The following is a 121,896-nucleotide window of genomic DNA, read 5'->3' as shown; positions in this document are numbered from 1 at the left end:
GAGCTCAATAGGGGAAAAGCTTCATAGTATTGTTAAGGTCAGATAGAGATGACAGAAAATGTATCAGACCTGTCCTTCATTTTAATACATCAACACATTGGTAGTAAACATGCAGGCTGTGAATACAGGAGAGGCTGACAATAAAACGGTGTATTGTCTAATTTATGGAAGACAACACTATGCAGAGCAGCAAGGAGATTTTTTTGCCCTTGAGTTTCGAGCTTCCTTAATATTACATTTTACATTCTGTTATAGCGCTATAGTCATTGCCTGGCGACTCAAACGGAATTCTTCCACTGCTCTATCGTTCACTACATACTTCAGTCTGAAACTGCCTTCATTGAAGTCGTTTGTGGTGACGTCATAATGAGGGGTGTTGTACAAAGCAAAGTCATCGGCGATTGGATGATCTCTAACCAATCAGAGTATCAAAGCCAATGCCCCCAAAAGATGTAAAGCCGCTTTACCCACCACGTGTGTCCTGGCTCTGGCCCAACCCATCTGTCTCTGGGGCCAATCAGAACAGTTAGAATGTGTTTGAGTTCTAGAAATTGTCAGGGAGGCACTCAGATTCAGACTCATTGTGGTTACCTATCGCAGCGGGCGTAAAATAACCTCCTGAAACTAGATCCCCTACATACTGGTCTTCACGAGAATACATATTTTTTCAGGGGGAGGTTCTAATCTGCACTGTTCAACCAATCCAGTAAATGTGGAGGAGGAGTTAAAAATAATGACTTCTGCTTAACTCCATTTCCCCTGAAAACTGGAACATCCGGTAGTTGGGGACTCGGCAGAGGCTACATTGCGGAGAAGAAATCTAATGTACGTGGGAGTGGCGTAGCATTTGGCCGGACCAAGTTTGGGTAGCCAGGCAACTACAGACACAGACCTCCCTGCCTGAGTCTCTCCACATTTTAGGATCAGTGCAAGGAGCAAGGATTTCTCACTTTCTAAAAGATGTTAAAGTAGTAGAAGAGTGTCCCTGTGTGATCTCAATTCATGAGCAGGGATATCAAGTGGATGGCTGAGAGTCTACGATTGGATTAGAAACCCTTGTCCTCAGTGCTCACTTTTCACCTCCCATGTTGGCAAAGCCAAAGACGTATATTGCACTGCAGCCAACTTCCTCATTAACTTGCATTAGTCTCAACCCACATAATACCCTGGGCTTCAGGGCTCAGAACACCGGAGGGATGCCATGAGCAGCAGGGAAGGGGTCAAAAAGCACCTTTACTGCTCACAATCCAATAGCAATGCATGTAAACAAATAAACAAGTCAATTGAGAAGGATAAGTAGGTAAGTTGGATCAAAACAAGTGATGAAGCAAGTAAATAAGTACTGTATGTCATCATTGTTATTACAGTTTGACGAGCCAAAGAAAGCACTCGATCAGAGAGATACACCTCTCCGGAATGAGTTTTATAGATGATACATCGGAGGCAATCAGTAAAATGTCTAAACCTTGCAGTAATTTCACCATGACAAACTATGCTTTTCTCAGTCCATTCTACAGATCATAAACTGTCATTTGGCTTAATTCACAATTCTGAAAGGTTTGATTTAGTCCGAGATCACAGCTGCTCAGGCTTGGTGTTCCACTCCTTTAATGTAGGGCCATTAATCATGTTGTGTTTTTGTGGAGAATTGAGAGCTCCACCACCACACTGCTGGCTACTGTTACTGCTGCCACCATGCCCTGTTCTGCTCAGCCAATGTGAAAGCCAGGAGACAGGGAGGGCTTGGTGTAGAGGGGGCAGCGACATGGGATCGATTGAGTTCAATGTTCCAGGAAAACATAAAGCTCAAGATCAAGCGTTAGTGTCCTTCAAATGAGCTTGTAACCTGGACCACATCAAAACTGTCCTATCCCCCAAGGTACCCATCCGGCCTTCACATCCACCCCCCCACGGTTGAAAAAACACCCCCAACGGAGCTCACTTCCAAGTGTGAAGGAAGAGACCCTGAAAGCCGATTGCGTTTTAATAAAGTTTATTATCGGGTGGAAGCTAATCCTCACGGTAATCTCCTACAGTCCAAAGGAAAGCTGGATTACTCACTTGCTATAATCCCAATGAAATTGTTAGGATTTAGCTAGAGCAACAGACCAGATGGCAACAGGCTTTTTCCTCTAACCTACAGCCACCCCCACAACCATCACTTCTTACCCTGCCACCTTACGAAAAACAAAACATCTGAATGTTATTCATCCGAACTGATGCAAAACATCAAGTGGTAAAATGTAGAGGGACAGAGAAAGCATAATCTGACATCTCAGGTACTTTGGATATTGATGATAAATGTACATGTGGTTTCCATTCATCTATATAACAGCAGTTAGAATATACACTGTAACAGTGTCCCTTGCCCCAAAGAGAACTATCAAAGTCAACAAGTGACCAATCGTGACAACAATGCACAATTTGAGCAAAAATAATTTTATTGATTGAGATAAGCAAAGCAAAACACAGTATCTCAAGTTGATTGAGACCAGTAAGTTTTATGTAATGGGCACCAGCCAAAACCCCAATCCTCCTTATTTTGTATCCTGTTAACTAGTGCGGCTCCAAAACATTTCATTAATGTCTAAACTCTATTGTGGAAAGGTAATTGGGACATGTAATATGTCCTAGCCAATCAGACAGTCAACATAGACCACTGTGGAACGGAATGTGTGTGAACCATAGAATTAGAGCTAATTCTATAGTGTGAACACTGAGCACTACAATTCTGACCACAGACTATCTGTTATCATATGGCATCTTTGTTTACTTGGAAACATTCATTTGCTTAATGCTAAAATTAATATGGATAATCATCTTTCAGGCACTGTTAATCCAAAATGTCATTCGAGGCACATTTCTCATTGTAAAAATCACATTTTTGAATAGAAGATTGATTTCATTCTAAGAATATAAAATGGTTCTCTACAGTTGTTAGAGTACTCAGCTTATTGAACTCTTTGGAAGAGCTGGAAGTAACAGTAAGAGAAAGAGCTTTGTCTTTTATATTGAATTACTATCCATAAAACTATATAGTGATTCATTTTCACGTGAATTAATTTATAATATGGCTTTAAACATAGCCTAAAAATTACAATAAATATCAACAACAACCATTTTGTTGTATTCACAAAAAAATCACCACAATCATATTAATTTCCTCGAGTTTTAATTAATCATTCACAAGTGGTCAAAAAAGGCGCAAATAAAATGCATAAATTATTATCCCGGAAGCATGCACCACAAAGCCATCCATTAATGCGGAACATTACGGATCCTTCACTTGGATGGTTTAAGAACTGACCACAGCTTCACTGTCACATGTATGGGTAAATATACAGTAGCACAGCAAGGCAGAGTTGACTCAGGGCAGAGCCACCTTGGCCCGGCGCAGCCGCAGGCGGTTCTTGAAGAAGAGGTACATGGCCAGCAGACACATGGAGGACAGGAAGTAGAGGAGCACACACAGGCTGATGTCCAGTCTGGAGAAGCCCACGCTCAGGAAGGACATCCAGCGCCTCTTGTTAGGGTGGGGGTACATCTCCAGAGCCCCTTCCTCCTCTGACCCAGTGTACTGGCCCGTCAGGATCCTTTTCTGCAGAGTGTTGCGCTGCCCCAACAAGTCCTCCGGCTCCACGGGCTGCACCCCCAGCCCCAGCCCTGGCCCCTTTTCCAGACCGGCTCCAGGCTGCGGCTCCTCCTGCCTCTGCAGGGTCCTGCGTTTGACGCGGGAGAACCCTGCGGCTACAGCGCGGAGGGCCTTGGCTTTGTAGTGCTGGTTGACGAAGGAGTCCAGGTCCACAATCTCCTCCTGGGGTGGCCTGAGCTTCAGCCCCACAATGCTGGGCCTGCGCTGGGACTGCCGGGACAAGTCTGCCTCGGGCTTTACCCAGGTGGGGGGTTCAGAGGTCTTACCCCCCTGCTGCTCTCCTCTTGCCCTCTGATCAACTTCCTCTTCTGCTGCTGGCTCTTCTTGAGCCTCTTCCTCATCTTCCTCCTCCTCTTCCTGGCCTGGAGGTGGTTCGGCCAAGGCAGCCCTGGCCCTCCTCTCTGCTCCTCTCTTGGTCTCCTGCTCCTTCTCCTGCTGCCTGGCGACCAGGCTCTCCTTCTGCCTGCTGAGGAGCTGGGCCTCCTTCTCCAGGTAGTCAGAGAGGAGGTGTTCAGAGGAGAAGTGGGATCGGAGAAAGGTGAGCAGCTCTTCCTGGTTCCAGGTGTGTTCTCCACTCTTCTTAACCCCATGGCAGCTGGGACACAGCTCTGGGGATGGCCACTGGATCTTAGGGAAGTGGGGATCCTCACTCAGAGCACCTGGTCAGAAGGAATATGACAGTTAAGATGGGTGTGTGTGATTACTCATCTGAGATAATATTACAGATAACCCAGTCATGTTGAGAGGGCAAACTGTTTCGGTGAAAATTTAAATGTATTAGGTAAAACAGATTGGTTCCATATAAGGACATAATGATGACATACTGGATCACCCACAATAAAACCAAACTTATACCAATACATATTTTTGTATGTAGAATCTATGTTGCTGCTTGAATACATTAGATCCATTTTACCCGCATGGCTCATAATAAGCAGTAAGTGCAGTGTGTGTGTGTGTGTGATGTCTAGGTGTGTGAGTATGTGACAGTGTGACAGGGTCTAACAATGATCAATGGGCTTCTGGGATGTCCCAGAGGCCAGATAATAGATGTGGTCCATGCGGACAGCTCCCCCTCCACCCAAACCTCTCCCAGAACCCCAATCCCTTACCTCCACACCCCTTTGAAGATGGCCCAATCGCTAAATTGAATATGAAAGCTGGCACCTCCAGAGGGGATCTCTCCTTTTAACGAATTACAATTGTTTTGCTTTACATGTTTTCTTTAGCCCCCCAAATGGAGGCATCTGCTAATAAATTGCTTGGCGACGCCCATGCGGGAGGAAAGTCAAAGCTGCAGCAGCTCTGTCAATTTACATCTACCGTCTCTCCCCCAGATTCATCTCAGTCATATGCATGTAATCTGCATACACCACTTTACATAAAAGATACATAAATTTTACCATGTCCTGCTGGGATTGGGCCCTTTTGTATACATTCTACCAGCGTGACAGCTTTCATATCCCGCCCCTTGTGATGACATGCCTCTGATGTGTCTACTCATCACCTTGCCTTTCATTTTCAGAGGTGACTTTAGCAATAGTACCGATACTGATACTGTAACAAAGGCTTGTCAGGAAATGTCACTCATAGCGCTGCATAAATACTCAGAGTATAAATAAATACTGTTTAAACTAGCTTCTTCGCCACTAATTGTGAATGTGGAGATCTACACTACAGGACATGAAGGAGCAGTGGCAGTGTATATGGACTGGTAGATCAGCATAGTGATGCTCTGAAGCACACAGTACATTTCAAGCATTCAGCACATGCTCTTATCCAGAGTAACTAAGAGGACTTTGATTTTTACCTAGTCAGCTGCGGGATTCGAACCAGCAATCTTTTGGTTAGCGGCCAAACGTTCTTAACCGCTAGGCTACCTGCGGCCCTATTGTACAGTATGAGCTGCTCCAGTCTCGAGCAGCACTACTGTGAGATCCTCCATACAGCATCAATGAGCCCTGGCAGGCCCGTGGCTCTGCCATCTTTAGACATGAGTCTCTATCTCACCCTGTTGACAACAGGACAGGTCTGCTGTTGCGCCGGGCTTGGCTTGGGGACCTTTTGAGCCAGCTAAATTAATTGTGTTGCTGCTTTACAAATTGGGCCTACTTCATGCATGGCTGCCTCTGAAAGGACGATGGGGGGAGCTGCTAAAGAGCCCCACTTTAGGGAGGAGGAGGAGAGGATGTTCCCCCCTGGGGAAGACTGGGATGCGAAGCAGAGGCGTGAGGGGTCAGTGAGGGGGGTGGGCCGACAGAAGTACTGCTACGCATTGCTACCAACACTCCTGCCTTCCCCCCCCCCCCCCCCACAGCTCAGCCCACCCCACCCCCTGAGGTACTTGCCCCCAAAATCCCACAACTTGAACAACCCTGGTGAGGGATTACAAAACAGAGGGAGGCGTGATGCCGGTGACATGGCGTGTGCCACCAGCTGTCACAAGCATCTTGGGAATTGAGGCGGGGCCTCTGGGCTGGTGGTCCCCGTTCTGGGAGATTGTTGCCATATCAGTTGTCAAGCGGAGGATATGACTCTCTGGGGAGGGACAGACAGTCAGTCCTAATAGGGAGGAGTGTCTGGGGACCAGGGACAGGCCCAGAAGGGGACGCACCCTGTTATTCAGGACACGGGCTGTCCAGGAGATTGAGGATGGGGGAGCCACCCCCACCACCATAGAGAAAAGACAACAAAGTGACTAAACAAAGTGAGGTGGTAATGACAGGCTTGTGCCTAATAAAATCAAATGATGGCTCTAACAGAGGGAGGCCAACGCAGCAGCCATATAGCCCTAATTAAAATTACACAGACGTCAAAACGTTAAGTACCACAGATGGGCTTGACCATCTTCACAAAATATGAATGGATAAAACATTTGACATTAAAACATTGCCAAAGGATAGAAACAAATAATTGCCAAAATTGAATAAACAAGACTGTAGTCTTTGCCGTTTTGTAGTCTTTAGCACTACTGTTAAGCGCACAGATTGAGTATTTACTGCTGACCTGTAATGAGCTGTAGACAGGCTGGGGCAGGGAATCTCAGTCTCCTGGAAGATGGGCTAATTTCAGTGGAGGAAGAGACAGGGGAGAGAAGCGAGGGGGGACAGCTGGTGTCTGCCCAGAGGATCTCCGAGTGTATTAGAGGGATTTAGGGGTGAGGAACAGGGTCGGGACACTTGGGGCAGGAATCCACCAAAAAAGTAAGGTGTGGTTCTTATGAGACCTGTGTAAAGGAGTGAGAGGCTGAAAGAGATCCTCTAGGGGGGAAAGTGGGAGAGGGAGAAGTAGTGGCCTGTGAGGGCCACATTTATCTCCTGTATGGACAATGGTGACCACTAAGGGAGACATTTCTATTTTTCTTCTAGATATTTCATATTTTAATATGATATTATATGCATATTCTATACTGATATAATTAGCATATTATGAAGTATGTGTTGGAGGTTCAGTCTTATAGACAGCTGATCAATCATCCTCTATGGAAGTAACAGTAACATTTGTCATGTGTCCTTACCTGCCAGTCTGTTGTTGACGTGATTATGGCGGGACCAGAGCCACAGCATGGCGGTGGACAGCGTCCCCACATGGGACATGCTATCCTTGGCCATGTTCTCAAAGTGGGTGGCACATGCCCGACAGCCAAAAAAACTGTGGACGTAGGACCTCATTGCCTGTAGCACCTCCTGGGGGTCTGGGGGGAAGAACGCACAAGAGGATGAAATCATCAACAAGATGAACCATACATGTTATGCACTTCAGCGTGATGTGTACTATTGAAAAGTAGTCTAATATTGTACATTATAAAATCGCAGCAAACATATATATATATGAACATATATATATATGAACATATATATATATAAACATATATATACTATATATATATATATATAGTATATATTGTTTTTTTAATCTACATTTAGTATGGGCTATGGTGCAACGGTCCCTTACATTTGTTGCCCGTTGTTATTAAAGGTGTAGGCTTAAAGGTAAAACAAATTTTTACAATGGAGTGAGAGCTTTTCCAGTATTAAACCATGGGTGGTTAATAACAGGGAAATACGGCCATACAAACAGTTTCCTTTTCATTCTTACGGTGCTGTGATGTGTACGTACCATGAATAACAGTATTTAGTCAACAAGCTGTGAGAACAACCAAGTCTGCAGATGTCACTGTCAGTAACAGCACCGTACCAGTGCAGATATTGTTGATGCAGGTTATGTTGTGTTTCATGCCCTGCTAAAGTAAAATCTTATTTTGCTCAAAGATGAGCCGTGGTGGAGGGGTGGCGCTCTAATCCAGAGGTCCATCCGCGGGGGGCCAGATGGACACCCCTGGTCCCCTGGTGGCCCATCTGCAGGTTATGTGAACCCTCCTCCCCAACCCATAAGCCCTGGGATTAACCCCTCCAGGAGAGGAGTGCTGGTCAGCTGCCTCTTTTTCTAACCACTAATCTAAAGAAATCCCTTTTTACCCATCCACAATTAGGGACTGTTTCAGCTGGTGGTGTGTCAAGAAAACAAAACGAATAACAAAACCAAAAAAAGAACAGTGCTTTGTATAGGCTACTAATGGAATTTAACACGGAACGTACTTGTGTGAGTCTAAATGTTGTGCTTGTGCAAGTGTGTGCAGGTGAATGCAAAACATTCCATTAAACATTCCAGGCAAATTTGTTTACAAAGCACTTGTCCCCAGTTGCCCCCCCTGCTGCCATCCCCTAGCTGCACCATATCCCTGCATTGAAAGCAGCAGCCCCTGTGTTAATGCTGCACACGCTTCTGACTGGCTCAATGCACTACGAGGATTTGTCCCCAGAGAGCCATAGGAGTTCTAACAGACTGGAAACACTTGTGTCATGGTTCATCGCCTGGGCACACTCACTCCTCCAAGACTGGATGGCTGCTGACTTCTGGCCAATTTCCTACCAGACGATGGGCTCTACAGGCCACAGCAACGGGCTAACAAGGCAGGAGGGTTTGTTTTAGAATCTAGCAACACTGTCTCACTTATTACCATTGTCCCAGGAACATTCATACTGAATTAACAGTTTAGTGATAGTGTTATGATAAAGACATAAACAGTCGTTGCTTAGTGATTAAAAAAAAAACCTTTGCCAGCAGCTTCGTCGGCCTGTACAGTGAGGACATGGAAAAGGGTCCACATGCCACAGGGATACCTTCTGAAGTGGGGCATGGAGCCCTGGCAGCCCACCCACCTCACCCCCTCAGGCAGAGCAGCATCGGGGACCTGATCAAACACATACATGTATTGACACTTAAACACAGCTCAAGATATGGCCACATTGATCACTCTTCTCACAGAGCAGGTTACATGGAAAACAGATTTATCTGAGGATTCTTAGAGGTTGGTTACATTCATGTAAACAACAAGATAAGCATGTACATGGAGGAGAATTCATCTGCAATCTACTTTACTGCAACATTTCATGTTAAGTGGTAGAGCATTCTGTGCCATACTATTCCCATTCCATATCATGTCAATTCCAGGTAATGGATCGCCTCAATGGAGAGACTATTCAGGTCAGAAGGAGGAAACACTGGTTAAACGTGGTTTGATCCAACAGCATATTTCTCCTGACATATAGTCGTTCCCTCCCTGCCACTGGCCAGGATTGCTGAGTCTATGATTGACAGAATTACTCTGAAGTCAATAGTAAAGATTCCGTGTGTATATACTGTTAGACATCAGTCCATTTCCTTAGAGGAGCTGGTTCATACCTCCTCATTGATTCATTGATTTGGCTGCTAAGAGCTAATGATGCCACTAAGTGACTGGTCCAATTTGTGAACCTATAGGCATGCAAGCTTTCATCCAAAGACAACTTCACATACATTTTCCAGTTATACACATGCCTGCACAAGACTGTGAGCAAAGATTCATATCGAGACATATCTGAATATACAGCATTACATAAACCTACTTCCCTGTGTGCAGTATGCCTGTAATATTTCAGTCATTATTATAAAAACTCTGGCTCATCGACAATATGGTGGGTGGTTCTGCCTCAGGCTTGTCTGATTGGCTGGTGGCTTTGGGTTGACCCCTCACCTCTGCTATGTTGTCCAGGGCATCCCTCAGAGAGCTGTAAGAGAGCTCTGTGTCATTCTGACCCTTCAGCCACGTGTCCACTGACTTCAGCAGGTTCCTCACCACAGGTCGACCAGGGAAGTACTGCCCAAGACAACATTACAGTTAAATATCATCATTAACTCTCCTCACATTTAATACAATATACTCTTCAACAGCATATTGACCGTGTGGTAATAGGTTATAATCACTAGGAGTTCCAAATCCATCTGTTATGCCATCTGTCGGAGGGTCGAAGTTTACCCTAAAACTGCTTTTGCAGTTCTTAACGTGTAATAAAGTCACTGTTGGATTTTTCAGGATTGTCTCTCGTACTGTTTGTTTCCATTCTCTAACCTCTGTAGTTGTCAAGACAACATGGCGTGTGTAGAAATGACACTGCAACCAACAGTGGGCCACTATGGAAGGCAGGGAGGAAATCCCAGTGGCTTGTGTTTCAGATGGTGGTGACAGAAGAGTGTCAGCTGAATGGAGGTGTAAAGTCACTTCCTATCCTTAAAGAACTCCTAAAAACGGCCACCCTGGAGGACACACTGTTATACTATGAAGACTAGATCCTACAGGTCGGCCTGGATTTCACCCTAACGGCTGAGAGACGACCAAATAAACAGCAGGTGGTCATGGCAACCTCATCCCATTCAAAACAGAGGTAAGATGTCTCAATCACGAAGGACCATTAGCATTTTCTGGCATTGAGTCATGAAAAAGTGACTACTTATGAGGAGACAGTATATAACAATGAAATCGCATGCACACACACGCCCACAGTCGCATAAAGCACACGAGGAAAGAAACAGTCAGTGTAGTAACATCTAGCAGTGTGAATATGGTGGACCTGAAAGTGGGCCAGTGCTGACCTTTTGCTTCCTTGGGCGGCACAGGGGCACAAACCCATCAGTGAGACACAGAGGCAGGGGCACGGCTCAGCCCGGCCGGGGCGCCAGCTTCCCAGAAGTGCACCTTTTTTGATTTGTGCTGCAGAGTCTTTTCAATTTGCCCTGGCCATCTGTTCAGCAGCGTTTGGGTGCCTGGCGCAGGATTCTATTCATCACTCTAACTGGATCTCCATTACACCAGGCCCACTTAAAAAGGCTCCTGGAGATGTACTTAACCCCTGCGCCCCACACAGGCTTTGATTTGCTCCCCTTAATCTTAGACATTCAGCCAAAAATATGGTGTTTGGGTATTCACAGACACAGATACCCAATCACGTACTACAGGTGGGGTTTTAACAAGATTCAAAAGGAGGTCCCCCGGCTGCTGCTGCTACTGAGGAGGAGGACAATTGGTTTAGCGACCATCCGGCCCAGACGCCCAGGTCTGGGCTACTGGGCATTAACTAGGGTGAAAAGCTCATTAACACACATTTGAATCTAAGAGGGAGGAAATTGGGGATGGAGATACTAATGTGCTTTGCTCACCAGAGCCAAACGTTTAGCATGTTTTGCTTTCCACCTGTGTGTCTATTTTCACAATCATAAGCAAAGGCCAACATATTTGGCTTGGAAATCAGTAGTACATTGTCTGAAGTATTGGCAGAGGTCACTGATGGCCAGACGTTTCATGAACATATCAAGTGAGATGAACCAATGCTACAGTATACAGTATCACCATTATGAAGGATCTCTCTAAGTGACCCCTTCTCTGGTAGTGTACCTCCAACCACTATCAGAGCCCCCACCTTACACACCCCCTCCCCCGTCTCTCGGAGGACCATGACAATTCACTTCACCACGGCAATATGTCATCTTAAATCCGATTAGTATCAGCACTTGAGAAACCGCAGTCTCCTCTGAGAGACGTTTAAAAGAGAATGCATCTGTCGGCCTGGCCCGGGGAAGCCCTTTTAATCCTGCCCCATTCGACCTCTGGGACCAATATACATGCCACTGAGTAAAATCTGCCTAACTGCTCCCACTGTGGCATCAGCCGAGTGGACCTATCTGTCATACCCACAGCCCAGCCAAAGCCTGACAAACAAAGACCTTTGTTCTACTGTGGAGTTGGTGGGCTACCTATACAGTATCACTGATGTCAAGCAGCTGCCACAGCCACATTCCACCACCATGCACCTCTGCTAACCTTAGCATGGGCACACTGAGGCACGCGCCACGGGAGAGCGATGGAGGACAGCTGGATTTGGGATGGAGGACAGCAAGATTTGGGCTCAAGTTCCCCTAATTCCCTGGCCCTCCCTCCATCGCTGCTGGAGGCTTCTTTCAAGAAAGGATAGAAACGGTAATCCTAGAACCTCTTTGTAATGCTCTCATGCGTCCCAGATCCGCTTTTTTTAATCCTCATATACATATAAGGATTCATAAATCCGGATTCTGGTTGATAAGACAGTAAATCTAGTAATATTATGACGCAGGAAAATATAACTTGTTTACATCCTGTCTGGGACGGAGATGCACTGTGATGTGGGTGCAGCACTGCACAGCACACCACAGATTCTATTGACAACGGAGTGTGTCAAGGTGTGTCATCGGTGTGACACCAGCTGTAGGTTCTGTACACCGTAACTCATTCTCAGGATGATCCAATTACAGTCACTCTGGAAGTTAAGGATCTTAGTTTGTTGTGACATACCATCATCCTGGGCAAAAGGATCCCTGGCACACTTCTGGGTAGGCTAAGTGCTGGGAAGGGAGGAGAGGAGAAGAGGGGACCCAGTCCAAAGAAATCCTAATCATGGTATGTCTGCGTACAAAAAAATCAGTAGGGGGTATTGGCACGCTCTATTCACCAGGGAAGCAAATTAAGTACTTAAATTATACCCAAGACAGCCTTTTGTGTCCTGTCAAGTCAATGGCCTCCAATTTTGGGATTGACATTGAGGGTGTCATTCCTACTGTGATACTGTGCAAAAAAATAATTGTGAATGTCCTCTTCTGTAATAAATATGTAACATTGTAGTTATTACATAGTTGTACCATTATGAATATTGTATACATCTAAGTACTAAGAGAGCAATTGTTAATTATTATGATGCATTATAGGGACCATCTTTTCAGCTATATTTTTCAAAGCGAAGTTACATTTTAGAACAAACTGTACAGCTAATTCATGCAGAAATGTGCGTTTCCCAACTGATATCCGACAACTCCAAAGCACTGTCTCACTCTCCCTCTAGTGGCGTGTCACCCTCACTACAAAGCCCTTTCCTCAGGGTGTTCGATATGAACAGAAGATGAATGTATGTGAGGTTAGTGTTCAGTATGGGTAGGGTTTGTCTCAGGGGGTGAGTAGACCTGCCCAATCACCTTGGCCAGTACTGAGATGTAACGCTGTAGAGCGCTCAGAGCCTCTCCTTTGATGACAGGGTGAGCTGCCAGCTCCAAGCGCAGAGAGTAATGCAGAGTAGACTCCAGGTCTGCCATATACACACGAGACCTGACACACAGAATTTAACATTGTTGTCATGGAATCACTGGGGTTACATTGGTAAGGCTTATACCCCCCCCCCCCCCAAATAGTAACTTTTTTACTGCTTTGTCGAGTTAAAGTGGTTTACCTGTTGAATGGTCTCCATTGGTCCTCTGTTGTGTTTTTGAAGAGGTCAGAGGTCACTGGTGGTGAATTTCCGGCCCGCAGTACCCCAGGAAGCCTCTGCAGGGCGTAGGTGTAGAAGGTCCGGGCCTCATTTTGTCTGGAAGACAGCCAAGCAGACAGTTTCACAGGTAGGACTGATGCATTTCCATTGAACTGGCATCCAGCAACAGGATGATTTTAACCATGGAAACAGGTGAAAAATCCTTCCCACTAGAACACAAACCTCACAGTATATTCTAGTGGAAGAAAAAGCTTTTTTAGCTTCTCTGTCTAGGAATAGGATACAAGTGGTTGCCTCTGCCAGGGCCTGCCCTCATCAGACCACAGTAGAGTGTGGAACTGGAGCCACAGGTGGGCCCCTGGTCCCCTCACTAAGCCCTTATGGCCTCCTCTCTCCTCTGCTGAACAGATGGTGCTGAGATACCATAGCTGATTATTTCCCTCTCCACTAACCCTGGCAATAGAACAAAAACTCTGCTACCCCTCCCACTGTCCCCATCAGCCAGCCAGCCAGCCAACCCACCCCCCCCCCCGAGCACATGAGAGCAGGAGGAGGATGCTGCTCCAGGCCTGAGCTCGTCCAGCCCACCCCAGAGCACAGAGTGGGTTCCCCAGAGCACAGAGGCACGCATTGAAGAGAGGAGGGGCTGCGTTCACCTGGGAGAGGCACACTCATGACGGATGTGCAACTGCATTTCCCCACCCCTCCTGGATCAATCGCGCATTCAGCTGTGATGGGCGACCATCTGTCGCAGCGCGAGGCGAGGCTGGGGTGGCTTGGTAGGTGAACCGCAGGAAAGGAGCGCCATTGTTTTCATGCAAGAAATTAAAAACCCCTCTGTATGCTCGGGAAGAGGAGGGGGGAATAAATAAATTAGCAATAAATAATTTCCTTTTTGCATTTGTCAACTAAAAAGACTCCTCTTGCGTGCCAAGTTATTGAAATAAGCAAAACAAAGCGAAAGAAAACGCAGATTAATTCACGGGGTGAGCAATCATCATACAAAGTACTATGATATTGAATAATGACTTATTTTAATTTCATGATGCCATTAAGAGGCCAGATGTTAAAAGGCATCCTATCATCGCTGTGGATAACAACTGAGATAAAGCCTTTCAAAACAAGATTGTTGCGTATTGAACCGTGAAAACTGAAGAAGAAGAAAAACACTTGACGACTTGGTACATTAGGACCCAGACTGAAGATGGCTAAAGTGATCAGCAGTTGTGTCATATATTGTGATGGTATTCAAACAGCCACTCACACATGGAGCCTGGTGAAGTTCCCACTAGGATAGTACAGGTAACAGGATGGGAAGTCAGTCACACCCAGTTTAGCCACCAGGGCTTCCTCAGTCCTCAGGACCCTCCGCACGGCTATGTTCTCATACTGCAGTAGGTCCAGAGTCACCTGTTGAGGAAGAACAAACCAACACAGTAATGATCCACTGTCTGTATGTTGTTTTCAACTGGTTGTACTAAACATGCAAGTACACTGTTGACATAGTGACACACTCTTGTTGATACAGTCCCACAGTCAACATATTGTCTGCATGGTACTATAGAGCCCCACAGTATGAGTCATAACACACATAAAACCTAGCGGTCAAACAGGCAAATGGTTCCAATTGTTTTTCCACTATTCATTTATCCCATTGGGGATTTTAGAAGCACTTAAAATAAGGGATGTGCTTCGTGTATGCTTACCATGGAGTGACGTTTTGATAACCATGTAAATCTCTCTAGGACAAGGTGACTTTTATCAATATATTTGCCTGTATTTACCCCACAAAAGTGAAATGCTAATTAGCTGCTAATGTGGCTATTATAAGGAACAAGAAATGCCATGATGATGGACGGGACTGCCGAATCGAGGCAAAGGTAAAAATCTCTGGATTAACTATTTCATGTTACAATGATAACATGGTCAATAAAAAAAGAATATAACAAACATACTGTTGACACGCATGCTATGGTGTAATGAAATGTTTTGCCTTGTGTAGTAGGTTTTGTGGGATTTGACCATTACGTAGGTGTCATAACCAACCATAAAATAAGGTAACATATGTCACAACAGGTCTAAATATATGTCATGACAGTGTTATGATCATATTATAACAAGTTATGTCAGCTGTTATGACATTATGACATGATTATGACCATGACACTGGCTGTCAAGTAAAGTGTTACCAAACACAACCCTTATTTTAAGTGTTTCTAAAATCCCCAATGGGAAAAATGAATGGTGGAAAAATGATTGAACCATTTCCCTGTTTGACCGCTAGGCTTTATGGGTATTATGACTCCTCCACTGTGTAGCTTTATACATAGTAAACATGTCCATTAAAAACACTTTCTATTTGATCACGCCCAGGATTTTTTCTCCTCCATTTCCCTCTGAGGAGCTAGTAGCTTGACTGATGATAATAAATTCTTACCTCTCTGCCCACATATGAGTTAGAGGTCTCAAAGATCAAGGCCAGGTGTTCCACACCGTTAGTCTCAAAGAAGTTGTCAATCTCTGCTTTGCTGTGGAGAGAAGAGAATAATACATTCTACAGAGTGACTACATTTCCATAAAAGCTGACGTTTGAAACATCAAGTACATTTCTATTAAGACTATAAAGTGAAGAGCAGCACAATCTGGGCATTGACACAACACAAATGACAGATGGGATAGGGCCTTAAAGGGATAGTTCTCCCAAATTACAAAATAACATGTTGGTTTCCTTACCCTGTAAGCAGTCTATGGACAAGGTATCTATGCTTTGGTTTTGTTTACCTGGCCATTGTTTCAAACGCTAACCTTTTAGGATTTATGGCACAGATCTGCTCCAAACCATTACTTGAACTCACATAAGTACTTGACTTGGGCAGGAGCTCCTGGGAGCAGAGTACCAGCACCTCAAATGTTCTACTGCTGGAGCTCCTGTTCCTCTTATAGAATATTAGCTAAGAAGTATTGTGGAGCTCCAGCACCTGAATATAAACAGTACCGGCACCCAAAATGAGTACCGGCACCCTATTTCAATCGGCACCTAAGTCAAGCAATGACTACTGGCTACACACAAAGTGATAGACAAACGCCCACACCATACAGCACAAAGGGGGCAATATTGCTGGAAATGCATTGGCAGTTATTGTGTTAGATTTGGCTTTTCAAGCCAATAGTGTCTAACCAGGGGTATCATATAATGCCAATGTTGCGTGGATTAAGTAGTAGCTGGGAGTTTACTGTGTCTGATACTTGTGAGATATATTTATCACAGCGTGCAGTGGAACATGTGCATCTACTTTTAGAATTGTTTGGCGAGCTACTCATAGGTGGTCTGCTAGCTACTTGGATCTCGCGATTGAGCTGCTGGAGACCAGTACTGTCTGTATGTGTGAGCTCCGGGGTGTTTGACATGATCAGAAGAGGCTGCCTCACCTAGCGGTCTCCAGAGGGGGGCAGGCAGGGGGCCAAGGCTCCTCATGGGTCTCCATCTTCTCGATGATCTTATGGCGTAAGCCCCTCACATCACGAGGACCCTCTGGGAGGATTCAGGTACACAGGATTAATAAGAGGATATGGATCACATGCTGTTTGTTTTAACTTCTCATACTAACCATTCATATCATCACCATCTACCCTAGGAATTATCAGACCATTTGCATTACCTCTGAAACCTTGTCCCTTGGAGTCAGGTTTGGAGTAAGCATGGAAGAACTGTCAGAGGGAGAGAAAGAGAGGATCAGATGACAGGTGGCCGCATGTTGACCACTGGGAGGAACTGGGGACACCCCTTCCCCCACAACCCCTTCATACTTTAAATCAACTGCAGATGTTCCAGCTCTCTCATTCATTCAGACAAATGATCTCTTTCATTTGACTTCCACCGGATGACAGAAAGGGAGAAAAATAACAGATTTATTACTGACTAATCTAAAGTGTGTGCATTGCTGACTGAAATGTAACACGACTGAAATGTAACACTGTTAGAGGTTACGAGTTTATATATGGAAAAGTTACAGAGTAAAAATAGCTGATAATGACTCACGATCATTGTGAGATACGGGTCATTTTTAAACATTGGATACATGTTCCGGTGAGGTAAGACTGAAAATCCACAAGGCTTGTGGAATATTACAGTTGAAGTACCTTCAGTGTTGGGTACCCCTTGACACCAAAACGGGAACAAATCGGCCCATTATCTTCATTAGCACAGTCTATGGCAGCTAAATCCACAGCAGGTTTCCACTCTGGGGAGAGAGATAATTAGTGTCAAAGTCAATGCACCAAAAGTGCATTACTCTACACAGTAAGGGTTATATGCAGGAATTCAGAAGTCAAAACAGCTTTTGATCTTTGTAGCAAATATTCCTCTTATTATTACCGCTCCTAAGCATTTACAAGTATTCTGTATGGTCAGCTTGAAAGCAGGCCAGAGGCTGGTGGGTCATGCTCTCTCTAGATCTGAGGCCTTAAAACCTTTCTGTGTTCGGGCCTGTTGCCAATAGGAAACTATGTCAATTTCAAACTAATTGTATGGAATTCTTTTCCTGTTATAGTTAACTGGATCCTGCTTATAGACTGAGGCCTGAATTGTCAGATAGTATTCTCATTTGAGATTGCAAAGGATGGTGTTTGAACAAGAGTAGCAATGAGACATGGACAGAATGTGAACTCCTAAATCACATCATATGCTCCAATAATCACATGTAGAGGTTGCTTTCTGGAAGGGGGAAGGGGGGGCTGAGAAACTGTCTGTCCTGTACTGTGGGAAACAACAAGGGGTGTTCTCAATTCACCAGTCAGAATCACACAGCTTATTTACATGTTCAAGTAGAATACAAGAATAAATTAAAACAATTCATTATTTTATTTTAAAAGTCTTAAATTAATTTTAAGTCTACATAATCAATTATTAGATTTTTGAACTGGTTACTACACACTGCCTTAATTTGCACTGAAGTTCGATGGGCATACAAGAAAACATGCATAGGCCTACTCTGCAAAATGAAGACAAAATTAGGGATCCACATGTCAAGAACATATGTATTGTTCTAACCCATGCACTTATTCATACTACGACCAGTCAATTATGATTTGTTTACTAACAACCCGTTCAATTTACATTGAAAATGTTTATTACGTTAAAATGCATACCAACCTTTAATATCTCTTGCGAGACGTTTCCATTCGGGAGAAAATGCAATACAATGCCCGCACCAAGAGGCGTAAAACTCAACCACCAGTGCGGCGGTGGAATTGACCAAAACGCTGTCAACATTATCCGGGGTTAAGATTACTATCTGATCAGAAGCGGTGTACAAGCCAGCTTCGGTGGTAAAAGGAAAAGTTAAACACACAAATATGACAATCTTAGATATGAATGACTCTCTGAAATGTGTATATATTTCCTCTGTAAACCGAGACGTGGCACGGCAGCAGCGCCGCGCCATCTTCGAGTGTTTTCTTTCTGACAGCCAGCAACTCAGAAAGGCAACCACTGTATAAGAAAGTGATAAACTTTTTCACTTTTGTCACTCGTCCAACTCCCTCCCCCAACCTATCGCCGCCAGCCGAAGCAGGGCTAAATCATAGTAATTTGGCTAAATTCATAAAGTAAGACAGAGTAATTCCATTGACTATAGTTGTACTTGAACCTCGATTATGGAACGCAATTTAGTTTAATCAGCATCCTGATTTTGGAGGATGCAAACAAGCAACTTTTGCCAACAGACAGTAGATATACATTGTAACGTCCCCAACTATCCATTGGCCTATATTTGATACAATGTATTCATTTGTAACCTCCCACATCGTGTTCAGATAGCTGATACAGCCTGACTTGCTAGTTCTGTTTTCTATCAAGAATCACCCTCTTGTTAAATATTTACTTTGTGGCTATTCCATACTGTCTGGCCAATCAACCATTACCAGCTGCATCTGTCTTTATCGCTTGACTTGACATATCAGGCAGTGTTTTTTCCAATCCAGGATTTGAACATCCAATTTGTAACCCCAGATCACAGAAATGTTCCATTCGCACACAAAGCTTATTTCTCTCAAATGTTGTGCACAAATTTGTTTACATCCCTGTTAGTGAGCATTTCTCCTTTGCCGATATCCACCGGACAGGTTTGGCATATCAAGAAGCTGATTAAACGGTATGATCATTACACAGGTGCACCTTGTGCTGGGGACAATAAAAGGCCACTTAAATTTGCCGTTTTGTCACAACACAATGCCACAGATGTCTCAAGTTTTGAGGGAGCGCGCAATTGGCATGCTGACTGCAGGAATGTCCACCATAGCAGTTGCCAGAGAATGTAATGTTCATTTCTCTACCATAAGCCACCTCCAACGGCATTTTAGATAATTTTGTAGTACGTCCAACCGGCCGAACAACGGCAGACCACGTGTAACCACACCAGCCCAGGACTCCCACATCCGGCTTCTTCGCCTGCGGGATCGTCTGGGGGGACGGGGTGCTGGAGAGTATTTCTGTCCGTAACAAAGCCCATTTGTGGGTAAAAAGTCATTCTAATTGGCTGGGCCTGGCTCTCCCGTGGGTGGGTCGAAGCCCTCCCAGGCCCACACCCTGCCCAAGCTTGTTAAATCTATAGATTAGATTTAACATGAATTTATTTCAATTGACTGATCTCCTTATATACACTGTTTATAAAAGTAAATTGTATGGGTTACATTTTCAATGTATGAGCTTTACTGTATTTTAATGCTTGTCATATTCTACTTCCACAAGCTAATGACAATCAAAGGCTGAGGTGATGAGTATAACTCAGGGTGTAACAGGACACAGTGAGGATGTCCTGCAGCTTTGTTTATAATAATACACTTATTGGGAAAAATAATAAGGCAAAAAAAAAGAAAAGGAAAACCACATTTGGCCAAACATACTTAAGGCACTGTGCTAGGCATGCCTTTTGCAGGTTATAGCACACATTTAATATTTGGAAATAAAGTTTTATTTACAATTTCAAAGTTCAATTTAGTTAAAATATATGTATACTATATACATGTGAACAATGTTTATTTTACAAAATCTTCCAGGTTCAATAGTGAGTCAGATCCAATAGGGAACTTTTCTAGTATATTTACACCCCATAAAACAATTTACAAGTCTAGTGTACCTGCGTCTCTGACAGTAGTACATTCTAAATATTCATACACTTTAAAAGATGCAAAAAGATCTTCATTATCAAACCATTTTTGCCTCAAATACATTTTTGCTTTGGAGTTAAAATTTTCATCTTCACAGCAAGGGCCAACACAAACCTACTACAGACAGCGGTTTGAAAACTGTTTGGAGGCGTATTGGTTACATTGCAATTCAATGTTTTTCCACAAGACTACAAAGCTGGCTTGTATGATCCAAACATAAGACAATGTACCCAACCAACAAATACTGCATAGTTATAAATGGGACATTACATCCACCAGCTACAATCAATTCATATTTCTCCACAGCTACAATCAATTCAGATTTTTCTCACCATTCTACGGTGAGGTGTTGCAATACAGTCTTGTGGAAATTAATTTACTAGGTATTAAATCACATCACTATTTTCTCATTCCACACAAAATGAGGCATATCATGGAGAAATGGGTATCAAAGGGAAATGTACAGTCCAACGTCTCACAATAGACAGTTAACAGTATCTACTCCTTCTGGTAAAATAACAGCGGTGGTAAAATGCAAATTCACAACTGACAGTTAACAGTTTATCCACTCCTTCTGGTAAAACAACAGTGGTTGTAAAATGCAAATTGGCATGTAAACTACTTTCATTCCCACCATTAAGGTCACTTGTCTAACCAAAATTACAATTGACAAGCATCACTGTGCATGGTAAATTAATTTGTACACCACAGTATTCTTGGACTAAAGTATCTACTGATGAGAGGACAGAATAAGCCCTTGAACATTGTTGTTGAATGCTAGGACCCACACAAATTAATCAATGACTCACACTTGCTACCATGCTGCTAAAGCCATTGTGTACGTGACGAATGGAGAGAACACTAGGTTCCATTGCAGTAAATCAAGAGTGCATCATCAGTGACACCCAAAGGCATAATATATTTACCTACCATAAATGGCATTTGAGTCATGCTACCTTAGAACCATTAGAAATGCAATACTGACAGTCTGTAAGCAAAAGGCAAATGGGGGATTTCAAAAGGTGTTCTCTGGTTAGAACTATACCTAGGTAGACACTGAACAAGGCAGAGACTGAAGTTTAACCCAGTTGGAAAAATACTTTTACTTTAGGTATTTATGAAAAGGTATGTACTGTATATTTAAATATCATTCAAAGAAAGGAGGTACATAAGAGTAGAGACGTCAACTAAGGCCTGTAAATTGTGTTGTTGCTTTTGAGTGCGGCAATTCATAATCATACAGAACAAAAAAAAAGAGGCACTAACTGAATCAGGTAAAAGGCTAATTTTAAGGCTTGAATCCAGCGTGACAGGCTGGTTTCCAATCTAACCAGGTAGAACCTCTAGGCATCTGTTTTCATTGCCAATACACTAGTTACTAGGCAAAAACATGGAAGAAAAAGGACAGTGTTTAAACCCATCAATTACTAATATTTGGATTCTTAAATATTAAATACAAAAAGGTAGATTTTAATTTATTTTTCACTCACTTCCTATACAATGTATTGCCATTTCTACATTCACATTTCTTTTTGTGCTTTGTTATTTCACCATTCTTTTACAAAATGCTAAAATAATCTTTGTTTCGAAACCTGTTAACAGCAAGTTTGTTTCAACAACAAAACCATAATCAAATAATTTCCATACAATAAATAGCACAATACAAAAGGCAAAATATTTCATTTTCATACAATCTGATAACCCCAATGACTTCCACACTTGATATATAATCTTCTCATCACCTGTTGTTAGATGACCCAGACTGCTCCTCAATACTGTCTTGCGTTCATGAGCCACGGAACAGTCAATTTAGCAGCATTGATGAATTTAATGGGAAACAAGATCCACTCCATCTTTGACTGGACATGAACAGGGGAGCCAACATGGGAGGCTTTACATGTTGGTTGAAGGCTGGATCAAAGATGTTTGGCGTAAGACATGTGGTAGATCCACAATTAGCTAGTCCAAAGCTATGTTGCAGAGGGGAACCAGTTTGACTGAACTGAAGGCATCTGGAGATCATTGGCACGTTGGCTGTGGGAGGGACTGTCTGGTGGAAGATGGGTTTACAATGGAGGCTTAAAAGCTCAGGAAAGGGCTCTTTTCGATCTCTTCTCCTGAATTTGTGTGAGAACTTCTGCTGTGTCTTTAATCAACGCATCAAAGATACCGTCAGCCAACTGCATCTTGACATAGAGCTCATCCTCATCATAGTTCACCCACTGAGACTCTTCCTCATGAAGCTCCTGGACCTGAAAATGCACACAAGACATCTCACTACCAGAAAATACACTTTATATTAGTTGGGTAATTGATAAAATAAAGGACTTCTTGAATTCAGAACGAGTCACTCCTAAAGCTTCACTGTTTAATGCTCTTACCAGAATATGATCTACTCGATCCCGTTTTTTCCTTCCGAATTTCAGCATCTTCTGCCAATCTGTTTTCTGGTTGAGGTCTTTCTTCAGGCTATACAGTTTCAACACCTCTGTGGTGATGAACGCCTGGAAGACGAGATTTTACTTTAGATGGCACCATAAGCATGGAATATGTAACAAGAGTTAAGAATGTGGCGTAAGCTCAAATGTTGCCAATGGAACCATCGATATAGAGTTTTTTCTATAGCTCAATTGCTTGGTACGGTGTCAAGGAGGGCGGTCACGTGTGTTTGCGAGCAGAACCCCACTAGTTTGAGCCTGGTATGGAACAGGGACAGTGGAGGAAGCTATACTGTTAGCAGCACACTGACGTCGGTTTCACATACACACCTGAACTCTGGTGATGTCGCCAGGGCTCTTTACTCTATGGAAGTAGGAGGAGTTCATGTGTCGAGGCTTGACCCACTGAGGCTGATGGGCGTTAGGATCCTCTGCAAAGATCTCCTGGATGATCTCCCATGTTAAGTCATATACAGCCTGCAGATAGTAAGCAAATGTCAGTGGATACATTTCAATACATGACATGGATCATCTCTTTTCAATGTGTCCTTACCTGTCTGTAGCTGCGAACACATTTACTTTCTTGATCCTTGCCATCGCATCCCAGGAACTCCTCTGAAGGCTTAGGGACTGGGAGCCCAGTGAGAGTCTGTGTGCCCTGGCCCAGTTTACATTGGTTCCAGATCTCCTGGGTGGCAGCGTCAACCAGCTTCTCCACCTTCGGGGCGGAGTGGGGCACCACCATGGCAGGCTGCTCAGGGAGCTTGGGCTGCCGGGGCAGCTCTGGTCTGGGTGGGGTCTTCACCTGGTCAACCAGGCTTACTGACAGCCCCTCCTCCTCCTGCTGTTGTTTCCATTTTTGCTGCTCTCTATGGGAGCTGAGGCCATAATCCTCATCGAACCAGTCCTGCTCGTCCCCCAGTTCATCCAGCAGCTCCCGGTTCAACTCCAGCTCTGCCAGACGCTTGGTCAACTCTTCCTGACCACTAGCCCCCAACACTGGACTCTCCTATGGATAAAGAGTAAGGACAAGAGTCACTAAGTGAACACCCTAAGAAAATCTAAGAACGTTTTTATTTCTACTGACATAAATATTTACATTACAAAAGAAAACAGAGCACCAAATTCAATTGGATATACACAGTGTACAAAACATTAAGAACACCTTCCTAATATTGAGTTGCACAACCTTTTGCTATCAGAACAGCCTCAATTCGTCAGGGCATGGACTCTACAATGTGTTGAAAGCATTCTACAGGGATGCTGGCCCATGTTGACTCCAATGCGTCCCACAGTTGTGTCAAGTTGGCTGGATGTCCTTTGGTGGACCATTCTTGATACACACAGGAAACTGTTGAGCGCGGAAAACCCGTTGCAGTTCCCGTTGCGTTGCAGTTCTTGATACAAACCAGTGCGCATGGCACCTACTACCATACCCCCTTCAAAAGGCACTTAAATATTTTGTCTTGCCCATACACCCTGTGAATGGCACACATACACAATCCATGTCTCAATTGTCTAAAGGCTTAAAAATACTTATTTAACCCATATCCTCCCCTTCATCTACATTTAACTAGTGACATCAATAAGGGATTATAGCCTTCACCGGGATTCACCTGGTCAGTCTGTCATGGAAAGTGCAGGTTTTCATAATGTTTTATATACTCAGCGTAGATAAGCATGTTGGTCAAAGCTGTTGTTTGAGCTTTGGACTCAAACAAATCCACAAAGAGGTCAAATCAACTCTGGATGGTTATCAACAGTGCTGCTAAGCTCAATTATTGCTCCATTCCCCTACAGCAATGTCATCAGTTCTGTTTAATCATTTACTAAGACAAATCAGCTCTTTGAAGTACTTTAGCTGAAAATATCATAATTTATAAATTAAATGCATTACACATGATGTGATTGCAGGTTATCACATTATCTGAAATAAATATTGTACGTTTTAACACTTCGAACATTTACTCTATAACAGTCTTAAAATGGGATCAAAACTCACCGGCCGGTTACAGAGTTCTGGAGACGACACTTGCTCCTCTTGGTCTCCATCTAGGAAGAAGGGCAGACCATCTCTCTGTGCCACAACGTGAGCTTGGGAGACCGTTTCCCTACCCTCTTTATTAAAAAGGTCATCTTTCATTTGATTAACAGCTGATATCTTCTCTTCTTTGGCCTTTCTGATCTGTGCGAATTGCTTCACAGCGTCTTTCATGAAGTTGTTGAGGAGCTTATCTGCAAAAGCACTGAGGGTGTCTTTCCCCACAGTCTGCTCTGGAGTAGATTTCTGATGGGCATCTAGGCCATTCCTCTCAATGATGGTAGAGGTCTCATCAAGAGTTATCTTACGGTCTATGTCAGTGATGAAGAGACTGGTAGGTACATCTTCAAGGTCCAGAATGATGGTCTTGGTTCTTTCATTGGACATTGAATATTCTCCCTCTCTGAACTCATGTAAGTTGATCAAGTTTTTCTGGTGTTCAGCTGAATCATCATTCACATCAGTAGGTCCGTTGTCTCCAGAACGATTACTCTGAGATACACCCCCTCTTTTATTTTGCAGATTGCTTTCATGCATTTTCTCCTCAAAGTTGCATTTCTTTGGCTCGTTTTCAGATTGGTCGTCAAGGAACGAGTCCTCGTCCTCTGTGGTGTCCACGTAGATCTCAAACTTCTCTGGCATACGGAAGATCTTGTCCGGAGGAGCGAAGATGCCATGGTCCTCTTCACACTCAAAGTACACCACCCCATCATAGGTGCCATTATTGCTTCCTTCAGACTTGTCCAGCTCCACTCCAGCCCAGAAGCCGTTGGCAAAGCTGGTGTGGCCCTTGAATCTAAGCGTACCAGGCTGAACGTTGCTCACTAAAACCCTGTCTCCAATGGTGAAGTTAGGCATTTCATCCAGTGCTGGTGAAGGTGGGGTCTGGGAAGGGGAGATAGTTGGGGAGCGGTTTGAACTAATGACCTGGGAATCCTTGGTTTGGCTCTGCAGGTCAAGAAGTCTTTCAGAGCGAGGACTGCCACCAGGAGCTCTAGATCTTCCACTTGGCTCCTCACCGATCTCCTCCTCACTACTGTAGAAGGGTGACCTGCTGTGGGAAGCCTCTCTGGTCTCTTGGCGGGATGGTGAGGTAGGTTTGGAGCCTTGGTTTTCCTCCCTGAGTGACAAATGCACTGAGAATTCAAAGTCTTCATGACAACCATCAGCTGAAGGAGGAGAGGCATCCTTACCCTTTGATGACAAGACATCAGACTCAGGGGTGTAGGATCGCTCTTTGATGGGGGATGGTGACTTAGCAGATATCTCATCAACATCAAGACTGCTTATCAGGGAAATCCCTTGTTCTCCTTTCTCTGAGGAAACATGTTCTGACAGAGAATGGTGATGCTGGGAACTTGGGCTGTGCTCTAGGTCAAGTTTGAGTAGATGGTCAAAGTGACAGTCTTCAGAGCGTGACTGAGTGTGCTTAGATCCTTCAGACTTCACAGAGTCCAGCTCCTCCATGACCTCTAACCGGTGGCTAGAGACGACACGCTCATCCCCAGAGTCGGTGGCCTGTGGCCTGGCTGGCTCCCTCAGGGGGAGTGCCCCCTCAGAGGGCTGCCTGGGGAGAGGCTCTGGGGGAGGCACGCCCCTCAGACAGTTGGTGTGCTCTGGACTCCCATACACTGGAGTTGGGGTGACAGTAGGGGGGACCTCGTCTGAGGACTCCTCATGCCATGCTGAATACTTACTGAGCCCAGATTTTGTGAGGTCATCTGACAAACAAAACATGGAACAACTTGTGTTATCATCACAGTATGGGCACAAATGTCAACGTGCAGAAATATACACTTCTTGACAATGTACAACCCACCTTGTTCAACTGGAGCATGTGGAAGTGTCTTCTCAGCTTTCTCTGAGTCAGAGACAGCCTTACAGTTTTTGCCAGTTTCAGGTCTGGAGAGGAAAAAAACATTTAGATGAAGATGGACCAATTCATCAGTTTGTGCAACATACACATAGTTAGTGCGCTGGTGTACCTGTAAGGAGGTGGTGGTTTAATCTTGGGCTTCTCTGTGGCTGAGGTGGGGGCCTTGATCTGAGGCTTGGCAGCAGGTGTCGAGTCCGGTTCCTTACTCAACTCAGTCTCGGTCTTCTCAATGAAATCATTGTAGGACTAGACATAAGGAAACAAACAAAGCCCAAAGTAAGTCACTGTTCTTGTTATTGCTCATTGAATGGAGCAGGGCAGGCTAGGATTCTCTGATACACTGACCTCTAGCTGCTTCAGCAGGCTGGCCTCCTGGGCTTTCAGACGCTCTTTGTGCCTCTTCTTCTGCTCCTTCTTCAGCTGGTACACCACAGACTTGCGTTTGCGCAGCTCCTCTTTGAGGGCACGGATACGGGTCTCGATGTCGCTCTGAGCCGACATCGGCTCTGTGTGACACAATAAGTATGGTTAGAATGCTAAATCCATGCCAGACTGATTAGTATAAAGTAATCCAACTTAGAACTACTGAACTCAAATTCTCAGAAGGGGGAGTAAATATTTATTTATTTGCAGTTTGTCCATCCATTTGTTCATTGGCTACTCCAAAAATGCCTGCACATGTTATGTCAGTGATAAAATCTGATGATTGAAATGTCCACTATAATAGCCCAACAGAACCAGCAACGACAGTTTAAGGACTATGACTGTTTAAGGACTATGACTGCTTCCCTGGCTGGGAAGCTTCCATACTCCCATAACACAACTAAGCAGGTTGAGTGTCAGGGACCTGCACACATAATCCTTTCCTTACGGCATCACATTATGCCTGCAGTCAGTCCTCTTTCGACTCTGCTTTTCAACAGCTCTAACAGAAAATAAAAATGATGTCCCGTTTTGGAGGCCCTACTGCTCCAGAGAGGGGACCAACTCACCTGTGTGTGTGCCAGAGGGAGTGTCAGCGGCCTTGGGGTCGTGGCTGGCGGTCCTGGAGGAGGAGCAGAGCTGCATCTTGCTGCTGCTGCCCTCTGGGTGTGTGTTAGTGCTGAGCCTGGCTTTTGGTGAAGGAGACTGTACAACAGAGGAAAAGGATAGGGCCCAAGGGGAATTCAGGACGGTCTCACATTCACCACAACAGCATGCCCTAAACTAACTAACCAAGACACACCAAAACTCACACACATACACAAAAACAAACACTCAAAAGGCAGTGTCTCTAACGGTACATGCACAGATGCCTTTCTGTGACATTTAGACTTGAGTGTTTCTGCACTTGAGTGTTTCTGCTTACATCTCATTTGCATGTGGCTTCTAAATTCCAGAGACAATTTAAATAACTAGTGACATCTAACTTCATAAAATGAGCTCACAAGAGTGAACGAAATAAGTGATTTTTTAAAGTGTTTTCTTCTTTACCCAATATGGTAGTTAATTAATAATACTCAATGTCACACTCAAATAACAATCAAGTAACACATTAACTGTGCACAAGGAAAGTGACAATTCCCTGAAAGAAGCAACTGAGTCTGGACCCTGGACAAAGGCCTACATTCACTGAGCTGCCTAAAGCCTCTTCCCCCTCAGGAGGCTGAAAAGATTTGGCACGGGCCCCAGATCCTCAAAAAGTTCTACAGCTGCACTATTGAGAGCATCTTGACTGGCTGCGTCACCTCTTGGTATGGCAAGTGCTCAGCATCCGACCGTATTGCGCTACAGAGGGTAGTACGTGCGGCCCAGTACATCACTGAAGCCGAGCTCCCTGTCATTCAGGACCTCAACCAGGCGGTCAGAGGAAGGCCCTAAAAATAATCAAAGACTCCAGCCAACCAAGTCATAGTCTGTTCTCTCAGCTAATGCACGGCAAGCGTTACCGGAGAGCCGAGTCTGGGACCAAAAGGCTCCTGAACAGCTTCTACCCCCAAGCCATAAGACTGCTCAACAGTTCATTAAATGGCTACAGGGATTTTTTCCTTTTCACCCCCTACTCACATGTACATAGTACTTCAATCACCAAATCAAACCTTCAATTCCCCTCAATCTATCACTCCAATTACCTCGTACTGCAGCTCACTGATTCGTTACCGATATGGCATATATTTTATTGTGTAACTATTTTATTTTTATCTATTTTGTTAATTTTCTTACTGCATAGTTGGGAAAGGGCTCGTAAGTAAGCATTTCACGGTAAAGTGTACACTTGTTGTATTCGGCGCACGTCACAAATTAAATTTGATGGGAAGAACGCTAACAAAGTCTCACTTTGCTCTCAGGAGGAATAATACTTGGAGCATGCGTGTTGACAGATTCTGGTAACTCATACAATTCCTTGCACAGCCCCTCCATCTACACCCAGGACTTAGACTCCCCCTCTGTGAGCAAGAGAGTAAGGCCCTGTGCATGTTGCTTTTTTTGTGGGGGGGACAATAAAATGATCTAATCTTATGGAAGTGATGTAACAAATGTAATCAATGTATTTCTTCTGTAGTAATAGATAACATGACATCACAACATGCACAGGGCCTTACTCTCTTGCTCGCAGAGGGGGAGTCTAAGTCCTGGGTGTAGATGGAGGGGCTGTGCTGGGTGGAGGGCAGCTCAGAGACAGAGCCAGGCTGATCAGTGGAGGGGATGTCTGGCTGCTGGGACCCAGAGAGCTCTGTGTGCACGCTGGAGCCAGTCACTACTGGGGAGTAGTCACCCTCACTCACAGAGTCTGAGGAGAGACATAGAAAGGTCAAGGGTCAAGAGCAGATGAATACACCTGCAGTCTCAAACATGGATATGCAGCTAGCTGTATGATGTTCTCTCCTTCATAAAAGTATACGACACAAGGCAAGTAAACTCATACCTGATAACAGGCAATAAACAGAAACTACTACATACTACAGCATGTGCTTATTTCATCTCATACAATAGGCCTATAGCTCAGTGTCTGTCAACAGTGGTCTCTCACCTCTGTCAGTCTTTCCCTCAGGGTCATGCTGGCCAGAGCTGGCATTGGGGCTGGCGTTGGAGCAGTCTCTGTGATCTGACCTCTGGTCTCCGTCTCTAGGACGCTCTCTGTCCCAGGCAGCCAGGGCCTGCTTCTCCATCCGCCTCACCTCAGCCTCCTCAGCATCCAGCCTCTGCTTCCACTCCAGCAGCTCCTCCGCGTGCCTCCGCCGATGCATCAGTCCCTGCTCCCGCTTGGTCAGGAACCTGGTGGTGGGGAGGACAGGAGGAAGGGAGAGAAAGCACAAAGAATGGTAGGTGAAATTGTTGTGAGAAGCAGTGAAATGATTGCAACGTCGCAGAAGCTAGTGGAGTCATCAGCAGTCCAACCAGTCAACCCAACCACCCCCTGCCCATCTTCACTGCAAACTCAAAACCTGGTCCACACACACAAACCATCCGAACCATGCTTACCTCAACAGACATGGTTTCATTTTGACACCATAGTGTACAAGTCATCCACACTCTTCCCCCACAACAAACATTTGATCAAAATGGATAAATCAGGCACAAAGTGTAGTAGTCAGGTTCAATCAGTTGGTTTGACCCCAGGGCTTAACATCACTGTAGGACACCCCTCAAAAGATCAGTCAAAGACCACCAAGGGTTTAAAAAATGCATTGCAGAATATAGGTCAAAATGTCTCTATTGGTGTAACTTCGACATTAATTCTACACAACAAGAGTCAAAATGCATTTCCCATGTATACTGCGGAAAGAAAATACTTTCAAAATTGTTTCTCCATTGCTTTGATTTATAATGTACATTGAAAAGAACTGGTTCATTATGCACTGCAAGTTACTCAGCTATTTTGCATGTTGACTATAATTAGTAGAAGTGCCAGACAGTACTGTGTTTGCTTGTCTCTCTTTCAGGCACTAGTACAGCTTTGGGTTAGACGGTGCTCCCAATTCTATTAAGCCCACTTGCAATACATACTCATTAGCCCATCACAAGCAACAGTTACCTAATCAGGAACGTCGGTGAAGATTTACTGGGCTCATTGAACAGATTAAAACCCTCTATCACTGCTAAAGCACCGGCCAAAGGCACTGCCTCTTTTTCATGGACGGTGTGTAGCCTAATATCTTACAATTTACTCTAATGGATTTTTCTTCAACAAAAGTAGTGAGTGGCATGAATATGAGAAAGTCATGCAGATCCTGATTCATTCACTCTGAATGAGTTACATGAAGCCCTCAAAGCAACACCACAGAGATTGGAGAGCTCTCGCTGTTCAATGGGAGTCTCGTTCAAATCAGGCCAACTGTAATAAAAGGAATATGACCTTTGACCTTAGCAGACCAAAGTGATGTCATATCATTACTGGCAAAAATGCCTTTCGTTTTTTCACTTCTTGTTGAATTTCTGTGCCCCTTCATGCATACGGTTGTGAACGTACATGCAATGCCTGATGACTGGTTTGTGTTGCCAACAGGATGGCATTGGGTGTTATTCAAGCTTTCACTTCACACTTCCTGGAAAAAAAGGAAATGGGGAGGCGGGAGCTGAACACAAGCATGGTCCTTGGGACAGAGAAGGAGAGGCAGCAGTGAGAGGCGAGAGCAGCACTGTACCTGACCAACTGGATGTAGATAAATAGCTGGAGGTAGGGGAAACAGACACTGCGAGATGCCCAGTGGTGGGCCGTAAACAGAGAGAAGTAGTAGTGAACAGGAGAGCAGTGTCTACAACCAAACAAAGCAAGGACACATGACACAGGAAAACCCCCACAAAATATGAGTTAGAGAATGAGAAAACAGCCAATTAGAGAGAGAATAGAGTAGTGATTAAGCATGTGCTTAATTCTACTGAATGTTTCATGGTTTCATTCAATGAGAAGTAATGTAGTTAATCTGCCAGGGTTTTGTGTTGGTGGCAGAGCTAAGAGGGGTATTAAAACTCAGTCCTTTTCATCAGTAGTTGGCCAGGACATGGCAAGATGTGCATGTTTGTCTTTGGAGCTGGACTCCAATAAAGAGCCGGTGTGTAGAAATGTGCAGCCATGTGTGAATGTGTGCGGCAGTGCCAGAGAAGAGGTAGGCGTGACTGATAAATTATAATCCTAAAAGGTTAAGAGAGAGGCCTTTGTCTCATTTTGCACCTCAGAGGAAATAATGCTTCTCCTTAATTAAATGCACTGGGTGGAGGAATTTGCGAGATTAGATTATTTTAGCAAAAAGTTGCAAATGTAGTGGTGGGTGATAATTGTTTTTAAGTACTGGTAACTAAAACCTGATTTAGGCTTTGTTAGACTAAAACACTGGCTAAATCACACATTAACCTTCACTATGATCCACAACAACACTAGTGCATTATTAAAAGAGACAGTGTAAACATATTGAAGTGGCAGGTTGTTAGAAGACCAATGCAAGCAGACAGAAGCGTGGCTACAAGCAGCGTGTTAGTTCCCTACAGAAAATAAAGTCTAGGCTCAAATTGACAGTGACCTCCCACTTTTAGCTGTGATATTGGGTACATTCAGTTTCATGTTTTTTGGTAGATTATTCAATTCAAGGAATCATTCGCTCTCGGCCTACAATTAGTACTGATCACGTTGCTATTGAACGAAAGTTACAAATCCTTAAACACCACAACAACTGAACATTTGTTAGGACCTGTTCTGCAGAATGTACAAGCATAAGAATGAGGTCAGTCGGTGTGCAGGTCTGAATGAGTACAGAGATTGGAGAAGATGCAGTCTGAATAACTAACATGCATGTATAGCAGGGTTCCCCAACTGGCTGTTCGCGAGGTGGTTTTATATGCCACCCCCCAAGTTTTCTGCGCAAACAAAAAGAATCTGCCCGCGGCTGAATCTAGTTGATGATCCCTGATCTATAGAGGACATGGAGCTTATATTCATATCCACACCACAGAAGAATTAAGGTTTCTAGTCAAGCCAATCCCTCACTTTCACAAGGCAACAGCAACTTCTATCAAATTATTTTCAATAACAGAAGCTCTGAAGCTGGTACATAATTCATTGTGATTAACAAAGCAAACATGATGATTGATATGCCCAATATGGTTTTGTTAGATCGTCAGTCTAAGACAAGTTAACAATCACACCCATAAAGATAAAGCTATCAAATATGGTAATTTCAGCTGTTTAAAAGTTGGTATAAATTGTGTCCATCTTAGTGAATCCTGTTATAAGCCCTGAAGTAGAAGAAAAAAAAACATGACAAAGACTTCCAATAAGACATTTAGGTTGCCAATAGAAATTTGGACAGTGTAGTTAATAGAAGTTTAAATTACTTCTTATCCATGTGAGAGCGCATCTTCTTGAGCTTCTGCATGATGCTGCTGGTCTCACTGCCAGACACTGAGAGAGGTGAGGCGCTGCGCACGTCCCCGTCAGTCATCGCAGCACTGGGGGAGGTTGCCCCTTCGACGTGCTCCGTCACTGGAGTCTCCTGTAGGACATAGATGGTTACACACTCACACACCAGAAATGAAGAAGAGCGCAAGACCATTTCAAATCTTAATGGAACAATGCAGTATTATTTTAGACAAATGCATAACACATAGCATCTCTTTCTGAGGATTAGCTCAATATCTCCATAAATAACACATTCCCAGATATGAATAAGATGAAAGGTGGTGGTAGTACTGACTGGTGGGGTGTCACCGGTGCTGGCACACTTGAGGCGCTCCTTCAGCTTTAGGGTGGTGTATCTCATCCTCTCTATCTCCTCCTGCTGTTTGAGCAGCAGCTGCCTCTCCTTCCTGGCTTCCCTGTTGGCCTCCTGCAGACGCTTGATCTCCGCCTGGACACACACAGACAGGGTCAAAGGTCATGGTCACTCAGCATTACAGATGGGCAGAGATTTTGTTGGTTAGTTACCTGTTCCTGTTGAAGTTTCATCAGTAGGCCTCTCTGCTTCTTTCTGATGGGTGGCATCTTGTCATCCTCACCCTTGTCTCTGAGGCGCCTATGAGGTCAGAAAGGAGAAACAGTGAGAACATGAATGCAAAATGAGGACAGAAGTGCTTCATGCGAAAGAAATTCAACAGAACACATTGACCAAAACTAGACTCAGAGTTTTGGTCAATGTGTTTTGTTGAATTTCAATCGCACGTTTTCGTATGATGGAAAACAAAAGCTTTGGCTTTAGCGGGGAATGAGACAATATTCATTCAGAAAACATGGATCCTAATACAAGTAAACCAGTGCCTTTTCTGATGCTCCAGCCAGGCGAGCTCGGCCTTGGTCTTCTCCATAAGGGCTTTCTGTCGCAGGCGCAGCAGGGAGCTCTGGTGGTGGGCGCGCACCTCCTCCTCCTTCATGTACTGGCGCACCATGTCCATGGTGAACCTGGAGAAGCTGTCCTGTCCGCTGGAGAAGGGCATGCTGCCGTCCTGCTGCCGGGAGCGGAGCGGGGACAATGAGTCACTTACACATCACAAAGCCTCATCAGTCAGGAAACCAGGCATACACAGAGAGCAAACAGTGGTAGATGGAAGATCACTTTGGCCACTGGTTACATGCTCCCTCCAGCTGGCAAACAAATTGAGGTGAGGGAGAGGCTGCTGGCCTTGGTGATTGCGATATAGAATCAGTGTTGTAAACGCCAAAGTCTATCCAGAGCGCTGTCAAAACACCTGGGGCCATTGAAGGCCAAGGTATGTACAAGATCATCCCTACATGTGGCAGCCATGTGTGACCACAACCTCTCCGAGCCGCACCACAACCTCTCCGAGCCGCACCACAACCTCTCCGAGCCGCACCACAACCTCTCCGAGCCGCACCACAACCTCTCCGAGCCGCACCACAACCTCTCCGAGCCGCACCACAACCTCTCCGAGCCGCACCACAACCTCTCCGAGCCGCACCACAACCTCTCCGAGCCGCACCACAACCTCTCCGAGCCGCACCACAACCTCTCCGAGCCGCACCACAACCTCTCCGAGCCGCACCACAACCTCTCCGAGCCGCACCACAACCTCTCCTAGCCGCACCACAACCTCTCCTAGCCGCACCACAACCTCTCCTCCACCTGTTGTGTTTGATGCGACCAGGTATGGGTCAGGCAGGGAACGATACAGCCAGGCAGGGAATCTCCCAGAACCCAGTTAACCGGCACACAGAACGTTTATTGTGCCCAGGGTAGTAATGAGTTGAGCAGGCATTCCCAGTCTTTCTGATGCCATGGCCAGTGGAGCCCTACTAGGCAGGTAGCTCTTTCCAGGCGTCAGTATGGCTAGGCACAATCCCGCATACTGAACCCTTCAGAGAGGCAGGGAGCTACCACTGTGGCTTGACATTAAGAGCTAAGACAGATGCTGCTGCCAACATATTAGACAGAAGCTATAATTTCACCATTACTTCGGTCAAATCGGGCTAAATGTGGATAAGCATTATGCACTGGTTACTTTAAGGAGAAACCTCCCAAAGTAAACTAGTACATTTAATCTTTTGGATAAGTGCTAAGATTTCAGCCAATCATTATGTATTTGAGTAGTCTTGCTACTTTGCCAGCATTACAGTTATTGAAATTAGGTGGCACACTAACCTTGGAGCTGTCCTGTGCTGTGGGGTTCTCCTGACTGGGCTCGTCATCTGACTCCTCGTGAGGAACTCTCTTCTTCTCCAACACTCCACGCCGGTGAGACTCGGAGGGCAGCAGCGAGCGGAACGAACGCTCCTCAATTTCATCCTCCGTCATGGACTCGTCAAACTTCAGAGAGTACTCTGTAGCAACTGAGGCGCTGTCTGTATGGGGACAGATTGTAGGGGAGAGGAACATTGTTTTCTCTTTCTAAGAGACTTCAGGCTATTTATGCATCAAACAATTATTTTGCATTGCCTGTTTGTGATAATGGCTCTCTTCCAATCCCACAATGAGTGCAATGAACCCCTGGCCTCACCTTTCTCATCCAGTAGGTCCTGAACACTGTCACTGGGGATGGAATCTTCAGCTGATGTATGGGCCACCGCCTCCACCACTGAGCTGTTACCTGACTCCACCTTCCTCCTCGGTCTCTTCTCAGAGGAGGCCAGGGAGGGACTCCAGTGGCTGCTTTCTCCACCACTGGGGAGTACAACGCAGAGGGGACAGGTGAGGGAGAAAACCAATTGCTTATCTAGCCATGCCTATAAAGTTTAACCTGACCAGGCCAATTATGCTGACAAGGAGAAACATCTCCCGGTGTCTGTCTGTGAGGAACACCAGAGTGTGAATTTCAGTACCTGATGTTGGGTCTCCTGGAGGGGGTGGAGTCAGAGCGGCTGTCCAGGGAGAAGGGCTCCTCGGTTCTGTACTTGGCAGCAGACATCTCACCCATGAAGCTCTGGTGATGCTGCCTCTGCTGGTCAAACAGGGTGCTGATGGGAGCAGCAGCAGGGTCACCGATGCCTCCAGCGATCTGAGAAAGGGCCAGCTCCGTCATCTGAGGAGAGAGCAACTAAGTCAGCAATATATCAACTGAAAGAAACTGTGTCGAGAAGCAAGAGTCAGACATTTGCAAATACACGCAACAGTGAGGAAACAAACCAAGCCCAGTGACTGGCTGTAGGGACAAGAGTGGAGGAAGAGCGAGAGTGTTCTGACCTCTTTGACTTGGCGAGCAGCTACGGCCGTATAGTGTACAGACTCGGCCTGTTGGCTGATCATCTTAGCGGTGGCCTCCTGCATGCCTCCCAGAGACTGCTGCTGGGTCTGAGCCATGTTCTCCTGCAGCTCCACGTGAGCCTGCAACGACACACACACAGTTCTGTTACTGAACCACACTACAGCCTACACACGTCTAGTAAAATAGCTCCTTTCTCACACCACATGCAGTGAAGTTAGATTGAGTTCTATAAATATTCAAGGTGTTGGCAAATATGATGCCACCCTCGAGAGGATCAACAATCTACCAACTTGGTGCATGGTTCTAACTCTAGGTGAGAAGTATGTGGATTCTGCAGAGTTGCCCGTTCTAAATGCCAGTGCTGTGTGCAGTACCCTGGCTGCTTTCTGCCGTGTCTCCTCCAGCTGCCATTGGGTCTCCAGCGCCTCCTGCTCTGCCTTCATCTTCAACTCATGAAGGTCGCGCTCGTGCCGCTGCTGCTGCGCCTGAAAATGTTAGAGGTCAAAGGTCAGGACCTATGGAAAAAGGTGAATGAAAACCACCAGAACATGACAATAGCTAACATTTCAAGAGTGGAGTAGTGCCTATACTAAGCATTCATATACATAAGTGAGCACTCTTCAGGTGCTCTGATTGGTGGGTTGGGCCTCCCTCACCTTGAGTATCTGGGCAAGCGAGACACTTTCCTGCTGCGCCAGAGACACGCCCCTTAACCGCTCCACGTCGCCCAGCTGACGCACAGACTCCTCTATAGACTCCAGGTAGTGGAGCTCTGCAGACATACGCTGCTGCAACACCCCTGGGGTGTAGTGGAGCTCACCTGGACAACAGAGAGACGGATAGAAACAAAGGAAGTTGTAGATGGGCAATAGAGTATGTATCAAAACGGCTGAGCGGGTGTTTCTAGGTGGTATACCTGCAGCCGTGGGCTCTGCTCTGCCCCCCAGTGTAGCGGACAGGGATGAGGAGGAGCGGGCTGAGGAGTGAGGGCAGCCGGACCCAAGACCAAGGATGTCCGCCCCGGCTAGGGAGGCGCTGCCTGGAGACACACGAGGAGAACTAGAGTCTGTCGGAGAGCCAGCTGGAGACGGGCTAGGGCTTCTGGGGGACTTCTTACTGTCCAAGCCCAAACTGGAACCAAGAGAAGGAAAAATAAACAATTGATTCATATGCATGCTTTCTGAAAACATACAAAATCCCATTTGTAATTGTCAACTTAAAGAAGGCTGGATTATCGTTTGAAAAAGTGGTGGGGTGAGGGTTGGGGATTATGCTTTAAACCAAGGGTGTCAAACATATTTTGCCCCGCGGGTTGCATTCAGTCTTAACCAAGGTCCGGAGGGCCGTGCTTAAAATGTCTTATATTATTTAGTCGCCGTCAAATTTGCAAAATATAGTCTCACATCCATCGCTTTTAGAAATTCCGATGCTCCCTGACTGTCTAGCATTCTAAGACCTAACAAGCTGGACAGAGTGACGAGACTTTAAAATATAAGTTCATTATCATTCCTACACAGTTTTGATTAGGTTTTGGTCTTTCAATGTCAATTGACATCGTTTTTAAACAAGTGACATCAATAAGGGATCATAGCTTTCACCTGGATTCACCTGGTCTGTATTGTAATGGAAAGAGCAGGTGTTCCTAATCTTTTATATATACTCAGTATATATCTATATATATTTGATTTTTTTACACTCAAACCCACCGCTCGGGCCGTACAGTATACGTTAAACATAACAGATGGAACATTAACAACTTTGATTCAGTTCAGGTGTGTGCTATATCGCCAGAACACTAAATTAACAAGGTGAAATGGAGAACCAGGAACTAACCGAATTAAGAAAAAGGGGCCCCAGGAAAACCATCCTAAGACCTACAGTAAGTGAAGAAATTAACATATTGTGCTGCTTTGAGCCAAACAAAAATAGGCAAAGACGTCTAATCATGCTGATACTGTATAATGTCCTTTTGCTTCCTAGCTAGAAACAATATGGTAGACAGCGGTGCATCTCTCCTGCTCTAACTGCCATTGTACACAGTGCTTTATCTTACCAGAGAACAACTGCAGCATTAAGGACTTGATCCTGAATGTAATCGCTACCACATCAAGCAGACAGAAAGGTATGGAGGGAATCTACCACCTGGGCAAAAAAAAAACAATAAACACCATTGGGGAGGCTCAAATGTCCCAGGAGAAGAAAAAAAAACTCCCTGGCAACATGCCAATTTTGCAGTGAGGAGATTTAACAACCTCGCTGCCCAAACAAAAGAGTCAGTGTTAGGCTGCCATGAGGCAGGCTGCTGTAGACCCTTCAGCCACAACCAGAGCAACAGCCAAAATACTATTTTTCCCTGGCACTCTGCACTAGACTTCCTAAACACATTTGAATCATTAGTTCTTAGCCTCAATGCCCAGATCTATAGCCACAGCAAAATAAGCATTCTAGAGTGTTGAGTTAGCTAAGGCCATACGCAAGTGGCGTGTCAATTTTACTTCAGTATTCCTTGTTATGTAGGCTAAGAACGAGCCTCAAATTTGCATTATCAGTCATGAAAACCACAGCCATGTTATATTGTATACGTGTTTCCGAGTGAATAAAAAAAAAGTATGTTTCTGATGGGGAAGAAGAAGCCAAAAACTTGACAGGGGCAGCTCTAGCAGGGCAGTAATTCGCCGAAAGGACTTGTTGGAAAGGTGGCATCCTATGACTGTGCCACATTGAAAGTCACTGAGCTCTTCAGTAAGGACATTCTACTGCCAACGTTTGTCTACGGTGATTGCATGGCTGTGTGATCGATTTTACACACTTGTCAGCAATGGGTGTGGCTGAAATAGCCAAATCCACTAATTTGAAGGGGTGTCCATATACTTTTGGTGATGCAGTGAATTTTGATAAATTCCATTGGGTATGACTAAATCCATTCACGAAAATAAATATAAGTGTACAAAACATTAGGAACACCTTCCTAATATTGAGTTGCACCCACTTTTGCCCTCAAAACAGACTCAATTCGTTGAGACATGGACTCTACAAGGTTTTGAAAGCATTCCACAGAGATGCTGGTCCATGTTGACTCCAATGCTTCCCACAGTTGTGTCAAGTTGGCTTGATGTCTTTTGGGTGGTGGGCCATTCTTGATAGGTGCGGGAAACTGTCGAGCAAGAAAAACCCAGAAGCGTTGCAGTCCTTGACAAACCAGTGACTCTGGCACCTACTACCATAACCCATTATAAGGCAGTTGGATTTTTTTGTCTTGGCCATTCACACTCATAACATCCATGTCTCAAGGCTAAAAACACTATTTAACCTGTCTCCTCCTATTTATCTACACTGATTAAAGTGAATTTAACAAGTGACATCAATAAGTGATCACTGCCTTCACCAGGATTCACATGGAAAGTGTTCATAAAGTTTTGTACACTAAGTGTATATAATTCCCCCCCCCCCATTATATTGGGAACTGAACTGAAAAGACCCCATTCATTCGCTGTTCAGGCCTGACAGAGTGAGATGCATCTTTATGTTGGCAAAGAGACCCTGTAGAGAGAACACTGTGGCTGATGTGGTGTCCAAGTTTACTCCAATATTCTCTCCAGTCACTTGAAATGTGTAAATATTATGAGTGGTGGTCTTTGGAAGCCAAGGACCACTTAATTTATTTTACCCTTATTTTACCAGCCAAGTTGACTGAGAACAGCAACGACCTGTGGAATATTTACAGGGGAGAGGAGGGATGAATGAACCAATTGGAGGCTGGGGATAATTAGGTGGCTATGATGGTGGGGTCAGATTTGGAATTTAGCCAGGACACCGGGGTTAACACCATTACTCTTACGATAAGTGCCATGGGATCTTTAGTGACCACAGAGAATCAGGACACCCATTTAACGTCCCAACCAAAAGACAGCGCCCTACACAGGGCAATGTCCCCAATCACTGCTCTGGGGCATTGGGATATTTGTTTTTTGTCCAGGGGCCCTCCTACTGGCCCTCGAACACTGCTCCAGCAGCATCTGGTCTCCCACCCAGGGACCGACCAGGACCACCCCTGCTTAGCTTCAGAGGCAAGCCAGCAGTGGATGCAGGGTGGTAGGCTGCTGGCTAACAAGGAAATTGTATCGAATACCTGAAGTGAGACTGCACAGTGAAACAAATAGACCATAAACTCATGTAATTGAAAGAGGCATTGTGCCCATATCCCAGCAATAATATCCCCACATAAATGTGCTCAGAGATTGTAAGACAACCAAGAAGCTCAGGAAGGAAGGAAATACCAGTAATCACTGAAGGTCAAGGAGGATATTCAAGCTCCTGGGAATTCCCCTGAGCCCCTCAGAAGTGGTCTGGAACACATTACCTGCAGTGTAAGTGGCCCGAGGCGCCCCCTAGTGTACTGTCAGTGTACACGCTCTTCACCAGGCTGTGGATGGAGCTTCTCTCAGAGGCTGAGCCTCCTCGTCTTGAGTCTCTAGACAGGCTCTCCGATCCCGGAGAGCAGGGGCTCCTCTGCTCCTCCACCAGAGTGGTATCACTCTTGTCTGAAGCAGCGCCTAAAGAGATGGGAGACACTTAACACTAGTAAGAAATTGTCACTTGGCTGCATGATTTCAGGGGAAGTGGTTATTTGATTTTGTGGGGAAAGTCTCACCCCTTTTCACCGAACCCTTTGAGTGAGGTGAAGATACCGGAGTGGAGCCTGAGGAGTGATGGGATGGCAGGTCTATAGTCCGGGTGTCATAAGGGGACCTGCGACTCATCAACTCGTCATAGTGACTGTTCCCACTGGTGATGCTGCAATGAGACGTCGAGATAAAAGATTGTTTAAGACCCAAATCATGTGCATCAAACCACCACAGACGACTAAAACAACTTCAAAAACAGCAACTCACATCTGTTGAGTTGAACTCCTAGCCAGCCATGTGACATTAGTGCCATCTTGTGGTCAAGTTCCCATAATTTTTTACAGGATTTTGAAATTATGTTTTAATTGCATGAGAGGTATTCAGATAGCAACACCCAGTCATGTGACAGTGGTATAAACCACTTTACCTGCATCCGTTGTATCCTTTCTTAGACTGGCTGCTCCCGCTGCTACGGGAAGACACAAAGTCATCCTCATACGCTGGTGCCACATCCACCGAGCTGGCTGCAGACAGGCCACAATGCACAGCAGGGGAGCTCATGTCTGCCTGCTCCTCTCCTCCAACTGCAGAGGGAAGCAAGACGAACAGACGATGGGTTAAACATTCGTTTTCATTCAAAACACTTCTATGGATAGGGTGGGTGTGTAAATGTGTTGGCTAACCCTTGGTGTGGTTGTGCAGGTGGTTCTTCGTGAAGATGTTGATGACGCTATGAGGTCTTCCCTTGGTCAGTTCCTCCCATGGGCCACGGCTGCGGTCCCGTGGCTGAGAGAACGGGAGGGTGCTGAGGGCTGGGTACTTATCTGCCACTCTCTGGAAGTGAGAGATGGGCTGGAAGCCCTCCCTCTGGCCCGCACAGAAGTCCAGTGACCCGAGACGCTCTGCTGGTTTGGGGACCCTCTTTATGTGCGTGCAGGGGCTCTTGTTTCCCTCTGACAGGCTGCCCTCGCTCAGCAGTGGGCCCTCACTGATGGAGTCACCGCTGGAGTCATGGAGCTTGGTCTTCCCCGGTACCTCAGGGTGCTCCTCCGGCCTCTTATGGGAGCCAACGCTTGGGGATGTCTGGGGCCTGCTGCCTGAAGCAGAGGCCCCGCCTCTCTGTTCTCTGAAGCTGTGCAGGTTGCCCACCCCTGGGAGAGCTTCATTGTATGTGCTCTGGCCAGCACTCAGTAGCCTCTGGATCCTCAGGGATAGCTCGTCAGCAGCATCAGTGCTCTCTCTGACCGATGGACTCACAGGCTTGGCCCAGCAGCCGTCGTCTTGAGGCTGAAGATGGGTCAGACCGGTAAGATCCAAGTCCCTCGCACAGCCATAGTTGATCCCTGTGCCGGCCAGTTTCCGTGCTTCACTCTCTATGCGGGTAGACAGGGATGCGGCTGTGGCTTTCAGGGCCTCATTGCGGTTCATCTTGGTCTTGTTGGATGCTCCTGTGAGAGTGGAGTGCTGAGGCCTGGCTGGAGGGCTGGTTCCCCTCACCCCAGAGCCCCCTCCCGTTTCCAGGCCCAGGGAGAAAAGCTTGTCTGTGGTGGGAGCCAGAGCACTAGAGAGTCTAACTACAGAACTCAGACGGTCTGGCTGCAGCCACGATGGAACTCCCAGTCCCAGCTCATTCCTAAAGGAGAAAGAGTGGAGGATTAGTATTCAAATACACAATTTTATAAACAAAACGGCTCAGAAACACTCAAAATATTGTTTTGGGGATTAACAAAGTCCTTTAGTTTATGGACCCATAAAATACTTTTAGTAAAGAGCAACACTGTCCATAGGATACTATGCCAAAGGTTTAAGACATCTAAATATGCATGAAGCCATTAAAATATGTGACTTGTACAGTCCAAATAGGACTTTCTGAGAACCACCTTTGTGTTCATTATATAAGCAAAAATTGTTCAGGGCCGAGGATCAACACAACAAGATTCCAAAAACTGCATAGCAACTCATGAGTTTATGAACATATGCAGATGACAGTTACATACCATAATGTTTACCCTATGTGAGGACCAGACAGATATTTACAGTATCTGAAGTTACTGTTGCATCTAAACTATCACTAGAAGTACCCTATTTTATGGTTAATCGAGCATACTAGGTAAATTTGTTCTCTTGCACCTTATTTGTGGAACAATCTTCAAAATGTTCTTAAAATGTGATGTTCTGGTGCCTCTAGTGTAATTCAGAAAGCTGATTGAAGAACGTATTACTGATGAATGTGTTAGTTTTTAATGACCGTGTTTTTCTTTCTGCATTTAGATGGGTGTATTTTCTGTAATTCAGGGCTCATCTGCAAAAGAGACATTGGTCTCAGTAGGACTCTCTGATAAAATAAAGGTTAAACAAACAAATAAAATACTTCACCATGTTCTGAAATGCTGCAATGGAAACCCGTGGAAACAGACCGTTCAGAATCAAAAAAAAATCCTTATTGGCTCTGTTCCTTCGCTATGAGGAGGTAATATGGCTCTATGCTTTGGGCCTCTACACTAGCCAGTGCTAATGGAAAAGGTAACATACAGTGCCTTCAGAAACTATTCAGACCCCTTGACTCTTTCCACATTTTGTTACGTTACAGGCTTATTCTAAAATGGATTAAATAAAACAAAATCCTCAGCAATCCACACACAATACCCCATAACGACAAAGCAAAAACAGGTTTTTAGAAACGTTTTAATATTTATTAAACAGAAAAAACAGAAAAACCTTATTTACGTAAATATTCAGATCCTTTGCTTTGAGATACGAAATTGAGGTCAGGTGCATCCTGTTCCCGTTGATCATCCTTGAGATGTTTCTACAACTTGATTGCAGTCCAACTGTGGTAAATTCAATTGATTGGACATGATTTGACATTGGATTGGACATGACACCAAAAATCCTGAAATCTCCATCGCAAACTATAACATTTTCCGCCAAGATAGTACTTCCAAACGGGGCGGTGTTGCAATCTACTGCAAAGATAGTCGTTGATTGTCGGTGATTTTGGAAACGTCACTTCCTCTTGAACTTGCAGACGTGTTGCTGTGCGTTTTGTTGCCAACCTTACTTTGCTAGCTGACAACTTTACGGTTTTTACTTTTTAATTACCGTTTATATTTTTAGTTTTCCCCTCAACTTTTTTCCCTCATTCAACTTTTTCACTCCGGACGCTTTATCTGGACATGGTTCGTCAGCACCTTCAACAGCCGAAGCTAAGTAGTAACATTAACATGATGCCTTCTAATTGCAGTTGCTGTACTCATAATATACAGGAGAACGATCGCCTTATGGCGAGGATCGCTGTGCTGCAAGCCCAGCTTCAGACGCAATCGTTAGGCAAGGGTAATTTCAGTGTAGGAAAGGATGAAACAGCGTCTGTGCCACCAGTAAGTACAGATAGTAGTATTAATCCCCCTGCACAGTCCCCGCAGCCGGACAACTTTCTCATGGCTTCTGGAGGGAAATGCTGTAGGAATGCTCAACTGGTGTCGCTCATTCAGCCGACAGAAACTTTTAACCGGTTTTCCCCATTAAGTAGCGAGTCGTAGTCTGAGGCCGAGTCTTCTCTTGTCTCTACTCCTCCCGTTACGGGGTCAGAGACGCCGAAGCTTCCCACCATTAGCTCTGACAAATTGAAAACCCTAGTCATTGGCGACTCCATTACCCGCAGTAATAGACTTAAAACGAATCACCTAGCGATCATACACTGTTTACCAGGGGGCAGGGCTACCTACGTTAAGGCTAAAGATGGTGCTGGCTAAAGCTAAAACTGGCGAGTGTAGAGAGTATAGAGATATTGTTATCCACGTCGGCACCAACGATGTTAGGATGAAACAGTCAGAGGTCACCAAGCGCAACCTAGCTTCAGCGTGTAAATCAGCTAGAAAGATGTGTTGGCATCGAGTAATTGTCTCTGGCCCCCTCCCAGTTAGGGGGAGTGATGAGCTCTACAGCAGAGTCTCACAGCTTAATCGCTGGTTTTAAACTGTTTTCTGCCCCTCCCAAAAGATAGAATTTGTAGATAATTGGCCCTCTTTCTGGGACTCACCCACAAACAGGACCAAGCCTGAACTGCTGAGGAGTGAGGGACTCCATCCTAGCTGGAGGGGTGCTCTCATCTTATCTACCAACCTAGACAGGGCTCTAACTCCTCTAGCTCCACAATGAAATAGGGTGCAGGCCAGGCAGCAGGCTGTTAGCCAACCTGCCAGCTTAGTGGAGTCTGCCACTAGCATAGTCAGTGTAGTCAGCTCAGCTATCCCCATTGAGACTGTGTCTGTGCCTCGACCTAGGTTGGGCAAAACTAAACATGGCGGTGTTTGCCTTAGCAATCTCACTAGGATAAAGACCTCCTCCATTCCTGCCATTATTGAAAGAGATCGTGATACCTCACATCTCAAAATAGGTCTACTTAATGTTAGATCCCTCACTTCAAAGGCAGTTATAGTCAATGAACTAATCACTGATCATAATCTTGATGTGATTGGCCTGACTGAAACATGGCTTAAGCCGGATGAATTTACTGTGTTAAATGAGGCCTCACCTCCTGGTTACACTAGTGACCATATCCCCCGTGCGGAGGTGTTGCTAACATTTACGATAGCAAATTTCAATTTACAAAAAAATAAAAATAATGACGTTTTCGTCTTTTGCGCTTATAGTCATGAAATCTATGCAGCCTACTCAATCACTTTTTATAGCTACTGTTTACGGGCCATATACAGCGTTCCTCACTGAGTTCCCTGAATTCCTATCGGACCTTGTAGTCATAGCAGATAATATTCAAATTTTTGGTGATTTTAATATTCATTTGGAAAAGTCCACAGACCCACTCCAAAAGGCTTTTGGGGCCATCATTGACTCAATGGGTTTTGTGGGTCTTCGAAAGCCACGTTAACAAACAGATTACCGACCATTTCGAATCCCACCGTACCTTCTCCGCTATGAAATCTGGTTTCAGAGCTGGTCATGGGTGCACCTCAACCACGCTCAAGGTCCTAAACGACATCATTACCGCCATCGATAAGAGACATCACTGCACAGCCGTATTCATCGACCTGGCCAAGGCTTTCGACTCTGTCAATCACCACATTCTTATTGGCAGACTCGACAGCCTTGGTTTCTCAAATGATTGCCTCGCCTGGTTAACCAACTACTTCTCTGATCGATTTGACACACTGAACTCTGAGGGCCCGTTGTCCGGACCTCTGGCAGTCTCTATGAGGGTTTAATCCTCGGGCCGACTCTCTTCTCAGTATATATCAATGATGTTGCTCTTGCTGCTGGTGATTCTCTGATCCACCTCTACGCAAACGACACCATTCTGTATACTTCTGGCCCCTCTTTGGACACTGTGTTAACTAACCTCCAAACGAGCTTAAATGCCATACAACTCTCCTTCCGTGGCCTCCAACTGCAAGTAAAACTAAATGCATGCTATTCAACCGATCACTGCGCACACCTGCTCGCCCGTCCAGCATCACTACTCTGGACGGCTCTGACTTAGAATATGTGGACAACTACAAATACCTAGGTGTCTGGTTAGACTGTAAACTCTCCTTCCAGACTCACATTAAGCATCTCAAATCCAAAATTAAATCTAGAATCGGCTTCCTATATCACAACAAAGCATCCTTCACTCATGCTGCCAAACATACCCTCGTAAAACTGACCATCCTACCGATCCTCGACTTCGGTGATGTCATCTATAAAATAGCCTCCAACACTCTACTCAACAAACTGGATGCGGTCTATCACAGTGCTGGAAACACTTATCTCCCTCACTAGCTTTAAGCACCAGCTGTCAGAGCAGCTCACAGATTACTGCACCTGTACATAGCCTATCTATAATTTATCCCAAACAAGTACCTCTTCCCCTACTGTATTTATGTATGTTGCTCCTTTGCACCCCATTATTTCTACTTTGCACATTCTTCCACTGCAAATCTACCATTCCAGTGTTTTACTTGCTATATTGTATTTACTTCGCCACCATGGCCTTTTTTTGCCTTTACCTCCCTTATCTCACCTCATTTGCTCACATTGTATATAGACTTATTTTCCTACTGTATTATTGACTGTATGTTTTGTTTATTCCATGTGTAACTCTGTGTTGTATGTGTCGAATTGCTATGCTTTATCTTGGCCAGGTCGCAGTTGCAAATGAGAACTTGTTCTCAACTAGCCTACCTGGTTAAATAAAAGGTGGAAAGGCACACACCTGTCTATATAAGGTCCCACAGTTTACAGTGCATGTCAGAGCAAAAACCAAGCCATGAGGTTGAAGGAATTGTCTCTAGAGCTCCGAGACAGGATTATGTAGATGTACAGATATGGGTAAGGGTACCAAAAATGTCTGCAGCATTGAAGGTCCTCAAGAACACAATGGCCTCCATCATTCATATATGGAAGAAGTTATGAACCACCAAGACTCTTCCTAGAGCTGTCCGCCCGGGCAAACTGAGCAATCGGGGAGAAGGGCCTTGGTCAGGGAGTTCACCAAGAACCCGATGATCACTCTGACAGAGCTCTAGAGTTCCTCTGTGAAGATGGGAGAAACTTCCAGAAGAACAACCATCTCTGCAGCACTCCACCAATCAGGCCTTTATGGCAGAGTGGCTAAACGGATGCTCCTCCTCAGTAAATGGCACATGACAGCCCACTTGGAGTTTGCCAAAAGGTACCTAAAGACTCTCAGACCATGAGAAACAAGATTAAAAACACGCCTGGAGGAAACCTGGCACCATCCCGACGGTGAAGCATGGAGGTGTCAGCATCATGCTGTGGGGATGTTTTTCAGCGGCAGGGACTGAGAGACTTGTCAGGATCAAGGAAAAGAGGAACAGAGCAAAGTACAGAGAGATCCTTGATGCAAACCTGCTCCATAGAGCTCAGGACCTCAGACTGGGATGAAGGTTCACCTTCCAGGACAATGACTCTAAGCACACAGCCAAGACAACGCAGGAGTGGCCCAGCCAGAGCCCGGACTTGAACCCGATCCAACCTGACAGAGCTTGAGAGGATCTGCAGAGAACAATGGGAGAAACTCCCCAAATACAGGTGTGCCAAGCTTGTAGCATCATACCCAAGAAGACTCAAGGCTGTAGTCGCTGCCAAAGGTGCTTCAACAAAGTACTGAGTAAAGGGTCTGAATACTTATAAAAATGTGATTTCAGTTTTATATTTATAATACATTTGTTAAACCTGTTTTTGCTTTGTCATAAGGTATTGTGTGTAGATTGATGAGGGGATTGATGAAAAACAACAAAATACATTTTAGAATAAGGCTGTAAACTAACAAAATGTGGAAAAAGTCAAGGGGTCTGAATACTTTCCGAAGGCACTGTATAACCTGTAATTAGTGTTTTAGTGAGGTGTGTGCTGACCTGGAGAGTGGAGGAGGTTGTATCTCAGATAGAGACAGGTCACTGCTAGAGGAGGCACTCTGGGGTCTCTCCTGCCTCTTGTTCTCCTTGTCCGACTCCCCGGATGGCTGGTACAGGGGCCTCTGCTAAAGGAGAACACACACCACAAATAACTCACAGCTAGTTTAACTCACCACAGGATGAGTCATTTCCTACAGGCCACTTGACTACATGAAATATAAGCAATAGCATTATATCTCCAGAGTTATACTGAGGGTAATTCTCCATGTCACCATTTCACATCTTGGCTCTTAATGTAACAAGGGCAGCTATAAATATGCATTTGACATGCCATGCATACCATGCTCTATACCCACATTTTCGCTAAAGCTTGCCATGTGAGTAAGGGGACAGTGAGGGCTTCATCTCATTACAACTAAAGATGCCTTTACCTGGTGGATGACTGTGGTAGAGGCTGGCTGAGTCTGGTAAGGCAGAGGCTCCTCTTCTAACTCCGCCTGTTCCAGTAGTAGTTTGGTGTAGGTCTCCTGCAGGCGTTTCTGTACTGGACTCTCCAGTACCGCAGGGCCCTTATTGGCTACCCCCGCTCTCTGTTTCCTGTATAGCTCCTGAAGACGTTGGCTCCTGCTCTCCGCCTCCTCCCTCTGGGCCCTTCGCTCCTCCACTAGACGTCTCTTACGCTCCTCTTGTTGCCGGGTGATGTACTGGCGCACTGAGTCGGCGTCGTAGTGCCTCTTCTTGGGCCCTGGTTCTGATGGCTCTGGCTTGTTGCGCTTGGTGGGGCTGGCACTGCGGGAGCCCCGTAAGGATGAGCAACCAGCTGTCCATGCTGTGGTTCTGGCGCCGGACACTGAACCCATCCTGGGCTCCACTGGAGCTCGCTCCTCTGCTCTGTGCTCCAGCTGCAGGTCGTCCAGGATGCCCCGGATGTCTACAGACAGGAGGTCTGTGTTGAGGGCCCTGTCCTCGGCTGGGCCTGCAAAGAAAGGGTCTGGGGTGGTCCTGTACCGGCTGCAGGGTCTCTCTGAGCTGCTGGGTCTGGACCGCCGATTCAGCTCTGAACAGGGGTCCGAATTTGACCGAGGATGGGATGCTGGAAAAAAATTGTAAAAGACATAAGGGGTATTGTATTGATTTGTGACAATTTTATTGTGAATTGAAAGGAACATGTGTTTTGTGTGCATGATTAGGGGGAAAATCGTGGTAGCTATTAGGGCTGTCAGAGTTAAAGCGTTACAATTAAACGGCAATCTTTGCTACGCATTTAATTTTTGTCAGCCAAGTCCGTTTCCTCACAGACCGCAACACTCTGTGCTGTTGGTCTACTAACAGCTGCTACCAAGAGCAGTAGCAGTGCGGTCTGCCTCTCTTGTTGTGCTAAAACAACTATACGCGCAGCTTTGCGCAATAATTCTGAAAGAAAACTTACAGAAAGTTCAATCATACACTTTCTCAGGCGTTTCTTTAAATAACAGCAGACGCTTTATTTGCACAGAAGTAGCTAGCTTGTTATGCTAACGTTAGCTAGCTAGCCAAACGAGAATGTTTAGAATGTAATGGCAGAATGCCTCTAGATTAAACTCCGATTTGAAAAACAGAACAGGACAGCCATTCCATTTAGCTATGTTTTTGTTAATAGTCCTCAGGTCAAAAGATATGACCAAATTATCCCAATTCTTGTAGTAGCAGCTTGTAACTAGTTCATGTTGAAGAACATGGATAAGAAGTAGTCTAGGCTAGATCTAATAGTTGTATGATATTTTACATGAACTCAAGACTTGACTGATCTGTTATTATTCAATTGTCTTAAATATTTTATTTTTCTTCCCCTATAATCAAAATATATTATTCCTACAACCCAATGTGATGTGTTATAATTGAAACATTTTCAATAAATGTGAGATTAATCGCAGACAACTAAGGAAAACCATGCGATTAACTTGATAAATGTTTGTAATGGTTTGACAGCCCTAGTAGCTATATCCAGATAGAACATTTATTTAAACAATTGTAGATGTGTTGTCTGGAGTTCAAGTTTTAATGTCACTTGCAGAAGTACAGTGAAATGCCTTTCTTGCTAAGTCTAACCCCAACAATGCAGAAATTAATATATCAGTAAAAAAGACAGACTGGCAGTACAACCCTTAAGCAGCCTCATACTTCACCCCCACCCCACCGATATGAGTCTACCACCAGCACAACCCATGGAAACCAAACCATGCTGAATTGCGCAGTCAGTCAGAAACGGCTAGTCAATCTTAATTCATTCCGGTCACTGACAGCCAAAGTTGGCTAATGTAGGGAGACTGCCTGTGCTAGAAGAGACGACAAACTCTTTATTTATTGATATTCCTTTAGCCGTGCACTGTACGCCTTTTAACAGGCAATAAACAAACAAAAACATGAACACCACATATACCGTAACACAAATGCAATTTTCTGCATTTATGAGTGTGCCATTCAGTGTCCATGTAAACATGATTATTAGGAGAATCGTTCTTCTTGCATAGCATGTAAACAATTTGATCAAACTATTATATGAATCTGACTATCCACAACAATCTCATTATTGTGTGCATGTAGCCGTACACATTAGCGTGTGATTTAGTGGAGGGGGATGAGAGGGAGTGGAGGGGGATGAGAGGGAGAGAGGAGAGAAGGCCAAGTAGAGCAGAGATGGGTGAGGGTAATAGATAGTGCCTTCAGAAAGTATTCAGACCCCTTGACCTTTTCCACTGTTACGTTAAAGCCTTATTCTAAAATTGATTAAATTAGGGGGGTTTTCCCATCAATCTACACACAATACCCCATAATGACAAAGCAAAAACAGGTTTAAATTTTTTTGCACATTTAAAAATAAACCGAAATATCACATTTACCTAAGTATTCAGACCCATTACTCATTACTTTGTAGAAACATCTCAAGGATGATCAATGGAAACAGGATGCACCTGAGCTTAATTTTGAATCTCATAGCGAAGGGGTCTGAATACTTACGTAAATAAGCTATCTGTTTGTTTAATAATTATGCAATAATTTCAAAAAATCTGTTTGTATTTGTCATTATGGGATAATGTGTAGATTGCTGAGGATTATTTTTTATTTCTTTAATCAATTTCAGAATAAAGCTGTAGCGTAACAAAATGTAGAAAAAGTCAAGGGGTCTGAATACTTTCCGAAGGCACTGTATGTCTCCCAACCCACCTGTTCTGGCCAGTCTTTCTGTGGGATCTGGCCTTTGCTCTTGAGGCAGACGTGGAGCGGGGCCCAGTACCATCTTCACCAGCTTCTGGCCCTCCCGCCATGACGTGGTGCTGATCACTGCAGCAACAGGGAGCACACCACGAAAACACACAGAAAGATCATGGTCGGTGTAGAGTTCAGCAGTAATGACTTATGGCAGGACTGTTTATCAGAAAGCAAAGACTTACAACTTAGAATCCTTAATTGAAACAAAGTGGTCAACCCGCCTCGGTTTTGGTAAAAAGCTGAGGGATATACCTGACATTTTTGCCACTCAGTAATAGACAGAGCTATGGATGCAAGGACTGACCATCCATGATATCAAAATTACAGTTAACTATGTTGAGGCTATACAGTGTTTGTTTACATAGTTACAAACATTGGAGTAAAACTGGCTTCTATTTGGGTTATGATGGGGTACAACAGTTGAACTCATGAGGCATTTATAAGTTATATCCTTCAAGATTTAATTGGTACATATAATTATTGATGTTGCAACAGCTTATTGCTCCTTGAAAATGTATCAAATAAAATGTAATGCTGTTTTACTGAAGTGATACTCATGTGCACAAAAGAGACATAATGATGTCGTCTCGCTCTACTATGAAGTCTTTGGAGAGAAAATAAATGTAATGAGTATGGTTCAATTATGCACCATCTGCATAACCAACTTTGAAAATATTTTTTTTTTTTTACTTTCTTCATAAAAGGTGTCAGCACTGCAGTGAACTCAAGGGATCTAACACAAAGCAGTGTTGCTGGATTCACTTTGAACAAATGGAACATTACCATTTCTCAATTCTTCCATTACTTTGAATAATATAGCCTACCGATTTGCTCTACAAAGCAGGGGCTGACGTTAGGCCAGCAGCTGTTCCTGTTTGGTAAAGGAGCTGAACTTGATCATAGATTTCAGGGGGCTATTTTTGGTGAGCGGGCTGGGAGCAGAAGTCCAGCAGCAGGATGACAGGGTAAGACTACACTGTATCACACTCATCTCACTTTCCACTGCACTGGGAAGAACACACACAGACAAGAGACACAGAGAGAGACAGAGAGAGGCAAAGAAAGAGGGAGGGAGGCTGGTATGGGCCCAGTACAGGGTGGCTGTCAGAGAGCTGGTATGCCCAGCCCAGCAGAACTATGCCGCATCTGCATTCCAACTACAGTGTGCATCTACACTGCGGCTTGCTTGCAATCAGCATGCGATACATTCTGGACATTTCTTTGTGGATAAGTGACTTAAATGGTGCCAATGACAAACAGAGGCCTGTTTAATAGCACACAGTTAAGGCCTTATGTGGTACACGCCTGCCAGATGTATTCACTGTGATACACCTGTTCAGGTTCAGTGTGCATGCTGCACAGTAACTGATGAACCAAAACAAATGAGGAGACTCCCCCTGTTTGTGAAAGACCCTTTGGCTTTGTGATGAATTATCCCCTACACACACACAATATTGGAGGAGCTTCCACATCTTCTATTGAACGCATAGACCCAGGATGAGTAAGCACGAGAGACAAATAAAAAGTGAGATAGAGAGAGACGGGAGAAATGAAAAGAGATCCAACCTAGCATGGTTTCCGGGTCGGGAACAGAAGCTGATTTATGGATTTTCCTCACAGGCTTGGACGGCTTCCTTTCCTTAGCCTTCTCTGTGGGTCGCTGCTTGGGCTTGGTGCTCTCTAAGACGGGGAGAAAGGATATGACATGACAGTTTGAACACAACAGAGGGAAAAATAATTTCTAAAAAAGTTTCTAGCTTCCTGAAAGACATCCGAATGCAAAACAAAGCAATTGAATATGAAGCTGGTGGACTGTATCAGTGTAAGAGGAGGAAGCAGAGAACTTTGGCATCAACCTGTGAGGAAGCCCAGGAATGAGCAGAGAGCCAGGGAGAACAAAGAAAATACAAAAATGTTTCTTCAAACAGTCATACAAAACGGTAGGGAAGCGAGCAGTGCTGCGGTTGTGGCAAAATGCCTGGAAAATCTGCTGCAGCAAAAACCTCACCGCATTCATCAAGTTATCCTAAATTTAGAGAACACTCATTTCTTTGGTGAAAATGTTCTCTCTCAAAATCATTCTTGTCCAAAATAGGACAGTTGCTTTATTTATTAAAGGAAACAGTTGACGGGGATAGGTAAAATAGCCCTTAGTCTTTCTGAAAATACTGGAGTGTATTTTATGCCATCTCATTTCCAGGGCAATTTGAATGGCAGAGCAGCATTTAAGCACAGGAGCTTGAAATCGGAACATCAGATATATTTATAGCCTAGTATTACAGTTTTTTTCCCGGATCAAACTGGGAGTTTAGGTATTGGCGTGGCAATAGGTCTGGTCAGCTAATCTGAATGGCCCTGGACAATAATATTTTAGAGGCCTCCATCTTGGCGGTGTAGAAAAATGTGTTTTATTTTTTTACAAATTTCTTGCAATTCTACAGATTTCTTCATGGAGCTGAGAGAAAATGTTGCAATTTTAAAGCACATTTCCTGTGATTCCACTTATTCTGCATGGCGCTGAGAAGATTTTGTAGTTTTAAAGTTAATTTCCTGCAATTCTACGCATTTTGCCATGGCTAATGCTGTGTTCTTCTGCTCAAACATAAAATAAATCCTCTCGAATTCAGTTGTCAGAATTGTTAGTTGTCAAAGATTATATAGGTCCATCATCTTTCTACATACGTTATATCCGGTATTAGTCATTCAAGTAAAACAAAGCATTCTTCCATCCCAAAGATTAGACTAAGGTGGCTCGAAAATAAGCTGTCTTTTGCCTGGATTTTGCCGTACCAGACAAAATGTTCACGTTGTGGGCAAATCCTTAGGTCGTAAACGATTGTCGGACATCTTGGGTCATTCAGTGTGACAGGGTCTAGGTCTGACGATTAAGTACCACTACGTTAAGTCGTAGGCTCTGACAAAGTTCTGGCAGCATCAGAATTTGTTGCCATTATCGTGTAGTGTGGCTGGTGTTAACGAGACGATCCCGGTGACTGACCAAGTGGAACATTGCCAGCACTGAGTACGCACACAATAATACTATTATTGTGAATAGCAGATTAATATAATAGTTTGATTTAAACATTTACGATTTCCCTAATACTATTGTTTACATGACACATTTGAAAACCAGGCTATCTGATGGGATTTTGTTAAATGCACAAAATCACCAATCAAAAAATATGTTCTACCAGAGCTACCTAATTCTTTTGGGGAAGCTTTGACACCTGTATCATAGAAACACATGGAAAATGTGTACAATAGCAGGAAATTAGCATTTAAACTGCTAAAAATTCTCCGCCAACAAAAGGTGTGAACAAGGGATCGCATGGGTTGCGAGGTGGGTGTTTGTTATTATGCCAATAAAGGACAATATCCATTCAGACCTGGGCCACCATGAAATTTGTGTGATCAGATCTTCTCAAATAGTACTTGAGCACCCCTGGACTACGCTGTCCATCTGATGTCCTTTTCCACTGTACATCCACTATGACGTCAACAGCCCATTGATTCTATTGAGAGGTGATGAACTGGCAGTTCATCTCCACAGTCCTTTTATTCACTCCCCACAACTATCAATAACACCTGTTAACTGCAGCGGTCATTATGTAAGCATAGCTAATAGCATAGGGTGTGTCCTTTGGTCATCTACCACTCAGTGCTCACCTGACAGCTGGCGAGACAGGTCTCTGTAGATCTCTCGCCACACTTTACCATCAGGAGCGCAGATCTTGGTCTCACTCCTGTTGAAACCTGATAAGAACAAAATGACTGTTACATAAGATTTGGTTTGAAGGAATGATGTAATCAGATTTTACATCCAGTGCAACTGGAGACCAACTTTCTTTATCCAGTGGACTTTACCTTTGTAAATAGGTGCCGGAGGTGCGGCTGCTACTTTACGTATCTTAGCCGTGGGTACGGTGGTCGTCTCCACAGCTCCACTGATGCCCACAGGCTGCTCCAGAAGCCTGTCTCTGTCAGCAGCCTCCAGGTGCTCTCTCTGTCTGCGGATCGTCTCCTTCAGCTTCTTCAGCTTATCGTCAGGCTTCCTCTGCCTCAGGTTCTCCAGCCTCTGGGAGGCCGAACCAGGGCTTGAGGAAACAGTCTCTGCTGGGGGTGGGGCCGGGCCCTCCAGGGTGTGTGCTTTGTGCCTGTCCTCTGGGCCCCCCTCCTTGTTAGCATCTCTGGCTGTAACAGCGTGGCCTGGGGGCCCCAGGGCTTCCAGCGTGGGACGGTGGTTGAGATAGCACACCACAGTGCTGTCCAGGGCAGACGAGTGTGTGCTGTTCAGGTCTCCGCGAGTCTGCTGGTCTCGCGTGTCACACTGGTAGACCAGCTGGCTGAGACAGGAGTCCGGGGGAGGGGGGGTGGCAACCTCTGACTGCAGACTGTGGGCCTCCAGCTCGGAGGTCAGGGGGGGTGTTGGGGTTGCTTCCCTGGAGGGGGGGGGTCACTTAAGCATTCAGGCTATTTGAATGGGATGTGTCAAGATCACATGGCTTTGAATAGCAGCCTTATGTGCAAAGACCTACACATGTACATGTGGCTGTAAAAGTAGCGACTTACGACTGCAGGATTTATAGGATTACAGTCAGGGACTAAAAACTCAACATTTTGCACTGTATCGTCGCACAACCTCAGCATACATTAGTAAACATGGTAGAAATACACTTAAAATGTTTTTACATCTGATTAACAGTGCATACCTATAAGAGGTCAGAGGCTCTTTAAACTCAACACAGTTGTTCCTGTGGACGTTGCTGTCCTGTGTGGTGTTCCTCAGGGGGCTGCGGGAGCTCTTGTCTGGGCTCCGATGACTCCTCCTTCTGGACTTGGAGGTTCCGCCTGCCTGGGAGCTGTCCTCTGTGCGCCGCCCATCTGAGTCAGGAGAGATAGGGTTAGAATTCCTGCAAAGTAACCTTGCAATGCAAAACAACGCAAAGTATTGACGATGCCTGCTGCTAAGTCCAGTTTGAGAACCTTGTCCTGTAAATAGTAACCACGGCTTACAAGGATGAGATACACCATTGTGTGCCTCACCTCTGCGGCTCACTTTCCTGGTGGCGCCCCCAGAGCTTTTCTTTGTATCCATGACGGAATCCAGCAGAACTCCAGAGCCAGGAGAAGCCTCCAGACAGTTCTCAATGTGCTGCAACTGCAAGGAAAACAAAAAAGTGCCTGACTCAGACAAAGAATGCAGAACAATAACTTAAATACCACAGCCCATGTGTCATTGCATTAAGTGGTGAGTCTACAAAAATAGAAAAACTGTGAAACCATGAGACAACATTGTTAATATGGGTTTACTTACAGCAGCTTTGGTCTGATTCAGACTGTTCCATGCAGCTGACAGCTCTGAGGGGAGAAAGGCTTTTTTTTTTTAAACAAGAAAAAAAAAACAGCAACACAAAAAGGCAAACAAAGCCTTTGCAGCCCCATAGAGACATTTGAGGTAACATGAAGAGGTATTCCACATCCTTACTCCTTCAGTATGACCGCCCGGCCAAACTGAGCAATCGGGGGAGAAGGGTCTTGGTCAGGGAGGTAACCAAGAACCCGATGGTCACTCTGACAGAGCTCCTCTGTGGAGATGGGAGAACCTTCCAGAAAGGCAACCATCTCTGCAGCACTCCACCAATCAGGCCTTTATGCTAGAGTGGCCAGACTGAAGCCACTCCTCAGTAAAAAGCACAACAGCCTGCTTGGAGTTTGCCAAAAGGCACCTAAAGACTCTCAGACCATGAGAAAAAAGATTCTCTGGTCTGATGAAACCAATATTGAACTCTGGCCTGAACACCAAGCGTCACGTCTGGAGGAAACTTGGCACCATACCTACGGTGAAGCATGGTGGTGGCAACATCATGCTGTGGGGGATGTTTTCAGTGGCAGGGACTGGGAGACTAGTCAGGGTTGAGGGAAAGACGAACGGAGCAAAGTACAGAGAGATCCTTGGTGAAAACATGCTCCAGAGTGCTCAGGACCACAGACTGGGGAGAAGGTTCACTTTCCAACAGCACAACGACCCTAAGCACACAGCCAAGACAAAGCAGGAGTGGCTTTGGGACAAGTCTCTTTATGTCCTTGAGTGGCCCAGCCAGAGCCCGGACTTGAACCCAATCGTACATCTCTGGAGAGACTTGAAAATAGCTGTGCAGCAACACTCCCCATCCAACCTGACAGAGCTTGCGAGGATCTGCAGAGAACAATGGGAGAAACTCCCCAAGTACAGGTGTGCCAAGCTTGTAGCGTCATATCCCAGACTCAAGGCTGTAATCGCTGCCAAAAGTACTGAGTAAAGGGTCTGAATACTTATGTAAATTTCACATAAAAAAAAAAATGGTTTGTGCTTTGTTATTATGGGGTATTGGGTGTAAATTGATGAGGGGGGATTTTTTTTAAATCAATTTTAGAATAAGGCTGTAACCTAACAAAATGTGTAAAAAGTCAAGGGGTCTGAATACTTTCCGAAGGCACTGTATGTGAGAAATAGGAACCTAATGTCAGCAGCAGTACTTTTATGCTGCCATCTATCCAGGAAAACAGAGTTCAAACCACCTGAGCAGACACACATTGAATCCAAACACTGCATTAATGCTACTTGCAGGCTGGCAAAGGATCTAAGTGACTGCGACAAGCACCTCTTATCCAGCATCTGCACAGGTTCAAAACAAGATTGATTATACATAGGTATGGATGTATGAAGGAAATAAATAACCAATGTATCATTAATGACAGACTGCTGACTCAAGAGCTGTTGCACTTCCATTTAAAGAGCTGTTCTATTTCCATTCCAACCGGTTCTACAGCAAATACCTAACAAGATTTCCTTATGACGAGATAGGAACATACGAAAGAAAAAGACATGGCTTTGAGTGTATTATTTATCACATTTTCTTTGAAAAAAAAAGTATTCACGTAGGGTGACAGTAGAACCAATGTTGAAATGTGCTTAAATTAATCAAATCACAATTGTATGTCACATGCACCGAATACAACAGGTGCAGACCTTACTGTGAAATGCTTACTTACAAGCCCTTAACCAACAACGCAGTTCAAGAAATAAAGTAAAAAATTAAAAAGTAACAAATAAAATAACAATAACGAGGCTATATACAGGGAGGACCAGTAACGAGTCAATGTGCGGTGGTACAGGTTAGTCAAGGTCATTAGTACATCTAGGTAGGGATAAAGTGACTATGCACAGATAAACAGCGAGTAGCAGAGTTAAAACAAAGGAGGGGGTGTCAATGTAAATAGTACAGGTGGCCATTTGATTAATTGTTCAGCAGTTTTATGGCTTGGGGGTAGAAGCTGTTAAGGAGCTTTTTGGACCTAGACTTGGCGCTCCGGTACTGCTTGCCATGTGATAGCAGAGAGAACAGTCTATGACTTGGGTAACTGGAGTCTGAGAATTTTTTGAGCCTTCTTCTGACACCGTATAGTATGTTGGTTCTGGATGGCAGGAAGCTTGGCCCCAGTGATGTACTGGGTTGTACGCACTACCCTCTGTAGCACCTTACAGTCAAAACCCGAACAGTTGCCATACCAGGCGGTGATGTAACCAGTCAGGATGCTCTCGATGGTGCAGCTGTAGAACTTGTTGAGGATCTGGGGACCCATGCTAAAACTTTTCAGTCTCCTGAAGGGGAAAAGGTGTTGTCGTGCCCTCTTCACGACTATCTTGGTGTGCTTGGACCATGTTAGTTTGTTGGTGATGTGGACACCAAGGAACTTGAAGCTCTCGACCCACTCCACTACAGCCACGTCGATGTTAAATGGGGCCTGTTGACTTGGTCACGTTGAGGGAGAGGTTGTTGTCCGTATCTGACCTACTCCCTGTAGGCGGTCTCATCGTTGTCTGTGATTAAGCCTAACACTTGTGTCGTCAGCAAACTTAATGATGATGTTGGAGTCGTGCTTGGCCACTCAGTCGTGGGTGAACAGGGAGTACAGGAGGAGACTAAGCACGCACAGCTGAGGGGCCCCAGTGTTGAGGATCAGCATGGCAGATGTTGCGTACCCTTACCACCTGGGGGCGGCCCGTCAGGAAGTCCAGGATCCAGTTGCAGAGGGAGGTGTTTAGTCCCAGGGTCCTTAGCTTAGTGATTAGATTTGTGGGCACAATGGTGTTGAACACTGAGCTGTAGTCAATGAACATCATTCTCACATAGGGGTTCCTTTTGCCCAGGTGGAAAAGGGCAGAGTGGAATGAGACTGAGATTATGTCATCTGTGGATCTGTTGGGACGGTATGCAAATCAGAGTGGGTCCAGGGTTTCCGGGATGGTGTTGATGTGAGCCACAACCAGCCTCGAAGCACTTCATGGCTACCGATGTGAATGCTACAGGGCGGTAGTTATTGAGGCAGAATACCTTCTCTTTCTTGGGCACAGGGACTATAGTGGTCTGCTTGAAACATGTAGGTATTACAGACTCGATTTGGGAGAGGTTGAAAATGTCAGTGAAAACACTTGCCAGTTGGTCCGCGCATGATTTGAGTACACGTCCTGGTAATCCGTCTGGCCCTGCAGCTTTGTGAATGTTGAATCTGTTTAACAGTCTTACTCACATCGGCTACGGAGAGCATGATCACACAGTAGTCCGGAACAGCTGGTGCTCTCATGCATGCTGCAGTGTTGCTTGCCACGAAGCGAGCATAAAAGGCATTTAGCTAGTCTGGTAGTCTCGCGTCACGGGGCAGTTTGCGGCAGGTTTTCCCTTTGTAGTCCGTAATAGTTTGCAAGGCCTGTCACATCCGATGAGCGTCAGAGCCGGTGTACTAGGATTCAATCTTAGTCCTGTATTGACACTTTGCCTGTGATGGTTCATCTGAGGGCATATTGGGATTTCTGATAAGGTCCATGTATCTAGCTATGCGTTCTTTGAAAAAACAGGGCCTTCTGGAATGTCATATTTCACACTCCATGCATTCCTCTCATGTCACTGCAGTTTACTCATAATAAACAACATAATTAGGTTTAATAGGCTCTCTGTGTAATAAACAACACTCAGGCTGGCATGGATGACTATTTCAAATGGTGTTTTAATATTCAAGATCCAGCCTACAGCCCATCTACTCACAGCAAACACTTTTGACAGTCTGGCTGAAAACCCAGTAACAGCCACAAATCAGTGTGTTCAATAAAACATGATGTCTAAAACAACATGTACTGGAAAATATGTCCCACTGGAGATCAATGTTCACTACAGACATAGCAAATTATCAGATAGTGCAGGCAGAAATAAAGGCTTGAAATGTATCAATTTGTCAAAACTAAATGTAAAATGACAGCTACAAGCTACAGTTTCAGTGTTATTAACGTTACATTTTAAAATACATTGTCATAAACAGTTACTACTATAAATCTGCCAAATAATTTTCAACAAAAGCATAACAGCTGAGGTGTGGCTCCCAACAAAGTTAAAGCAACTTGGTTAGTTAGCTAGTAGGCGATTAAACCCAACTCCACGATACATTTGGTGAATAATTATTCACAGAAACTGTCGCGTATTACAGTTTGAAGCACAACTCGGTCGACTGCAAGTAGTTCTCATTGTCAATGCAAAGGAGAGGTGATAATTTGTAACTAATCTAGAAAAGTTTACTATCCAGTTTTTTTAATGAATATTAAAAACATACAATATTACTTGTCGCTCAACAACTACATCACAATATTAGTCAACTAAGTGAATAGTTAGCTAGCCTAGCTAGTTTACTAATTGTAGCTAGCTAATGTAAGTTACAGTTAACTATTTTGTAAGATTGCTAACTAGTTAACGTTACCTAACTAATTATTTGCCAATCGGGGATTTACATCACATATAGTATAGAACATTTTATATTTAATCATAACTCTTCGGTAACTATGGGGATGATTGTGCTGTGGGCTATGGGCTGGATAACATTCGCAAGCAAACATCCCCTGTTACTTGCTAAAACAGTGACACCAGGCTAACACAGTTAGCTAGCTATCAAACTTTACTAAAGCAATGATCGCTAGCAAGTGGCGTAATATTAGTTAACCTTGTAGTTAGAACGCTAACGATAGTTTGGGGCTTCGTTTAGAGGAAATTTTGCACAACTTATAAAATATGCCAATCGTGGCTTACATACCGGTCCGGGTGACGCTCCAAACTAGATGTCCATAGCTCGTGATGATGGTAATTTCTTGATGATGGACATAAAATCAGGCAACTTTTCCAAAACCGACCAAGGCCGCTGCTACTGCTACAGTGGCTAGCCTACTGTCAGATTTTTGCCAGCTATTAACTAATTAGCTCCCGCCTCTTGTCAATGCCACCGGCTTGGAGAGTTTGGTTTTAGCTTCTATTAGTAAATAGCTTACCGCCTTCCAGGTTGTCTTTTCCTGGTTACAGTGTTGATATTCCCCAATATTTATGAGTTAGTTAGACTGTCCACCATTGACAAAATAACAACAGGAAACTGGTGACGTGTAAACTCGCGGGAGGTGGAAACGTGACTTCACAAAACAAGACTGAAGCCACAAGTTTAGTTATACAAATCTTTGCTGGAGCCGTCCCCAGTGGGTGGAGTCCAGAGGGGTTGCGTCACTAGTTACTGCAGACACAAAATGGAAATTGCCAATATATAATTTATTTAGCTTGTTGGTCTTAAAGTAAGGTTAGGATTAGGCATAAGGTTAGCAGTTTGATTAAGGTTAGGGGTAGGTTTAAAATCAGAGTTTAAGAAGAGAAATTGTAGAAACAGGTGGAGTTTAGCCATTTATGAATGTGTGGCTGTGGTAACTAGTGACGATTAATGGCCGTGTTCCTTTGCATTCCCAGTCTGGAAACTTCAGAAATGGTCCCCGTTTTTAATGTTTTATTTTGTATTTTTTTATTCAACCTTTATTTAACTAGTCAATTAAGAACAAATTATTATTTACAATGACGGCCTACCAAAAGGCAAAATACCTCCTGCGGGGATACGGGCTGAGATTAAAAATAAAAATAAACTAAATACAAATATAGGACAAAACACACATCAGGACAAGGGAGACAGCACAATACTACATAAAGAGAGACCTGAGACGACAACATAGCATGGCAGCAACACAACATGACAATAACATGGCAGCAACACAACATGGTAGCAGAAAAAAAACAGGGTACAAACATTGTTGGGCACAGACAACAGCAGAAAGGGAAAGAAGGTAGAGACAACAATACATCACGCAAAGCAGCCACAACTGTCAGTAAGAGTGTCCATGATTGAGTATTTGAATTAAGAGATTGAGATAAAACTGTCTAGTTTGAGTGTTTGTTGCAGCTCTTTCCGGTCGCTAGCTGCAGCGAACTGAAAAGACGAGTGACCCAGGGATGTGTGTGCTTTGGGGACCTTTAACAGAATGTGACTTGCAGAACAGGTGTTGTGTGTGGAGGATGAGGGCTGCAGTAGATATCTCAGATACGGAGGAGTGAGGTTTAAGAGGGTTTTATAAATAAGCAACAACCAGGGGGTATTGCGATTGGTATACAGAGATGACCAGTTTACAGAAGAGTATAGAGTGCAGTGATGTGTCCTATGAGGAGCATTGGTGGCAAATCTGATGGCTGAATGGTAAAGAACATCTAGCCACTCGAGAGCACTCTTACCTGCCGATCTATAAATTACGCCGCTATAATCTAGCATGGGTAGGATGGTCATCTGAATCAGGGTATAGTTTGGCAGCTGGGGTGAAAGAGGAACGATTACGATAGAGGAAACCAAGTCTAGATTTAACTTAGCCTGTAGCTTTGATATGTGCTGAGAGAAGGACAGTGTACCGTCTTGCCATACACCCAAGTACTTGTATGAGGTGACTACCTCAAGCTCTAAACCCTCAGAAGTAGTAATCACACCTGTGGGGAGAGGGGCATTCTTCTTACCAAACCACATGACCTTTGTTTTGGAGATGTTCAGAACAAGGTTAAGTGCAGAGAAAGTTTGTTGGACACTAAGAAAGCTTTGTTGTAGAGCGTTTCACACAAACTCCGGGGAGGGGCCATCTGAGTATAAGACTGTATCATCTGCATATAAATGGATGAGAGAGCTTCCAATTGCCTGGGCTATGTTGTTGATGTAAATTGAGCGTGGGGCCTAGGATCGAGCCTTGGGGTACACCCTTGGTGACAGGCAGTGGCTTAGACAGCAGATGTTCTGACTTTATACACTGGACTTTATACACTGGAGAGGTAGTTAGCAAACCAGACCAAAGACCCCTCAGAGACACCAATACTCCTTAGCTGGCCCACAGTCAAAAGACTACAATAGCCACAAGGCTGTTGACAATCCAAGCAGCCATGACTGCAGTTGCTTAATTAACATAGCAGTCAACCTATTTCCTGTAGTCTCAAAATTATTAGGCCTGAAAGTTTTTTTCCTTGTAATAACGTTTACGTTTTCTACCTCAAATGGAGCGCACTTTGTTAAAAACATGTATTAAATCATATGAAAATGTAATTCAAATAAGTTGACTCATCCACATAAGTATACCTAATGCACATGCATCGTGCCACGTTCACATCATGTTCACATCAAGTATGACCTTCCTATTGGGAAAAATGCATGTGAATGCCCCTCCAACTCGTAATTACAACCAGGAAACGTGGGTATGATCTCTGGACCCCGATCTTTCCCACATGCGGAACTCTGACGTCATGCACCACTGAAAAGGGCAAAAAACAATGCCACGGCTGTTAATGGTGAGAATGGTTCTGGCATTTCTTCCGAGCCCCGAGCATGTGAACACTCCAAGTCTTTCCTCCGATGTAGACAAGCAATTCCTCCGATCACTCCTACATGAAATAAATGCGGCATCAACTTTGAAACATGGTTTACTTTGTTTGGGTTAATGGCTAGGCTAATGGCTTCTACCTGAGCACATGGCACATGGTAATAACCTGCAATTCACACCTCCCATGTAGATGGTGATAATTAGCATAACTATCGGTGCTTGGCCCCTCTTTCCCTACACAAACATTCCTTTGTTCATTTAGCAGTGTTGCTGCATGAGCTAGGCGGTGGAGAACAATTACAGTGCAGGAGGTGATCACTTCCATCAGTGGTTTCATTTATACTTAGCAAAAATGTAAACACAACAATTTCTACAATTTTATTGAGTTACAATTCATATAAGGAAATCAGTCAATTAAAATGAATTCATTAGGCCCTAATGAAGGCCCGAATCTATGGATTTCACATGACTGGGAAGGGGCGCAGCCATAGGTGGGCCTGGGAGGGCATAGACCCACCCATTTGGGAGCCATTCCCACTCACTAGGGAGCAGGCCTAGCAAATCAGAATTAAATTTCCCCCACAAATGGGCTTTATTACAGACAGAAATACTCCTCAGTTTCCTCAGCTGTCCCGGATGTGGAAGCCCTTGGCTGGCGTGGTTACACGTGGTCTGCGCTTGTGAGGCCGGTTGGACGCACTGCCAAATTCTCTAAAACAACGTTGGAGGCTGAACAGATTTGGCATGGGCCCTCAGATCCTCAAAACGTTATTCAGCTGCACCATCATGAGCATCTTGACTGGCTGCATTCCCGCTTGGTATGGAACTGCTTGGCATCCAACTGCAAGGCGCTACAGAATATAGTGCTATGTACTGGGCTGAGCTTCCTACCATCCAGGACCTCTATACCACCTGCAGTGCTGGAGTCCTGAACCAAATATTGTGTGTCATTCATTTATTGTAGCTACAAGATAGTGGTGATATAGCTTATAGCCATTTACAATCCATAGCACCCTATTTCAAGTTTTATTTGTCACATGCACAAGTTCAGTGAAATGCTTGAAGAAGAAGACAATGCTCTGATCATTGGCTGATTGCCCCAAACCCATAGAAATCCCCACCCAGTTGACTACTTTAAAGAATTCACTGATTTGGCCTGCCTTTTTTTTTTAGCTTGCTTATTTTAAGCCATGACTGAGAGCTGTTTTGGGGGTGTGGTTTGATGTGGGTGTGATATCGCAAACAGCCACCATACCAACCATGTGATGCAGCATGACAACATGAACATGATTGGTCAAGAATCCCAAGCACAGAGTGTTATGAATTTTCTCATTTCTAGAGTAGTATCACAGATAGAACAATTTTGGCCCACCTACATAGGTGCCCCTGCCATCAAAAGATTTCCGCCAATGCCGCTAACTCTGAGCTGACCAAAGCTATCTTGCTAACTCCTCAAACTAAGTACATAGACGGGCTCTGGCCCGGAGACATATCTACAAGGCTCTGCCTCTGCAATCTCCTATCTCGGGTTACTCTGAGAAAATAAGGGAAACGGCACACATTTAGAACAGACACACAAAAGAATGGTTAGATACAGAATGGTTAGATACAGCGGTTAGGTACTGACATATATCAGTGAGGAAAAGGCAAAATATTATCTATATATAGATCATCTTTGTATATACTAAGATTTCATTTGAGAAATGTCCAACTATAGTAGCTTGCCAATTTTAAAGAAAGAGTTATAGCACCCTCTGCTGGATGGTCTCCTCGAACATCCATCATCCCACCCACCTTTCCTTTCTTCCAACAAGGAAATTATTAATGTTCTATAGGTAAAACCTTATGCCAGATCAGCAAAAAAGGATGAACAGAGTGGGTAACAGTAGTTTAATACTATAGGGCCCTTCTAGAGCAATGTGACATTTGAAATAAAATATGTTTGCTAATATGGGTGATTGTTAACGGGACAGTTGATAGTTACAACATTCAAAGTAGTATTAGTAGTTTAAAGGATAATATAAGCAAACATAACTGGTGCGCATTAATGTTATAAACTTATCGTTCTATTTAGTTTTAGTTGAAATTAGTTTCACGTTTTATTAGTCGTACGTACAGGATACAAATAGTATACACTATCTAACGAAATACTTACTTGCAGGTTCCTTCTCGACAAATTAAATCAAATTGTATTGGTCACATACACATGTTTAGCATATGTTATTGCGGGTGTAGCGAAATGCTTGTGTTTCTAGCTCCAACACTCCAGTAATATCTAATAAGTAAAATAACAATTTCATAACGTATACCCAAAACACACAAATCTAAGTAAAGGAATGTAAGTAAGAATATATAAATATATGGACGAGCAATTTCAGGCAACAACGATAGCTACAGTTGAAGTTGGAAGTTCTTTTCTAGGAATTCTAATTGGTCAACCACAGGCTAGGGTTATAAAACTACTGTAACGGCTGTCGTCTTCCTCCTCGTCTGAGGAGGAGAAGTTTGAAGGATCGGAGGACCAATGCGCAGCGTGGTAATTGTTCATCTTATTTAATGAAAGTGAACAACTCAAAATAAAAAACAACAAAGTGAAAACCGAAACAGTTCTATCTGGTGCAGACACACAAAGACTGAAAACAACCACCCACCAAACCCAACAGAAAACAGGATACCTAAATATGGTTCCCAATCAAGGACAACGATTGACAGCTGCCTCTGATTGAGAACCATATCAGGCCAAACACAGAAATAGAAAATCATAGAAAAACTAACACAGACAACCCACCCAACTCACGCCCTGACCATACTAAAACAAAAGACAAAACAAAGGAACTAAGGTCAGAACGTGACAACTACATCCTGTCCTTTGTTCTGTGGAGAGAATCACTGAGGACAGGGGAGATGAACCATCTACCTTTCAGCATTACATCTATGATTTGTCCTCTTTGAATAAACCTATTTACCTCCCCCTGATTTGCCTTGGGGTCTGTGTTATTTAAGAGTAACATCAACTGCTAACACTTGGTGTCGTGACCCGGATTAATTGGTCTTGAAAAACTAAACTGTGTGTTGATCCAGGGAAAAAAAGAGAGAGGGCAACCCACCAAGGGATTGAACTCTTAATCTCCTGATTGAATGTTAACATATTGCTGGGTGAGTCTAGACCGATGTCATTTAAAAAGAACCAAATCAGATTGAAATTAGTGCATGCAATGACTGATACGTACAGTTGAAGTCGGAAGTTTACATACACTTAGGTTGGAGTCATTGAAACTCGTTTTTCAACCACTCCACAAATTTCTTCTTAACAAACTAGAGTTTTGGCAAGTCGGTTAGGACATCTACTTTGTGCATGACACAAGTAAATGTTACAACAATTGTTTACAGACAGATTATTTCACTTATAATTCACTGTGTCACAATTCCAGTGGGTCAGAAGTTTACATACACTAAGTTGACTGTGCCTTTATACAGCTTGTAAAATTCAAGAAAATTGTGTCATGGCTTTAGAAGCTTCTGATAGGCTAATTGACATCATTTGAGTCAATTGGAGGTGTACCTGTGGATGTATTTCAAGGCCTACCTTCAAACTCAGTGCCTCTTTGCTTGACATCATGGGAAAATCAAAAGAAATCAGCCAGGACCTCAGAAAAAAATGGTAGACCTCCACAAGTCTGGTTCATCATTGGGATTCAACCACAAAGACCAGGGAGGTTTTCCAATGCCTCACAAAGCAGGGCTCCTATTGTTAGATGATTAAAAAAATAAGCAGACATTGAATATCCCTTTGAGCATAGTGAAGTTATTTATTACACTTTGGATGGTGTATCAATACACCCAGTCACAACAAAGATACAGGCATCGTTACCAACTCTTTTGCCAGAGAGGAAGGAAACCGCTCAGGGATTTCACCATGAGGCCAATGGTGACTTTAAAACATTTACAGAGTTTAATGGCTGCGATAGGAGAAAACTGAGGATGGATAACAACATTGTAGTTACTCCACAATACTAACCTAATTGACAGAGGGAATAGAAGGAAGCCTGTACAAAATACAAATATTCCAAAACATGCATCCTGTTTGGAACAAGGCACTAAAGTAATACTGCAAAAAATGTGGCAAAGTAATTCAGTAAATGTCCTGAATACAAAATGTTATGTTTGGGGCAAATCCAATGCAACACATTACTGAGTAACACTCTCCATATCTTCAAGCATAGTGGTGGCTGCATCATGTTATGGGTATGCTTGTAATTGTTAAGGACTGGGGAGTTTTTCAGGATAAAAAATAAATGGAATGGAGCTAAGCACAGGCAAAATCCTAGAGGAAAACCTGGTTCAGTCTGCTTTCCACAATACTCTGGGAGATGAATGCACCTTTCAGCAGGACAAGGAACTTAAACAAGGCCAAATCTACACTGGAGTTGCTTACCAAACATTTTCCTGAGTGGCCAGGAATACAATACAATCCAATACAATTGATTCGACATTATTTGGAAAGGAACACACCTGTCTATATAAGATCCCACAGTTGACAGATAACTTATTTACATAAGTATCTAGCTATGAGACTCGAAATTGAGCTCAGGTGCATCCTGTTTACATTGATCATCCTTGAAGTTTCTACAACTTCATTGGAATCCACCTGTGGTGTGGTAAATTCAATTGATTGGACATGAAAGGCACACACCTGTCCATATAAGGTCCCACAGTTGACAGTGCATGTCAGAGCAAAAACGGAGCAAAGTACAGACAGATCCTTGATGAAAACCTGCTCCAGAGCACTCAGGACCTCAGACTGAGTCAAAGGTTCACCTTCCAACAGGACAATGATCCCAAGCACACAGCCAAAACAACGCAGGAGTGGCTTCGGGATAAGTCTCTGAATGTCATTGAGTGGCCCAGCCAGAGTCCAGACTTGAATCTGATCTAACATCTCTGGAGAGACCTGAAAATAGCTCTCCATCCAACCTGACAGAGCTTGAGAGGATCTGCAGAGAAGAATGGGAGAAACTCCCCAAATACAGGTGTGCCAACAGGTGTGCTTGTAGCGTCATACCCAAGAAGAATTGAGGCTGTAATCGCTGCCAAAGTTGCTTCAATAAAGTACTGAGTAAATGGTCTGAATACTGATGTAAATGAGATTCTAAAAACCTGATTTTGCTTTGTCATTATGGGGTATTGTGTGTGAAATGATGAGGGGGAAAAAAACTATTGAATCCATTTTTGAATAAGGCTGTAACGTAACAAAATGGGGAAAAAGTCAAGGGGTCTGAATATTTTCCAAATGCACTATACTCTATTGTCCCGGAAGAGAAATTTGACATGGACAATAGAGAGTGCTGCTGCTTCCGCACAAATACATAAATACATAGAATCAATTGAGAATAATACCCCATCATGCACCGTCCCTATCGACACCAAAGGTTAATAATTTCACGTCATGCGGCAGGTAACCTAGCGGTTAAGCGCGTTGGGCACATAACTGAAAGGTTGATGGTTCAAATCCCAGAGACAACTAGGTAAAAAGATCTGTGAATGTGCCCTTGAGCAAGGCACTTAACCCTAATTGCTCCTGTAAGTCACTCTAGATTAAAGTGTCTCCTGAAATGTAAACATTTCTAAAAACTCCATCATACCTGACAGAAATGTAAACATTTCAGGCAAGACTGTGACTAGGTGGCAGTTCCACATGATGAAGTCCCACAGGCCAGGCTCCAGTCCATTATTGCCTTCGCTATGTCTGCCCTGATGTTAAGCAGTTTTATTGACAGGGGTAAATGTTAATGTTTATGCAGTTTATACAGTTCATCACACCATCTGACGAATCCTTCAGTCTCTGCCTTGTAACCGTTGGTGTCAGAGCCTTTGTTTAAGAGCCAGAGGACAGCGATGTTGTCCGAGAACTTAACCACGTAGTTGTTGGGGTGCCTGCAGATGCAGTCATTTGTATACAACATGAAGAGGATAGGGGAACTAGGTGGAAGCAGCATTGGCAGCCATTACAGGTGTGAATAATTTTGAATAAGATGAGTATTGTGGTGGCAGCCTCATGTTATGGATATGACTGTTACCGGCAGGGACTGGGGAGTATGTTTGGATCAAAATAAATATGAAAGGAGCAAAGGTCAGGTTAAAAGTATTCTGAAAACCTAGCTCTGCGATAGTTTTATTTTTCAGTGGAACAATTACACAAATTGTAAAGCCAAAGTTACTGCAGAATGGCTTTCCAAGAGGTTTTGAGTGTTCCTGAATGGTCTAATAGTCTCAGTCCTGACCTAAATCTGCTTGAAAATCAGTGACAAGCATTAAATACTGTAGTCCATCAATGATTCCCAAACAAATTTATTGAGCTTGAGTAATTTTGACAAAACAATGGATATGTTGCCCTAAGAGTTGTGCAAGGTTAGTATAATCTTATTCAAAATGATTTACAGCTGTAATGGCGGCCAAAGGTGCTTCCACCAAATATTAACTCTGGGGTGTGAAGGCATACGCAATGAATACATTTACATTTCTTATTAATTAGAACAAATTTCTATACTTTTTCTTTCTTTTTAAAAACGAGGAGGAAGTTGTATAGATCTATAGGGAAAAATCTTATTTTATCTTTTATTTAATTTTAAGACAGCAAAATGTGAAGACTGTTAATTAAAGGGGTGTTTGAACTTTCACTAGTAACTGTGTGAAGGAGCATGCAAATGCAATCCCGTCCCCATGAAGGTCATTATCATACATTTTTTTATATCAGAAATGAAATGATCATATCAAAATTCTAAATATTCATATCGATAATAAAAATGTATATCAGCAATTCAAATTATTGATATACATGTTTCTATTATTGATATACAAAATAGAATGATTTATTTACAAAATGCAATGAATATATGTTAAAACGTCTTTCCATACCAGTATAGCCTACTGCTAAATGTCTGGTATTATGTGGCATGTGTTCATTTCACTCTTTGGTCCCTATGGCATTGGAGTGCAGACTGAGAAAATATAAAAAATTGTTTAAACATGAGAGATTGCTCACAGGGGAGTCATGAATTGAACATATAAGCTAATGACTAAGAATTATGAGCTCCTTTTAAAACCAGAAACAACTGGGCAAAAACAGGTTGAATCAAAGTTGTTCACGTCATTTCAACCAACAACAAAAAAACATCTATATGATGACGTTGAATCAACATGGAAAACTGATTGGATTAGCAAAAAGTCATCAACATAAGGGCATTTAATAGTTTTATTTTTATTTTACCTAAATACAATGACATGGTGACATTTTTTTATGATTTCATTTTGAATTCACGTTAATTGTTAACTCGACCAAATGTAGATCAAAACTAGACGTTGAACTGACGTCTGTGCCCAGTGGGAAGCTTATGTTTTTACCTGCATTTTCTATAGGCTACACTCCGTTGCTTGTTCATTGGGAAGGTCTAATGCACACAGGACAATTACAAAAAGTGAATTATATTGAATCTTGAATTACAAATAATGTTTAAATATAATAATTAATAACTTGTCCATGGGCGCTATTGTATACCTATTACATATGGTTATATGAACAATGTGTTGGCAGTAAATTATTCATATTCTTAAATTGCCAAATACACTGACTCTCGCGGTCCCCTTGTGGTGAACAAACCTGAATGACTCCGTGAAACTCAGCAGACAGTCAATCTCTCATACAGTATATCCGCCCGGCTCTGTCTTTCCACCTCCACTCAATCACAACAAGGAAATTATTCGATGAACATGAACGTTACCAAAGAACACTTTGTTTTTTAAGGAATCGAAGAAAAAATGGAGAGACAGCCATTATCTTTAGGTAAAATTGTATTATAATTGTTTCTTTCAAAACTGTCTTTTCAGTTAGAATGAATGGGAAGGAAAATAACCTGTTCGAATGTTGTACTTGTAGCTCTATCGACTGCCAATTTCACTGCTGTTTTGTGAAGTCATAACATATTTTTAGCTTTGTGCATTTTTCCCCATCTGAAAGCATAGGAAATATACGTTTTTGTAATGGAGAGTCTTAACAGACAACTTTTGCGTTGCGTAGACAGTCGGCTACAAGGATGAGTCCAGGCACGTTTTTCATGGATTCATATTTAATTTCTTAGTTTACAATCAAAATTGAATAGCATCACTTCGGTGAGGTTTCAGAGATTGATGTGTTGCCAGAGGGAATTGTGTAATGCTTTTGGTTGGCAACCACTAGACATTCTAATAACATTGTATGAGGTTTGCAATTGTAAGTCTTTTCCGGGGTATGTTGGGGCATTTTTGGCCTCTCATGGATTGGACAAACTACATGTCATGAGATGCATCCAATAAATAACTGCGCCTGATTTACGTATTGGAGGCAAGCGCAATATTAACATCTGGGCTACACCTCAAGGATCTGCCAAATTGTTGGCTACCCTACCCTCCCATTTGGCCTTGTTGACTCCCATTCCCTTCATGGACGTCATCTCACTAGCTTTAGTTTAGATTCCTGTAATATGTGTCATATGGATCTGTTCCATACGGGGTTCTAGCGCGATGAGCCCAGAAGAGTGTACCGCACCCAAATAAAATCTCGCTGTTACTCAGGACAAACATAGGTACAAGGAAATCATTAAAGAATGAACATTTTAACAAGTAACAATTAAGTGTAGTCGGAGGTACAGTCTGCCCACACTAAACTCAACTAATACCTCATATGAACAAGTGTAAACTGTATGTTAAACAGAAATTGCCCTTAAAGACCAACTTCTCATTTAGAAAACAGCATCGATATCAGTCAGAAACATTTATTCTACTGTCAAAATGTACTACAAATTATAAATAGGATATTTTGTGAGACTTGTGGTTGTGATTGCATCACAACATAAATTAAGGTTGTGTGCCCACAGCTGGCTGCACACAAGTAATTAACAATTTGGAGTGCAGCTGCACATGACCTGATCATGAACTGAACCAAAATATAAACGCAACAATTTCAAAGATTTTACTGAGTTACAGTTCATATAAGAAAATCAGTCTTGAAATCAACACAGTTGGGCCTAATCTATGGATTTCACATGACTGGGAATAGAGATGTACATCTGTTGGTCACAGATACCTTAAAAAAGAATTGGGGTGTTGATCAGAAAACCAGTCAGTGTCTAGTGTATCAGAAAACCAGTCTGTGTCTAGTGTGACCACCATTTGCCTCATACAACACAACACATCTCCTTCGCATAGAGTTGAGGAGGCTGTTGATTGTGTCCTGTGGAATGTTGTCCCACTCCTCTTCAATGTCTGTGTGAAGTTGCTGGATATTGTCGGGAACTGGAACGCACTGTCGTACACGTCGATCCAGAGCATCCCAAACATGCTCAGTGGGTGACATGTCTAGTGAGTATGTAGGCCATGGAAGAACTGGGACATTTTCAGTCTCAAGGAATTGTGTACAGATCCTTGCGACACGGGGCCATGCATTATCATGCTGAAACGTGAGGTGATGACGGCAGATGAATGCATGACTATGGGCCTCAGGATCTCGTCACCTTATATCTGTTCATTCAAATTGCCATCGATAAAATGCAATTGTGTTCGTTGTCCGTAGCTTATTCCTGCCCAAACCATAACCCACCGCCACCATAGGGCCCTCTGTTCACAACGTTGACATCAGCAAACCGTTCACCCACACAACACCATACACGCGGTCTATGTTTGTGAGGCCAGTTGGACATCCTGCCAAATTCTCTAAAATTATGTTGGAGGTGGCTTATGTTTGGGAAATTAACGTTCAACTCTCTGGCAACAGCTCTGGTGGACATTCCTGCAGTCAGCATGCCAATTGCACACTCCCTCAAAACGTGAGACATCTGTGGAATTGTGTTGTGTGACAAAACTGCACATTTTAGAGTGGCCTTTTATTGTCCCCAGCACAAGTTGCACCTGTGTAATGATCAGGCAGAAATGTTCACTAACAGGGATGTAAACACATTTGTGCACAAAACTTGAGAGAAAGAAGCTTAAATAATGTTTTTTGTGTGTATATGGAACATTTCTGGGATCTTTTATTTTAGCTCATGAAACATGGAATGACCACAGTTATAGAAGGAGACAAGAATCAACATAGCCACTCTATATCCCTATTTTTAAAGTTTGAAATTACGCATCATTACAGATCGATTTGCTTGTATTTTAGGCAAGGGAGAGAATGGAGGGTAGTTGAGATAAGATTGGACAGTGGAGTAGTCTAAGAATCCTGTCTGAATCCAATGAGCAGTGAGTCACCTGGTTCCATTCACTTTCACTTTGCAGCTAGTGCTTCTTCAAGTTCTGAAGTCATTATGTAGAAATGGCCTTGTACTAGCTCCACCGTCCAGTCCAGCTTGGGTGCTCTCGAAAGTACAACCTACTTTAGTAAGGTTCCAAACATGGCCAAGTGCTTACGTAACTGTATGTGTTTTTAAAGGTACTTTGTTTTGGTCATGCTTTTCAAAGGACTTCATGTTTCAGTGAGTAGTGTTTCATGATGAGTGCATTAACCCAGGCTTTACCCACATGAATTCAATAGTCTTCATAACGAAGGAGACACAGACTAGATCATCTTAAGCGCCAGAGTGTGGGAAGAGAACCATTTCAACACAATAAGAGAGGTGGGTAAAAGCAATGATTACCACAGCTAGACAGAGGCAGATAAATCCTTTAAAGACAATACAATGAAATGAGCTAGGACTTCTAATAACTCAATCTAATAACCTTATAAAGTCCCATCTAAAGCAGTGAAAATCCAATATAGTGCAGGCCATATTATTACTTTTTTAAGTCACTGTCGTAGACATTATTCAGACTTTGCATTATTCCTTTCAAAATATGCATAAGTACATTTGTAGCATCATGATAGTATCAGTTGTTTACCAACTAATGATATGTGTGTAGTGATGTGGTAATTGAATTCAGAATTTTAGCTATAGCATGTTTGCTTTGAGGTCTGCTGAGGTTGACAGCGAAGCAGCAGCTAGAATAATTTGTGTTTGGATGGAAGATGACAATCCTTTAGGTTCAGTGTGCTTATTGAGTAAGCTTCATCACTGCACAGCCCTCTCTTCTGAACCTGGGGTCAAACCTTCCACTTCTCCTGATTGTTGCAAGATTAAATAAAATAGACTGCTCTTAGGTGTTTAAGGTCGTGTCTAGATTTGACAGTTCATGCAGCTTTAGTATTCAAGTTCTGAACATGGGAATGACGAACGCGCCATGTGTCTACCGTATCCACAGTGTGTCCGGATTCCCTTTTCCGCGCTATATTCAAATGCCAGTATGCATTCTACAAAAGGTGGAATAGGCTAAATATGATAACACAACAACTGAGCGCAGTAGCTAACTACTGTAGCTAACTAGCCAGCTAACCTCTGTAGCTAGCCATCAAGCTAGCAAGCAACGCTAAAGGGATCGCAAACTGGTTAGCATAACTCTAGCCAAACAAAAATTAGTTTTTCAAAATATTAGCTAGCTGGCTAGCATTTATGAGGCCAACAAACACATTTCTCACACGCTAGGAACGTATTTCCTCCAACGTTTTAATGAAAAGTTGCATGTCGGTCCCAAAACACACGTTTTCTAGAGTACTGATGAGATTGCTAATTGTATGCACTTTCGGTAGCCTGATTGAGTGTAGACTGAGGAGAAACCCTCACACACACAATGCATCCCTGACTACCTCCTGAATTAGTCAGCCAGATCTGAACACAATCAGACCAGAAAGCAACTTTTCAATGCGATCTTCGTATTCTGATTGCGGAAGTCGCATGTAAGAGTCAAGTGTAAACAACTTAATTCTAATGCATTAAGGAAGGAGAACGTGTCTTCACATTGACAACAAGGAGAATATCGCACTTTGTGATTATTGGATTTGATTATTATGTTTGTCCTGGTGATAATCAGAATCTCTAAATGTGCAAATTTAAGTCACTTGTGATGAGAGAAGACCCCCGGAAGTTGAGCAATGTGTTTTCACTTGACCAGTTATGTTGCTAAACAAAGTTTGTGAGATCAGACAGATGGATTTCTCAGAGGCCATTTCCATGGTACCTTCAATCCAAGGACAAACTTAACCACAGTCTACAGTAAAACAGAGTCCTGACTCAAAATGTATAAACAGTTTCCCTCTTTCATTCAAGTTATAACATTCTACATTATTAGATTAGGCTGTTTTTATTCAAGAGTGTACTTTAGTAGGCCATTTCTCAAAAATGTGACCTATGCATTTCTTAGTGGAAGACATTTGACAAACAGATCTGTTTACAGACAGTATTTCATTGATACAGTTCTTCTCTCTTCTATCCCTGAAGCAATACTGAAAAATGACTTATTTTACAAGCACAGCATGCTGCTTTTGGCTCGTGTTTGCCTGATTCTGTAGCGTAGCCAGTTCACAGTTGCCATTCCTCCCTTCACCACTCCCCATGGCTAAGCTAACTGACATTTTCACTGTGTCGCCATCCATATGTGTGAACCCTGACAGATGTGGGATTAGGAGTGTAAAACATAAGTCAGAAATCCAATTGAGTACTTATTAATTTGAGTACTTTTTGCCTTAGAGCAATAAAGCAAGACATCTGACCTTAGTGTGAGAACTCATAGACAGAAAGAGCTTGTGTTTTATTTTAAGGTTTGATTGCATCAGGACCTACTGGTCTTGTAACGTGATTTGTCATGGTGTTATAAGAAACCAGGTGTCACGCCCTGGCCATAGAGAGGCTTTTATTCTCTATTTTGGTTAGGCCAGGGTGTGACTAGGGTGGGAATTCTAGTTTCTTTATTTCTATGTTTTCTATTTATTTTTGTTTGGCGGGGTGTGGTTCTCAATCAGAGGCAGCTGTCTATCGTTGTCTCTGATTGAGAACCATACTTAGGTATCCCTTTTTTCCACCTGTCTTGGTGGGAAGTTGACTTTTGTTTAGGGCGCATAGCCTTTAGCTTTACGGTTTGTTTTTGTAGTGTTTGTTGTTTTGTTCAGCGTCATTTTTATTAATAAAAAGGAAAATGTACGCTCACCACGCTGCACCTTGGTCCTCTTCTGTTAACAGTCGTGACACCAGGTGTGTATACAGTGCATTCGGAAATTATTCAGACCCATTGCCTTCTTCCACATTTTGTTACTTTACAGGCTTATTCCAAAATGTATTAAATTATATTTTTTGCTAATCAATCTACATACAACATCCCATAACATCCCATGACAAAGTGAAAACAGGTTTTTAGAAATGTTTCCAAATTTCAAAACAGAAGTACCTTATTTACATAAGTATTCAGACTCTTTGCTATGAAACTCAAAATTTAGTTCAGGTGCATCCTGTTTCCATTGATCATCCTTGAGATGTTTCTACAACTTGATTGGAGTCCACATGTGGTAAATTCAATTGAATGGACATGATTTGGAAAGGCACACACCTGTCTATATAAGGTCCCACAGTTGACAGTGGATGTCAGAGCAAAAACCAACCAATGAGGTTGAAGGAATTGTCCGTACAGCTCCGAGACAAGATTGCGTCAAGGCACAGATCTGGGCAAGGCTCCCAAAACATTTCTGCAGCGCACCATTGAAGGTCCCCAAGAACACAGTGGCCTCCATCATTCTTAAATGGAAGAAGTTTGGAACCACCAAGACTCCTCCTAGAGCTGGCTGCCCAGCCTAACTGAGCAATCATGGAAGAATGGCCTTGGTCAGGGAGGTGACCAAGAACCTGATTGTCAATCTGACAGAGCTCCAGAGTTCCTCTGTGAAGATGGGAGAACCTTCCAGAAGGACAACCATCTCTGCAGCACTCCACCAATACGGCTTTTATGGTAGAGTGGCCAGACGGAAGCCAATTCTCAGTAAAAGGCACATGATCGCCTGCTTGGAGTTTGCCAAAAGGTACCTAAAGGACTCAGACCATGAGAAACAAGACTCTCTGGTCTGATGAAACCAAGATTGAACACTTTGGCCTGAATACCAAGCATCACGTCTGGAGGAATACTGGCACGATCCCTACGGTGAAGCATGGTGGTGGCAGCATCATACTGTGGGGATGTTTTTCAGCGGCAGGGACTGGGAGACTATTCAGGATCAAGTGAAAGATGACCGGAGCAAAGTAGAGAGAGATCCTTGATGAAAACCTGTTCCAGAGGGCTCAGGACCTCAGACTGGGGCGACGGTTACCTTTCAACAGGACAACAACCCTAAGCACACAGCCAAGATAATGCAGGAGTGGCTTAGGGACAAGTCTCTGAATATCCTTGAGTGGCCCAGCCAGAGCCCAGATTTGAACCCGATCTAACATCTCTGGAGAGACCTGAAAATAGCTGTACAGCGATGCTCCCCATCCAACCTGACAGACCGTGAGAGGATCTGCAGAGAAGAATGAGAGAAACTCCCCAAATACAGGTGTGCCAAGCTTGCACCTACAAACCCAAGAAGAATCAAGGCTGTAATCACTACCAAAGATGCTTCAACAAAGTACTGAGTAAAGGTTCTGAATACTTATGTAAATGTGATATTTCCATTTTTTTTATTTTATAAATTTGCACAATCTCCTAAAAAACTGTTTTTGCTTTGACATTATGGGGTATGTGTGTTGATTGATGGTGAAAAAAACAATTTAATACATTTTGGAATACGGCGTAAGATAACATAATGTGGAAAAAGTCAAAGGGCCTGAATACTTTCTGAATGCACTGTATGTCCGCTTAGTTCCGGGTGTGATAGTTTTAAAGTCAGCTCAAATTGAAGGTAGTCAATGAAAAGCTCAGCATCCGCATCTCACAATACCACATACAACCTTATTTTCCAGTATGTTCTATGATGAAAATTATGGTGGTATGATACATTTTGTGAATCCACAGTATATGTTGTGTAGATAATGTTGCTATAACATGTACATTCACTAACCTGATGCTCTTCACATTTCCTATAATTATTTGGACCTAATCATTATTGTTTTTCTGTGGGTTTTAATGTCTACTGGTCATCGTGTTATGTGCCATGCTGTCAAACAAACAGCAGTATTTGAGTGGGGGCACAGACATTTTCTGTTCATCCTCTGCAGAAAGACTGACAGAAACATTTTATTTAAAAAATTATATATATTTTTATAATGAGACCGTTTACTGTAAGAGAGTTAACCTTCTGAGTCTGGTTGTAAAGGAACTAAACCGCATTGGTGATATAGCTGAACCTTGTTCACCTTTGATTACAATACGTCTAGGGAGCTGAAAGATACATTTGCAGTCAATTCACTGTGTGTATCAGGGGCATTGCAATGATCTGACTGAGTTCATCAGGGAGTGTATAGGGGATATTGTTCCCACTGTGACTATTAAAACCTACCCAAACCAAAAATGTGGGTAGATAGCAGCATTTGCGCAAAGCTAAACGCATGAACCATCGCATTTAACCACAGCAAGGTGACTGGGAATATGGTTGAATACAAACAGTGCAGTTAGGCCCTCCATAAGGCAATCAAACAGGCAAAACGTCAGTACAGAAGTGGAGTCGCAATTCAACGGCTCAGACACGAGACGTATGTGGCAGGGACTCCAGACAATCATTGACTACAAAGGGAAAATCTGCCACGTCGTGGACACCGACATCTTGCTACTGGACAAGCTAAACACCTTCTTCGCCCACTTTGAGGATAACACGGTGCCACCGACGCAGGCCGCTCCCAAGGACTGTGGGCTCTCGTTCTCCGTGGCTGACGTGAGTAAGACATTTAAGCGTGTTAACCCTTGCAAGGCTGTCGGCCCAGACAGCATCCCTAGCCGCGTCCTCAGAGCATGCGCAGTCCAGCTGGCTGGAGTGTTTATGGACATATTCAATCTCTCCCTATCCCAGTCTGCTGTACCCACTTGCTTCAAGATGTCCACCATTGTTCCTGTACCCAAGAAAGCAAAGGTAACTGAACTAAATCGCCCCGTAGCACTCACTTCTGTCATCATGAAGTGAGAGGCTAGTTAAGGATCATATCACCTCCAACTTACCGGACCCCCTAGACCCACTTAAATTTGCATACTGCCCCAATAGATCCACAGACGATGCAATCGCCATCTCACTGCCCACTGCCCTATCCCATCTGGACAAGAGAAATACCTATGTAAGAATGCTTTTCATTGACTACAGCTCAGCCTTCAACACTATAGTACCTTCCAAGCTCATCATTAAGTTCAGGGCCCTGGGTCTGAACCCCGCCCTGTGCAACTGGGTCCTGGACTTCCTGACGGGCTGCCCCCAGGTGGTGAAGATAGGAAACATCCCCTCCACTATGCTGATCCTCAACACAGGGGCCCCGCAAAGGTGCATGCTCAGCCCCCTCCTGTACTCCCTGTTCACCCATGACTGTGTGGCCACGCACACCTCCAACTCAATCATCAAGTTTGCAGACGACACAACGGTAGTAGGCCTGATTACCAACAATGACGAGACGGCCTACAGGGAGGAGGTTTTAAGGCCGTGGCGGAGTGGTGCCAGGAAAATAACCTCTCCCTCAACGTCAACAAAACAAAGGAGCTGATCGTGGACTTCAGGAGACAGCAGAGGGAGCATGCCCCCGTCCACTTCGACGGGGCCGCAATGGAGAAGGTGGAAAGCTTCAAGTTCCTCGCGTACACATCACTGACAATCTGAAATGGTCCACCCACACTGACAGTGTGGTGAAGAAGGCGCAACAGCGCCTCTTGATCTATTTACTTAATGTGTTTTCATCCTGAAACAAGATGTGAGTCATGTCTGTGGCAAGTCCCTCAGTAGGTATAGCCTACTCTGAATCAAATTGCACATGCAGTTTGTTCATTGCAACGTAATGCTGAGGATTTGTTGTGGCACAAGGACAGGGGCTGGGTGCCAAGTGAAAAATTATACTTTGCAAGAAGAGCATCCACAAAATGTAGTTCAATTGGACGACCCACACAGCAGTCCAATAATAATTGTCATCTCAATGAATCTCTGAGTACACTTAGTATACCAAACACGATTTATTATTTACTATTTGTTGCCTTACCTCCCTTATCCTACCTCATTTGCACATGCTGTATATATACTTTTTCTACTGTATTATTGATTGTATGTTTGTTTATTCCATGTGTAACTCTGTGTTGTTGTATGTGTCGAACTGCTTTGCTTTATCTTGGCCAGGTCGCAGTTGCAAATGAGAACTTGTTCTCAACTGGCCTACCTGGTTAAATAAGGTGAAATAAAGATTTTAATTAAATTAGGAACACCCGGGGGCATGGACTCTAGAAGGTGTCGAAAGCATTCCACAGAGATGCTGGCCCATGTTGACTACAATGCTTCCCACAGTTGTGTCAAGTTGGCTGGAGACTGTTGAGCATGAAAAACCCAGCGGTGTTGCAGTTCTTGACAGAAACTGCCTGGCACCTACTACCATACCCCGTTTAAAGGCACTTTCATTTTTGTCACACATACACAATCCATGTCTTAATTATTTCAAGGCTTAAAATAATTCTATAACCTGTCTCCACTCCTTCATCTACACTGACTGAAGTGGATTTAACAAGTGACATCAATAAGGGATCATAGCTTTACCCTGGATTCACCTGGTCAGTCTATGTCATTGAAAGAGTAGGTGTTCTTAATGTTTTGTATACCGCACCTGCTTTTAATCTTCAAGAGGGGATGTCAATAGCACTCAAATATTTCCCCTCTGATGCCTTTTCTGGAAATTACATCTCTTAACATCAGTGTTTTTTTTTTTTTTTTGTGGTAAATAACGGGAATAACCACTCATAAACAATAACCACTCATAAACAATGACCACTTATAAACAATAACCACTTATCAAGATCTATATACAGAATTTGCATATTGGCTGTTTATGTATGCCCATCAGTGTTGTAGTACTCAAGACCTGTCTCGAGACCACATATTGAGTGTATGGGTCTTGTCTCCGTGTTGGATACATTTGTACTCCTCTTGACTCGGTCTCAGACAGTGAGGACTCGTAATTTCGAGACCAACGGAGTAAAAATGTCATAATTATTAGCTTCCATTCAGTCAGGGCATACAACCGCTTCACCTTGCCAAATATATACACTCCTTTCTTGAAACATTAACAGCCTTTATATCTATTATAGACATGTTTACGCAGTGGCGAACCTGTAGGCCTTCAGTGTGTGATAGGTTTGTGATTCTGAAAGAACAGTATTACCAGCGCACTCATGTAGGAGAGTGCAATTTTTGTAAAACACAAAGGGCCAGTGGTGTAGTGGAGGGTATCAAAGTAGTGTAGTGGAGGTATAGGACTTAACAATTATGTAGTACAATAGAGAAATCATGAAAAGTAGCCTACACAATCGCAAAGCTTATGAAATATATTCACATGCGCTCTGAACACAGCATAGTTTCAGCGGAATATCACCTGCAGGCAGCAAAAGTGTGCAGCTCTCAACTGGTTTTGGCATGGAGCACCTCACAGAAGAATGACTTCGGCAGCGGTAGGGTAGGAAAGACGTTTCAATTTATGATATATACCAGTAAATGCTAAATAAGGAAACAATGGGTATGCAAACCAGATATTGTAAAAGTTTAGTCTGAAGTATTGGTTAGTACTCAATTTGTGATGCACGATTGTCATCATGTGCTGTTTCCATCAGGGGTGTAGACATGGATGGGCCTGGGTGGACAGAGGCCCACCCACAGGGGAGCCAGGCCCTGACAGCCCACCCAGTCAGATTGATGTGGTTTAAGCATTGTTGTGGACTTACACAATCACATTTTTATATTTCTTCTATAAAAAAAGTGGGATTTTGAGAGTGAAAATCTGACAAATCTATATGAAAAGCAGCAGTCACACAGTAAGATGTTAAAGGATAAGCAGTCCATAAACTCGGACATAATAAGCCTGTAGTTCCCAATTATAAGAATACAAAAACACAACCATTTAGCATTTCCCAATCGAAATGAACACCCATTACTTCCCATTGCAAAAAACATTTCACATTTAGCACACAAAGTAAAGTTTAAAGTGGAACTGACAGCGTTTTAACTACTTTGCATATATGAAACAAACAGAAAATCATAATATCAGTCAAAAATATAAAATTCCCAGTTTTTGCTACAAAACCAACTTTATAAGACGTTTTAAAAATAGGTTATATTTGACTCAATGTTCCATGATGTACACTAATGTAACCGGTATGAAATGGCTAACTAGTTAGCATGGTGCGCGGTAATAGCGTTTCAATCGGTGACGTCACTCTCTCTGAGACCTTGAAGTAGTTTTTCCCTTGCTCTGCAAGAGCTGTGGCTTTTGTGGAGCGATAGGTAATGATGCTTGGTGGGAGGCAGTTGTTGATGTGTGCAGAGGGTCCCCGGTTCGAGCCCAGGTAGGGGCGAGGAGAGGGACGGAAGCAACACTGTTACATTGATGCTGTTGACCCGGATAACTGGTTTCTGCAAAAAAGGAGGAGTTCAAAAGGGGGTTAAATGTAACCGATGTGAAATGGCTAGCTAGTTAGTGGGGTGCACGCTAATATAGTTTCAATCGGTGACGTCACTCGCTCTGAGACCTTGAAGTAGTTATTTCCCTTGCTCTGCAATGGCCGTGGCTTTTGTGGAGCGATAGGTAGCGATGCTTCGTGGGAGGCAGTTGTTGATGTTTGCAGAGGGTCCCTGGTTTGAGCCCAGGTTGGGGCAATGAGAGGGACGGAAGCAGAACTGTTAAACTAAGGCATTTTTGGCAGAATAAATGGATGCAGTTCAATGCATTGATATAATTCACCAATAGATTTCCTGGTAGTCCAAAAAATATTTTACTATCAGGTTGTAAATCACAGCTGGCCTGGTACATTCTTTGCTGCCTCCATTCGGGATACACTGTTTCAGTTTCAATGACTCAATATTCTGGACACAAAGAGACAAATGTAACTAAGGCTGGACATGTCTATACAATCAAACTAGCAAAGGCAATGATCACAAGTCAGCCATAACGTGGCTAATAGGCCAGTGTATCTATTTATGTAGCATACTAAAAACACTGAGCCTAATGTTAGCTAGATAGCTAGCTAGCTAGCTGCTAGGAGGATGACATGTCATGCCATTGGATGAGTGGGTGAGTGACTGAATTTTCCCCTCATATCGTTTTTCGGTGGCTAAACACAGCTAGAGATACAGTTGTCATTTGGTTAGCTAGCAAGAACTTGAACGACTGTAATACAGTTAGCATATCTCTTGCATTCACAAAGTTACTCTGGCTACAGCGATTTAAGAGACATTTCGTCAGAGTGTGCCAGAGCGCAGAGCAACTGATGAATTTACGAGCGTGCAACACCTGCTGAATATGACCGGTATCAGTAATCAGTCAAAAAAGTAAAAGTTAGTTAAGAACGCTCTAGATAACATGTAAACAGCCTAACCAGATCTGCTACGTTGAGTAAAATGGTCAGAGTATAGTGTTCTCTCATTTTTGTTTAAAAATAGCTAGCCAGCAAGCTAGCCAACTTTAGCCAGTTAGCTTGGGTGCTTGGTTGAGACAAGCATGCATCATTGGCAGGCAAGCTTCCGCTGAGGGACGAGGGGGTTACAATTCCCCATTGTTTATCAGTGCAATTTTGACGGCCAACTAGCTGAAAAGGTTTTAATGTTCTTTCGTTTAGATTTTAGCTCATCTTGCTCTGGCTAGAATTAGTTATTGATCTTGTTATGCTGCTATTTTTATTGAATTGGCCAAAGCTTTTGATACGGTAGACCATTCTATTCTTGTGGGTGGCTAAGAAGTATTGGTGTCTCTGAGGGGTCTTTGGCCTGGCTTGCTAACTACCTCTCTCAAAGAGTGCAGCGTATAAAGTCAGAACATCCGCTGTCTCAGTCACTGCCTGTCACCAAGGGAGTACCCCAAGGCTCAATCCTATGCTCCATGCTCTTCTCAATTTACATCAACAACATAGCCCAGGCAGTAGGAAGCTCTCTCATCCATTTATATGCAGATGATACAGTCTTATACTTAGCTGGCCCCTCCCCAGATTTTGTGTTAAATGCTCTACAACAAAGCTTTCTTAGTGCCCAACAAGCTTTCTCTACCCTTAACCTTGTTCTGAACACCTCCAAAACAAAGCTAATGTGGTTTGGTAATAAGAATGCCCCTCTCCCCACAGGTGTGATTACTACCTCTGAGGGTTTAGAGCTTTAGGTAGTCACCTCATACAAGTACTTGGGAGTATGGCTAGATGGTACGCTGTCCTTCTCTCAACACATATCAATGCTGTAGGCTAAGTTAAATCTAGACTTGGTTTCCTCTATCGTAATCATTCCTTTTTCACCCCAGCTGCTAAACTAACCCTGATTCAGATGACCATCCTACCCATGCTAGAATATGGAGACGTAATTTGTAGATCGGCAGGTAAGGGTGCTCTCGAGTGGCTAGATGTTCTTTGTCATTCGGCCATTAGATTTGCCACCAATGCTCCTTATAGGACACATCACTGCACTCTATACTCCTCTGTAAACTGGTCATCTCTGTATACCCGTCGCGAGACCCACTAGTTGATGCTTATGTATAAATCCCTCTTAGTTCTCACTCCCACCTATCTGAGATATCTACTGCAGTCCTCCTCTTCCACATACAACACCCGTTCTGCCAGTCAAATTCTGTTAAAGGTCCCCAAAGCACACACATCCCTGGGTCGCTCTTCTTTTCAGTTCACTGCAGCTAGCGACTGGAACGAGCTGCAACAAACATTCAAACTGTACAGTTTTATCTCAATCTCTTCATTTAAAAACTCAGTCATGGACACACTTACTGACAGTTGTGGCTGCTTTGCGTGATGTATTGTTGTCTCTACCTTCTTGCTCTTTGTGCTGTTGTCTGTGCTCAATAATGTTGTACCATGTTTTGTGCTGCTACCATGTTGTGTTGCTACCATGTTGTTGTCATTTTGTGTCGCTACCATGCTGTGTTGTCATGTGTTTCTGCCTTGCTATGTTGTTGTCTTAGGTCTCTCTTAATGTAATGTTCTGTTGTCTCTCTTGTCGTGATGTGTGTTTTGTCCTATATTTATATATATATATATATATATATATATATATATATATATATATATATATATATATATATATATATATATATATGTATATAATATATATACATACAGTTAAAGCCGGACATTTACATTTACATACAATTTAGCCAAATACATTTAAACTCAGATTTTCACAATTCCTGACATTTAACCCTGGTAAAAAATTCCTTGTCTTAGGTCAGTTAGGATCACCACTTAATTAAAAAAATTGAAATGTCAGAATAATAGTAGAGAGAATGATTTATTTCAGCTTCTATTTTTTTCATCACATTCCCAGTGGGTCAGATGTTTGCATACACTCAATTAGTATTTGGTAGCATTGTCTTTAAATTCTTTAACTTTGGTCAAATGTTTTTGGTAGCCTTCTACAAGCTTCCCATAATAAGTTGGGTAAATTTTGGCCCATTCCTCCTGACAGAGCTGGTGTAACTGAGTCAGGTTTGTAGGCCTCCTTGCTCGCACACACTTTTTCAGTTCTGCCCACAAATTTTCTATAGGATTGAGGTCAGGGCTTTGTGATGGTCACTCCAATACCTTGACTTTGTTGTCCTTTAAGCCATTTTGCCACAACTTTGGAAGTATGCTTGGGGTCATTGTCCATTTGGAAGACCCATTTGTGACCAAGCTTTAACTTCCTGACTGATGTCTTGAGATGTTGCTTCAATATATCCACATCATTTTCCCACCTCATGATGCCATCTATTTTGTGAGGTGCACCAGTCCCTCCTGCAGCAAAGCACCCCCACAACATGATGCTGCCACCAACGTGCTTCACCGTTGGGATGGTGTTCTTCGGCTTGCAAGCATCCCCCTTTTTCCTCCAAACATAACGATGGTCATTATGGCAAAGAGTTCTATTTTTGTTTCATCAGACCAGAGGACATTCTCCAAAAAGTACGATCTTTGTCCCCGTGTGCAGTTGCAAACCGTAGCCTGACTTTTTTTTATGGCAGTTTTGGAGCAGTGGCTTCTTCCTTGCTGAGTGGCCTTTCAGTGCGTGTCGATATAGGACTCATTTTACTGTGAATATAGATACTTTTGTACCTGTGTCCTCCAGCATATTCACAAGGTCCTTTGCTGTTGTTCTGGGATTGATTTGCACTTTTCGCACCAAAGTACGTTCATCTCTAGGAGACAGAACGCATCTCCTTCCTGAGCGGTATGATGGCTGCGTGGTCCCATGGTGTTTATACATGCGTACTATTGTTTGTACATATGAACGTGGTACCTTCAGGCGTTTGGAAATTGCTCCCAAGGATGAACCAGACTTGTGGAGGTCTGCAATTCTTTTTCAAAGGTCTTGGCTGATATATTTAGATTTCCCCATGATATCAACCAAAGAGTCACTGGGTTTGAAGGTAGGCTTCTGTGTTGGTTACAAAATTGTATTTATGTATTTATTGATATTTAACCTTTATTTAACTAGGCAAGTCAGTTAAGAACACATTTTTATTTACAATGACGTCCTTCCCCGGCCGACACTGGGCCAATTGTGCACCGCCCTATGGGACTCCCAATCACAACCGAATGTGATACAGCCTGGATTCAAACCAGGGACTGTAATGACACCTCTTGCACTGAGATGCTGTGCCTTAGACCGCTTCGCCACTCGGGTGCCCTATTTTGCAGAAATCCATTCAGGTGTATTTTGTGGCTTTTGGCGAATGTCTTCTAATGGTCTAATGTCGTGCTGTTGCAACTGCCTGTAAACACACAGTCCAGTTCAAAGTGAATGACAAATGGCTTGTATATATTAAGGTATAATGTAGCTCTGATTGGCTATAGCGTACCGGTCTGTGTAGACTTTATTCCTGTACAAGACAGATGTTTTAATTCGGTTTTATTTACTGCAGTGTCTATTAATTGTCCAAACGTACGCCCGCTTTCCTGCTCTATATTGCTATAGAATTTTCCCAAACATTCTAAGAATTTATGAAAATGTGAAAATGACCATATTTAAGCGGTCACTTGTGAAATTTTGTTTTTTTAAGTGTCATATTTTTCCTGGGGGTGAATATGAATAGATTTTACCTTGTCAGCTCGGGAATTCGATCTAGCAGCCTGTCGGTTACTGGCCCAATGCTCTAACCACTAGGCTACCTGCTCCCTGCTAAGAGATGGCTAACAACAGGAAGAATAAAAATCACAGTTCCGCTCACAAGATGATGATAATTTGAAACTTAACTTCCTGTTGAAAGTTATTCTTGAAAAGGGAGAAGCTAACAAATTAGCAGCATCCACTTTGATAAAACCTGCTGCAAACTAGCCAACAACAAAAGCTAGCTAGCTAGACCGTGGGAAAACTACTGCTCGATTTGAGCATTGACCTGTTGGCCTTCAAAAAGGCAGAAGTTCACTCTTCTGAATGTCAAAAGAATCCATATGTTGTTCTGAAATATGAACACAGAAATACTGGACAATTTACAATCATGGTTTTGAATTGGTCTTGAATTTTTCTGGTCTCGGTCTTGACTCGATTTTGGACCCCTTCTCCCCCTCCCGGTCTCAGTCTTGACTCGGTCTTTCCCCCCTCCGGTCTTGGCCTTGACTCAGATTCGATTTGCTCCGGTCTTGATCTTGAATCGGTCTCGCTTTAGGTGGTCTCTAACACAACACTGATGCCCACTGAGATGCAGAGAAAACAATAGAAAGTTGTACATTTAACCTACAGATGTTGGCCTCAGGTCAAGCTCCCTGTCATCGATTATAAATAACTGTAATATTGTCGAGAAATTATGTTAGTGTGGCAATGGAGGGACCCAGAAGAAAACATTTATATCCTAAGCACAGCAATATTGCAATATAAGTAAGAATATGCAATTTTATACGTGCATGTCACAAAGGCTTGCTCATTGCATTTATTTTCCTTACATTGCTTCCCTAATGTTGAAATGCTGAAAGAAGTCTACGTATTTGATCATGTCCAGCATTTCCTCTCAGTGTGTTGACTTGGCTAACATTTCCGGACAGCCTTTGGCCACATCGGAGGGAGGTGAATCAACAGTGGAGAGGAAGAGATGAGACAGACACCATGGCTAATCAGGCTCCGTCGTAGGCAGCAGGTGTTTCAAGAGGTTACTCTCCTCAGATCTTTTCTTTTCACTCCTAATAATCAGTCACTCTAGGATTTAATTTAAAATCTTCTGATGAGCATAAAACATGATTTTATCTCTGAGAGTTAATATTTCCTTTTGAATGTTTCAGATCTCACCCAGTTGGATGTTGTAAGTTGGCTGTTGGTTTGGAAAGCAAAGTGACTGGCGTGAGACTAGGGCTAAGGGCTGGGGGTTTCATAGTAATGACCATGGTCATGAGCAGAGGGTAATGAGAGGTGGTTGTTACACAGCTGTTAAGCTATGATACACACACACACACACACACACACACACACACACACACACACACACACACACACACACACACACACACACACACACACACACACACACACACACACACACACACACACACACACACACACACACACACACACACACACACACACCTCTTCCTCTCTGTCTGTCTGATGGTCCATTCACCCATTCACATCCAGCTTTACAAACCTAGGATTATATGATCCATGAAGAATATGTTTCACACAGCGACTCAAATAAATTGGACTGGATTATATACTTTGTTCAGTGCTGTATGTGATATGGAACAACTGATTTGTGTTCTCAACCTGCTTGTCTTTATATTATGCATTACCTACCTGTGGACAGCAGTCAGATTTCTATTTTCAAATACAGTTTTTTGTTGGTAATAACTATGTTATTGCAGTAACCTGTTACAGCGTATTGATATCCACACTTCTGCTGACAATTTATCATAATTCTTTCTGTGTTGTTTCTCAGGGGGGAAATGTTCATATCATCAGTAAACTGTATTGGCTTGGGTCTATCAAGTCAAGGAAATGAATTTGCTATTTATTTCTGCCAGTTGAGCTAGCTTTCTCAAGGCCACTTTGAAACATAATTTGCAAATGGATTCATTGCGCCTGAGATCAATGTACGACTCTGCCCTTTTAGACAGAGCCCATGTGCCAGAAACCTGAATAGCTCCATTGTTTGAACAAATTCATATTTATTTTACTTGGGTTTTCTTCATTCTGTTCTAGCCAAACACCAGTGCAACTATTGAGTCTAATTAGACCCCTGGGAGGAGACTTGGCAGCGGCAGGTGTGCTGTTTTCTGACTCTGTTGGAAGCCCATTCATTATTATGCCGCTGCAAATAATCTGGCTGATTTAGCATCCCTTGAAATCTGCCGCTAGCGTCACCAATCGGCCTGTCAATATCTCCCAGTGGGTGGGAGCAAAATACAGTAGGACCAGATAGAGTAGGACCAGATAGAGTAGGACCAGATAGAGTAGGACCAGATAGAGTAGGACCAGATAGAGTAGGACCAGATAGAGTAGGACCAGATAGAATAGGGTCAGATAGAATAGGGTCAGATAGAGTAGGACAACTCCTTTCACTGCTCGGAGTCCCTTTATACAGCTATCAAGTAGGAGTAATTTAGATGGGAATGACTGTTGTGAAAATGTCAACATTTTGTTGGTAATTTCTACTATACATCCTTTGGAATGGTTGCTGATGTTTGACTGACAGGGTAAACATTGTGTATCTCTCAATTTGACAGGTTTTTAAATAGGATACCATGGCATACAGTATTTGGTTTTCATCATTTTTAGGTGGATGGAATTGTTGGCTGTTCAGAATACTTTTTTTGCCACAGGGGCTCAGGCATTTTGCCTATCTACCTGTTCTCTGGTTTGTACTAGAAAGAATCTAGGAGATCTAGGCCATGGTAATTATAGGAACGTAAAGCAAAACACCACACTAGCACTGTCACCCACTGTCCCACTTTCAGTTGTTTTAATGAGCTGCAATGCTAGCTGCATTGTGAATCAGTGTGATGGATTTGCTTAATCTTCATAATTTATGTAGTGTCAGTGTGTGCTTCATTCTGTTAACAGTTTTCAAAAAAATTATACTGAACAACATTTACTTAAATTAACCCTCCTCATGGAAGAAAATAAATCAACTTGTCCAAAATACCACAGTTATCCATGGATTGTTCTGATACAGTGAGAAAGTAGACAAAGTGAACAGTATTCTCCTGACAAGCCTGTGTTATTACAACTGTCCCTTCGGTTGATCAAATGACTGTGTAGAAATCAAAATGACAACACCATCCTATCATGACACAAGGCGAGACCCAGATGCAGATGGTTTGAGTCTTAAAATGTTTATTAATCCAAAGGGGTAGGCAAGAGAATGGTCGTGGACAGGCAAAAAGGTCAAAACCAGATCAGAGTCCAGGGGGTACAAAGTGGCAGACAGGCCCGTGGTCAAGGCAGGCAGAATGGTCAGACAGGAGGGTACAAAGTCCAGAAAACAGGCAATGGTCAAAACCGGGAGGACTAGAAAAAGGAGTACGGGAAAAACACGCTGGTTGACTTGACTTAAACATACAAGACGAACTGGCACAGAGAGACAGGAAACACAGGGATAAATACACTGGGGAAAATAAGTGACACCTGGAGGGGGTGGAGACAATCACAGGAACAGGTGAAACAGATCAGGGCGTGACGCCATCCTTAGCTCAAGTGGGTCAGGGCAATTGACTGGTGCTTTTTCCCAGCCTGGTTGATGGTGGTTTCTACACTGCTCAAAAAATAAAGGGAACACTTAAACAACACAATGTAACTCCAAGTCAATCACACTTCTGTGAAATCAAACTGTCCACTTAGGAAGCAACACTGATTGACAATACATTTCACATGCTGTTGTGCAAATGGAATAGACAAAAGGTGGAAATTATAGGCAATTAGCAAGACACCCCCAATAAAGGAGTTATTCTGCAGGTGGTGACCACAGACCACTTCTCAGTTCCTATGCTTCCTGGCTGATGTTTTGGTCACTTTTGAATGCTGGCGGTGCTTTCACTCTAGTGGTAGCATGAGACGGAGTCTACAAATCACACAAGTGGCTCAGGTAGTGCAGTTCATCCAGGATGGCACATCAATGCGAGCTGTGGCAAAAAGGTTTGCTGTGTCTGTCAGCGTAGTGTCCAGAGCATGGAGGCGCTACCAGGAGACAGGCCAGTACATCAGGAGACGTGGAGGAGGCCGTAGGAGGGCAACAACCCAGCAGCAGGACCGCTACCTCCGCCTTTGTGCAAGGAGGTGCACTGCCAGAGCCCTGCAAAATGACCTCCAGCAGGCCACAAATGTGCATGATCTACACACAATACCACATAATGTAATTTGGAATTATGTTTACAAGTTAGTAAAAAATTCAAAGCTGAAATGTCTTGAGTTAATAACTATTCAACCCTATTTGTTATGGCAAGCCTAATTAAAGTTAGCTTGACAAGTAAACATTAGCTTGAAAATTCAAATACTAAGTTGCATGGACTCTGTGTGCAATAATAGTGTTTAACATGATTTTTAAATGACTACCTCATCTTGTATCCCACACATGCAATTATCTGTAAGGTCCCTCACTGAATTTCAAGCAAAGATTCAACCACAAAGACCAGGGAGGTTTTCTTATGGTTCACAAAGAAGGGCACCATTTGGTAGATGGGTAAAAAAAATTAACATCCCTTTGAGCATGGTTTAGTTATTCATTTTACGCTTTGGATGGTGTATCAATATACCCAGTCACTACAGAGATACAGGCGCCCTTCCTAAATCAGTTGCCGGAGAGGAAAGAAACCACTCAGGGATTTCACCATGAGGCCAATGGGGATTTTAAAACAAAGACAGAGTTTAATGGCTGTGATAGGAGATAACTGAGGATGGATCAACAATACTAACATAAATCCACAATACGAACATGAATGACAGACTGAAAAGAACGAAGCCTGTACAGAATAAAAATGTAAAAAAATATTCCAAGCCTCCCGAGTTGGGCAGCGGTCTAAGTCACTGCATCGCAGTGTTAGAGGTGTCACTACAGACCTGGGTTTGATCCCAGGCTGTGTCACAGCCGGCCGCGACCAGGATACGCAAGAGGCGGTGCGCAAGTGGCCCAGCGTCGTCCGGGTTAGGGGAGGGTTTGGCCGGCCAGGATGTCCTTGTCCCATCGCGCTCTAGCGACTCCTGTGGTGGGCCGTCCGCATGCACGCTGACTTCGGTCAAATCAAATTTTATTGGTCACATACACATGTTTAGCAGATGTTATTGCGAGTGTAGCGAAATGCTTGTGCTTCTAGTTCCGACAGTGCAGCAATATCTAACAAGTAATATCTAACAATTTCAAAACAGATACCGAATACACACAAATCTAAGTAAAGGAATGGAATTAGAATGTATACATATAAATATATGGATGAGCAATGACCGAGCGGCATAGGCAAGATGCAATAGATGGTATAAAATACAGTATATACATATGAGATGAGTAATGCAAGATATGTAAACATTAAAGGGGCATTATTAAAGTGACTAGTGATCCATTTATTAAAATGGCCAATGATTTCAAGTCTGTATGTAGGCAGCATCCTCTCTGTGTTAGTGATGGCTGTTTAACAGTCTGATGGCCTTGGGATAGAAGCTGTTTTTCAGTCTCTCGGTCCCAGCTTTGATGAACCTGTACTGACCTCGCCTTCTGGATAGTAGCGGGGTGAACAGGCAGTGGCTCGGGTGGTTGTTGTCTTTGGGGATCTTTTTGGCCTTCCTGTGGTATCGGGTGCTGTAGGTGTCCTGGAGGGCAGATAGTTTGACCCCGGTGATGCGTTGTGCAGACCGCACCACCCTCTGGAGAGCCTTGCGGTTGTGGGCAGTGCAGTTACCGTTCCAGGCGGTAATACAGCCAGACAGGATGCTCTCAATTGTACATCTATAAAAGTTTGTGAGGGTTTTAGGTGACAGGCCACATTTCTTCAGCCTCCTGAGGTCTGGGTGGGTGGACCATTTCAGTTTGTCCGTGATGTGTATGCAGGGGAACTTAAAACGTTACACCTTTTCCACTGCTGTCCCGTCGATGTGGATAGGGGGGTGCTCCCTCTGCTGTTTCCTGAAGTCCACGATAATCTCCTATTGTTTTGCTGACACCACACCTCTTCCCTGTAGGCTGTCGTCATTGTTGGTAATCAAGCCTACTACTGTTGTCGTCTTGGTAAGCATAGATTTGGCCGTGTGGATGCATGGCTCTCAAACTTCGCCTCTCCTGAGTCCATACGGGAATGGCAGTGATGGGACAAAACTGTAGCTACCAATTTTGCTCCACCCCCATGGGTCTCCCGGTCACAGCCGGCTGCGAAAGAGCCTGGACTCGAACCAGGATCTCTAGTGGCACAGCTTGCACTGTCCTGCAGTGCCTTAGACCACTGCACCACTCAGGAGGCCTCACTTTTCATATTTTCAAGCATGGTGGTGGCTGCATCATGTTATTGGCAAGGACAGAAAGGACTAGGACGTTTTTTAGGATACAAATAAACGGAATATAGGCACAATCCAAGAAGAAAACCTGGTTCAATCTCCTTTCCAATAAACACTGGGAGACAAATTCACCTTTCAGCAAGACAATAACTTTAAACACACAGCCAAATCTATGCTTACCAAGACAACACTGAATGTTCCTTAGTGGCCTAGTTACAGTTTTGACTTAAATCGGCTTGAAAATCTATGGCAAGACTTGAAAATGGCTGTCTAGCAATGATCAACAATCAAATCACATTTGTTTACAGCCTATTTAATTGGTTCCCGCGCTAAGGGTCTGGGGAGCCTACCGCCTTTGTCATTTTAAAATGTTGAGAGTATTTTATTGGCAAATTGCATATGCGGCATTGCTGAACAAATTAACACTTATAAATCTGCATTCATTCACGGGCCCTGTTGATTCATCCATCCACCAAATTCCACTACTGAATGCTCCATTCCTCAATGTAAATCAATTATGCATAGCAGAAGCAAGATATCTCAGTGTACACAGTTCTATTATTGAAAATGACAACACTTACTATGTGTACCGTGAACTATTTTAAATTGTACAACATTGGAATGGGGGTCTGTTGATCTCAAGCAATTAGTGTGTGTATGTGAGAATAGACCTCTGCCTTTCCACTGGGAGTTCCTGTATAAACCCCTTCATCTTCCCCAGTGTGATGTGTTAACTGTCTTTCTCACCCTCTCTCCACAGCATTATGCTGAGAGCCTGGCCCCACAATGTTGGAATTGGGCTCCTGTTCAGTCAGCGCTCAGACCCTGGCGGACCACAATGCTCTTGAGGTGCCCCAGCTGGCCAGGGTGGGGGTGTCAGGGAGCAGCACCCCACACCGCTACGTTCTCCACCCCGAGTCAGAGAACTGGCACAAGGACCGTCTTGGCCTGGCCACCGGCTCCCACTCCTGCTCCCTAATGGAACCCCAGAGCCTGTCAGACAGCCTGCTCTCCCACACAGCCATCATCGACACTCTCTACCTCCCCCACAATGCCCATGCCCCCCGTGGCCTCTCCCTGGATGTGGACATCTCCTACAACGGGGTCGAGGGAGTGCTGGGGATGGACCCCGACCGGCCCGTCAGTCCCATCGTCATTAAGCGCCGCCGGGGGGGCCTCATCGAGCAGCGGGACATCGTTAAGGCCCACCAGGCTCACAAGATCCAGAGCACCCCACAAGCCCTGCGCAAGGAATGGGAGTAAGTACAACATGCCTCCTCTCTAAGCTAGCAAGCTAACACGTGTTAGGACCATTACCTGTGGCAGGAAATGTATGTGTTTAATTCTAACTGGAGAGTATATACAGGAATGAGTCTGTGAAATAGACAGACTGTGAAACATCTTTCTATTATTTCTATTCACTGATTTAAGGCTAGCTTCACCAAGGAACATGGTTTCACAGTGACTTTTGTCTTTAATGAAATCATAGAGTCCCTTTATTTTTGCATTTTTATATGCAATTACAGTGTGCAGAGAAACATTTCTCAACATGAATTAAACAAATCAATGAATTAAGTGTTTAATAGATTATTCTAAAAGGAAAGGAGAGCCGCACACTCTAGGAGCTCAGATGCAATAATTTAAAACCAACGTTTGGACAGCCAAGCTACCTTCATCAGGGTATATACTGATGAAGTCAGCTTGGCTGTTGAAACGTTGGTATTATATTTTTGATTCTGAGCTCCTAGAGTGTGTGACTCTCCTTTTCTTTTTCAAGTGTTCTACTCTGCTAGCCAGCACCTCGCCTAAACAGGTGTGCATTTCTTTCGCCTCCAGATTGATAATAGATTATTATAAACATCTCTTTCCATGGCTTTGAACCAACAATGGACTGAATTTGTGTGTATTTGCGGTTGTTCCTTTTTACTTGTGATATGATTACCAAGGACTCTGTTTAATTATACTACTGCGGTGGTGTAAAGTACTTAAGTAAAAATACTTTAAAGTGCTACTTAAGTAGTTTTTTGGGGTATCTGTACTTTACTTTACTATTTAGATTTTTGACTACTTTTACTTTTACTTCACTACATTCCTTAAGAAAATATTCTACTTTTTACTCCATACATTTACCTTGACACCCAAAAGTACTTGTTACATTTTGAATGCTTCGCAGGACAGGAAAATGGTCCAATTCATGCACTTATCAACCGAACATCCTTGGTCATCCCTACTGCCTCTGATCTGTCGGACTCACTAAACACAAATGCTTTGTTTGTAAATGATGTATGTGTGTTGGTGTGTGCCCCTGGCTTTCCGTAAATTGAAAATACAAGAAAATGCTGTCATCTGGTTTGCTTAATTTGAAATGATTTATACTTTTACTTTTGATACTTAAGTATATTTTAAACCAAATACTTTTAGACTTTACCCAAGTAGAATTGTACTGGGTGACTTTTACTTTTACTTGAGTCATTTTCTATTAAGGTATCTTTACTTTTACTCAAGTATGACAGTTAGGTACTTTTTCCACAACTGTACTCAGGAGGAATGCTAGGTTTTTTCATTGTTAAAAGGATACTTTGGGATTTTGGCAATTGGGCCTTTTATGTACTTCCGCAGATGAACTCGTGGATAGTGTTTGAAGGAAGTTGCTAGCTAGCGCTAGTGCAATTGCTAACTAGCATTAGCACAATGACTGGAAGTCTATGGGTATCTGCTAGCATGCTAATAGATGTATTTATATAGCCCTTCTTACATCAGCTGGTATCTCAAAGTGCTGTACAGAAACCCAGCCTAAAACCCCAAACAGCAAGCAATGCAGGTGTAGAAGCACGGTGGCTAGGAAAAACTCCATAGACTTATATTTGAGAGAATGGGAAGAGTATGCAAAGCTGTCATCAAGACAAAGGCTGGCTACTTTGAAGAATCTCAAACCTAAAATATATTTTGATTTGTTTAACTTACTACATGACTCCATATGTGTTATTTCATTGTTTTGATGTCTCCACTATTATTCTACAATGTATAAAATAGTACAAAAAAGAAAACCCCTGGAATTAGTAGGTGTGTCCAAACGTTTGACTGGTACTGTAAGCCGGTACAGCCTCTTCTGTCAACTTCTGTCTATAGTGTCGTACCCGTACATGTCAGTTGTTTTGCTCTAGGATGCGCACAGCTATGGGAAGAAAAAACATGAATTGATCAAAATAACAAAAATCACCCTATGGTTATTTTGTCTAAAATAATCTCTTTTGTAAAATTATATTTTCAGATAAGATACTTTCAAATATATTTAGAAACGTGTTTTTATTCTAAATTACTTAAGTATTTTATATTCTGTAGATATCACACTGAGCAATAGTATTAGGTTTAACATAATACCCCCCCCCCGCCTCCATCAGCACCAGTCAAAGACCCCTATCTTCCCCTCCCCTCCAGCCAGGCAAGTCTTCCTGTGCCTGGGGTGCTGAGCAGGGTTGCAGGGGCACTGAAGGGCTGCTCACTGTCAGCAATCACCACAGGGAGGTAAAAATTCTGTCTCCCCTCCTCTATAGCTGGGTTGGGTATTGGCATGGTGGTGAGAGAGTGCAGTCTGCAGCATACTGCCTCCAACCTGATTTGTGTGTTGACATTGATTTTAGGAATAGGGGGGGCTTAATTGCTACTTTAATTCTCTGCCCTGACTCTGCCTCTTGGTTTTCATTAACAAGGCATTGTCAGGGGAGTAGGGGGGGGTACAGAAGGATCTCCTGACATGCTTTAAGCAGCTGATAGCGTTTCTTATGTGTTGTGAAATTGGAAAACAGAGCGTGTGTGACAAAGGGATGGTTGGTTCATTTCTGTGTCAGCTGGTCTGTTCGAATGATTTTCACAGTTTGGGTTGTCCCACTATGGCCTAGATAATTGATGTTACTCTATTTGGGACAATAATCGTCCCAGTCAGGTTGTGTTATTACCATAGCCTTTACCTCTCACTGTCATTTAGGATGATTCTGCCAGCTGCTAGTAGGAAAATAGAGAGGTACACACAAGCACGTAATAGGTTTTTTAAATGACACTCCAATTTGAATGCATTTTCAGCAGGGATGAGGGGGACAATTTTGAATGTGCAGCTGCATGGAAACGTAGATCTTAATTGAAGGGTTGGCTCCCACAAACAACAGTTCTGTGCACAAGGTTGCAGCAGGTGAAGACAAGGAAGAGGGTGGTAGTGAGGGAGGAAGAAAGCATTGAAATGCTGACTGTTTGTCCCTGCCGTTGTTGGGAAGGATCCTGTGTTAGCAGAGCCAGAGGCAGCTGCAGAGGGATGTGACCATCAATTTCAGCCTTGTGGATAATTCATACTTTTGAGCTTAGAGTTTGGTTAGAGGGCATGCAGGAAGGCTATTGGCAGGACACGGTAAATCACAACTCTATCAGATCCAATATCTATGGCTTTTAACGGAGGAGGAAAATGCATGCTGCTTATTACATTTTCTCCCTCACAGTTACTTGATGATACTTAAATGGTGTTGCATAACAGTTATATAATCATTTAAGTATTAACCTCATAATGACTCAACCATGGAAGATTGAGTTTAGTATTCAGGCATGGTAAGGATCTTAGATTGTAGATGTATTTTCTAATTCACTGGGTATGTGGATGAGGAATAGTTTGATAGGCTGAGAGGCTCCCAGAGTCTCCCATAATACTATTTGTAATGCAACATCAAGTTATGGATCTGTTGTTTGCTATCAGTCAGCCAAGCCGAGAGGCATATAATCTCACCACATCATCACTTACAGTGCCTTCGGATACTATTCAGACCCCTTGACTTTTACCACATTTTTTTAAGATACAGCATCAATCTAAAATGTATTAAATTGCCCCCCCCACTTTTTTCTACACAAAATACATCATAATGACAAAGCAAAAACAGGTTTTTAGAAATTTCTGCTAATTTATTCAAATAAAAACTGAAATATAACATTTACATAAGTATTGAGACCCTCCGGTGCGGGTCGTAGCCCCCGCCCAGACCCCGGATCCGGCCATGGCGCCTGGCTGAACACCACGCCTGGACTGGGCATCGGCGCAGAGGAAGGCTCCGGCCTTGAAGCGGTACTGGATGCCGTGCCTGGACTGGGCACCGGCGCAGAGGAGGGCTCCGGCCATGGAGCTGGGTTGGACGCCGTGCCTGGACTGGGCACCGGCGCAGAGGAAGGCTCTGGCCATGGAGCGGGACTGGACACCGTGCCTGGACTGGGCACCGGCGCAGAGGAAGGCTCTGGCCATGGAGCTGGGTTGGACGCCGTGCTTGGACTGGGCACCGGCGCAGAGGAAGGTTCCAGCTATGGCGCCGGGCTGAACGCCGTGCCTGGATTGGGCACTGGCGCAGATGGCTCCGGTCCTGGAGCTGGACTGGACGCCGTGCTTGGACTTGGCATCGGCGCAGAGGAAGGCTCCGGCCTTGGAGCTGGGCTGGATGCCGTGTCTGGACTGGGCATTGGCGCAGAAGAAGGCTCCGGCCTTGGAGCTGGGCATCGGCGCAGAGGAAGGCCCCGGCCTTGGAGCTGGGCTGGACAGTGTGTCTGGACTGGGCATCGGCGCAGAAGAAGGCTACGGCCTTGGAGCTGGGCTGGACGCCGTGCCTGGACTGGGCACCGGCGCAGAGGAAGGCTCCTGCCATGGAGCGGGACTGGACGCCTTGCCTGGAAGCTCCGGACCGTTGACCCTCGCTGGAGGTTCCGGACCATTGACCGTCGCTGGAGGTTCCGGACTGTGGACCATCGCAGGAGGTTCCGGACCGTGGACCGTCGTAGGAGGTTCCGGACTGCGAACCGTCGCCGGAGGCTCTGGACTGTGAACCGTCGCCGGAAGCTCTGGACTGTGAACCGTCGCCGGAAGCTCTGGACTGTGAACCGTCGCCGGAAGCTCTGGACTGTGAACCGTCGCCGGAAGCTCTGGACTGTGAACCGTCGCCGGAAGCTCTGGACTGGGAACCGTCCCCGGAAGCTCTGGACTGTGAATGCGCACTGGAGGTCTAGTGCGTGAAGCCGGTACAGGTGGCACCGGACTGGTGACACACACTTCAGGGTGGGTGCGGAGAGCTGGCACCGGACGTATCAAATGTCAAAGACATTCAGAGACTTGTCCCAAAGCCACTCCTGCGTTGTCTTGACTGTGTGCTTAGGGTCGTTGTCCTGTTGGAAAGTGAATCTTCTGCCCAATCTGAGGTCCTGAGCACTGTGGAGCAGGTTTTCATCAAGGATCTCTCTGTACAATGCTCCGTTCATCTTTGCCTCAATCCTGACTAGTCTCCCAGTCTCTGCTGCTGAAAAACATCCCCACAGCATGATTCTGCCACCACCATGATTCACCATAAGGATGGTGCATAGTTTCCTCCAGATGTGACGCTTGGCATTCAGGCCAGAGAGTTCAATATTGGTTTCCTCAGACCAGAGAGTCTTGTTTCTCATGGTCTGAGAGTCTTTAGTGGCCTTTTGGCAAACTCCAAGTGGGCTGTCACATGCCTTTTACTGAGGAGTGGCTTCCATCTGTCCACTCAACCATAAAGGCCTGATTGGTGGAGTGCTACAGAGATGGTTGTCCTTCTGGAAGGTTCTCCCATCTCTACAGAGGAACTCTAGAGCTCTGCCAGAGTGACCATTGGGGTGCTTTGTCACTTCCCTGACCATGGTCCTTCTCCCCCGATTGCTCAGTTTGGCCGGGTGGCCAGCTCTAGGAAGAGTCTTGGTGGTTCCAAACATCTTCCATTTAAGAATGATGGCGGCTACTGTGTTCTTGGGGACCTTCAATACTGCAGAAATGTTTTGGTACCCTTCCCCAGATCTGTGCCTCGACACAATCCTGTCTCGGAGCTCTACGAACAATTCCTTCGATCACATTGCTTGGTTTTTGCTCTGACATGCACCGTCAACTGTGGGACCTTATATAGACAGGTGTGTGCCTTTCCAAATCATGTCCAATCAATTAAACGTACCACAGGTGGACTCCAATCAAGTTGTAGAAACATCTCAAGGATGATCAATGGAAACAGGATGCACCTGAGCTCAATTTCAAGTCTCATAATAAAGTGCCTGAATACTTATTTAAATAAGGTATTTATATATTTTTTAAATTATACATTTGCCAAATTTCTAAAAATATGTTTTTGCTTTGTCATTATGGGGGGTATTGTGTGTAGATTGCTGAGGATTTTAAAAATGTAATTAATCAATTTTAGAATAAGGCTGTCACGTTCCTGACCTATTTATGTTAGTTGTTATGTGTGTTAGTTGGTCAGGACGTGAGGTTGGGTGGGCATTCTATGTTTTCTGTTTCTGTGTTGGTTTTGGGTTGCCTGGTATGGCTCTTAATTAGAGGCAGGTGTTTGGCGTTCCTCTAATTAAGAGTCATATTTAGGTAGGCGTTGTCACAGTGTTCGTTGTGGGTGATTGTCTCCTGTGTTTGTGTATGTCGTTGCGCCACACGGGACTGGTTTCGGTTTGTTTGTTAAGTGTCATTTATGTGTAGGCTTTTTTCCCTGTTCGTGCGTTCTCGTGTGTTATGTGAGTCCGTCGTTCAGATCTGTTCTACACCGTTTATTTGTTTTGTTAGTGTATAGTCAAGTTCGTGTTTTTTCGTCTTGTCAATAAATTCATTATGTATTCAAACTCCACTGCGCCTTGGTTCAATCCCTGCTCCTCTTCGGATGAAGAAGAGGAGGACAGCCGTTACAAAGGCTGTGTGTGGAAAAAGTAAAGGGGTCTGAATACTTTCCGAAGGTGCTGTATCTGTAATGACTTTTATGGTGGGACTCAATGAGGGGCTGCTCACTGGGAGGGAAATGCACTTTCATCATCAAACCCAAACCTAATAGAGAAGATAGGAATTAAAGTGTAGTAGCTCTACAATCTTTCTGCCTTCTACCTGAAAACATACATGGTGTCCTTTCAGACAGGAACCCAAGCATACGGTCTCTATTATTATGTTCACTCTGCACCTCTCAAGTTATTTCTATACTCAGAAGGTATGAGTGATTGTTGCTCAAGAGTGGCAGTGATTCACCTTTCTAGTTCCTTTTCTCCTCGACACAAACACAGGTAAACATTGTTATAGACTCAAACAACACTAGAGCAAGGGTGTCAAACATCCGGAATTGATCGTTATAATTTTTTTTCAGGGGAAAACGATCAAAAAAACGACATTGAAATAACTCAAACCAAATCGAAACTGTGTAGAAACGATAATGAACCTATATTTTATAGTCTGTTCACTGTCCAGCTTGTTTTTATTTATTTATTTATTTTTTTATCCCATTTTCTCCCCAATTTTCATGGTATCCAATCGCTAGTAATTACTACCTTGTCTCATCGCTACAACTCCCGTACGGGCTCGGGAGAGACGAAGGTCGAAAGCCATGCGTCCTCCGAAGCACAACCCAACCAGCTGTACTGCTTCTTAACACAGCGCGCCTCCAACCCGGAAGCCAGCCGCACCAATGTGTCGGAGGAAACACCGTGTACCTGGCCCCCTTGGTTGGCGCACACTGCGTCCGGCCCGCCACAGGAGTCGCTGGAGCGCGATGAGACAAGGATATCCCTACCGGCCAAACCCTCCCTACCCCGGACGACGCTATGCCAATTGTGCGTCGCCCCACGGACCTCCCGTGGGGCGACCTCCTGGGCGCGAACCCAGAGACTCTGGTGGCGCAGTTAGCACTGCGATGCAGTGCCCTAGACCACTGCGCCACCCGGGAGGCCCCTGTCCAGCTTGTTAACAGTAATCGAAACGAAAGCTAGACAGCCAGGGAGCATAGCAAATTCCAAAAGCGATGGATAGAGGACTATTTGACGGCATGGAAATATAATCAATTTTAAGTGTGGCTCATTGGACCTTGGTGAAGACCAAATCCGCTTTGACACCCCTGCCCTAGAGGTTATTCAGTCTTCTTAAAAGATATATGCGTGTTATTTTTCACTTTGCTGGGACTATGCCTAACAAATGCTGTATAAGGGAACATCATTGATTTGCTAACTTGCAGATCTTCATGTACAACATGTAGAAAGACCAGAGCAAAGACATTAGAGAAGTAAGAGGTGGAAAATATCACATCAAATCTGGTGAGGCATCAGTTTGTCTTATACTTCCTCATTCAATCAGATGATTCACATTCATTGGCTCCAAAAAACGTATTTGAAGTGTCCCTGTCGGGTGTGGTGACGGCGCAACAGTATGTGGGAGTTACTCACAGAGTGATGAGTCTGGCGTTTTTATCATCTCAACACCGTCCCTCATATGTGTCATAAAGATGATTGATCTAATGTTCTACTACAACAAAACATGCTGTCTGTTGTCATTGTCTTCCGGTTACAGTGCTAGACATGCGTATGTTGGAGGTTGCACAGAAGACATTTTAAGGGAACTTGAATCAACATTCTTGAGAGGAGCAGTAAGGCAGGAAGGCTCAGCTGCCGTACATGAAACATTAGATCAGCATCAGTGCACGATCTCAGCATGTGTGTTTACATATTACACAACTTTCAATTCTGTTCAATACCTGACTGCAAATTACCTTGGCCGTGTCCATAACTATATCTCCATAGAAACCACCCCGCTTTCTAAACAGTAAAAAAAAAAAAAACAGTTCTACTCATTAAAACATAATAACTTGTGTCAGAACCTGTAGCTATGGTTACCTGGCACAGGTATAAAGGTAAGGGGTCTGTTCTAGTGACCACAGCAACTCCACTACTCTAATGCCTTCCTCATAACAGTCTACTGAGAGATAGAGAGATAACAAGTTTGTGTGACTGCTGCCATGTGACCATGAGATTGTGATTGAGAATGGCACATGGGGGTTGAACTCTAACACAGGGTTCTGGTTGGCTGTGGTGGTGGTATGGAGAGGATTAGGGTAGGGATGAGAGCAGTGTGCAGTGCGCTGAAAGGTGGAGGTGTTCCTGTGTGCGGGGGATTTGGGTTGACTGCATCCTGACACAGGGAAACTGAAACCCCCCGGGTTGTTTTCTGTCACATTTTCTCATTGTGTCTCTGCCCATTGACGCGCTTATAGAAATGGCTGCACTTTGTATCTGTAACTGCAACTCTCAGTTTAGGTTATCCTCGAATCGCTTTATTTTGAGCCGGTCGTACATGCTTGATTACACCAGTCAACAGCCGACCCTGAAAGTTAGGCTCAGAGGTCCTCTATAAACCTGTGAACAGGATGTAAGACTGGGAGGTCATGGAAGGTCATATAAAAGCTTTCACACAATAGGTGTGGCCTTTATACAGCTGCATCCGATACACAGCTAAAATAATTTCTAGCTCACTTGTTCTCATCAGCCTATAAATATATCAAGCTGACTCAGACAAGAAGCACAGTGTAAATGTCAGAGTGGTTTGTCACAGCTTCATTATTTATGTTGACTTATTGAGAAGGCCTATTCATCAGCCCTATCTAATGTGTCTGTCAGCCAGCACTTCTATGTCATAGAAAAGTGCAGGAACACAGTTCCACTGTATGTAGCACAGTAATGTTTTCCCTTATTGTGTTTAACGTCTTCAATTACAACAACACAGACTTGTTGTTGGGGTGAGGAGGGCGAAGAAGACTTTCAGTGTGATGGACTACTCTCATGAACTGCATTCATCTCTGTCGTGGTGGTAATGCAGTAGTGTTGTGTTGGAGCAAGTTGCATACTGCCATGTTAAATGAATATCACACTAGCTAGGAGAGAGTGTGTAGTGGTGGTGTAGTGTATGTAGAGCTGTCAGAAGACAGGTCCCAGTCTCTTTATGGGGTGTCAGGAACCTGGGAGGAGTGGCAGGGTTTCTTGGCCTGAATGGACAGATTCCCTTACTCATCAAAACATGCCCAGAGGAGGGGTAGATAGTGGTGATTCAGATCGGGGGGAGTCCCCTGAGATGTGGTAATGACATTCAGACAGCTAGGGTTTTGTAGTGTCAGTGTATAACAGTGCTGTTTCTGTCTGGTGCACTTGGTTGCCATTGGATTATTACCTTGCAAACTGTGCAATATGAGGGAGGGTTTATGGAAATAACAGTATATAAAATCACATGTGATATAGTGTGTGTGACATAAAAGACTAGTATGTATAGGTTTAGATGTTTATAATAGCTGTATCTGAGTTCAGTCCACATTCAGCCTTGAATACAAGAAGTGGTAGATTTCTTGAATGTGCTTCACATCATGACTGAGCTTTCTCTGTTCCGAGGTGATGCATTATCAAATTGGAGAAACCTGAGGGGCCCAGACAAAGAAAGGCTTTTGATAGACACAGTCATTAACTACCACTGCAAGGCATTTAAAAGGCCTTTAACAATAGTAGTGAGTGAAGGCATAGCACACGCTATCTCTATAACTTGTCAACGTCAGTCGTAATGGGAATGTGAAGAGGATCTGATTATAGACCCATTATTTTAGATTGTCTGATTCATTTGTTATTTTTTGCTGTAGTAACGAAGAGAGGTTGGAAAAAAAATACTAATTATTCCATTCAGACATATACATTGAATTATCATATCGCAACCACCTCGGCCATTAGATTAATTAAAAACAAATGTGACAGACAGATGTGTGTAGAGGTATAGAAAATAAAGACAACTCTTTATGGCCTACAGTATACTATATCATGATCATTTTATCTGCGTGTTTCTACCTACCCCCTCTTACAGAGCAGAATATTACCACCATGCCCCTCAGGCCTCTGCCCCAACAGCAAAGCACAGTATCTCCGGAGACCAATCTGTGAAATATGGCCCTGGTTCTCTCATTTAATATGTGTGTGTGTTTTAATTATGAAAGGGGACCAATTTATTGATATCACAACGAATGCAGGCAATATCTTGAAATAACATGTCAAACCACACTGTTTGATGGTGAGATTTGATTCTGTTTTATTTACATCAGTTTGTCAACATCTATGTGTTGAACTGCTAAGACTGCTCTCAGACACATTTTATCATTAAGAATCTTCTCAGATGAGTTCATAGCTTACTGTAAACACTTTTCTGATTTATTCCAGTCATTCCATTAGTCCCCAACCCTCACAAAGATCATTAAGTTAGGCGTGCATATATTTTCTACGTACAGGTGGTCCTGGGAATCAAATCCACTATTTCATTTTTTATTTCATTTTACCTTTATTTAACTAGGCAAGTCAGTTAAGAACAAATTCTTATTTTCAATGACAGCTTAGGAACGGCGCGTTAACTGTTTTGTTCAGGGGCAGAACGACAGATTTGTACCTTGTCAGCTCGGGGATCCGATCTTGCAACCTTTCGGTTACACGTCCAACACTCTAGAAACTAGGCTACCTGCCACCCCACTAGCCATTACATACCTCCTTGATCTGCTAAATGCTCCCTTTCTCAGAGGATAGAGATGCAGTGACTGCACTCTAGATATCAGCAGGCAGCAACGAGTAGTTAGGAGACCTGTACTCCACTAATGAACTCACACGTGCGATATTAAACCATACAACCGCCACTGATGAATTTGCTGTCACAAAAGGGGTCCCCGACCCCAACAGTCTTGAGAACTCTACGCTAGAGGGTCTGTCATGTGTCTGTGATGAAAATGCAGGATGGATGAATACATGCTCTGTCCTTTGCTGTGGAATCACTCCCCTGCATATTTAAATAGCAGATTTACAGTAAATATCAAAGCTGAAGCTGTGTTCATTGCTGTTGGCATGCAGGGAAATGCCTCTTGCCTTTGTTGAGGGAGAGTTATTTCATTTGGGCAGGAGCTCTCCATGAAATGGTTCGCTCTGTGGGGCCATCTGTATTAGTTGGGTTTTATGGTATGATTTCCTAGCCTTCCTTATGTTCTCAACATCCAGGATCTCCTGTACAGTAGGCTATGTGGTGAACAAGCTTGATGCTAATGCCCCATTTGGGACTGAAGGTCTTGTAAACTCAAATGTATTGTCTTTGCACTCTCCCTCCCTCCCTCTCTTTCCCTCTCTCTCTTGTTCTCTCTTTCTCTCTCTGCATGTAGGTAATCCATCATTTAGATTCCCCAAATCACTAACAAACAAACCCAAATGTTCTGGGTCTGGTGACTAATGTTGATCTTGGGAGCTGTTTGACAAATAGCTGACGCACAGAAGCGTCATTCCCAGCATGTCTTCATCAGCCGACTGGCATCGCTCTATATCTCTACTCCCTCTTGTGGATCTTTGGGGAATTGCATGGTATAAGAGGCTCACAGAAGTGTGTTCTCCTGTTGCAGGAGCACTTTAGGTAATATACTTACCCCAATCAATTGATAATGTGTTGTACAAACACACGTATGCACACTTTACTGGATTCTGACAGCATTCATAATAAGCCACATTCATCCCATTATTTCATCAGAAGGGAATGGCAGCTACTTGAAAATCCATTGGAGGTATTTGCTATTTCACCTGGACTGCTGACATATACAATCCCCTTCCTATGTTAGAGAATATGCAGAGTTTATTCTGTTTTATCAACCCCAAAACATTCTGATGACTTGACTTTGATTGCTTTAGTTAAGGAGGGGATTGCAGTTTGATGTCATTATGTTGGAGTGCGGTCCACCGCTCTGTTGAAGATAGTACTTACGTGGAGAGAACAAGCCTAGCACAAACCCACATCACTTTCATTACCGGGTGTTCATACACTCTCCCCTGCTCAAGGATTTCAATCACGCTGGGAGATGGAGATGGATAGATTTCTGTGGGTTTATTTATGGGTGCTAGTACATTTGTGAGGTGGGTGGAGTGGGAGAGACCCTGAACCCTGGCCAGGACAGACAGAGTACTGGGTGAGAAGTAGTTAGTACCATCCACAGAAGTTTCCTTTTCTCTTTGCCAGTCCAGTCTTAACAATAGTAATCATTTGGTGGGTGCTTCTTATTTGTCCTATTTCACACATGTACAAGTGTGTATTATACGCATGTGTGAATTGGAAATGTGTTTTTTCTATTTCCCAACTCCCAACACCCTCGGAGAGTGAGGTCAGGGTCAGGGTCTGCCATTGGGCGCATTCGAGCGGATCATTTTTGTCAAGTCGGTGACACTTGTTGGTCACCACCTTTCAAAGTGTGTTGCATTATGGGGTTTAAAATGTTCTGATTTGCGCCTACTATACATGTCAAAGGCGCAACTTGCTTCTACTGCAAGTTTCTGCAGTTGCTCTTTACCAACTTCATCCTGCAGCCATCGCCTTCATTGTGGGAGGCTCGATTGCCAACCAATCAATAGGGTGTTTGTGTTTGACCAATGCAAATGTGACCAAAGACATGACTTAAACAGGAACCAACTTTGCCTCAATTCATTTATACAGTGGATGAACAGTACCAGTCAAAGGTTTGGACACACCTACTCATTCAAGGGTTTTTCTTTATTTTTACTATTTTCTACATTGTAGTATAATAGTGAAGACATCATAACTATGAAATAACACATGGAATCATGTAGTAACCAAAAAAGTGTTAAAAAAATCAAAATATATTTTATATTTGAGATTCTTCAAAGTAGCCACCCTTTGCCTTGATGACAGCTTTGCTCACTCTTGGCATTCTCTCAACCAGTTTCATGAGGTAGTCACCTGGAATACATTTCAGTTAACAGGTGTGCCTTGTTAAAATTACATTTGTGGAATTTCTTTCCTTCTTAATGCGTTTGAGTCAATCAGTTATTTGGTAAAAGACCAAGTCCATATTATGGCAAGAACAGCCTAAAATAACCAAAGAGAAACGACAGTCCATCATTACCTTAAGACATGAAGGTCAGTCAATTTGGAAAATGTCAAGAACTTTTCAAGTTTATTCAAGTGCAGTCGCAAAAACCATCAAGCGCTATGATGAAACTGGCTCTCATGAGGACCACCACAGGAAAGGAAGACCCAGAGTTACCTCTGCTGCAGAGGATAAGTTCATTAGAGTTACCAGCCTCAGAAATTGCAGCCCAAATAAATGCTTTGCAGAGTTCAAATAACAGACACATCTCAACATCAACTGTTCAGTGAATCAGGCCTTCATGGTCGAATTGCTGCAAAGAAACCACTACTAAAGGACACCAATAATAAGAAGAGATTTGCTTGGACCAAGAAACATGAGAAATGGACATTAGACCGGTGGAAATCTGTCCTTTGGTCTGATGAGTCCCAAATGTGAGATTTTTTTTGTTCCAACCGCCATGTCTTTGTGAGATGTAGAGTAGGTGAACGGATGATCTCTGCATGTGTGGTTCCCACCGTGAAGCATGGAGGAGGAGGTGTGATGTGTGGGGGTGCTTTGCTGGTGACACTGTCTGTGATTTATTTAGAATTGAAGGCACACTTAACCAGCATGGCTACCACAGCATTCTGCAGCAATACGCCATCCCATCTGGTTTGCATTTAGTGGGACTATAATTTGTTTTTCAACAGGACAATGACCCAACACACCTCCAGGCTGTGTAAGGGTAAGTTGACCAAGAAGGAGAGTGATGGAGTGCTGCATCAGATGACCTGGCCTCCACAATATCCCGACCTTAACCCAATTGAGATGGAGTGAAGGAAAAGCACCCAACAAGTGCTCACCATATATGAGAACCCCGTTCAAGACTGTTCGAAAAGCATTCCAGGTGAAGCTGGTTGAGAGAATGCCAAGAGTGTACAAAGCTGTCATCAAGGCAAAGGGTGGCAACTTTGAAGAATCTAAAATCTTAAATATATTTAGATTTGTTTAACACTTTTTTGGTTACTACATGATTCCATGTGTGTTATTTCATAGTTTTGATGTCTTCACTATTATTCTACAATGTAGAAAATATTAAAAATAAAGAAAAACCCTTGAATGAGTAGGTGTGTCCAAACTTTTGACTGGTACTGTATACAAATTAATGTGATATCTGATGCTCTCTCTCACTGATTGATTGTACAATGTACACAAATATGATTTCAGTGTGCTATGGGGGTTGGAGCCATGTTTATTTCTACATTGTAAAGAAAAACTTGTAGAAATGATCTTGCTGCTGGAAAACTCATTAGTGTCTGACTTTCAACTGTCCCAGATGCTGTGACTTCTGGCTCAGTTGGTAGAGCATGGCACTTGGAACACCAGGGTTGTGGGTTTGATTCCCACGGAGGACTGGTATGAAAATTATAAAAGTGCATCCACTTACTACTCTAAGTCAGTCTGGATATAGTGTCTCATTAAATGTAAACGCACCTCCCCAAACTTTTGTCTACACTCTGTTTCATTCCTTACCACTCAAACGTACCCATTATCAACAGTGACTCTGGAGCAATTAGGGTTAAGGGCCTTGCTGAAAGGCACATCAACATATTTTTCAGCTTGAACTAGCGACCTTTCAGTTACTGGCCCAAAGCTCTAACCGCTAGGCTACCTCCTTCCTTGCCTTCTCTTCTCCTCCTCAGTAACAGTGGGTAGCAGCTCTGTCTATCAGGCCATCTGCTACCTATTCCCTGTCTCAGCTGTGGAGTTGTTCTTTGCTGGCGTATGTAGGGAGGGTGCCAGGCGGGTGCAAAGCGGGCACCAACACCATCCAGCCTTGTTCCTGGTGCCGTGGCTCTGTGCCACTCGTAAACCTGGCAGGGAGGGCTCAGGGTAACAGCTTCTGATTAGCAGACTACTGTACACGGAAGGAAATTTACAGCCCACTCTGGACAATATTGATCTGTTGTGCTGCCAGCATGAATATTAATATAGCATTCCTTTCATTCATTTTAGTATTCCGTCAGATAGAGATACATGAATAGATGGATTGTAAGAACGTCCCACTGGGCACAAACATCAGTTCACTAATGTGAATTTAACGTGAAATCAACAAAAAATGTCACCATGCCATTGAATTTAAGTTAAACGTTTCAATAGAAAAAATACGAAATTCCCTTACGTTGATGACATTTTCCAATCCAATCAGTTTTCTACATTGATAAAAAATGTTTGGTTACCTTCCTACTTTAGAGCAGAAAGACGCGCCCTTATTTTGCCACAAACATTTCCCTTTGATTCATTCCTTCTCCAAGTGACATTGACATAGAGATTCGTTGTGGATATAATCTGTGTATAATCTCACAGCTGTGTATAACTGGCTTGATTATTGGGTTTATACATTATGTCAAAGAAGACAGGACTCCTAGTTAAATGCATATTTTTGAAAGTTGTCATCTCTGTTATGAATCGATGTTTGTATTGACCATTTTAGAGACAGTACCTACAATACTCCACCAGAGGGAGGTAAAAGCTCAGAGGACACCTTCTCACAAGAATTCCACACCCACATCCCATGACAGCCACAGCACAGATGCTGATATTGCCACACAAGTGCCTATAATCTCATGTGAGAAGGCCAATCTGATATCTTGTGCACGCACACACTTTAAAAGAGATGAGTAAATAAGTAATTCACTTAAAACAGGAGATTCATAGTAAGGCCAGGGCTGTTCTATAGATAAGTGCTTGATTTTGTGCTTCATTAGATCGTCAATGGTTTATATGAATTTGAGAATCCAGGCCACACATTGCGTATCTATTCTGCAAGCCTTTCTTGCAAGTAGTATGCTATCAGATAGGATGGTATGAGTTGTTGAGGATGCCTGACAAGCTACCCGAGCACAAGCTTATGTTTTCCCAACAACCTTGCGATACCTGTGAGAGCGGGGTGTTTATGAAATATTAAACTTATTTGTTCAAATGAAAGTGATTTATAGTGTTATTGATGATATCATTTTTCTGTCAAGTAAAAATTATTGATAATACATTTAAAATGTACATTCAATTGTTTGTTAAATTCTAACAATGCATGTACCTACAATGTTTTTTAAATGTATTATTCAATTACTTTTGGTATTCCTCTTCTGTAATGGCAATAGTCAATATTTACAACCCTGCTGGAAAATCCATCTTAGACCAGCTTGGTGTGTGAGCTGGTCAGTTGCTGGTCAAACTGGTAATAAGCTCGTAGACCAGTTTGGACAAACTTGTAAGGACATGGTTGAGCTGGTAGCTGGATTTTCCAGCAGGGACTACATCTGTCTGTTTTGATCGACTAACCATTTTACCACTTGTTGAATTATTACTTAATTCAGCTCTATCTGGATCAATACACAATGTGACAGAAAACATGTTTGTTGTTTCACACAGCACCAATATTGTTGAAGATTATGATTGATATGATTTTTATACGCTATGAAGGGTTATGGTTACTGCCTTTCTAGTAAAGGCTGAGAATAGAACACGTTGGGTGCTAGATAACAGTGCAAAAAAAACAACACTTAACCGCTCAAATTAAGGCCGGGGTTGAAATCCTGGAGCAATGCCATACGAACTCTTCAGAGTTCTGATGAAGTGCAATGATGAATGAAAAGCAGCTGTTAAGTTTCAGGCATGATTTTCACAAGGACTGTTAACATTGTTCTGTAGAAAACACTCAAAATGAATGAAGGTCTTCTGATGATCCAATCATTAACAACAGTGCTAAACTCAATGGTGCAAAAAAATAAACTTGCTAACATCAATGGCTTGGTTGCCAGATGTTGCATCATCAAACTGTTAAAATGAAGTGCTTTGTAACACCAAAACGAGTGGGAGCTGAGCTGCCACCAACGCAAAGGAGACAACCTTAACTTTGATGGAGAATTGAAACACATCATCCTGTTTTGAGACATGACACTGTGTTGTTACACCACTTAATCAAGGGTTGCGCAACACTTTGCCAGGGACAGGGAGCACTATTTGAAAAGTTTGAAAACAAGTAGATTTTTTTTTTGAAAACCAGAATTACATACCTTCTCTCTTGGTGTCGTTTTCTCTCTCTCAAGCTTCTAAACATTATTATTGTCACGCCCTGGCCTTAGTATTATTTGTTTTCTTTATTATTTTAGTTAGGTCAGGGTGTGACATGGGGTATGTGTGTGTTTGGGGGTATTTATATGGTAGAGGTGGTGTTGGTGGTAGTGTATGGGTTTGTGTTGAGTGTATGTATCTAGCTGTGTCTATGGGTGTGTAGTTTTCTAGGAAAGTCTATGGTTGCCTGAATGGGTTCTCAATTAGAGACAGCTGGTTTCAGTTGTCTCTAATTGGGAACCATATTTAAGGCTGCCATAGGCTTTAGCTGTTTGTGGGTCATTGTATATGTCTATGTCTGAACGTTTGTAGCCTGTGTATGTGCACGACGTTTATTAGCTTCACGGTCGTTTATTGTTTTGGTTAGTTTGTAAGTGTTTTTGTTTCGTTTTTGCCTTCAAAAAATAAAAGGAAGATGGCTTATTTTCCAAATGCTGCGTTTTGGTCCGTCTCTCCCCCACACAATCGTGACAATTATGGTGTTTCACATCCTGTCTAGTGCAGAATTAGATCACTTCTTCTAGAGCAGGGTCTCCAACCGTTTCTAGCATGAGAGCTAATTAAAACAAATGAAACATGCTGTGAGCTACTAGTTGTTTTCTAGATTTCAAGTAGGCAAATTCTACTCTCCCCTGCAACTCTTCCCCAGATACTTAGTGTAAAAGAAAAAGTAGTGCACTGTTTTTTCTGTTAATATACCTGGTAAAATAATGGTTAAAAAACAACTCGAATAGGAGGCAATATAAAATCAGTTGTTTCTCCAAATTATGTTTTATATTTTCGCTAATTATTTTTAGTTTTTCACTCTGCAATTGTTCATAGAGAAACAATGAAATTGCATGTTCTGAGTCCATGTCAATGATTAAATCACATCAGAAGACCATTTTTGGGGTGGGTCTGGAAGAAAACCAACAGATTTAGATTTTTTTATGTAATTCCCATTTAATTGCGCATCTGACCCCACCTACACCAGAAGTACACTCATTTTTAATTGAATTCAGTGTTTGTCTTGCAGCATTGCGTTACAAAGGCGGTTGCAGTGCGTTCTTGGATTTATCTAACATATACATTCAAGGATTTATCTAACATATACATTCAATTGCATGTGTAGACGGCTAACAGAAATGGTAGCAGAAGGTGAATGTTGAACTTTTGTTGCACACATATACAGATGATGCTGTGTACCATTTCAAATCAAATCAAATTGTATTGTTCACATACGCATGGTTAGCAGATGTTATTGCGAGTGTAGTGAAATGCTTGTGCTTCTAGTTCCGACAGTGCAGCAAAATCTAACAAGTAGTATCTAACGATTCCACAACAGATACCTAATACACACAAATCTAAGTAAAGGAATGGAATATATAAATATAAATATATGAATGATCAATGACAGAGCGGCATAGGCTAAGATATGATATATAGTATAGAATACAGTATATACAGTTGAAGTCGAAAGTTTACATACACTTAAGTTGGAGTCATTAAAACTCGTTTTTCAACCACTCCACAAAATTCATGTTAACAAACTATAGTTTTGGTAAGTCGGTTAGGACATCTACTTTGTGCATGACACAAATAATTTTTCCAACAATTGTTTACAGACAGATTATTTCACTTATCGTTAGCTGTATCACAATTCCAGTGGTTCAGAAGTTTACATACACTAAGTTGACTGTGCCTTTAAACAGCTTGGAAAATTCCAGAAAATGATGTCATGGCTTTAGAAGCTTCTAATAGGCTAATTGACATCATTTGAGTCAATAGGAGGTGTACCTGTGGATGTATTTCAAGGCCTACCTTCAAACTCAGTGCCTCTTTGCTTGACATCATGGAAAGATAAAAATAAATCAGCCAAGACCTCTGTAACGGCAGTCCTCCTCCTCTTCATCTGAAGAGGAGGAGTATTGAGGGAACCAAGGCGCAGCGTAGTGAAATGACATATTTTATTAACGAAAACACGAACTTGACTAAACTAACAAAACAACAAAACGGTGTAGACAGACCTAGACGACGAACTTACATAAAACAAGAAGAACGCACGAATAGGAAACATAGGCTACACAAACCGAACAAACCGTAAACAGTCCCGCATGGTGAACAGACACGGAAGACAATCACCCACAACGAACACTGTGAAAACGCCTACCTAAATATGACTCTTAATTATGTCACGAACCGGCTCAGAGCCCGTAACAAAAGGGAGACCACGTGGAGATAAGGAGTAACCAAAATATATTTATTTAACTAACGAAACTAGGTATAATATACAATGGGATGTGTAATCAGTAATCAGTAGTGTAAGTGAGTGTTTTGCATGCATGAATGTGATAATGCAGGGTGTTGAAAGATGCTAACACAAACAACCAAAAAGCACCATAAAACATAACCGAAACACAAACAAATCTGTCAAGGTATCTGCCTGGAGAGAGTCTCCCCCATGAATGGGGAAGTGGTGTATTTATCTTGGGAGAGTGGGCCCAGGTGTTTCCCATGTAGCTGACGACCCTCCCAACTCCGCCCACCAGCATCCTAATAAGGAAACAAGATTAAAGAGAGAGAAAGCGGTAGACAGAGTGGGAGGGTCGTCACATTCCCCCCCATAAAACCGGGGACCAACAAGGACCCCGTAACAACATACCGCCCTCTGCGTCCCAAACTGACAAAGCACTTGCGTCCCAAATTGATGAGGGGTACGTGTTCCCATTCCAAATTTGCCCCAGCCAACCTCCTCTCCAGACCTCAGCAACCTTTGTGCACGGGAAGCAACCTTTAAGAGGAAAGAAGACTCCCCAGACCTCAGCAACCTTAATACATAGGAAGCAACTTTTAAGAGGAAAGAAGACTCCCCAGACCAGGACGGAATAGACAGGAAAGACAGAACCTGACCATACAAACATTCAGGAAGAGGGCGCACGAGACCACATCAGCTACAACCTCCAACGAAAAGAACAAAGTCCTTAATTTTTTTAAACTCCCAACGATTCATAGCCACTTCCCAACGTAACAGACTACTCATTTCAATCTACCTTTTTTTGTACGAGGCAAAGGACCCACACAGTCAATGATCGAATACTCAAAAGGTTGGCTGAGTACAGGAGTAGGAAACCGTGGTACCGGCTTAATAGCTTGATTAGGTTTACCAGTTAATTGACAGGTGTGACAAGTTGATGAAATCAGAGACATCCCTCTTTAATCTAGGCCAAAAGAAATGTCTTAATATGCGATGGTATGTTTTCCTCACACCCATATGTCCAGCAACATCATTGTGAGAAGTTGTCAACACCAACTCACGAAGCTTTACTGGTACCACAACCTGACTAATCGCCTCCCCTAGAAAACAACTACCATGAGACTCCCACTTTCTCATCAGGACCTCATCCAGGAGAAAATACCCATGGGCGACATCTCCCAACTGTTCCACAGGCACAATTTGGTCACGCAACTCTTCTAATGTGGAGTCAGTCCGTTGCGCATTGATTAGATCTGAGCGGTTAACAGATAATGGAATAACAGGGAAAGCAGTGGCATACTTCTCATTAGTCGGCACATTGACCAGTTCGCCACGGCTCATAGAACGCGTCACTGCACACGCACTGAACACCTCTGGGAAGCTCTGTACACTCTCATCAGGAATCTCAACAACTGACGGCTTTGTGGAAACAACTCGAGATGGAAACACGACAGGCCATACACGATCACCAGCCAAGTTATTCCCAAGAACAACGTCAACACCCTCAATAGGCAACGAAGGACGCACCCCCACAACAACCTCACCTTTTACCAGCCCACAATCCAACATAATTTTATGTAATGGAACTGAAAGAGTGTTCAAACCTATTCCCCTAATTAGAACACTCTTCCCCGAATCAGTCTCAGCTGAAAATGGTAACACAGACTCCAACACAAACGATTCGGAGGCACCTGTGTCTCTCGATCTTCACTGGCACTAATTCCTTACTTCCTAACATAGACACAAAACCTTCTGTAATGAAAGGTAAATAGCCTGGGTGAATATGGACTTTCACCTGCGCCTGAGACCATGTGTCATGAGTGAACTGATGTGAAACAGGCGCAGCTAACGCCGTAGGCTTAGATTTAACGTAATCACGCGTACTGAATTTGTCCTTTTCCCTGAGAACCGGACATTCGTTTTTCCAATGACCTGAATCATGACAGTAATGACACTCTTGCCCAAAGTCAGCTTTTCCACGGGATTCAGGCTCAACCCTAGTTGAATTGAACTCTGCCCGTGGACCAAAGTATATTGGTGAGCGAAGCGCAAATCTATCCGAACGCCCCCACTCATTCCGAATACGGGGCTCTGCAAAGACTCTTTTGTGAGTCAACACATACTCATCCGCCAAAACCGCAGCTTCAGCGACATTCTTTACTTTTCGTTCGTTAATATATGTGGCAATACGATCAGGGATTGTGTCCTTAAATTGCTCTAACATAATCAGATCACACAGCCCTTGGAGAGTCACAACTTCAGAGGCGGAACACCAGCGATTAAACTGTAAAGATAATTGTCGCGCAAACTCAACATGAGTCTGTTTATCATCCTTTTTTAAAGTTCTAAATCGTTGGCGGTAAGCCTCAGGGACCAATTCATAAATTTGTAACACAGCCGTTTTAACCTTATCATAACTGGCACTGTCGTGTACACTAAGAGCTGAATATGCTTCCTGCGCTTTACCAGTCAGCACACACTGCAACATTAAGGTGCGGTCAGAATCAGGCCAACTCCTAGCGTCAGCAACACGCTCAAACAACGAAAAGAATGTCTCAGGGTCTATTTCATTAAACTGAGGCAATAACCGTAAGTTCCCAACAATATCAAATGTGTCCGGGGCACGACCAAAAGAGGAACGACCCCTAGGTAAATCTGGGTCACCTTCCCAGAACAAACTCTCCCCTGAAATCTTTCCTTCCCTAACCAACTCTATCCGTTCTTGTTGCAACTTGATTTTAGCATGCTCCATATCTAATTCCTTTTCATACTTTACACGATCATACTCTAGCTTCTCACGATCATGCTGCCGATCATACTCTAGCTTCTCACAATCATGCTGCTGCTGTAACAGAAGCAGTTCTTTCTGCTGTTCAAAAAGAAGACTACTAGGACTAACCGATGGCATGGCCATTGTAACATTACGGGGAGATGACTCCTCAGCAGAAGCTGGTCCAGTGGTAACTTCAAGAATACCACTCTCCATCAGATTGGCCTTCAATATCAACCTAATAGAATTCTTTAGACGTTTATCACTAATTTCAACCTTGTAGTATTCGGCGATTTTCAACAGCTGTTCTTTAGTTCCTAATTCTAACAATTCCTCTGATGGAAAGCGAATGAACTCCTCTACAAAAGACACCATAATTACAAAAAAAAATTCTCACTCTTCCCCTCTGCTGAGCACACCAGACCACAACCCAAGAAATGACAATCACCCTGAGTACCACAGAAGAGAGATGAGATACGGAGCTTCCCCAAAACCTACATTAACTCAACCCTAGTCTTCGTGTGGATTTGCGGTGGGGATTTACACACTGTAGCCCGCTGGCAAGGAAATAAACCCCCCAGCACGCTGGTAGATTCCACCAAGCCACGGATGTGCCCCCGAGACAACTGCTCAGTCCACAGACACCACACAAAAATAACAAACATTAACCATGCCCAACATATTTCAAAAATGAAACAGGTCGCTAAGCCTATCAGGGGTAAAAGGCTATAGCTCCGGGTAGCAAGTTCCACTACCCTACCCAAATCTCCCACTGAGGTACACAGCCGATTACTCACCTCAGACCGATGTCCCAACAGAAAGTAGAACAAGAGTTTCCAGGCTGGGCAGGGCCTGGAAACGAACCATTATACTCTCTCCAACGCAGCACACAAACCAAACAACAAAGGCCACCAATACTGGGCCTATCAAACTCAAACAAAATACGCAAACCAAACACGTACCTCCACGTTCTCCCAAACCAATACGTTCAAATATCCCGGATGAGCCCCCACTTGTCACGAACCGGCTCAGAGCCCGTAACAAAAGGGAGACCACGTGGAGATAAGGAGTAACCAAAATATATTTATTTAACTAACGAAACTAGGTATAATATACAATGGGATGTGTAATCAGTAATCAGTAGTGTAAGTGAGTGTTTTGCATGCATGAATGTGATAATGCAGGGTGTTGAAAGATGCTAACACAAACAACCAAAAAGCACCATGAAACATAACCGAAACACAAACAAATCTGTCAAGGTATCTGCCTGGAGAGAGTCTCCCCCATGAATGGGGAAGTGGTGTATTTATCTTGGGAGAGTGGGCCCAGGTGTTTCCCATGTAGCTGACGACCCTCCCAACTCCGCCCACCAGCATCCTAATAAGGAAACAAGATTAAAGAGAGAGAAAGCGGTAGACAGAGTGGGAGGGTCGTCACAATTAGAGGAACGCCAAACACCTGCCTCTAATTAAGAGCCATACCAGGCAACCCAATAAACCAACACAGAAACAGAAAACATAGAATGCCCACCCAAACTCACGTCCTGACCAACTAACACATATAACAAACTAACAGAAATAGGTCAGGAACGTGACAACCTCAGAAATTGTAGACCTCCACAAGTCTGGTTCATCCTTGGGAGCAATTTCCAAACGCCTGAAGGTACCACGTTCAAACAATACAAACAATAGTACGCAAGTATAAACACCATGGGACCACGCAGCCGTCATACCGCTCAGGAAGGAGACGCGTTCTGTCTCCGAGAGATGAACGCACTTTGGTGCAAAACGTGCAAATCAATCCCAGAACAACAGCAAAGGACCTTGTGAAGATGCTGGAGGAAACAGGTACAAAAGTATCTATATCTACAGTAAAATGAGTCCAATATCGACATAACTTGAAAGGCCGCTCAGCAAGGAAGAAGCCACTGCTCCAAAACCACCATAAAAAGCCAGACTACGGTTTGCAACTGCACATGGGGGCAAAGATCGTACTTTTTGGAGAAATGTCCTCTGGTCTGATGAAACAAAAATATAACTTTTTGGCCATAATGACCATCGTTATGTTTGGAGGAAAAAGGAGGAGGCTTGCAAGCTGAAGAACACCATCCCAACGGTGAAGCACGGGGGTGGCAGCATCATGTTGTGGGGGTGCTTTGCTGCAGGAGGGACTGGTGCACTTCACAAAATAGATGGCATCACGAGGAAGGAAAATGATGTGGATATATTGAAGCAACATCTCAAGACATCAGTCAGGAAGTTAAAGCTTGGTCACAAATGGGTCTTCCAAATGGACAATGACCCCAAGCATACTTCCAAAGTTGTGGTAAAATGGCTTAAGGACAACAAAGTCAAGGTGTTGGAGTGGCCATCACAATACCCTGACCTCAATCCTATAGAAAATGTGTGAGCAGAACTGAGGAAGCGTGTGTGAGCAAGGAGGCCTACAAACCTGACTCAATTACCCCAGCTCTGTCAGGAGGAATGGGCCAAAATTCACCCAACTTATTGTGGGAAGCTTGTGGAAGGCTACCCGAAACGTTTGACCCAAGTTAAGCAATTTAAAGGCAATGCTACCAAATACTAATTGAGTGTATGTAAACGTCTGACCCACTGGGAATGTGATGAAAGAAATAAAAGACTAAATAAATAATTCTCTCTACTATTATTCTGACATTTCACATTCTTAAAATTAAGTGGTGATCCTATCTCACCTAAGACAGGGTCTTTTTACTTGCATTAAATGTTAGGAATTGTGAAAAACTGAGTTTAAATGTATTTGGCTAAGGTGTATGTAAACTTTCGACTTCAACTGTACATATGAGATGAGTAATGCAAGATATGTAAACATTAATAAAATGCCATTATTATTTTGTGTAATGACGATGTAGGAAGGAGTGTTCAAGGAGGCACTCAGAGGCCAAATTGAGCTCTATATCGCTTCGCCGTCCACCTCTCAAATTATGCAACAATGTGGAGGGCTCTGATTACCTCTGCATTGACATGATTGGTTGCCGGTAGGTGAGGGCGGGAGGCCCTGTATAAACACAAACTCACTTCCTTGACAACTTAATTCACAACAGCGCTGTGCTACTTGGGAAAGCGCATGAAGTATGAATGCCCTGACTTCTGCATTAAATGCT

At 43.5% G+C, this 121,896-nt stretch overlaps 3 protein-coding genes across 6 annotated transcripts in view; 1 reads left to right on the top strand and 2 right to left on the bottom strand.

Annotated features, from left to right (window-relative positions):
• Positions 1-2,418: 2,418 nt before the first annotated feature.
• Positions 2,419-19,041, bottom strand: qsox1 (quiescin Q6 sulfhydryl oxidase 1). The gene is made up of 12 exons (XM_055922783.1): positions 18,473-19,041; positions 17,461-17,561; positions 16,980-17,028; positions 16,750-16,852; positions 15,758-15,848; positions 14,585-14,730; positions 13,282-13,416; positions 13,031-13,160; positions 9,729-9,851; positions 8,768-8,906; positions 7,170-7,346; positions 2,419-4,311 (listed from the first exon to the last, which is right to left on the bottom strand). The coding sequence occupies exons 1-12, from the start codon at positions 18,762-18,764 to the stop codon at positions 3,368-3,370; spliced, it is 2,430 nt and encodes an 809-aa protein (XP_055778758.1). The 5' UTR covers positions 18,765-19,041; the 3' UTR covers positions 2,419-3,367.
• Positions 19,042-20,223: 1,182 nt separating this feature from the next.
• On the bottom strand, positions 20,224-62,183 carry LOC129855286 (centrosome-associated protein 350-like). 4 transcript variants are annotated; one of them, XM_055922778.1, is made up of 36 exons: positions 61,839-62,183; positions 57,037-57,080; positions 56,766-56,880; positions 56,432-56,603; positions 55,587-56,161; positions 55,389-55,475; positions 53,289-53,402; positions 51,678-51,794; positions 48,905-49,566; positions 48,474-48,598; positions 41,778-42,727; positions 41,522-41,678; positions 41,121-41,263; positions 40,830-41,022; positions 37,386-37,600; positions 37,126-37,289; positions 36,844-36,954; positions 36,448-36,588; positions 36,087-36,286; positions 35,765-35,928; positions 35,410-35,609; positions 34,071-34,258; positions 33,741-33,828; positions 33,511-33,663; positions 33,152-33,309; positions 29,853-30,097; positions 29,425-29,612; positions 27,835-27,970; positions 27,188-27,348; positions 26,952-27,088; positions 26,786-26,868; positions 24,928-26,687; positions 23,479-23,934; positions 23,256-23,402; positions 22,869-22,991; positions 20,224-22,739 (listed from the first exon to the last, which is right to left on the bottom strand). In XM_055922778.1, the coding sequence occupies exons 3-36, from the start codon at positions 56,815-56,817 to the stop codon at positions 22,575-22,577; spliced, it is 8,730 nt and encodes a 2,909-aa protein (XP_055778753.1). In that variant the 5' UTR covers positions 56,818-56,880; positions 57,037-57,080; positions 61,839-62,183; the 3' UTR covers positions 20,224-22,574. The 4 variants fall into 4 exon arrangements, with proteins under 4 accessions (XP_055778753.1, XP_055778757.1, XP_055778755.1 ...); XM_055922782.1 differs by having other exon boundaries at positions 34,071-34,255; XM_055922780.1 differs by having other exon boundaries at positions 48,474-48,595.
• Positions 62,184-95,694: 33,511 nt separating this feature from the next.
• Positions 95,695-121,896, top strand: part of LOC129855285 (voltage-dependent R-type calcium channel subunit alpha-1E-like) — a 173,695-nt gene continuing 147,493 nt past the window's right edge. The window contains exon 1 of the mRNA XM_055922777.1: positions 95,695-96,177. Coding sequence (XP_055778752.1) covers positions 95,705-96,177 — 473 coding nt within the window. The 5' untranslated portion in view covers positions 95,695-95,704. The remainder of the gene's footprint in view (positions 96,178-121,896) is intronic.

The sequence above is a fragment of the Salvelinus fontinalis genome, chromosome 5 (assembly GCF_029448725.1).
Source record: "Salvelinus fontinalis isolate EN_2023a chromosome 5, ASM2944872v1, whole genome shotgun sequence".
NCBI lineage: Eukaryota > Metazoa > Chordata > Actinopteri > Salmoniformes > Salmonidae > Salvelinus > Salvelinus fontinalis.
Note: the sequence above shows the minus strand (reverse complement) of the source record. Positions and strands in the feature narration are given on the sequence as shown.

What these genes read in the sequence shown, in the direction of transcription:
- qsox1 (XM_055922783.1), bottom strand. Translation starts at nt 18,764, where the DNA reads ATGGCGCGGCGCTGCTGCCGTGCCACGTCTCGGTTTACAGAGGAAATA. An exon ending in AACTTCACCAGGCTCCATGT is followed by an intron (nt 13,417 to 14,584) that starts GTGAGTGGCTGT and finishes GCTGTCTTCCAG; the next exon opens with ACAAAATGAGGCCCGGACCT. An exon ending in ACATCTCAGTACTGGCCAAG is followed by an intron (nt 9,852 to 13,030) that starts GTGATTGGGCAG and finishes TGTCTTGGGCAG; the next exon opens with TACTTCCCTGGTCGACCTGT.
- LOC129855286 (XM_055922778.1), bottom strand. Translation starts at nt 56,817, where the DNA reads ATGGATACAAAGAAAAGCTCTGGGGGCGCCACCAGGAAAGTGAGCCGC. An exon ending in CAGCACAGGACAGCTCCAAG is followed by an intron (nt 34,259 to 35,409) that starts GTTAGTGTGCCA and finishes CGCTCCCGGCAG; the next exon opens with CAGGACGGCAGCATGCCCTT. An exon ending in AAACCACCACCTCCTTACAG is followed by an intron (nt 26,869 to 26,951) that starts GTACACCAGCGC and finishes TTTCCTCTCCAG; the next exon opens with ACCTGAAACTGGCAAAAACT.